We start from the raw sequence: 134,802 nt of genomic DNA, 5'->3' as shown, positions 1-134,802 counted from the left end.
AGTTGAGTGAAATCTATTTAGAAAGAGGAAACATTTTTGCAAAGTGCTTAATCAAGGACATGAACACAGAGCCCAAACACAGTTTGGGCTTTTATTCTTATTCAATATACAATTCCAATCCTTAATTTTTAAAACAAATTTTCAGTTTAACCCAATTATCTTAACCACTTCTGTAAAAGCAAAAGTGGAAAAAAGCGCATGGAGTGTACACAAACAGGCCATTAGTAAAGTACAGTTATAAGTTATACTTTTACTCCAGAGAGCTTCACTTCCTTCATTCCAACGTGATTCATAGCCAGTTAAAAAATTCCTTTTAGTATGTTTAAATTACATGCTCAGGGATTTCAGAGAAAGGATAACACTACACCAGAACTCTGAATCTGTTTTCCTTCTCAGCTACCAAATAAAAGTTGTTCTCTTCCTTCATGCCTTGAGGAAGTTATGCAGCAGACAAAACTGAAAAGAAGAGACAAGCTCAGTTCTGCCCATCAAGCCTGAATGTGTCCTGACAATTACCTAACTCACAAAGAACGCTTTTGATACATCTCACCTTTATCAGAAAATAACAATTCATGAGACACTGTCAGAGAGATCAAAGCTGGCCAAGTCTCAGCAAAGCTTCAAGGATTAACCCTGTATTTTCTCAGAGATCAGGCGTAGCTGCCAAACTCCTTCATCACTGTTTTTGTTTCTGATGTACAAAAGTAAAATATACTTTTCTGACTTGTCTTGCCTCTTTGCAAGAAGGTCAGACTTCAAAGTTAGCACTCCTATGCAATACATAACCCTGCTTTCACCTCATAAAGCTTCCTTCACCTCTTGAGTATGAAAGCTATGCAAGATGAAGCCAGCGTTTGGCACCACAGCACTGACAGATGATGCAGAGCAGGTTGGTCCAGATGTACAGGCAGCCAGAGCTCATCGCATGGATCTGTAGGACACTTCATAAACATGTGAGGCATGCTAAGAAAGGGAAAAAAACTAGTGCTGCATATTCAGTATTAAATATCTCACCCAAAGTTGGTTTTATCACAACTTTTAATATAAAAACAATAAATGAAAAAGGATCCAGACCACTAATTGCGAACAGAAAAGATTTAGTCAAGCAGTTGGAGTTCAACCCATTTTCATGACATGTCTGTTGTTTTTGATTCTATGTGAAAAGACAAGAAGGTATTTTTCCATTGTTCGAGTCGCTTGTTTTATTATACATGGATGTGACAAGTTTTAACTCACAAATGGTTTATTTATGTCTTATCATGACTCTAATGAATATTTTAATCCTGGCCATGCTCCTAACCTTCCCATTTCTGATAATTCCCTGTGTGAGAGCGGGTGTAGCTCAGAAACCTGTTAGAGCTCGGCTGCTCCAAAGACAGGTTTGGTAACGGGGCAACAGGAACTACTGGCAGCAACGTGTATGTTTTAGATGAGAAACCAGTGAGAGAACAACAAAGACGGCTCCTCAAGAGGTTAGCATAGATGCTGCTATGACATCAGTTATATCAGAACTAGTGGGTATATTTCATTGAAAGAAGAACAAAGAATGGCACTTAAGGCATTTCATCTTCAGATGTTTTCACTCTTCTCTCGACTGATTTCGGTAAAAGTTTGATTAACCAAGTCGCTCCGCTGGTGGTAGTGCTCTCTTACTGTTACTTTGATTGATAGAAGTTGGCCTGTGACAGACAGATGGTTTGTCCATTCCATGCCAAGTATTTTTTCAAAGTCCCTACATTCTTCCAAACAGTTTCTATCAGTGCCTTTCCAGATGGTTACACATCAGGTAAGTGAGCATGGTCAGTCGAATGGAGTGACCTTAATGCCTGATAGTTTCCCTCTTCTTTTTATAATCTACAAGGGTCAAGAGTTGCAATACCATGATGGAGTGAAAATTTGGATTCCCACTGGTTTACTGTCCTGAATTTTCATCACATACAGTAGATAAGCGCAACCATCCAAACTCAACATAGACATTTACTCTTGTTAAGAAAAGATGAGCTATGAAATCTACTTTTACAGTTCTTTCTGAAGGTAAAAGTTCAAGGACCTTGTTAATTTTGTCTTTGTTTCGTTTTTATTTTCTATGAAAGGAAAGGCCGAAGTGTGCAATAACAACATTCCTATGAACACATTCTTTCAACAAGTATCGACCGGCGCACCAAAAAACACACGGAACAAGTCAGACCCAGACGCTGGTGTTGCTGGAAGTGTCAAAGATAAGCAGTGTTAATACAAGTCGATCATTTTGATGGGATAATGTCTCAGGATCACATCTGCACAATGTTCCGCCAGCAGTCATGTAATTATGAAAAATTAATCACACGGATGGTAATTTAGACCCTGCACTGGTGCCAGGAAACCGAGCCGGCCCACAGGGATGTATGAAGTAATTACAGCTCTAAGAGTTTCCTTCAAAGCTTGAGTAATTTGTGTAAGTAGTACTGTAACAGTTTGATATCTGCCGTCTTATCTGCGTCTACATTTCCCTCCACATGCAAACTAATTGATGAATAAATGAACTGTGCGTTTGTTTTCTTTGACTCAGTTAATGTATGCGATGCAGGGCTGCCCATGGAAATGTTCGCTCGCTCAAACAGGAGAGGTGTGGATTTTGGCACTGAGCAACGGCTCAGACGGTTGTTGTGGTCAGGGTCAAAGGCCACAAGGTGAGAGCTGGGCCGAGGCTGACACCAAACCTTGCTGTTCACTTATGGAATTTGTGAGAAAGTGAGGAAGGACGAAAGAATGTTTGTCTTTCATCCCTCTGTTTTTACACTCCATTTCTGCTGTCAGAGGATGACTTAATCAAACAGAGGGGTGGATGTAGCTGTGAGTAAGTAAAAAGGGTGTAACGGACGCTTCCGTTCCCTTATTCAGGCCTTAAGCATGATTTCATGGCAAGTACTAAAACAATGTACATACAGTAAACCAACATAATACCCCTCCCTTCACCCTTTTCTTTCCAAGCCTGCAGGAAAACCTGCCAACATATCCTTATATCAAAATGACCAATGATTTGCCAGTAAGTCCCAAAACAACATATATTTCAAACTCCAAAACAACCTCTGTAGCATTCCATGGACACGTTCTGGACTCTTTAGTTCAATTTAGGCAAGAAAACAATTTGGTAAGGGCGAGGGAAACACTGGGGTTTGGGATTAAAATCACTGCGTTACACGTCTGTCACTGCAGTTACAAATATTCCTACGTTACGTAATTACCTACGTTACATTATGTATGTGATGTAACTTAATTACATGATAAAGCTGTAAGAACTCACCGCTGACTTCTGGCTTCACACTGGACACACCTCAGTTCCTCCTTTGCTGCTGTAATAACAACCATGTCCACTGGAGGTCACTATGAAGAAACATAAATATAGTTCATAATGACTTCTGTTCACAGTTTTCCTGATGAGGACAGGCTCTTCGTTCTCAGGGTGAAATTAATGGGGAATTGATGTAGTCCTCACAAGGAGAGTGACATGTGTGTGTTTATTGTGATACAGGAGAGAGAGAGAATTAGAAGAGTTACAGAACAGTGATCTTGGACGGATCTGTAAAACATCACACCCTCCTTACCACCCGGCTCGCTGCATACTGCGCGTAACCCGGGTTAAACAGCTTGGCCTCGGACCAGATGCAGCTACTCATTGATCTGTGGGAGTGTTGATGAGGCATGCAAAGACATTTATACACAGAGCAGTGTGTGTGTGTGTGTGTGTGTGTGTGTGTTTGTGGTGTGTTCCTTTACATGTACATTTGTCTACATGTAGCGTATACCTGAGCTCATTCACACTCAGTTTGTTTGTTTTAATCCAAACCAGAGATGGACTGTCATCCATCTCTGTAATCCCTCTGGTCTGCTTTCACATGTGCTGACTCCTGTTTAGATCTGTGGTGTGTTTGATTCTTTATCATAGTAGCAGTGTTACTACTGCTGTTGCTAGGAGATTAATGTTGCGCCAATTGTTTCAGGCAGAACACATGGGTGCACAAGAAAAGTACTGCCCATGTGCGCATGACATGGAAAAAATAGGCTGTCTCCTGTCTAACGCCTGACTGCATGTTTCAGCTAAAATATTGTTAAAAAATAAAGTACTTTCAAGATTGTTAGTTTTTTGACAGTAATGCAAAGGCTTTGCATGGATTTACTTTGCCCCTCTGATCACTTGAATGCAACGATTATAATAGTTTGGGTAAAATATTCAGTTGTTAGAAATGCTGGTCTGACGATTTTGATATGGTATGATGAGTTCAGTTTGAGGATTCGTGTTGTAGATTTGTGGGATTTGTTTCTGTTGGGGCAAACCACTTCCAGATTTCAAATGAGCTGCCAGAGTAAAAGCTCTTTCGGAGAAACACACATGGTCTTGGCTTGAGTGAGACAGAATTCTGACTTTATCTGATATGTTTTACAAGGTATGCCGGACAAGAGCAAAAAATATGGTCCTTAAGCTAAAGCTAATCACCAAATCTGAGTTTTCAAGTGATGAAAATGAAGAAGGGTACGAACAAGTGTATCTTCTTAATCTGTTTCCATCACCCAAAACTGTAACGGATGTGGTCGGGGAATCCCCCTTCACCTTCACCCCCTGTCCTCACCCTCTCTCTGTACTCCCCTCTGAAAGTGTATCAGAACCAGCCCAGATCATCACAGGGGGAAAAAAAAGACATGAGTGAGTATAAAAAAAGAACCAGTCAATTCTTATGACCATACAAGGCAGCCTCACATTCCTGCCTCGGACATTTACAGGCTCTTAAACTTTGTTCCTGGTGCTTGCCAAAACTCTGGGGAGGAATTCTTATCTAGCTAGGGTACAAGAGACTTTTATTTATTTCTTTTACTGCATGGAAGGAGTAATGGGAGCATGATGAGTGGTGGCAGGACGGGTGTGTGTATGTAAAAGGTTAATGGGAGCATAAAAACTGGAGAGAAAATGAGGTCAAATAGACAAATGGGAGTGTGAGTCTGGAATGGGAAGTCTCCTCTTAAAGGGCTGCTGACTCTGACTGACTGATTGGATTCAGTGGAAAGATGATGCATACTGTACATGATGATGTGTGTCTATGGAAACGGTGCAAGTGCTGTGGGGATTTGGGTTTGGAAGAAACAGGATTTTCTCAGAGGTCTGCAGACATGGACGCAGGAAGTAGAGGTGCTGAGGCAGCCGATTTACCCCCTTGAAACAAGGCATTATTAAAACGATTGGTTTATACGTGAAAAGAGAAATATAATGTAGACTCACAGCAGAGAAAGAGAGAGAGATTGATGGCTCCGCACGATATAAAACCTTTCTTTGAACATCGAGCCGACTCAGTCAATCAGACAAGTTTATGAACAACACCGCCGAGTCTCCGTTTACAGCGACAAACAAGCGGATCAGCAATGAATACGCTTATCTCTTCTATGAGACGTCTGTATCCTCACTGCTCGTAAACAGTGAGACCGTTAATCCCTGGAAATAACGTTTCTCTATCATTCCAATCACAAGCGGAAAGTTTTAAGTCACTAAGTTCACAGCTGACATTATTCGTCTTGGCGAGTGACCAGCTGCTCTCACTCCACAGCTGATATGCAAATGAACCCATTGGCTTCATCGCTGGCACAAACACAAGCAACATTTTTTTTTTTTTATCCAAAGAAAGACAGAACTATTGTATAACATTTGCCGAATTTACAAGAATGCCTGAAATAATCAAGGATTTCTCATAGTCCGTGTGTCACAAAGTTTATTAAGCATCTCCGAAACTCAATAACTCACTCATTTTATGAGGGAGTCTGGGGGATCTCTCTCCAGCCATAAAGGCCACTTGAAGCATTTAATCCATATGTGGGGATGTTGGCATCAAAAGTGATTTAGACTGGATTCAAACAAAATTGTAGTGTTTCACTCTGGTTTTAAGGACATGATTAAGTGTTTATGAGGCATTGCTCAGATCACTCTAATCTTGACATCTTCCAGATACGATTAATCAAAATCCCGCTTACTCCTCCCAAATCAAAGCAAGTTCAAATATAATATTTTCCGATGTTTTTAATTTGCTGGACCACGTTCTTTCAGGGCTCACACACGTTATCTGCTTCTTTTTAATGATGTCAAAAAAGTCAGGATTTCATATGCGGGTCAGTAGGTTAATCCAAGTTAGTTTAGGGAGAGACATTGGTATGTCAGCTTAAACTCCCCTTCACAGACAGACACATGCACCTCTCCAGTATCAGAATGCTGTTCCATTTCATGAGTTAAGAGTCTCTTCTGTGTGCGTGAATGATTTTCCACTCCTCTGTTCTGCTCCGCCAGGCACAGCAGTGGAATCCCCTCATTAAAACCAGATGTATTAAAAAAAAAAAAAGAAGAGTGACAAATCCAAGAGGCTTTTATACTGACACAAACACATGAAAGCATTTATGTGTGAAAGTACACGTAAACACTGACGGGGCGTTTGATGTAACTGACGAAACACAAGCATCCACACGAGAACACACCTTCGAAATCCTCCGTACGACTGACCATAAATGTCAGATTAGACCTCTTCTCATAACTCCGTGGGTGTGTAGAGCCTGAGCCTGACTGATATCTACTTCATTCCCCTAGTGCACCTGTTAAGGCAAAAAGATTTACGCCTTTTCATTCTTTTCACTCCACTGAGTTATGTGACCTTATGTCATTTCCAGCCTCGGCCCTTTGTGGATGTGGAAAGCTGCCTTTAGTTGCAAAGATCTGAGGGTACCATCATTGCTTAGTAGCCTTGATGTAACACAACTGCCTGCTTCTCAGTAAATGTAACTCCTTCCGACTCCCCCTCTGACTTGTGTACTAACGTTTATGTGTAAAATGTAGATATGTGTTTCTCTCCTAATGTGTTCATGTTCATTTTATGAACCAAACACAGAAACTAACCCCATTCCTCTTTAAGCTCATTGGTTGGTTTTATGTCACATTTAAGGTATGGATTGGTCTCAGTGTTCTCATTCACCTGTGCTAAATAGCTTATTTATATTATAATTTATTAGTTGCTGACTAGCTTTGGAAGAAAAAGACAAATCTAGCATCAACTTTTTTACCACAAAGCCGAGGGTAACTGGATATCTGGGTGATAATTGAAAGAGGCAAGTTTTATAAGTTCCCTGTTCCTGTTTTACTAATGGGATGTGTGGAAGTATTTTGGGTACAAGTGTATCCTTAATTTTGTATGACTGAAATGAGCCTAACGAACCAAAATTAATAAATTTCACATGTTTTGATTAATAGCCGTTATAGGAATATTGATCAAAGGCATTTTGACTTTAAAAGATGACACTATGTTTAAGGTTTGTGTTTTTCAGTGTTAAAGAAAAATCAGCATTTTTCATGCCTCTAACCTAACCCTAACCCTAACCCTAGATCCAAGTCCATCAGATCCAAAAAACGGTCACTATAAATAGGTACCAATTGACTCCAAACGTCCCGAAACATGGTCCTAAACACCTCCTGGAGGAACTTTTGGGGAAACTGAATATTTGACACTTTATTTTAACACACTTATTTAGAAGTGAGATTTCTAAACATTGCTGCAGTGAAATCTAACCAAATGTGTACCTGTGATAGAGTGAAACATCAGGAAGAAGATGAAAAGACAATGATGAAGGAATTGATTTGACAAAAGGTCAAATGTCAGAATAATATGAATAGAGTTTGAAAATTGGTCAAGTTTCACCTCTGATCCATCCCATTCACTTTTGCATAGGGACAGGTCTTATTCAATAGCTTCTTCGTCATTTGACCCATTGACTCAAAATCAGTGCCACAATGTCTTTGGTTACTAGTTGAATGAGAAACAACTGTTGATATTGGATTTTGGTGGAATTTCTATTTTTCATGAATATCTAAAGCTCAGTCATTGACTGAGGTCAGTTTACTGCCTCGAAGCCCAAGTCCAACTATGTGAAACTTTTGAAAAAGACTCACTACAAATAGGCACCAGTGGACCCCAAACAGCCCGAAACATGCTCATAAATACCTCATTGAGGAACTTTTTTGGAAACTGAACATCTGACACTTGGATTTTGATGGATGGATTTTCACAAATATCTGTCAAAGCTCAGAATACTGTAAATAGAGTTTATTGATTTTGGAGGTGGTTTTGAGGTGACATTTCTGCACATTGCTGCAGTGAAATGTAACCAAATGTGTAGCTCAGGAACAGCCACATTTGATCAGAAGAGTCAAATGAGCAAACCCACAGAGCCAAACCCATGTTCTTTACTGTTGCAATAAATACCATTAACCTTAACGTGAGAATTGCAACAAAACTATAGTTAAAAAAAAATCACATTGTAAAAAAGACAAAGAAGCACATAAATCTGTTTGGATGTCGGGTGCCAAAAGTGATTACCAAAATGTTCACTCATATCCAGATGTTCTCTGCTGACAAGCTTGTTGACCATCAGTGCAGGAGCCAGAATTTCTGAATGGTCATTTGTCTCATGTTGCTGGCAATGTGGGCCCTTGGTGGAGGATAAGAGAGAGAGAGAGAGAGAGAAAAAAAAAAAAAAACTGAATCAGTTTTGGATAATATGTTTTTTTTATGACAGTCAACAAGAAACACATGATATTCTTGAACCACCAACAAGAACTAAACTGTCCAGCTCTGATGTGTCCAGCAACTCTGTTTAAACAGTTTATTGTGGCTGTCCTTACTCAAGTCAGAGAAACAGAGAAAAAGACAATCTCACAAAAAGCTAATTGTTTCATCCTAGTGAATATAAATACACTGTGTTCATACTTGAAGCTCTGTAGTTTTTGGTCCGTGCTTGTGACATCATTTCTTCTAATTACTCCTTGGTCTTCGCCTAGTTCAACAAAAACCATAAAACTCTTGTAAAGGTGAAATTGTAGATAATTACAACCTTAAGAAATAATAATAATAAAAAAGTATTGCTTTTTAAGTTAACAGCTTTTAATTTGGAGCAAACTGCTCCTTTGAAGTGAATCATATGGAAAAAAGGAACTTGACATGTGTAAATGGTTGAAATGAGTCATGCACATAAAATCATGGTTCATTCAGTACCAGATACTATAATCCTTTATTCTCAGAATGTGGTTGTAGTTGTCTAACAGTAAATCATAAATTCCACTATGATATTTAGTTTCTACAAAACGGGTGCATACATCAAACTCACATGGACACATTGTTACTGTTGTTGTGGAAAAAGACACTTAATGCTCGACAGTTAGAACTTTTAAATCTTAATATTATTGTGTGCCCTCTAATCGAGATACAGCGAAGTATCCCCATCACCATGTCATCATTTGATGCTGTAACCTTGAATGGAGCGCTGATTACGTCTGTGAGAATTCAGCCGCAGCTTTTTCCAGCCTACAGCATTGAAGAGAGGAAGAGTGTGGCTGACAATGGCAGGAAAGGGAAACTTGTAATGAGAAGTTTGGCGGTCACGACAGCGTAGGTAGGTCACTGATCTGTGAGTGCAGACTTAATATAAAACACTTAGATGCTGTGTGAATATATTGTGAAAGGAGATTTTTCGATTTCTACTTTTGTGCAGTTCAGAATGGCTGCAGTTCTCAGATGGTCCGGTTGAAAAAGCAGTGATAACACAACAATCCAGTGCTTCCTGAAGTTAAATCTTCAGAACACTGTATAATGCACTCACATTTTGCACTTAAAGTACAAACACAGCCACCCAGTCTTGTCAACATCCTGTTAAAATCACTCTCACCAGGATTATGAAAAACCTGCTTTACAGCGTTCAAAGTTCACAGAATGCACACGACCTGATGGACGACTGAGCGTAAGTTGAGTCTTGAAAACTATTGGGACTCGTTGGTCATGGTTACATATACACTTCATTACAGCAAGGCACTTGAGGTAGAAATACTGCAAAGAGGTCCTTCTTGCATTTCAGATTACTCTAAACACAGCCTGTGCCTCTGCCAACATGTCCAACTGAAACAAATAGTGCCATCTGTACGACAGTCATTTACTGGTGAACCTATCATGAAACGCAAACAGTAACCAGGAGACCCAGAGTCAATACAAGTAGATTCAGGGTCAATAAAACACTGTTACTACCAGGGAGGATGTGTTGATATCAATGCTGAGCTCTGTGTAAATATCCTAGATGAGAATCAGTCATAAATTCTGACCCAAAGTTCTTTCATGGGTGCCATGAAACCTAGAGAAAAAACAAATAGTCCACTGTCACACAGGCACCAGGCTGCAAAAACTCATTAAAATGCCCAGCACACCAGAGACCACAGAGCTGGACGAATAAAAAATGGAGACAGCTTTGCTATTCTCAAATCATTGAATTTCACCTGATTGTGCCATGTTGTTCCTGAAATCAATTATAGATTTTGATCAGCAAGGTGGTTCCCAATCATTCAAACGAAAGTCACTTTCACTGTACGTGGGCATTACCTGCCCCCACATGGTCGACCTTGTAGACTTGTAGAATGCTTTGGGATTGTTTAGTTGTTTTTAAAGATATTAAACCTCCAAAGTGATACAGATTAATAACAGAGTTGGGAGGGTTTGTATGTGGAAATGCTTTCTCTGCTAAAAGGGATTATTTTTCTTCTTTGTTGCGATACCTTGGTTAACCACCGGGGGAAATCTCCTAACTCCAGGAAGTCGCTGCACTCGCTTGTCCACCAACTAGCGAGGTTTAAGTAGGGGTTGCTAGTTCCTGGCTCCATAGAGTTGTAGGCCTATTGATCTTCCCATGAAAGCAAATACATGTGTTTTCCAAAATGTTTAACTTAATAACATATACTACATTGAGGGTTTTATTCTTCTTTGGCACATTTAGGAAAACTCAGACTGCTTGTCACTTCAGCTCTAAGCAGACATGACTCATGTTTCACCTGTTGAAACTGCAGGTTTATCTTTGATTATGATAACATTTAGCCAATTATGTTTGTCATGTTAACATTCCTTCAGGCATTCATGAGGCTGACAGCAATTACTTTTAGCCGTATTCTGTTGTGTATCCTTTTGTTTCCTTGTACTCTTAGAGAATTTCGGCTGTGCCGGGAACCATTGTTTTGTTAGACATTGGATTATATCCAAAAAACGTGACGTGACTTGATATCAGCTGCTGCAAGGACTGAACTTAAGATCCTTCAGAGTGCTCTCCAACTGCTAATCTGCCCCTCCAGAAGTAAACACAATCAAGATGTCTGGGCCTGTCTGAGCTGCTATGGCAACATTAGCTTCCTGGCAAACAGCATAGCTTGGATTCTTCAATCAAGGGTCAGGCTAATTGATGATTGCCCATAAATACTGACCTGTGTCAACAAAATCTCAAACACAGTGGAGCCCCCTCTCTGTGTAGACTGACATTCTTACAATGTTAAGTGAACTGAGTTCTTAAAACTGAGCTTGTTAATGTCCTTTATTTGTTTTAATTGTCGTCATCTGCATTTTGCATATATTTTCTTTTCTTCTCAGAATGGACACTGGATAAAAGTCGTCAGTGAGTAACGGAAAATACTTGAACTGAACAGGCAGGGTTATCCTGGAGTCTGAGCTTTAAAGATGGAGATCTGGTAGCCATTTGCCCAACAGGTGCTTTCATACTTAAAGGCAGACTTTGGTAAACCCTCAAAGCCTTCCTACAGACTTCAAAAGCCCCTTTAGTCCAACAAACAAGCTCTAATTTAAGAGGCATGTCCAGAGTGAAGATTGACTCCTACTGGATATATCAAAAACTTTCCAAAGTTTCAATGTAATGAACCAGAACCACTGGGGGGAAATTATGCTCGCTTTACTCAAAAGCTATGCAGTATTTGAATGGTGTAGTTACCATGCAGTTGTAGATTGTGTTTGTTCCCAATGGTCTCAATGGGCAGTGAACCCATTTCATACACATAAACATATACGTACACAATAGATTGACAAAGTTCTTTATTTAAATTTGTGGACAACCTGGAACTTTTAAGCAGCATTGTGGCCAAATCTTCCCTTCTATCTGTTAGCCTTGCCTTTATATAGTATCAAGCTTGTGCACGCCTGATAAACACGTACAGACAGACCGTGATGCCAAAACTGGGATCACTATGTTCTGTTGGCCTCTAGTTGGATGATTTCAGCATGAAGAAGAAAGTAAAATTCTGCTTGATGCCATACGATCCACACACCAGCGGGTACCTGGCACCTGAAACAGTTACCTGTCAAGCCTTTTTTGGCACTGACAGAGAGAGAAAGAGAGAGAGAGATCAGAGAGGAAGGGATTTACACATGGGATATGACAAAGAAAATCATTTAGAAGTAGTAATGGATGCTGAAGGGTGAAAAACAACAAAGTGAAAAAGGAAGATGTCACTCAAATCAAAGCTCTCTTGTGAGGATCACAGTGTTTCTGAAAATCCAAAGTCGATGAGGATGGAGTAGAGGGAGGATCATAAAAAGGTGATTGGGGGAGGATGGTAAAGGATTTCAAATAGGAGAATAGGATGAGCGAGGAGAAGATCGAGGCTCAAGAGGAGCCTCTCTGACACGGAGGAGAAGGAGGAAAAGTAGACTTGTGGTTGCAACAATGGGGGCTATACCACAACAAAGAGGCAACGGGAGGTGAGGAGGACTTTCAGAGACGTAAAGAGGGTGGTGAGGGATGGAAAATACAGAAGAAAGAGGACAAGGGGGTGAAAAAGGAGGGAAAAAAATAGTACCATACAAAGAAGAACATGAAAGAAGGGAAAAAGAAAGCAGAATCCAGACAGCTTCAGATGACATCACTGCTGAAACCTTTCACATGAAGTCCTGCAGTTAAAATAAACCAGGCAGTCCTCCTCCGTCACCTGAAACGACTCCTTTCTGAAGCCTCTGGCAAAAAAGAGCAAATGCAGCATGTCAGTGATCATTATGTAGCTGCTCTTGAAAGCAGTTGAACAGTGTTTCAAAATTACAACCTGCAGCCTACATCCTGATATAAATAATGTTCTGTGAATGCACGTATCTTAAAGATAGAAGAAGCAAGGGGGGAATCTGCCGGATTGGCAGTTTTTTCTTTGTCAAGGCTTAGTAAAGTGTTGGGCCACCACAAACACCACTTATCAGCCTCAGTGTTCCCTAGAATAGCTTCTACAAGTCTCTGAACTCGACTGGATGCAGTGAGCATCATTCTTTCAAAAGTTATTCTGTCATTTGGTGTGGAGAGTCAGGTCGCTCAAAAATCTGTCATAGGTGATCAGCTGGGTTGAGATCAAAACTCAAATGATCAGTTGTTCTCACAGAAGTCCCAAAACGACATATTTACAAGTGAAAAAGCCCTCAACCACTCATAGGATTTATGACTCTGAATGGGTCAACAAAATTCTCACTTTAACCATTTCAACGTTTCAGGCTGACAGTCAGTGTCTTTATTTGTGTGTTTCTTTTGAAAACCATGAACCTGATGGTTCCCTTACCCAAACCAAGAGGTTATTATTGTAACCATGAAGGTTCATAACTATAAATAATTAACCCAAACCATAACCTTTCCATAACAAAGTCTTTTTGGTGCCTTAAAAGTGCAATATATAAGATTGTTCAGTTTTTTACTCCCAGGTTGTCAAATACTGGCGCTTTGGGTTGGTGGCCGGCCTGACCAAAGTGTCTGGAATTAATGACGTGCTAATGAGACTCAACAATCAGCAATCAGCCCAAGCGCCAGGATAAAATGTTGGTATTGCACCTTTCTGCAAACCATGGCTACATTACATTTATACATCTCACACTTTTCATATCAATATTGCTACAATAAGTGTCATCTCACACTCACATTACATGTATATGAGCAGACTTTCATTTCAGGATGAGGAGAAGGTGGCTGTAGCGTGACAGCTGCAAAGCCAGAGATCATTGTTTGAGACAGCGCGGGACCGTTTTCAGCTGTGTCTGTGGTAAGCCGAAACATGATCTAGTCCTAACCCAACCAAGTGGTTTGTGTGCCTAAACCTGACCAAAGCATACTGCATTGTCATAACATAAAAATGTAAAAAGTGTAAAGTTTCAACATTTCCATGGTATGCAGAAAGGTACTTTGCCAACATTTATTTTGGTGACTTGATTGTAAAACCATTGTACTGGAAAAGTACAATAGTGAGATGAAGAGCGAGACACTGTGAGCCATCTGACTCTGTCATTGAACATGATCGCTCCTGTTGGCTGGATCATGGCCTCCTCTATAATGACATTCCTTAAAAATGAATCGCTTCTGCTCGCCTCCTCCTCCCTCTCTGCAGGAATGTGGGTGGTGAGTTATCAGAGTTTCAGAGAACTGGCACTTTGTACCAGTTGTGTTTAAAAATAATAAAAAATAATAACAAAATAATTTCCCAGTCTGGGGTCAGTAAAGTAATTCTATCTATCTATCTATCTATCTATCTATCTATCTATCTATCTAAAAGATGTCTGCTGATGTCTCTCCTCTTACATCGTTAGGGAAAGCTTTTAAGATTCCATCATACAGTACGTATGTGTTTAATCTGGGATGATGGAGACTGATGAGCCAGCAGCAGATGTATTTCTTAGCTAAAGTATGAAGCCTCACCTTAACCTGCAATTTTGATTTATTCGTGGTAATAACGTTTTTCTCATGAGATAATAAGCACTTGCAGTTCCTCCCCGAAATTGACTCTACAATGAAAAAGAAACAGTGTCAAAGTGTACTGTTCTGATCATTTGGTGATCACAGCCTTACGGAAAGCTGAGAATTGCAGCTTTACTCTCCTTTCTTCATCCTTTTGCATTTTCCTCATCTTCTCTGATCTGGTCTTATCATAGTGATTTAAAAACAATCCCCACCACTTTTTTCTTTGCATGCCTGAACTGCTCTCTCGCATAATGTTTCTAGTGTTACAGGTATGTTATCAAGGTGCTCTGACTCTTTGTCTCTGTACTGTTTGTTCCTTCAAGCAACTGAAGCATATTCTTAAGTTAGGCATAATCACTGGCTCTGATTATTGCAGCCGGGGCAGGGGCTGAACAATGTGACTTGATATGATCTTCAGGCACCTAGCCCTGTTTGGTCTTATCCACAACATTCTTGCTGCTCTTTACAAAGAAATACAGTTTTAAAAAGGTCACATTATGTGTTTGGGGTTTTTGCCTTTCCTTTATTGTGTTATGCAGCATTTTTGTGCATGTAAGAGATCACAGTAAAAGCCAAAGGTCCACACCAAAGGGAGTTACTCTCTCCTTCGAAAAAAACTGCCTGAAACTCCTGATTTGGAGTCAAGCATTTACTTTCCTAACTTTTGTGTGTGACTGTGTAAGAGGTGTTATGTTAATTCATCCATCCATCCATCATCTGTAACTGCTTATCCTTTTCGGGGTCATATGGGGCTGGAACTGATCCCAATTGACATTGGTCGAGTGGAGGGGTACACCATGGATAGGTCACCTGTTCATCACAGGGCGGACATATAAGGATGTGTCACCCATTCACACCTATGGACAATTTAGAATAACCTATCTTCTTTCATGTCTTGTGGGAGGAAGCTGGAGTACCCGGAGGGAACATGCAAACTCCATAAAGAAAGGTCTCGAATCTAGGACTTTTTTGCTGTCGGGCAAGAGTGCTAACCACTGCGCCATTGTGCTGCACGTCATGTAAATATATATTTGTATATATTTACTACAATATATATATACTCGAGTCAGTCAGTAGACATACAGTTACTACTGCTGTAGCAGTGTTATTTTAGATCACACTACCTTGTTCGGCATGACCCTTCCTACTCCGCCTCTGATTGGCTACATCCTGCCCATTAACCCCCAATTTCCACTGGATACATGTGCGCTGCGTTGCGGCTCCGATCCGGTTTTGCTCCGCTGTCCGGCAATCCCCACCGGTTGCGGTTTGAGTCCGCCACTGCGCAGTACGGTAGACAGCTGGCTCACGAGGCAGAGGAGTTCCCGCGATAATCACATGATCACTCACGACCACAGTTATAGGTCTGTGTTATTAAAAAAAACAACACAAAGTGTTCCCGACCGAAGGATCAGAAGAAGAGCTTGTGTTTGTCTCTTTTGTGAGATTTGTGTGCTGGTGTCAACACGGAGTGTTTTATTTTGAAAGGTAACCGGATGCTGTTTGTTATTTTGGTGTTTGACTTCCTGTCTGCTCTGTGCTAAATTCAGCTGAATTGCTGCGTCGTGCTCCGGCATCCGCCAGATATCGAAGTTCTGCGTATCTGTGCCGGAGAGCTCTGGACTGCCGGAGCTGGGACGGAGCAGATACGCAGCGCAGCGGACCTGGTGGGGATTGACACATTGACTAAAGTGAAACGTATCTGCTCCACTGGCGTGGCGCAGACGCAACGCAGCGGACACGTATCCAGTGGAAATTGGGGGTAAGTAATGCGCATGTGCAACTCATGTGATCAGAGGCAAGACATCTCACTCTGTAGCCAAAACTGAGAGTTCAATACACATGTTACATGCTGCAGCAGTGCACCATCTAAGAAAAATAATGTATATTTGGAGAATTAACGTATTCTACTAGGACCTTTAAATAAAAGTATTAACCTGAAAATTAGCAAAATATGACCTCTTTAAAGTAATTCTGATAAAGAATAAATCACACCTTTGTGCTGCTTGTCAATGTTTACTTTTTAGTTTGGAGTAGTTTCATTGAGGAAAGAACACCCACAAATACAGCAGACCTCATCAGCCATCAGCAGGGGATGTTTTTGGCCCTCTGGACTCAGGGAGCAGTCGTTAGCCTTTTAGCGCTCAGTGCATCACATGTCGGTAGGACGCGAGAAAGTGAACTTACAAAAGCAAAACCAAGATGAGATTTACACTTTATCAGAAGCGTTCCTAAACTATATTTTGTGTTTTACAAGAAAACTTACCATTTGTTTTTTTTCAAAAAGCATGTCTGCTCAACTGCCCCACCTCCTGTAAAGAGCAGCCATTTCCCTTTGCTTTTTGACTGTTTAATAAATCCTCAAATTTAAATTCATTCTTTCTACAATGGGGAGCAGTGTAAAAAGCTCTACACAAAGCATCTGCACATTATCACCTCCTGAAGTTGATATGACTAACATGCTAGTAAAAAAATGCTGAAGTCGCTCTGATGAATTGAAGTCAAATATTTGCTCAGCTTTTAGCTCTGTTTTAGTCTTCACACTCCCAAGGAAAATATCTGTCTCTTTAGCGGCTCAGTGCTCCATAATAACTTTGGCACACTACAGTTTATCACAGCTCATTCGCTGAAACAGCTGCCAGTAAAGATTCAGATGAGTGCAGTGAGAGTGAACCAAAAAGTTAAGAAGAGGACTGTTTAACCAAAAAATGAGCTGAAAGATGCTAAAAGGCTCTATTTTGAAGGGGAAACTGTGGCTTCTCGTCCTTTTTTCATATTACACGGTTGTTTGAGTCGTTGTAATTATTACAGTATTTCATATAGCAGCTTTAAACACAGTATTTTCTGTAATTTTTCGAAGAATGAAGAATATTTTCATAAAACTTTGGAAGCTCTTCTGTGTAAAGAACGTCTGACTATGGCGCCCCCCAGTGCTACTAAAGACGCCATGGAAATGTTTGAATTGTGATCAAAATATTCATTAAGTAATACCTTTTAATCGGAATCCACAACCAACAACAACAATCAGGAACACTCTGGTGAACAGACCACACGAGGTAAATGTTTTGTCTCTAACAGTCGAGGTGCTTTCTGACAAACAACCATCAGTAGTGTCTCCTCTCTGATGCCAGCAGTTGATAACCGAGATAAGCAATTCAGATACGATTCCATGTAATGTTTGCCTTGCTGCCTGAACTGTAAGACGGTTTTACAGTACAGTCAATCAGTGCTATTGCTACAGGAGCAAGTCAATATCCTCTGATACGAAGACTGTTTCAGGGTATTGTCATGTTTGTCTTCTTTCATCTCTGTGTTTTATGTGTTTTTGTGGTTACTTTCGCTCGGCTTCTCTCCTGTTTTCTTGCGCTCATCACCAGTCTGCTTTCCCTCCACACCTGTCTTGCATGCGTCTTATTAGCCCTTCGCTGTTCCTCGTGTTTTTTTCAAACCTTTCTAGTTTTCTTCCTGCCCGATGTTGTTGTGTTTCCCTGCATTTGGGTCCACCTTGGTTTATTCAACAAGTAGAAGTAACGAGGAGTTAAGTCTGTTTGTGTGCCATGATCCGATCAGCAGTACACTGTGTAGTAATCCAAGCATGAAGCCATACAAACAGATTTCCGCTCAGTTGTGAACAGTCTGTGTTTGATGCGTCTCCACACTGCCCCACTGTAGCTTAAGGCTGAAGTAACGAAGAAAAAAAATCAAATTCCAGTAATTTACAAAATATCATGCAGATCTAATCTCTTATTGCTCTCCATGTGGCTCTGACTCACGGCTCATACAGTTTGAGTAGACGATGCCCTACATTCATGCATTTAGGACTGCGATTTATGACATGGATTCTCCGAGCACAAACCCTGAGTGTGATTTATAAAGAAAGAGAGAGCAAAATGACAAATGGAACTAAATCTGGCAGAGGTCGTAATTCTTGGCATTTGTTTTTGCCAAGAACCAGAGCTGTGCCAGGTAGGTGGAGTTACTACATAACAGACCTCAGCGACTCTCCAATGATGACAGTCAACATCTTCAAAAGTTATTTCCAAACACTTTGCGCGCTCTGTGGAGAACCCCCATGTCTAATACGATTGATATAGTGCCTCTTAAGACCGCGAGGATACGTTCGAGAATGTTGCTCTTGTCTGTCATCCAGGCCTTTCAGTTCCCTGCTACACATCAGCATCATCCGGCTTCCTGCAGAGAACCAGAAAACATTCATCATCACATGGTGTTGTCGAGGTAAACCACAAGCCAATCAACGCTGCAGCATCTCTGCTCCGTTTTTTCCATGAGCCTGCCTGGAGCCGAGGAGCAAGACTCACAATGCAAATTCCTGTGTGAAGCTGCAACACAATTCAAATTCAAGTATGAAACAAATCGCATGCAAATTCCAACGAGCACACAATATGGCAGGAAGAAGACTCCACCCCTCTCTGCGCCGCTTTGTGAACTTGATTTGCATATTTGTCTTCAGAACACAGGAGCTTTAATACTTTGATCAACACTGCAAGTCTGATGCCAAGAAATGACCCGGTATCCTGTGACGGACGGATGGACGGACGGACTGGAAAAGCAAAGGAATTTCTAATACAAGACAGTTAGAGAAAGGACAGGAGGATGTTCGAGTCATAACCCCCGACTGGTGGATCCCATGAGCGGTTCGGTCACTTCAGGTCTGGCAGAGTTGTGGTTGAAAGAGGGGAAATAGCAGCGCAGCTTTGGGCCCAATGCCATTTAAGACAATGGGGCTTCTCAGAGATGGAGCTTCCTTGAATTGTGCACCGTTTCCATACAGTGATTGAAAACACGAACCCCTCAGAGGTGGTTTTTCCATCATGGCCGGGCCTGCTACAGAGTTCCCATCAGGGTGTAACAGCTGTTACGTCAGGGAGAGCTCACCCTGAACTTACAGGATTTAAAAGCAAGGAGGTGTCTGCTTGATGCTTAATATGTTTTTGTGTACCAGTAAGGGCAAGGACGCATTAACCAGGGATGGAATGTAGTCAATCAATACACTCAAGTACTGTGCTTGCTTAGTATTTGCTTCTTTTGCTACTTTATGATTCCACTCCACTATATTTTCCAGGCAAGCACTGTACTCTTTTCTCTACTACATTTATTTAATAACTTTATTTACTACCTTCTTGGCAGATATCATGCTGCATCAGAGACTGTTTCTGTGGTTTGGGGCATGTTTGTAGGTATATTCCTGCCAGTACCACCACAACAGCATTTACAGAACATACATGTAGATATATGTATCATTGATTTTACATGTACTTTTGATACTTGAGTAAATTCAATACCAGATACTTTAAGATGTTTACTCAATTACTTTTTATATGGGTGACTTACTGTTTAACCAAAGTGATATCTCAACATGGTTTCTACTTTTACTCAAGTTTGACTTTTGAATACTTTCTACAACAATGTCAACTAACATGTTTCACTTAAAGCATGTGAAAACTTCAATACTGTGCATAACAGATACACTTGTATTTTGAGTTTGATGTTGTCCTATATTTCAACACACAAATAAAGACAGAGAGGAGCTGCTCACAGGTACACAAAAAAAAAAAACTGTGAACGGTAATGTAGAGTACAGCTCCAAAACTCCTTAGGAAAAGAACAACAGTATGTGGAAAAACTTTCTTTCTCTTTGTTAATTGGATTTAGGAGTCTTCTTGACTTCACTTTATGAACAAAAATGTATTACACGTCGGTCATAGTCTGGATACTATGGTACGTAGAAAACAGTACATGGATCTGTAGTGGGGATTCATCTTACAGCTCTTCTCTCAGTTAGCAGGATCAAAGGTCCTGCACATCCACACAGCTGGTGTCAGTTACTGATGAGATCTCTGCTTAGGCCAGATCTATGATGGAAAGTGCATGAGGTCACCACGGACCCTTCGAACAGAAGGCATGTCATAAAGTACAGGTGTAATTAATAACATAAATGATGTCTGCATTCAATTTAAGGAAGACTGTTCCAGTGTGCCGGTACTTTGCATGTTGGCTCACTGTAGGGGTCACTGGGACTTTTTATGGGGACATCATTAATGTTATTAGTTTCACCTGTGCTATTCTGGTTAAGGCAAGTCAGAATGTCTGTTATAGAAAATGTCATGATTTTCTACATGACTGGATGTTGATTTCACTGGCTGCATCAAAGCCTGAGGGCTCTGACAGCATCCACTAGACCTGTAAGGTGGTTCTGCTGCTGCACAGGGTGCACAAAAATAGAAAGAAAGAAGTGTCGATCAAGCTGTTTGAACATACACGGTACAGTTAGGTGAACACCTGTGTAGGCAGACAATTAGTGGCTTTAATTAGCAATGAAACAACTCTGCTGCATTATACTGTATGACTGGAATTTAGCTGATTCACAATTAGTTATAGTCAAATTAATGAAAAGAAAAAGATCAATTAAAGTGCAGTTTATTGCTTGGACAGGAAAGTACATGGCACATAAAACAAAAGAATGAAACAAAGCAGTTTTATGTGAAGCAATTTCCAGTGCTTTTCCTGAATTGAAGCTCTTGGTAACAGTGGCAAGACTGCCATTATTCCTATACAACAACTTTACAGTGTTTATGTCCATCAGGAGCCCAGTGGATGATCTAAGTAGACTTGTATGAAAACTTGCTTCCATGTGTTAATTTCTCTGCCAAGTCTTTAGTCAATACAGAACAAGAAATGTTCTGCACTCCATTATTAGTTTGTTCAGCTTTTCCCCCTTTGATTTATACTGAATGCATTTATTTTTCATATTGCTTTTAATAATCACATCTATGATTCTACAGTGGCTCTTCTTAACATGCGTATGAAGGACAATAATAGAACAAGTTCAATTGTCATATATTTGTCAATATACCACAACCTAATAGCAGGGCTCATCTTTGGATAGCAATAGTTGATACAGGTTTACTTTTTAACTGGGAACTGGTGGTATAAACTGGAAGGTTTGACATTGTTTTGTTCCCCTAAATTCACTGAAATTACTACTAATACACTTCCTTAGACAAAATGCGATAAACAACTACAGTAGGTGGTGGCCTGTAGCCAAATAAAGAGAATACAACTGCTGCATAATGATTTTGATCGCAAATAATATTATTGATTTTAGTTTGATCTGGAATACAGTGTACTGGAAACAGATCAACGTCAAACCTGGTTCATATTGCTCATCATACTGCTGCATAGAGGAGAGTGAATATCAGTAGTATGAAGGAAGCAGTACAAGGTGGCACATTAAATCAACAGTAATAGCTAAAATAACAGCGCTAATACCGTAAGACACAGGTTTAAGGTTAACAAAAAAACATAAGAAAACTGGACTGCAACCTCCAACAAACACAAAATTAATCTCATCAGTAAGAAAAGAACAGTATTGAAAGAAGACGGCTGATTTTAAGGCAGAGGACAAACTAGAAGACAGACGTTCAGGTGTCTAGCTGAGATTTATCAATACTGTGTTTCACCATTGGTAGTGAGATAAGAGCACCCAAACACAAATGGACTGACTATTATTGTACATCTCAATATAAGATATATCAGGCACTCAGAGATCCTGTTAACGCAACCACAGTGCATGATCTCTGCCCTCATCCAGCTGCACCAGTGTTTGTTTTCCCTGCTCTGGTTCTGGTCTAAGCTCAATCTGTCCTGGTTTCACAAGTGGTTGTGGAGAAGACGGAGGGACTTGTTTTGGCCCTCTAAGCCGTGGTTTTCTTTTTGCACTCCACAGAGCAGAAGAGGAAGTTTCGCACTGCCATGAAGCGCTGGCCGATCAGGCACTTGGAGCATCCGGAGCACTTGAAGCACTGTGGCTCGGCGTGCCAGTGGTGTTCGCCGTAGGAAACCCTCTGGGCTTCGGGCTCCACTGCGCCCTGGCAGGATGAGCATTTCTGGGATGGGGAAGGATATAATAATGTCAATACACACAGTCAGTTTTTAACATTTTCCTATATTCATTTTTATATCGTAATTGTTAACTTTGTATTTATTTTTTTGCCATTTGCCTTTTCTCAGCACTGCTGAATATAAAATCAGTCAGACCACACTACGGCACTTAACATTTCTAATGAAACAGTCAGAAGTGAAAGCGAGTATGAAGTCAAATTAAAAACACACCTGCCGAGTGCTTCACATTCTTGACTTTGGGCTGCCAGCGTTTATTTACAATCCGTCTCTTATGTCAGTTTAAAACAGATGTCTGTTGTTCGACCTGTGTGAGACGCTTTTATACCAAATTAATGACCTACAATATTTATTTAATTTCAGAGTTAGAAAACCATCATGGTGATTTTTTGTACCTTTAGTAGGATGAACTACCTTAATGCTTTACATGTCATGTCACTCCAGTTCTCAAATCTTTACACTGGCTTCCTGTTTGTCAAAGAATTGAGTTTAAAATAGTACTTCTGGTTTACAAAGAACTGAATGGAATAATGCCTAAATTCATCTCTGATCTGCTACATTGAGAACAATCCACACCTCTCAGTTGGTATGGGAGACATCTGCATACTGTCCCTTTGTCAAAATGAAATATGAAGAGGCAGAATTCTTGCCAGAAATCAAGAGAACCCTCAGTTTTTTTTAAATCTGGAGTTAATCACTTACTGCTCACCACTGACTTTCATTTTCATCTTTTTTTATCTTTTATCTTGAGGTCATTTCTTGTATTGCAATTGTTGTCCTCCTGTTTTTTATTTGTATTTTATATTCTATTTAACCTTTCTCAAAACATATCTAAATGTAAATCTCTTTATATTGGCTATTTATGTTCCCTTGTGTTTCTTTCGTGATACTGTTTTACAGTATGTCTTACGTAAAGCATGTGGATTTTCCATTTTTTGTTAAAAGAGATATACAGATAAACTTGCTTGTAGGTCAGAACAGGACTTCCATTTCTAGGGTTGGGGGAATTACCCGAATTACAGCCACTTAAACCAAAAATGCCTTCACTCAGAGATTTAAATTGTGCTTTGTACAAAAGCTTCCAGCAAACAAATACTAAAATTTCTACTGTTTAAACAAACAGAAACCCTGAGAAAGAGTCTGTCTTACCACAGCGTAGTTCCTCATGTAGCATGGCTTGCAGACAGGCTTGTCATTCTCCATGACGTACGTCTCTCCAGCAAGGATGCAATCACACTCAAAGCAGCAGAAGTGCTTCAGATGCCAGTTCTGACCCTCAGCCTGAGTGTACTCATTACTGAAGATCAGCTGTAGACAGACAAGTATTAAAATGTAGATTAAATAGTGCTACCAACCTTAAAAAGAAAGGAAAATGAAACACTTGCAAAATACTTGTCAAAGAACTGAGATAATCTCTTTCACCTCATCACAGCCTCCGCAGCGTGGCTTCTCACTGTCTCCATAGTGGCGTCCGCAGTAAAGCTTGCCTTTCTTCCAGAAGTAGATCATGTCCACCAGTAGTTCAGTGCAGGTACAACACACGAAGCATGCTGGGTGCCACATCTTGTCGTAACCAGCTCGCTCAGCATAGACAGCAGGCTCGCCCATTTTCATCGGCTGCTGGCAGTGATGGCACGACTTGAAGAGAAGGAAGAGAGATGGTTGGTGGTGGCTTTGGATTTATTACCAATATGAACAGGTTATGTCCTTTGTTTTTATGGTTATAATCGGTGTGATGACAACTAGTTATTTCCCAATAACTTTTGGCTAATTTTTGGCTTGCTGGGGGATATCTTTTTTTGAATTTAGACTTTACAATTTTAAAAAGTGAAAAATGCCAAGGTGACACTGTGTGCCATTTTAAAGATGTTTGTGTGAAACAAAACTGTGTTATAACTGTCCTGATATGATTTCTTATAGCCGCTTTGGTTCAATCAAACTATTATGCTCTTTAAATACTTCTCATATATATTCTTCTCTTTGAGTCAAAATCAAGTCAGGTCTCCTTTGATCAACCAAAGATAACATTTAAGCTGAAGATCACACATCTCTCTGAAAGACACATTTTACAGTCAGAAAGTTAGGGAATACCCCTTTATAACACAGAGGCATGGGCACTGTGATCTGACCTGGTGTTGTCAGTTAGGATGAGGTGAGGTCAGTTAAAGTGAAGGTAGAGATCAGTAAATAGTCATAGCAAAAAGTCATTAAGACACTCCCTGCCTTTCAGAGAACAGTGTGTTGACATTGTGCAGTCATGGATACTGTGCAGAACTAGGCCGGATAAAGCTAGGAGAGTTATTAGAATATAAGAACAAAATAAGAACATGAGAAAGACAAATAGTTTGTAATAGAAGAGGAAGAGAGCAGTAACATGCAGAAAATACAGGAAGAGCCCTCACTTTACCACTGTTACTCTTCCATGATCACTGCTGCTTCTTGTTTCAATATCAAACTTCTTAATTCATGAGTAACAATAAAACTGACAGCAGGAATAAATCACAAGGCTCCACAGAAAGAATTAACTGACTGCACATGGTGATGATGAGATTTTCATAAAAATCATAGCTGTGACTCATGACCCACTGAAAACTAGATTTAAATAACTATCCATCGGTTTGAATCCAAAGACTTGGTCAGATTTGGTCTTGTGGCTCCACCTAGTGTCCTGTCTAGAAATAACATTGTTTTATGATGGACTAATGCATTGGAAAAAACAGGATCAGTGATACTATATTACTGTACCTTAATAATAAAGTTGTACATGGACAATATATACATGGATTTGACCTAAAACATGGACTCCCTAGTGCTTACATAATTCACTAGTGTAATGACAGGGTCCTCCCCAAACGTGAGATGATAAGGGTCAGATCAATATAACCATTGCCGAGTATTATCAGCCATTATTGGCCCATCACACAGAATATAAAGAACATAAAGCAGAACAAGATGTATGATGTAATTACGAATTATTACATTTGCACTAAAGTTCGTTGTTTCAGTGAACTGATGTCATTTTGGACAACACAGTTTATTGTTTAAAAAATATAGTTCTGCTACATTCATTTACTTTATTTTCAAACCTTTAAAATCAGTAAAAAAATAAAAACAATCTGGGTAAAAAAATCACTCTTTGGTGGATGAAAGATGGAAAGATGGAAATCTGTGATGAGGTGCTGCAAGTGCTTAATTTAAAGGGTTGCCCATTAAAGCAAAATGTTGTGCAATCACATCTTGCTTGGTGCAAGAACAGGAGCAGACTTGACTGAAACAGATGCAGATTGCTGCCAAAGCTGAGCGGCAACAAAGTATCGCTCTTCACTTTGTTAGTGCAATCTTATCATCTTCTTTTTTATTTTTTGAGTAAATTACTGTATAGTACCACCTGGTGGAAGGACTGACTCACTGACACTTCTGCAGGCTGGATGCCTGTTGTTATGGGAACTTGAACTTCTGTCTTAACTGTTAACCTGCTGCCTACTGAACTGTAGCCACAACATACTGCTGTGTCCTTGTGACTCTTTCCTTGCATATATTACCATATTACTATAGAATATAATAAAAAATAATTTCTAATTTTGCGATAACAATAAGAAAATCTTGTCTGTATGCTTGTATGGTGTAGATGAACAGGAAAGTGACAGACCGATTGCAAATTTAAAAAATACTGCTTACAAAGTTCTGCTGTGGGAGTCCAGCTTGCTGAGCTCCAGGGATGCCCATGGCTCCAGCAGTGGCAGTGGTACCCATGGCTCCTCCGGCTCCTCCGGCTGGCCCAAAACCAGCCAGCTGTCCAACCCCTGGACCTGAAAGTGTCCCAGCACCACCAGGTCCAACTCCACTACCCGCTGCTCCAGGTCCAAAACCAGAACCAGATCCAACCCCAGCACCACCAGGTCCAACTCCACTACCCGCTGCTCCAGGTCCAAAACCATAACCAGCACCAGCTCCAACCCCAGCACCACCAGGTCCAACTCCACTACCCGCTACTCCAGGTCCAAAACCAGAACCAGTGCCAGCTCCAACCCCAGCACCACCAGGTCCAGCTCCAGCTCTGCTGCCCCCTGCTCCGGAACCAGCTCCAGGTCCAATCCCAGCTCCAACCCAAGCACCACCAGGTCCAGCTCCAACTGTGCTACCCCCTACTCCAGGTCCAAATCCAGAACCAGCTCCAGCTCCAACCCCAGCACCACCAACTCCTGGTCTAAACCCAGCCCCTCCTGCTCCACCACCAGCTCCAGCACTAGCCCCCGGTGTACCAACCCCAGGTCCAACCCCTGCTCCTGCAGCACCAGGTGCACCGCTAGCACCAACACCAGCTCCACCATGTCCTCCTGCCCAAACCAGAGCCATCTCTTCAGGCAGCATAACATCTCCAACTCCCAGGGCCTCATCCTTGTACTTGCGGACGTACTGCTGCATTTGCTTGACCTCAGCAGGGCTAAGCTCATGGCACTTGGACGGGTCCTGGTCGTGTTCGGGCAGCTGGCGGTCCATCTGCTGCCGACGGTAAGCAGCTCCCTCTGTACCAGCAACCGGACGTTTCTCTGGTGGGAGCAGCTCAATGTAACGCACCGCCTGGAAGTCAGAGGATAAATAAGATGACACGGTTTAGCTCAGATGGGATAAAGAAAGATTGTGTGAAGGACAGACATTAGAAGAATGCACAAAGAGAAGTTAGGGACCAATCACAGTTTATAAGTTTATATATATATATATATATATATATGTATAAGTTTATATATATATATATATATATATATATATATATATATATATATATATATATATATATATATATATATATATATATATATATATAAGTTATATATATATATATATATATATATATATATATTTATTATATTTATATTTATATAACACACTACATTGACTGTCATTTGGACAGTTTGTGGACAAAGGCTTTAATTAGAACCCCCAAAATTTCTTAAACCTCTATCATTGGTGAACATAACATGTAAACTTCAAGAAAAAGCAGTTGTTTCATAGACAGCAATGAAATGTATCTGTCACCTTAATGCCTTTACAAAACAATCTGTCATTAAAGAGTCAGTCTGAACAGCTAAATCAGGTTAAAAGGCACTGGAGAACACATGCTAAATACACACTTGTGCACAACTTTTCTTAAGGTTAACATTGGAAGGATTATATACATTTTTTTTAGCTATTTTGCTACGGTGTGTAGCATGACTTAACAAAAGTAATGCATAATTGATTACAAAGTCTTTAAATGGAACAAACAGCAGAGAGTCAGCTTCTGTTTTTAGGGAAAAATTGAAGACGCTAAAGGCAAAAGTTACCTTTTCGGTGATTAAAACGGCATCCTCCAAAAATCTTGCCATTTGAGTCAACCCATAGGTGATTTATAGTCCGCTACCTAAGTCATCGTTGTCACACAATATAAAAAAAAATGTGTGCAATCCCTTCATACCCTATCACAAGTTGCCCAAACCAGAGGTTACATATTCCAAATTGTCTGACCAACAGTCTAAAACCTGAGGATGTTCAATTTAATAAAACTATAATATAACTATAAAAAAATAGAAAACAAAACAGCAAATCATCACCTACTTAATCAGTGAGTTAAGCAATTACTGCACTAGTTACTGTAGAACACTTACCACATACTTATTGGCCACTGGTGGCGCCCACTCATAGGTAACAGACTTCATTGGCACATCTTTAGGGACTGGAACTACATTGGCAGCTGTGGCACTGACAGCAACTGGCACTTTGTTAGCCTTGGTAGGTGTGATGCTGCCTGGTACGGGCTGAACCTGAACCTGAGCCGGAGCTGGAGCCGGAGCCCTTCCGGGTGCTGTACCTGAAGCAGCTCCTGCAGGCTGTACATAACCAACTGTGGCAGACGGGGGCACCACAGAGGAAGAAGCACTTGGTGGTACAACGTAGGCAGTGGCAGGGCTCGGCAGAGTGATGGTCATCATGTTGCCCTTGTAGCTAGGGATGCCGTCCTTCTTCAGCTTGGCGATGAGGCCGGTGTACTTGGTGTCCTCGAACAGCTTGCCTACCTTCTTGTTCTCCTCCGAGTTCATCTGAACATTGTGCTCTGTGAGACCACATTTACAGTTTCTGCAGATTTTCCTGCAGAGAGGGAAGAGGAAAACTCTTTGTTTTGCTCTGATTTACTAAACAAACATCATGCTGTATTGAAGAGGACTTGAAGCTAGCAACTGAGACCATAAACTCATTAGGAAACTGTTTACTGAGGTAATTAATCAAGTGAGGGTAAAGTAATGTCCTCATAAGCTTACATCATCTGGAAGCGCTATCCATTTATTTTTTTGTCTATGAGTTTTAATGAGGAATTATCAGTGTACTTTTGTAATTTCACATTCTACGTTACATACACACACAGTGTAACTCTATCACTGTGGAAATGTCTTGAGTCTGTCTCTAATCTCTTATACTCTACCTATTTGCATTGTATTTTATTTTTCAAACAAAAATGCTTTCTTTTTGGATTTTTCATACTAGAACAATTATAATTGCTAAACCAAAACAACAGGCACAGTGTTCAAATATCTGTACTTTTCACATGCCTGAACACAACGCGCTTCATTTTTTTAGAGCATCTGGGACATAATTTATGACTGCTAGGCATGCTTCAGCATGACCTGGTCCACAGATTTCTTTCAGCTGTGTCAAGCTGTTTAAACCAAGTTTGATTCTTATGGGCAAGAACAAACAGCAATTATGACAGCATTTTTATTCTGGGAACATCTTGTAAACTGTGGAATAAACTCACTTTGAAATGGTGCATGACTGTGTTTGGTAAAAGCTGAAGAAAAAACACTTGGTTATATAAAGTGCCTGTGAGATAATTCTCTACATTCTCTTTCAGTGATCTCACCTTACATTCTGGTGATGTTAAAGGGGCCCTGTGCAGTTTTCTTGTAAATAAAAACAAGTTATGTAATCTACTGTAAATTACTATTGTATGTTTATCTAAAGAATTTTTGCACATTAATATGAACATTACACAAGTATCTGCACACAGACCCATCTTGTGTATACAGCAATTCTATTCAATTTTAGTGCCTCCATTATTGGAGTATTTTTATTTTATTCTATTCTATATTTCTCCAAGTCAACTTCTACCTCACGCTGATACTTTTTGTTTTGTTTTGTTTGAACACTTCTTGCATCTTGTTGCTGCTGTGAAAAATTGAATTTCTCTTACATTGGATCAATAAAAGGTACATCTTATCTTAAGGATATACATAACTTTTGTTACATACAGAACATAACCTAAAATATTTACTGTTTTTACCATTTTTAGGTGTTTAATTGTTAACATCCATGTTTATATATATTAGTTGATTATTATTATATTGATTATTATTGATTTTTAATCTATGCAATTGTGAAAAATGATCATCGCAATTTCTCAGAGCCCAAAGAGACATCTTTAAATTTGTCCAACCCCATATCCCCATTATTTTCATTTTTCTCATTTCGTTTACATTTTTGAAATGTAAGAAGTCTTAAACTAGGTGGAGAAAACATTACATGTGTTGCAAAATAAGGTCTATATACTGTATGCATTTCCACTGGAGTATATATATAGTCAAAAACTCAAGATCTCTAGTGAATCAACATGGATTTTCTAGTAAGACCACTGTCTGACCATAAAACTAACCAACAGTCCCACATTCCTTGCTGAATGTCAGACACAGTAGGAAGCAACACCCCTGCCCCTTAGTGGGCCTTTGTGCCAGTGCTGTGGTGGGCATCAGGGCACCTGGTGTTTTCTTCAGGAGAACTAGCCAAGTGTGGATGATTGTCCAGACAGAACATTATTTCATGAGCCATTGGGCCAAATAAACAGACAAGGGAAACAAAACACAGAACCCTGGGTAGTCAGGCTGCCCATAAACTGCCTGACCATGTTTTTTTTTTAAAAAGAACTAAACTGACTAAAGAACTCTAAACTGTAACTAATGTGCAACTATTTAGAGGCAGGGCTTAGAGGAAATTCGCAGCCTCTAGTTACAATTAGTTTACTGAATCTAGACTTGAGGTACCCAGTGGGTTCCGCAAGGGCCTGATATTTGCCCTCTCTGCATCGTTTTTGTTAACAATAAGCTGATGGGACGGTCAGAATCAGAATCAGAATTCCTTTAATGTCCCGCAGACGGGGAAATATGTTTGATGCAACAGCAGAATATTACAAGACAGAGAAATAGAAAAATAGACAAAAAAAATTAAAAAGGAAAGAAAAATAGAATAGTGGACTCTTGTTTTCAAAGACGAACATGAAAAGCAGCTGTACTGAGGAACAGCATGTTCCTCTTGTGATACGACTCCTGCTGCTTTCAGTGTATTTTTAATTAAGCAAAGTGATGTTATTGACCACTCAGGTCCCTGAACAGACATTTTAATTGCTGTTCTTATATTATTCTATGAACAATGTGCTAAATAAGCATGTTTCATCTAATGTCCGGCTTCATAATTATATTATTACTTACCTGGCAGCTGCCCAATAAAAACAGTTTTCTATTGTGGGCTACTAAGCAACTCCTTTTGTGTTTTCAGTGCTCATTTACCTTAATTACCAAAATGTCTCTGGTTTATACACAGGACAACAATATACTGAGACTGACATGCCACTGTCTCTCTGATATATATATGTTTATTGACTAAAACTGTACAAACCTCCAGAAATGCAGCTCGAAGCCCTCACACTTGTCTTTGCATTTCAAACAGGCCGCTCCAGCGCCAAACTCGTGCCCGAGGGTCATCTGTAAACACAGCAAAACAGGGAGATTAAACGGTGTTATCTAAGTTTTGTTTTGACTGCTCAACCAGTGAAAGCAATTGCTGAGCTACCCTAGGGCAGAGCGTTACAATTTTCAAGATGCTGTTTTTCGCTCTTGGAGGAATCATGAAATATTTAACAAGATGTTTTGGTGGACCAACAATGAACCAACAGCAGACTGGTAATTCTCAGGGGACTCAGACACTGGACTGAAATCTGGAAGGGACAAGTCACAGGATGGATAGACTAATGTTTAATGACATTATAACCAAAGTAGTGGGGGCAAAAATATTTTGAGACCCCAGTTATATTTCTGCAACATTTCTCATAACATATGCATAACAGCTGCATCTTTTCCCCTGACCTCAGTGACACACAACACTCATGTCCACCTTAAGCTGTTACCACTGTTTATGACCATATATGGTCAGCTTTTCACTGCTGCTGGAAGCTGTGTGGGTCCCCAGCAGGCACCCGTTTTGTCAGAGACATGTTTTTGACCCAAAAGACACTCAGTACTGTGGAATGCAGACAGTGACTCCTGTTTTAACGGCCATGGTGCCAAAATTTCCGCTTCCATTACACCTTCCAGACGAGCAAGACTTTCCCCCAATGGGAGCCATTAAATAGCAGAATTATGGAGTTAAGCAGCATGATTTGTTCTGATCATTAAAGTGGAAAACACATCAGTAAATTTCAATGAAGCCGAGATAGAATTCACAAGAGCCTTAACTTTCGATTTTGCAGGCAGCACAAATAGAAGTGTCGAAGTAAATGTTTAGTTTAGTTTAGTTTAGCTGTACAATGAAAGATTGACTAACTGGCCATGGAAGCAAAAACGTAATAGAAGAAAATATTACTTCCATAATGAAGTAATAAGTAAATCCTGTTAAAATCCTTTGTCTTTGACTGGTTTTAAATCTAAAATGTCTAATATATATGTTTAATGCATTAAGAAATGTTCTAATATTTGGAATGGCTAATATTTAGCTTGCCTTACAGTGTGTTGCTAAAACTGGAGACAAAATGAAAACTGTAGACATTCCTTTTTTTAATGGAATGTGTTTGGGGTTATGATAGATATGAAGCATCTGATCAGTAGAAATAAATCCAGGCTATCCTTTCTTCTTTTTCCACAAATACTTTTCCTAATAAGTCTCTATCATGTACTTCCGCTGTCATTCAAGGAGGAGCTTGGTTCTGTATGAAATATTTTGGTGACTGAGCAAATTTTTTACAGACTCTTTGAAATGCAAACTTGCACTCAATCTTGCTTGTAAAGTCTTCGATCAGTAAATTTAACAGAATCTACTGTGTTCATTTTAAGACAGTCTGTATGAGAGCATCAGTCGAATAAATGTTTGGATTCTAAGTGTCATACTTGTGGAAGTCTAAATATTTGTCCCTGCCATAGTCATAGTGAGGGCGACGGGCCATCTGTGGCTGAGGTCACTCTGTGTTTGACTTTTCTTTGGAACAAAGTTTGATAAACTGCACTACCTCGGTATTATGACTAAGCCCGCAGGATGATTAATTCCAGTGAACACGCTCTGCATAGAGGTGGTTCGGACACAAAGCATGCAGTTCATGTCCAATGAGTCATATTCATGAGTCATTTTGCTGCAGCAGGCCTGAGGAGCAGACCAGTGGCAGATGTAATGACTACTGGTAGTCACTGGCTATGGGGCAATTTTAATTTCAGCAGGCCACCTACTCTCACAACACCATCATGTTTCTGCAACACCAATAAGAAACCAAAACACACATCAAAATTGAGTTTGTGAAAGTTTTGAATACGTTTTGTTACATCTATTAAGGGCCTATATTGTTTTTCTTCTAATGCAGTGGCAGCAAAAAATGCCTACATCTGATGACAGACAGATTCAAGGAGGCAGACTTTAGTTTCAGTTTACAAGCTGCTTTTCTATATTTAAGTAGCACTTATTCCTATTTTACACAGTAGCTGTTCTAAGTTTGGTTTCACTTCACAATACTGTATATCATGTTGCAACATCAAGACACACTCCTCTGGCCCAAACTTCCTTCTTTTGATGAACTGGGTGGGGTGAAGATGATGAAAACATTCAGCTATCCAACAACATCAATCTTCCTCTGACATTTTATTTATGCCTCCTTGCCGTTGCTTTGGAGACGGTTTTCTGTTTTGTTTTTGTCATGTTGCACTTTTGTGACCGCTTGCCAAAAATCACAAATGTATTTGAGCAAAGGATTACATTATTCTTCTCTGTTGCAAGTTTTCCCTCAGAATCTTCGTCTATGGCAACTTCAACAACCATTTAGATGTTTAGAGAAGAACGTGACTCAAGACGAGGTCACAACCTCAGAGCGAGGATCACCAAAAACAACTCAAATCTAACAAAATTGCAGTGACGATGATTTGCCAGCCTGTACACAGTGCACACATAGTCGCAATTTATTACCTCAGCGCTCTCATTGGAAGACTACATGAGCTTAATTGAGCATAATATTACCTAAACACACAGGTTAAAAGGGGCAGTTACATTTTTGACAGTAATTATAGCTGCCTCTTGCTGCTTGAGGAACTCCCAGCGACCGGCAGCCGCTGAAGGCTTATCTCCCCCAGAGATTAAAAGCAGATGTCTGGCTGGGTCCGTCTGGGTCATCCAGCTGTGCAGACCCACTTACCAACAGCAGTTTACTGTATATACTGTATAAACAAGGTTCGATGCACTTTACTTGAGTTAACTTTGTATAGTCTAACTGATCAGCAACTAGCAAATATATCTGCAGACACATGAAGTCATTTTGGCTCTATTACAGGCTGGCTAATGCCAAAAATAGAGTCAAACGACCTTGTAGAAAGACACAATGAATGGTGAATCCTGGAATAGTACACACTGTGGGGAGCAAACTATCTGTTAGTTTCATGCCACACACACAGTATGGGCATCTTTTATGTGCTTCATCTAATTTTAACTGTTTGTCTCTGCACGTACATGAATTATCCTAGAAACAAACTTTGTTTGGTACATACAGACCCCCAAAGCAGACAAAAAGCAAAAGTGATGAACAACTAAAGTTGCAGCTTATTGAGTGATTGTTGCTGCAGCTCTACTGCTACTACTACTACTACTACTACTACTGCTACTACACACATCACGCCTCATCATCTTCACATTAGGTTTTTAACAGCATGGATTACCAACAATGCCTGCTGGGAAAATCACCCCTGAAAAGAGCCCCCAGGTCACCAAAAGTGATGTTTTGAACTACTAATTTCCAGTGTCACATCAACTAAGATACCAACTGAAGGGCACACTGAGCAATTTCAACGAATTTCCAATTAGTTACACTATGACTGGGTCATGTGCAGACTTAGCAGAAGGAATACAATGTATGCCAGAAATGCAATGAATGCAACATGTGCCCAGCAACCATGTGCATCTAAAGTAAACTCTCTGAAATGAATTAACATCCTGTGAATTAACTCTGTAGAACAATTGAATTCCAGTCCATGTCTAAGATTAAAAAACACACTTTGTTTAACCAAATTCAATTTAAAAATCTTATAAGTTTTTACCCTCTTGCCTAAATATTGAAATACATAATGAGGAATATATAACTTTTTTTCTTTTAAGAACTACTGAGAGTAGCTCTATAATTCGGCAGCTGTATAAACTTTAAAAGAAGCACTTATTCTTCCCTTTCGCAACTAGTTTGCCCTTTACACTCACGATGGTTTTGTTTTTGACAGAAATATACTTAGGCTAAATGCACACCAATAGAATACTAAAACATAAACACTGTATAAACTACAGCCGTTTCGTGCACAACATGCATGCCGAACTTCGTTATTTATTCAATTCTTTTGATAAAAGATTGATAGCATGTTACAGAGCTTGTGAGATTGGTTGATATAGAGGGTGACACTAAGTTGTCAAAATTTCCGATGCAATTTGGCGCTGACGTTCTTAACAGGAAGTTCTCCTGCTAACAAAGTCAGGCAGCTCCAGAGTTACTTTTCCGACCAAATCAACAGACAAGTGTTTGTTAATATCTTTCAACTAGCTATTGGTGTCACGTTAGCTCCACATTTATATCGTTTTGCTGATCTGTTTTATCAATGAAAACGCAAAAAATGACTCTGAAACACGCTCGAAACGAAAGGTTCCAACCGAACAACAAAGTCTGGCTGTGATACTCTAACTTCTCGCCACCTGCCCCGTGCTCGGCACACCTTCTCAGGGCGTGCCCCGTCTGGCCGAGTACACTGGAGGACAGCTTACCTTCTTCACTTCCTTCTCTATCTCCATTTTAGCGTCTGTCAGTGAGGAGTTGACTCGGTCCAGACGAAGCGAACAGCAACTAAAAAAAGCTGTTAAAACAAACAGAAACCGGTCTGGAGGAATACCGAAACAATCCGGTCCACTGTCCGCTTTCTCCTCGGAGGTCCTGCTCCGCACTGACGTCAAGTCTTACAGAATGGACGAAAGGGTTTCCGGTCCGGGCTTTCAAAATAAAACCCTCGTTCAGGGGGTACAGCCGGTGGAAATGATTAACCGACAAACTGAGACGATCGAATTATGAATAACAAGTATTAAAAGCGAAACATTATTAAATGTGAGACAAAATTTAAAACATAACAAGACGCAGAAAGATCTGTGTGGGCTTACTTGTAGACTTAAAGAAAAATATGCTTTCTGAAATAAAGCATGATGACAGATAGCCACAGGAAAGCTAAATTTGAATTAGCCATTAAAAAATAAATAAATAGCAGTATGTATGAACGCCCTATGGGAGTCTCAAAATGTGCTCATATTTATTGTTAATCAAATGAATGACTAAATTCAATGTAGACTGTGAAACGATTTTTTTTCCATTTAAGGATACTCACAAATGGAAGTTTTGCTAAAAACTAGAAAAAACATGTTAGTGCAGGACTCCCCCACATGATAAGTTTTACTATTTCTACTTTAATCCACTTAAATGCTTGAATACTTAACCTTACAACCACAGATAACGCACCAAAAGATAAATAAGCTTTGTCACACCCACCAAAAGACATTTCAGATTAGTTTGTTTAGGAGCAGTGCGATGTGCAGCAGATCCATAACAATCTATTCAGGTCTACTGTGCTTTTTATCGAGAAAGGTCTACAATATTGTCATTCAACCATTCACATACACACACACTGGAGCAAACTACCATGGAAGGTGCTGGCCCAACAATGTAGAGTAAACTGGGTTTCAATTATTTTATTTAGAAGATCGAGTTCCCTCACTTCCGGGTACGTCTTTACGTCCTCCCTCGAGCTTGACGTGGCTCTCTCTCCGGAGGTCCCGTTCACTTTTCATTGATTTTCAAGGCGGCACTTGTGCTTTGACAGATCATCATATCGACCAATACGAATAGAGATAGTGGGCCCGATAGTGCAGGAGAACCAATCAGAGAGCAGTAGGGGGCGTGTTCTTGTCATAACAAAGGATGTGGCCGTGTTTTGACAGATTCAACCTGCAGCAGCTCCGATTCTAAACTCGCTGTATTTTCCACCAGTGACTTAACTTTTATTGCCCTGATAATTATGTTTAGTGATTGTTGATGGTGCGAGATAGAAACAAGAGAAATATGTCAATTAACGTTGTTAAAATAAATAATAAAATAGATCCACACATTGGAACGCGCCCTCACACGTACACGCACGCACAAACCGCAGACCACAGCTGGTTTGTTTTGTGATCTGATGTTTCATGGCTGTGTGAAACAGCTGCAGTGTCGCCCCAGTGACAGGAAACAATGTGGTTAGCGACTTCCTCTGTGAACTGCCGCTGGCCTCAGAGGAAACAACACTGTCACTCCCTGACAGATCCGATTGTAGTAGGCCTATATGTCAGCGATCCGGGTTGAATGAGTTTGGATGCTGATGTCCAGCAACACTCTGCTTCACTTTGATGTCTGATCTTTGCTGTCTGGTATGAACATCTGTAATACAACATTTACTTAACATCTGTAAACTCTCAGACAGCTGTGTTCTCCCACTTCCAGAGATGTTGTCATTTCCTCTGCCGCATCCAAAACTTACCACGACCCAACCATGTGTAATGGAGCTGGAGGATTGTAATGACCAAGGTGCTGTGACCCGCAGCTTGAAATGTGTAGAAAGTATCTGAGTCAAAAAAGATGGGATTTTACCTCTGCCCTGAGCAAGAATATGTGCGTTAAGAGAATGGACAGATGACTCAAAATACATCAGAAGTCCAGTGCAACAAGAGTGCAATGATGCCTAAAAATAAACCCACTTCACCAGCTTGAACCAGAAAAAGTGTGTGTGTGTGTGTGTGTGTGTGTGTGTGTGTGTGTGTGTGTGTGTGTGTGTGTGTGTGTGTGAAATCATCCAGTCGTCAAGCCTACATTCTATAGTAGCAGGTCTATGTAAACTGCGGGTTTACAGGACATTTCCTCAGTCCGATGTTTCATCTTCCACTGACACAGCCGTGAATATGTGAGAGAGAAAAGCAAACAACAACAGGAACCCTATCTGCTCATCAGAGATAATACTTTCACAGTATTTTCTGAGACAGAGTATACCAACTGAAGGAAATGGAGCACTACAGTGACATGTCTCGGCAGAGACTCCGCCAAGAAATCGAAAACACCAAAGAGCAGCTGAAAAGCAGAAAGCCCTGAAAGAAATCTACATCAACAGGGGGAAAGAAACCACCAGAGATCTGGAGCGGCTGAGAAAGTACAGCGATGATGTGACTCTCAGCAACGCAAAGATAGCTACTCTAGGAGCTGAAAACACAGCTTACTGTTGAGATCTCTCTCAACCTTGAGCTCTCCACAGAGCTTAAGGCCTTGAAAGACACTGAAGTCCCCAAGGAGAAGCCGTGTGAGCAGGAGTCCATCACTGCTTCCTCACTTGATGACTGTCTCTGAGGAGAATCACCCAGGCAAACCAAAAAAGACTGATTTCAAAAGAGCTCGTCACTTTCTGGGACTGAGGAAACCAAAGAAGTGGAAGAAGTAAGATGGCTTCAACAACTCAAGCTGTCACATTCGCCAGCAAACATCAACACCAAGGCCATCTCTACTGCGGACAGCCAGTAGATACCACATGTCATCTGTGATCGGGCATGGGGTCACCGTCACCTCCCACTTCAGCACACATATATCTTGCAGACAAAGTAAGGGGATCTAATCAGAAATGCTCCCCATACTGTATCTTTACAAAGTAACGTTAAGCTATATGTGTGCTGTCTGTGTGGAGTTAACGTGTCCTCCCCATGCCGAAGTAAGTGTCCCCCGGGTGCTCCGGTTCCCAGACAATTTTCAAAACATTTTTTTTTTTTTTAAATAAAGAAATAAAATTGGAAAATAGTAAATTCCTTGTCAAATTGCTTTTTTAGTGTAGTATGTAGTAGTTGTACAGTAATATATGTAAAATGTATGACATTGTCTTTATGAGGTGGGAAAACATAATATAATATTAAGTTATGTTAATGTTTTATATATTTATGTTTTATAAATGAATGATTTCTGTATATATGTATACATTCTTACCTACATACATATATGTATATATATACCACATGTACGGTTAGCAGATGGAAAATTGTAGGCCAGTTTTTGGCCACCAGAAAGCCACGCCCACCGTCTACAGACACAAGCACAGAACAACCATCCCCCCCAAAAAAACAAATAGTCCAAATGTAGCACTGAAAACCAATAAATATATTCTTAAAAAAGAAATGAAAGCGCTAAAACAGGCAAAATCGCAGAAAAAGTAGAGAGAAATAAAAGAGATGCAAAAATGGAAAGGAATGATAATAAATAAAGAGTAAATCAATAAAGGATGCTAAGAGCAATAAGGAGACAACAACAGACTGTGGTGTGTTTGAATAAGCACATACAAGGAATCACAAAAATGCTGAAATTTAGCTCAGACGACCAAACTCCAAAAATCCATAACAGATATTTGTTTTCAAAAATGTGTGTGTGTGTGTGTGTGTGTGTGTGTACTGGCTGCAGACACTGTTAACATTCCTCTTATTATTAACATTCACCTGTTTAAACAGGACCAATATTTTCCAGTGCTGGAAAGACTACCGAAAATCTCAAGTATTAGTGCAGTTACATTATTGAAATATTATTACAAGTGGGTGTTAAGATAATACTTAAAAGTATAAGGTATTCTTCTCAAACACTGTCCAGAGTACACTTAAGAACTTTTAACTGTTGATGTTTAATGCATTATCAATAGCAGGCATAGCAGGCATTCCATCAAAGGGGTTTCTGTTTCTCTAAAACTTCTGTCTAAATCACTCCCAAACTCCTGCTCTGTTCCGCCCGGTGGTCATGGTCACTTCCACAAACCTGCGCCTGCTGCAGAGTTTGTGGAAGAGTTTGTTGTCCGTATGTCATGGTTTTCATATGCCGTTTGATATCCGAAAAATGCAGATGAAAGATATAAATTCAAACTGTTCTCAGTGCTCAACTATTCTCTTAAAGGTAACTGAGTAGATGACATGATGTAATGTGTTGTTTAGTACAAGTAAAATTACAGACTTGAAAAATCCCTAAAAGTACAAACCAAAAAAATTACTTAGTGACAGAGATTTGAGTAGTTGTAATTAGTTACTTCCAACCCTGATATTTCCCTACTATTGCCTTAAAATGAAAATAAAAAAACTACTGCTTTTTGTTCTTCAGATGGGATCAGAAAAGCACTCCTTTTGGAGCAAACTGACCCTCTTTTGTGACTTATCTTAAAAGGAATTCACTCAGGTACACACCAGTGATCACACTGGATTACTATCAGCACTGTCAGCAATGCTAGCAGCAAACCAAAAACACAATGGAGTGTGGAGCTGTGCTTCACGTGTTGTCACTCAATTTGGCCTTCAAGACACACAGTAATGACAGGCCTCGCATCCTGGATACAATAACATCTGTCGATGTGTAAAGTCACTGTTAGACCGGCATGCTAAACTCATTAAAGTGAAGGCATAAAAAGCAGTAGATCAGAAGCAGAGTTGGACTGCACATTCATTGGCTTGCGAACAGTTATTTTCTTTTTTACTTGTATTCTCTCATTTGTTCTTGGGCACCAGCCTTAATGATATGCCTCTCATCCTGGTTGTTTATTGCACGCCGACATGTAAGTTGGAAATGTGCTCTTTGCCCTTTCCTGCCCCATTTCAGCTTTAACTGCCTCTGGAAGGTCGGGTTACACCAAAGCAGAGCGATTGTTCTGACATGATAACCAGTTGGTCATCACTGGCACTGCCAGGGTTTGCGTATTAGTGGTGCTCTCTGACTTCATCGCTTTAGTAAATAAATACGGTGTGTCCTCGTTCAGATTGCTGCACACATTTTGACTGCATAGCAACGACAACACAATCAAAGACTTTCCCAACTGTTCATTAAATTTGCCTTTAGTTATGATGTAGTTAAAGTTTTGGATTGCAGCTTCAAAGCATAATTGTGGTCACTGCTCAAACTGGACCCACAATTGTTCATCCAGCTGGATTATATTACTTCTCTGCTGATCCATGAAAACAATGTCATGCCTTAATATCTAGAAGAGGTCCATTTCGTAGAATTTGAGACGGATCTATTGGCAGAAATTAAATTTGATAAACAGAATGTTTTTATTAGTGTTTAATCACACAATACTAAGAATTGTTTTTACCTTATGAGCCTTCTTCATCTACAGTGGGAGCGGGTCTTCTTCTATGGCGTCCACCATGATGCACTGTCATACACTGGCTACAGTGTCCCAGAACAGACATACCAAGCACTTGGCTTTAGAGAGGGCCATTTCTAGCATCATTCACTCTAGGAGAGGGACGGTGAGGCTAAGGTTATTTAGTTGGTTTTTATCTACAACCTCACTGCTAAATGCTAAATCCTACACACTGGACCTTTACGTGCTAAATAGTCAATTGAATGCTTTATTTTTCTGTATTTCTCCTTATCACTATATCAATATATACAACTCCTATTTCACAACATGTTTCTTGAATACATTCTTCAACAGAAAAGAGTTCATCAAAAAAGGAAGTTATATGTTCTCAAAATGCTGTTTCACCGTGACGAAAAGAGAATTTATACACGTCTGTCGACGATGGCTTTCAGTGATGCTTAAACCAAGCCGATAGGAGCCCCTGTTCCAGTTTAGCAACACACATGGATGTAGACAAACACGATGCCTGCTTCACTGTAAGTCTCTGTGAATCAGGAACCCGCTAGCAGGTGTTTTCCACACCTGACTCAGTGTCTGCCTCTGTCTCTTTACTTTTCCTCTGCAGTGTCCTTATCAGCTGGGTTGCATAACCCAAACTCAGGACATGCACATCGGAGGGATGTCGAATTAGTGAGTAATGTCGAGGGTCGCTACTTATTGCTTACTTCCTGCTATCTTTGAACGATTACATGCTCTTATGTGTGATAAACATTTTATGACATAAAAAGGTATACAAGGAAAGAGTGATTCAGAAATGTTGAAAATCGTTATCTGATGTCTATAAACATTCTTGGTGACTGTACCCATGGAAATGTGACTGTGTGTAAAAGTAGAATTCAAAAGCTGGATATTAACGTTAGTACTGAGTGTTATTTCTGTGTGGGGTTTCTGGTTGTTAGTGTTGGTGTCACATTTTTGGTGGATATCTCATTTTGAAATGGTGCGTAATCACCAGATGTGAAATTTTAATTTTTTGCACTCTGACATCTCATATTGTTTCATGTCTGTGAGTGTTTCTCTGCAAACATGCAGAGTTCACAGTACATGTATCACAGCAGCTGGTTTGAATTTAGCCCATAATCTGCTTGCCGGGTGCAGATTTGCAGTTAAGTGGAAGCTGAAACTCAGTGGACGACCAAGGCTTCCTGTTTAGCAGTGAGATACCAGCTTGAGATGTAAACTTATGCCTACTTCACCACCTACTGACACATTCACAGAATGTATTATATGACACAAAGACATGTTGTGAAGGTCAGACAGAAAATCAAACAAAGAATCATTGAGACCATAACATTTTGGGTGAAATTAAAGTTAAAGCCCCTAAATTCTAACAGCAAATGTATGAACTATGTCAAATGATGAATAAATTACCCTAAATGATTAAAAGTGAATATTATGGCATGAAAAAGGTGTTTTTATTTAATACATATGATAAGCAGAAACCTTTTTTGTGCTGGAAAGACATTTTACATTAAAATAAATCGAGAGATTAACTGTGAAATACAACCTGACAGTCATAACCTTTTGCTTCTCACAATTCTCACTGCTTTTATCAATTTCATTTAATCATAAAAAATATCACTCTCCAGTTTTTACTCTTTATTATTCTTCGTCATTGTAGCTCCAAAGCATCTGATCTTCTATCTTGACATTCGATTGTATGTGTAAAGAAAGAGTCACTACTTATGAATACTTCAGCATATGGCTTGATGAAAAGTTGGCTCTTGATGTGCATATTGATAATGCATTGAAAAAAATGTTTTTCGTCTGTTTAAAAAAAACCCTTTCTATTTGAGGCTAGAAAGAAATGTGTGCACAGTAGTTTCCTAAAAATATGTTTTCAAATTTGTAACAATGCAGCATCATGCATTCACCATTGTTTGATGTGAATCTTTAGAAAACAAAAATATACATGGTGACAATGTTTGGGTCAACTACCTACATATATTTCCACCCGTTTGTCATTTCAACTATAGCACAGATGTACAAAACAAATTCTCTAAAATGCCCCCGGGGTTAACTGGAGCGTGGGATGAGCTATAAAAAACCATTACTTCAGCAGCACTCCAATCTGTGAACCCCTTTAAAGGTCTTTCACAAACAGATCTGAAGGAAATGTGTTGCTGTTTTACATAATCTTAGACTGGTGTTGGAAAGCCATATGGTTTGTGCTTGTGTAGCCTGAATCCCTACTCTCTTTTAAGTTGCTTTAAAGTGTTGTATGTGTCCTAACATGTAGTGAATGCAACTTCAGATATGTCAAAAACATACACTGTGCAACATGTGGTCTGGTATCTTCAGGCTGACGTGGGAACAGGACCAGCTGCTGACACACCTCCATCACCTTAAGCAAGGTTGTGGTTTGACACGTGAACTGGCACCCTCAGATATAAAAGCCTGCTTTCGACCCCCGCCAGGTTCACACTGTTGGTCAGGATGAGGGGGCTGCTCGCATTCGCCGCGCTGTTTGTGGCCGTTCTCGGCAAGGAGACATTTGAGGGGTAAGTTGGGCCTGCAGGGTGTAAGTGATCTCTTTATATGTATGTGTGCATGAACGTAAAATTACATGTATGAGTAATGTATTGCATGGAATAAGATTTCATTCCGTTTCTTTTTAACCGAAAATGTCCAGTTATAGTAATATTAACTGGTTCATACCGTTTGACACCTGTGATACAAGAACTCCCATACACAATAAATTATAGAATAAATTCACAATAAATGCAATGCTTTTATTTTTCTGTGGACATTTACAAGAGCACGCAACCCTAACCCATGATGCACAGTGTAACTTTTCTTCTCACCTTATCCTCTGCAGTATCTAGTCATAAAGATATGATATGTAACATTTCTGCATCAAAGAGTTTTGTTATATATTTATAGGTGTGCACTAACATTATCCCAAATGTTTCCAACAAAGTTTAAAATTGGATTCAAATTAATGATGCATTTCACTGGGTCGCCTGTCCTGTCAGTGACAGGATGTTACTTCAGGGGAAACATCAGATGATATGTCAGAGTGAGGAGGAAGTCAACGAACGTGACTCAACATAACACGGGTACAAGTGCGGATATTTTACCCGGCTATTGGAGGGGACAATTAAAAAAAAAGAAAACTTTCTTATGAGCAATATTTCAAGCCAAAACGCTTTTTCTAACCTAACAAAGCATTTTTGGTGCTTGAACCTACAACTTTGTGACAAGAAATAAATAGCACCTTTCTTTAAAGATAACTTGGCAAAATATGTACTTACAACGCTGAGAGACCCTCACAGAGACAGGTGTGTGAGGTGCGGGTTGATTGGCAGTGGACCAAACCACTGTGAGGCATATGGAGGGGGGGAACAATCTTCATAAACTTAAAAACATATCGTTTTCACTGCATATTATCCAAACCCCCTGCCCCCACCGTGACTTTTGCGTTTGCACAAATGCAACTTTAAAACAATACTAAGATGATATAGATAGTTATGATCAGAAATGGTGGTTGATTAACAATAAACAAAACAGACAACTGCTCCCATAATCCCACACTACCTAGCTCTTTTGTTTTGTTTGGACTGAGAAAAACCCCTACTAGATGTTTTTTGAGTGTTTGTCGTTAGGATTTCTGCCAACACCATCATACTATGGTGAGGTGAGGGGGTTAAAATTTTATGTATGTACGGCACTGACATGTTTGAAAAATACATTCAAAAACTGTCAAAATTTTATTTGATTTAATAAAAAATCTCGGACACTGTTTTTTTTTTCCTTTTTTGAATTGGTTGAAACAACCCCTCAGCAATCTGAGCCATTCTGCTTCCTCCTCATGAGGCAGTCTTTCACACTCACCTCCACACTCTCTGATTCTATTGCTAATGTGTGCAAAAATGTTCAGACTAGGTGTGTTAAAACCAGATTAATATTAGGTGTCAGATTCTTTCATTCACTCATGGCGGTTTATCTTGCGGCACATTTATGATATAAACGTTCCCACCAGGTATAAGGAGCTTGGTTTATGTTGACGTAATTTATATAGATAATTAATAATTTTGCATGTATAAATACTTCATTTCTATACATTCAGATAATCAGTTCAGTGATATTCCATGTTTCCAATGCCACATTGGTAATCAAGCCCTAAACCCTGGTAAGAGCTCTGCTGTGCCAGTCAAACAGTAGAACCAACCAAACTAACAACACCTGAATTATCACTCTGCTCCACTGAACCAGCCAGCCTTGAGAAATCTTACCGCATCCTGTTAGAGCCAACCTGTTTCTTGGTCTGGCATTTTGAGTAAAAGATTGTCAGGGACCAAGCAGTTAGGAACAGAACACAGGAACAATTTCTCAGAAAAAGTGGGTTTTTATTTTACCCAAAAAACAGCTAAATCAAACTTACAACTTAACTCAACATGTGGGCCCCTAAAAGAGGTCAACTTAATATAACTACAAATAAACTGGCAAACAATATGGTGCAACTGAATCAACAGACTTTTTGGTTCTCTTTTCGCAGGCATCAGGTGCTTCGCATTACTGCGAAAGATGAAGCCCAGCTGGCTCTTATCAAAGATCTGGAGGACATGATCCACTTCGAGGTCATTTAACATCCACTAACAATGATTTAAAGCTTGATTCAAGTGACACCCTTTTCTTTATTATCTTGATCTCCTTTTTACAACAAACCTCTTTGTTCCAAGCACTTTATGAAAATTGAACAATGATAAGGCTTAACTTCTTGTATTATATCCGTGTTTTGTTTCAGCTGGATTTCTGGAGAGGAGTAACCGATGTGGCCTCTCCTGTGGATGTCAGAGTTCCCTTCCACAGCCTGCAGTCTGTCAAAGTTTACCTGGAGACAAAGGCAATTGAGTACGCCACCATGATCGAAGACCTGCAGGTACAGGGCCAGGCCAGAAAAGGAACAAAGCAAAATTTACTGCACAAAAAAAAGTCCATGAAATCACATATGAATGATGTTATTGTCGCGCAGGCATTGTTGGAGAAGGAGCAGGAGGAGATGGATGCTGTCGCTCGTGCTGGTGGCGCCAGATCCACTGACAGCTTCGACTACGCCAATTACCACACCATCAGCGAGGTTAGTACTCACACTCTCTCTAGCGACTGGTATCCACTGTCTTTACTACCAGAAACAACTTCAATTAAATAGTTTTGACTTAATCCTCAAATACAACCAAGACTGACTTGAAGGAGCAGTGGCTTTTTTTCTAAGCTTCCCTCCAATGCCCAAGCTCCATACCCTATCTCTAAGGCTGAGCCCTGCCACCCGGCTGCTTGTTATTCAGATTTCATTATATCGGTCAGTAGTCAAAGCTCTTGACCACAGGTGAAGGACTGGTAAATAAATTCTGTCACAGCTTTTCACCACGATCTGGCCCATCCAAGATCACATTACTGCTGACATCACACAAATCCACCTGTCAAACTCACGTACCATTTTACCCTCATGGAAAAGACCCCGAAAAATTCCTACGCTTGGGGCTGCCAAACAATCCACACATTTACAGCAAAAACGGTTACTTTGCAGAGTTTACCCCCCATCCCAACCACTTTCCATTTGACTAACAGCAGAGTTCATTTTGAAGATCTCCATTTGATGACGACAACAGAACCACATCATCCGCAAAAGAGCAGAAGAGAATTGTTACAACTCTAGTGGAGTTCAACAACCAATTTGACTTCCTGCTGAGAATACGGACACAACTTATCACTCTGCCTGAGCCAAGCTCTGCTTTCCCTATGTGAGTTGTCTGATAGCTTGCAGTGAACTTCCAATGGGTAGTCCCTGTCTGTATCCTCTTTAGTCTATATCCAATACCTTCCACATGCAGGTTTTTGCCTTGGCAGTCACTGAAGCTGTGGTCCTTCTGGCAGCTTGAGGTAACTGTCTGCTGCTTTAAGAGACCCCTGGGCCAACCAAGCCCCAAAGACCTCCCTCTGCATATTCAGCTTCAGAGAGTCGAGAACCTGACCTCTAACTACATGATTATGTTGCAACTCAAAACGATAGCACTTCAACAACAGGTTTAAACTCACCCAAGTACTATATAGGAGGATGTTATACTCAAGTGATGCACATGAAATTAAAGACCAGGATCTTGTCTTTGGTTTAGATCTACAACTTCCAGGACATGCTGGTGAGGGAGAATCCCAACCTGGTCAGCAAGATTGTGATCGGTCAGAGCTACGAGGGACGTCCCCTGAGTGTGCTCAAGGTGAATGAAACAAAGTCTAGCAAATACTCTATGATTATTTTTCAATAAAAGAGCACAAGGCACCAACTAATTTAAAGTATCTTTATTCACTTATTATTTGCATGGACTATTGTTTGACTTCACCTTTTCTTTCACGTGTACTAGTTCAGCACTGGAGCCAACCGTCCCGGCCTCTGGATTGACACTGGAATCCATTCCAGAGAGTGGGTCACTCAGGCCAGTGGCACCTGGTTTGCCAAAAAGGTGCAAATTTGATAAATCTCATGTTTTTGGTTTTTCTTCACTGTCTCCGCAGCTTCTGACCACTAACTCAATACAGTGAATATTGTGTTCTTTACATCTCTGGGAGTAGATTGCGACTGCTTATGGAAGTGACCCCGCCCTTACTGCCATCCTCAACAACATGGATATCTTCCTCCTGATTATGACCAACCCTGATGGCTTTGCCTACACCCAAACAAATGTGAGTATCACAGGCTTGCCATATTCAATTGTTTGATTGATGATAATTCATGGTATTTCTCAAAGGCTTTGAAACCTCTGTTTAGGTTCAAAGTCTGAAACTACTATCATATCAGATAAAACAAGAGCCTTGTAGTTTCAAATGTCACATTTGCTCAGTAAAAATACAAAAGATACATCTAAATAAATCAGAAAATCTGTTACTGTGTATTTGTGCCTATTGCAACCACAATAAAGCACAAATAAATAAATCAGTTTCACATGAATACTATGTAAGGAAGATTTAACCCATAATATAGAAATGACAAGCAGTGATGAGTCACACTGTTGTTTCCAGAACCGTATGTGGCGTAAGACCAGGAAGCCCAACCCTGGCTCAAGCTGTGTCGGAGTCGATCCCAACAGGAACTGGGATGCTGGTTTTGGAGGTAAATTCTTTCCCATTTAGCTGAACTGGACCAAGGCACCACATTCTCATTATCAATGAGGGTTTTGTTTTGTTATTTTGTTTTACAATCATTAATGACCAGGTCACATATTCTTAACTTATATTCCTTTGTGACCTTTATTTAAACGTTGAATATGTAAGACAGTTCAATGTGAAAAGGAATTCGGACCATTAATTTACATTTTCATGCGTTTTACAATCAAAATATAAAGTTTTTCACAAGCCATAACTTAGTTTCCCTGGTAACGCCTGAGGGTTTGACTAATACCTGGAACAATCATTACTCTCCCGTAAGATTCTTATGCAACGGAAACGTTGTTCACTCTTCCAGTAAATAGGACGGATCATAGATACGACTTGGCAACGGGAGATATTCTAGTCCGCTCAGCAATGAGCCAGAAAGCTAACGCTATGCTAGCAAGATTCAAAGTCAATAACATTGCATACGGTTGACAAACAGTAAATATAATTTGACAGTATGCTAGCTAACATTAATAGCTAGCTAACCAGTCATGTCATTGTCCCCAAATCAATAGCAGGATTTCCACGAACAAATGACCGGCCGTGTGTAACGTTACTGTGGCTGCAGCCTGAAGCAGAGAGCTGAACAGCGAACGGGATGTAAGATTATTTGCATATCAGCAAATTTAGAGGGGAAGTGAACTTTCTGCAGCTTGAGTGTTACAGTCGCCACCCTGTGGTGTTCAGAGGATAAGACACTGAAGGACTGACGGACTGAACTCAGTGCTGGAAATAAAATATTCAGATTTGATAAGCCAGCTAGCGCATTGATTTACAGCGGTGAACAGTCAATTTGACTGGAACTACTTAGTAGGTGTCCGTATATCACTTTTTAACTTACACCCTCCAGCCAATCAGAATCGAGTATTCACCCAGACCATGGTATAAGTTTGATTATACCACCAGGTAGTGCCAATGTGCCATGTTTTTTTTTTTTTTTATCCCTACTTACAGGGGCTTTAAACAGGATAGTCTACAGACCATATGGCCTCACAATCAATTAGATTTGACGGGAATTGTTTTTTCAGTATGCAGAGGACAGACTCACAGACACTTTGCATTTTTAGGATAAATTTGCATCTGAAGAACAAAGTGTTCACAGGGTAGTTATAGAGGGTGGCATTTATTTGTATTTTTTTGCAGTTTCTCTGACACTGTTGTCGCCCTTTTTGTAGAACCTGGTGCCAGCAACAACCCCTGCTCAGAGACTTACCGTGGACCCAGGGCTAACTCTGAGTCTGAGGTCAAGTCCATTGTTGACTTTGTGAGGTCCCACGGTAACCTCAAGTCCTTCATCTCCATCCATTCCTACTCCCAGATGCTCCTGTACCCCTACGGCTACACCAGTACTCCAGCCAAGGACCAAGCTGAGCTGGTAAAAACATCACATTCTTTGACTTTTAAGACTTCTTCATCCAGATCTTTTTTTTTATTTTTCATGATCACAAACTGAGTGTGGATCTCTTCTCTGGGCTCTTCAGGGTCTCAGTCCTTGTGAATGTTCACCTATAATGTTAGAAATGTTATAGTGTGCAACAGTAATGTGAGAAACTATGAATAGTAGTTTATATGTGATCATGGTAATCTCTTCCCACAGCACAGTCTGGCTAAGAAGGCCATCACTGACCTGGCCTCCCTGTACGGTACTCGTTACAGATACGGCAGCATCATCAACACCATCTGTAAGTTTTCAACAAGACTGCTTTTGTAAAATAAGTGTCTTCTGTCATACTACCACTGTAGGTACCAAAGTTAGAAATATTTAAGTTCTACACAGTTTATAAATGTTTAATAAACCAGACCTATTGGAAAAACCAGTAGAAGTTCTGTTGAGACAGCCAAGTTGTACATTAAGGAATCAAATGTTAATAATAGGGTATTCTACATGAATATATCACAAGTAATACCTGTTTCACTTGTAGACCCAGCCAGCGGTGGCACCATTGACTGGACCTACAACCAGGGCATCAAGTACTCCTACACCTTCGAGCTGAGGGACACTGGTCGTTACGGCTTCATCCTGCCCGCCAATCAGATCATCCCCACCGCCCAGGAGACTTGGCTGGCTCTGATGGCCATCATGGATCATGCCTACAAGAACGCCTACTAAGTGTGTGTGTGTGAATATGAGTGGTAATCCCAGTAGAGAGGAGATTGTTGGCAAATGTCACCATCTTTACGACTGATATCACCATCATCCAAAACCACAAACAGACGAATAAATGTGCAAGCTGAAAAAAAAAACCCTGCAGTTTCAATTTCTTAATGAGTTAAAACCTTCTAAATATAAACACACATCAGTTTTCTTCTTTTGCATTTTCATCTTAGTATACTGTTGTGACACAAAAGCAACAGCGACGTGGCATGCACAGCGGAGGGATGTCGAATTAGTGAGTAATGTCAAGGATCAGTGCTTATTGAATACTTGTTGCTATCTTTGAATGATTACCTGCTCAAATGTGTGAAAAAAAAAATGTGTTCAAAGTTATAAGAGGAAAGAACTGTATTTTAAGAGTGATTCTGGAACGTAGAAAATATTATCTGATGCTCATTGATCAATATTTAAACATTCTTGATGACTATGCCCATGAAAATGTGACTGTATGTAGAAGTAGAATTTGAAAGCTGGATATTAACGTTAGTACTGAGTGTTATTTCTGTGTGGGGTTTCTGGTTGTTAGTGTTGGTGTCACATTTTTTGGTGGATATCTCATTTTCAAGTGCTGCGTAAGCACCAGATGTGCATTTTTGCACTCTGGGTTCTCATGTTGTCTCATGTCTAAGTGTTTCTCCGCTTACATGCAGAGTTCACAGTACATGTATCACAGCAGCTGGTATGAATTGAACCTTGCACTGACAGTGAAGAGGAAGCTGAAACTCGGTGGACGGCGACGGCTTCCTGTTGAGCAGTGAGATACCATCTTGAGCTATAAACTGAGTCTGGATCAGCACTTCATGTCTACTTCTTTGTGAGAAGAGAGAGAACAAAGGAAAGAGTTTTGACTATCTGGTCAGAGGAGGGGTCTGTCATCCTGACCCACTGTAGCTCAAAGTTGAATTCACACATAGGTGTGAAGACTGGGAAATTCTGGGAAACTGAGTTCAGTTCAGAGTCCATTTAGATATCCACAATGAATGACTTCATCTGTGGGTCCCAACAAAGAGATGGATTGTGAAATACAACCTGATAGTCATAATATTTTGATAAAATATTTGTAATATTCTCTGGTTCCATGCAGCTTCTCACATATAAGGTATGTGCTGCTTGCATCAGCCCTGAGCGAAATATGTTGCTGTTTTACATAAACTTTGACTGGAATTGGAAAGCCATATGGTTTGTGTTTGTATAGCCTGCTTCCCTACTCTCTTTTATGTTTCCTTATTGTGTCGTATGTGTCCAAACATGTGTAAACTGTTTTTTTTTATGTGAAACTACTTAAGATGACAGCTTGACCTTGTGAGAAGAGATCTTATATCTCAATGGGATGTTCCAGGCTTAAAAAAAAAAAAGATGATTGATACAAAAAAATTAATTTAATCGTGTTGTAATCAGCCCTTTATGGTATACAATGAAATTAAACTCAATAAGGAACCTGGTTTCTACAAGGGAAACCAATACCTGAAGCAACCTTCCCTTTTCTTTTGAACTGAATGCAACTTCAGATACTGTATGTCAAAAACATATATGGTGCAACTTGTGGGCTGGTATCTTCAGGCTGATGAGAGAACAGGACCAGCTTCTGACACGTAGATTGACACTTAAACTGGCACCCTCAGATATAAAAGCCACCACCACCGCAAGGTTCACACTGTTGGTCAGGATGAGGGGGCTGCTCGCATTCGCAGCGCTGTTTGTGGCCGTTCTTGGCAAGAAGACATTTGAGGGGTAAGTTGGGCTTGCAGGGTGTAAGTGATCTCTTTATATGTATGTGTGCATGAATGTGAAATTACAATGTATGAGTAATGTATGTATTGCACGGAATAAGATTTCAGTCCGTTTATTGTCCCCTTTTTAACAGAAAATGTCCAGTTATAGTGACATAAACTGGTTCAGATACCTGTGATGAAATAACTCAAAGGATACCATGTGCATGCATGATGCACAGTGTGACTTTTCTTTTGGCGTTACCCTCTGTGGTATCTAGTCATAAAGATATGATATGTTACATTTCTGCATTAAAGAGCGTTGTTATGTATTTTGAGGTGTGTACTGACATTATCCCAAATGTTTCCAACAAGGTTAAAATTGGATTCAAATCAACAGTGCATTTCATTTGGTCGCCTCTCCTGTCACTTTAAGGGAAACATCAGATGATATGTCAGAGTCAGAAGGAAGTCGGCGAACGTGACTTCGAAAGTCTTCAGAAGTCTCCGATAAAACCAGAACAAGTAGCTGGATTTGTCACTAGTCGCTTTTTTGAAAAAGAATTGCTTGAGGGGTCTGAAAACTCGCTAAATATAGCAGCAAAGTTGCTAAGTTGGCAACACTAGTGTGAGGTGCGGGTTGATTGGCAGTGGACCAAACCACTCATAGTGAGGGGGGAACCAATCTTTAGAAACTTAAAAACACATCGTTCCACATCTTTAGTTAGCACAACTGCATTATGAACCCCCCTACCCCCCTGTGATCTTATTCTTTGCAGAAATAAGATATTACAAAAATAATATAGATAGTTTTTCAATAACAGTGGTGGTTGATTAACAATAAAGACAACTACTCCCATAATCCCACCATACTTAGGTATTTTGTTTTGACTGAGAAACCTTTAGCATTAGAAATTACATACTCTGCATTTAATTTGATGTTTTTGAGTGTCTGACTTTGGGATTTCTGCCTACACCATAATACTATGGTGAGATGAGGGGGTTGAAATTTTGTTTACGGCACTGAAATGTTTTAAAAAATACATCCAAAAAAGTCAAAAAACTCAATTTAATAAAAAATCACAGACACTTTTTCATGTTTGTAACAACCCCATAAAAGAAACACTAGTAGCAATCCTCAGAATGAGCTATTCTGTTTCCTCCTGATGTGGCAGTCTTTTGCATTCACTCACCTCCAGACTGCAAAAACTCTTAAACTAGGTGTGTTAAAACCAAATTAATATTACGTGTCAGCTATTTTCACTCACTCATGGCGGTTTAACCTGTGGCACATTTCCGATACAAATGTTCCCACTAGGTATCGGTGGAGAAACAGTTTGGTTCATTTGGACATCATTCATCTACATAATTAGTCATTTTGCATGTATAATACATCGTTTCTATACATTCAGATCTTCAGTTTGGTGATATTCAATGTTTCCAGTGCCACACTAGAAACTAACAACTAACAACACCCAAATTATCACTCTGCTCCACTGAACCAGCCAGTCTTTGAGAAATTTAACCGCATCCTGTGTGAGCCAACTTGTTTCTTGGTCTGGCATATTGAGTAAAAGGATATAAAACATTGTGGTTCTCTTTTCACAGGCATCAGGTGCTTCGCATTACTGCGAAAGATGAAGCCCAGCTGGCTCTTATCAAAGATCTGGAGGACATGATCCACTTCGAGGTCATTTAACATCCACTAACAATGATTTAAAGCTTGATTCAAGTGACACCCTTTTCTTTATTATCTCGATCTCCTTTTTACAACAAACCTCTTCGTTCCAAGCACTTTATGAATAAATTGAACAATGATAAGACTTAACTTCTTGTATTATATCCGTGTTTTGTTTCAGCTGGACTTCTGGAGAGGAGTGTCCGATGTGGCCTCTCCTGTGGATGTCAGAGTTCCCTTCCACAGCCTGCAGTCTGTCAAAGTTTACCTGGAGACAAAGGCAATTGAGTACACCATCATGATCGAAGACCTGCAGGTACAGGGCCAGGCTGGAAAAGGAACAAAGTCAAATTTACTGCACAAAAAAAAGTCAATGAAATCACATATGAATGATGTTATTGTCGTGCAGGCATTGTTGGAGAAGGAGCAGGAGGAGATGGAAGCTGCTGCTCGTGCTGGTGGCGCCAGATCCACTGACAGCTTCGACTACGCCAATTACCACACCGTCGATGAGGTTAGTACTCACACTCTGGTATCCTCAAATCTAATGTATGAGAAGAAAAATAAGATTAGCTCTATCCCTCAAGTGTGGCAATATTCCCACAACTATTATAATTTCACCAAAACTCCATCCTTCCTTCCTTCCTTTTGATGCTTATCCATGGTTGGATTGCAAAGGCAGCAGGCCAAGCAAGGTAGTCCAGCTCTTCCAGGGAGATTGTGATGCATTCCCAAATCAGATAAGGTATACAGTCTAATCTCTCCACTGTTTACCCCAGTGTCTCCTAACAGTTGGTCATGCCTGGAAAATCCTCAAAGGGATGTTTGAAGCCTGAACCACCTAAACTGACCTGGACGAGCAGTGGCTCTTCGCTATAGCTTCCTTCCAAAGCCCAAGCTCCTTACCCTATCTCTAAGGGGGAGCTCTGCCACCCAACTGCTTATTATTCAGATTCAATACTATCAGTCACTAGTCGAAACTCTTCAGTCGTCTAATAGCTTGCAGTGAACTTACAATGGGTAGTCCCTAGCTGTATTGTCTTTTGTCTATATCCAATACCTTCCACATGCAGGTTTTTGCCTTGGCAGCCATCTAAGCTGTGATCCTTCTGGCAGCTTGAGGTAACTGTCTGCTGCTTGAGGAGACCAAGCCCCAAAGACCTCCCTCTACAGATTCAGCTTCAGAACCTGGCCCTTGTGCTCTACATCAGTCAAGAACCTGACTTCTAACTACATTGTTACCCAAAACGATAGCGCTTCAACAACAGGTTTAAACTCAATCAAGACTAGGCAGTGCTATATAGAATGATGTTGTACTCAAGTGATGCACATGAAATTAAAGACCAGGATCTTGTCTTTGGTTTAGATCTACGACTTCCAGGACATGCTGGTGAGGGAGAATCCCAACCTGGTCAGCAAGATTGTGATCGGTCAGAGCTACGAGGGACGTAACCTGAGTGTGCTCAAGGTGAACAAAAGAAATAAAGACTTATTTTTCAATAAAAGAAAATGAGGCACCATCTAATTTGACATATCTTTACTCATTTATCCTTTGCATGGACTATTGTTTGACTTCACCTTTTCTTTCATGTGTACTAGTTCAGCACCGGTGGAACCAACCGTCCCGGCCTCTGGATTGACACTGGAATCCATTCCAGAGAGTGGGTCACTCAGGCCAGTGGCACCTGGTTTGCCAAAAAGGTGCAAGTTTGATAAATCTCAAGTTGATTTTGTTTTTTCTTCACTGTCTCCGCAGCTTCTGACCACTAACTCGTTGCAACTGAATATTGTGTTCTTTACATCTCTGTGAGTAGATTGTAACTACTCATAGAAGTGACCGCACTCTTAAATGCATCCTCAACAAGATGGATATCTTCCTCCTTATTATGGCCAACCCTGACGGCTTCGCCTACACCCAAACGAGCGTGAGTATCTGTGTTACAGTGTTGGATTAATGATAATTTATTGTATTTTTCAAAGACTTTGACACCTCTGTTTAGGTTCAAAGTCTCTGCAAAACTACTGTACACGCAAGAGAATTGTAGTTTCAGATGTCACGTTTGCTCAGTAAAAACTGAAATGAAATCAGAAAATCTGTTACTGTGTATTTGTGTCCGTTGCAACCAAATAAAGCAACCAAAATACCGCATGTGGCGTAAGACCAGGAAGCCCAACCCTGGCTCAAGCTGTGTCGGAGTCGATCCCAACAGGAACTGGGATGCTGGTTTTGGAGGTAAATTCTTTCCCCTCTAGCTGAACTGTACCAAGGCACACCATTCTCATTATCAATAAGATTTTTCTTGTTTGGTTTTGTTTTAAAATCATGAATGACCATATTATTTACTCTTTTTCCTCTGTGACCTGTATTTGAAGGTCTAATATTTAAGATAGGTGAATGTTGAGTATCATTCCTTGGTAAACAAATACTGATTTGTTTGGAATTTGACAACATGGAAATGAGATTCAACAGTTAACTCTATTGTCCAATACTGCTTATTGTATCTTTAAAGTGACAACATGTAGAAATTTAGTGACATGCCTTGCTGTCAGCAAGTGTCATATTTGGTTATACCACCAGGTGGTAACAGCGTGCATCAACATATTTTTTATACTTACGGGGGCTTTAAACAGGATGGTCTACAGACCATATGGCCTCACAATTAAATAGATTTGCCAGGAATTGTTTTCCAGTATGTAGAGGACTGACTCACAGACAATTTGCATTTTTTGGAAATATTTGTGTCTAAAGAATAAAGTGTTCACAGGGTAGTTTATAGAGGGTGGCATATCTATAGATATTTTTGCAGTTTCTCTGAAACTGTTGTCGCCCTTTTTGTAGGACCTGGTGCCAGCAACGACCCCTGCTCCCAGATTTACCATGGACCCAGGGCTAACTCTGAGTCTGAGGTCAAGTCCATTGTTGACTTTGTGAGGTCCCACGGTAACCTCAAGTCCTTCGTCTCCATCCATTCCTACTCCCAGATGCTCCTGTACCCCTACGGCTACATCCGTACTCCAGCCAATGACCAAGCTGAGCTGGTAAAAATCACATTCTTTGACTTTTATGACTTCTTCATCCAGATCTTTTTTTTCATTTTTCATGATCACAAACTGAGTGTGGATCTCTTCTCTGGGCTCATCAGGGTCTCAGTCCTTGTGAATGTTCACCTGTAATGTTAGAAATGTTATATTGTGCAACAGTAATGTGAGAAACTATGAATAGTAGTTTATATGTGACCATGGTAATCTCTTCCCACAGCACAGTCTGGCTAAGAAGGCCATTACTGCCCTGGCCTCCCTGTACGGTACTCGTTACAGATACGGCAGCATCATCAACACCATCTGTAAGTTTTCAACAAGACTGCTCATGATATGAATTCAGTTTATTTTATTACATTTAATACTAAACATTAGTCACAACTCACAATAACTTTATTTTCTTATTCTTATCCTTGATTTCATTATAACTGTTTAACTTTAATGGGATGATTATAGATGAACAATCTCACTATAAAATCTAAAAGCTGAATACAAACAAGCCCCTTCAGAACTCGGCTCATATAGCTCAGTGAACTCAGTAACGTGTCTTCTGTCATACTACCACTGTAGGTACCAAAGTTAGAAATAGTTCAATTCTACTAAGTTTTTAACTGTATAATAAACCAGACCTATTGGAAACCAGCGGAAGTTCTGTTGAGACAGCCAAGTTGTACATTAAGGAATCAGATGTTAATAATAGGAAATTTTATATGAACATATCTTGAGTAATACCTGTTTCACTTGTAGACCAAGCCAGCGGTGGCACCATTGACTGGACCTACAACCAGGGCATCAAGTACTCCTACACCTTTGAGCTGAGGGACACCGGTGATTACGGCTTCCTCCTGCCCGCCAATCAGATCATCCCCACCGCCGAGGAGACTTGGCTGGCTCTGATGGTCATCATGAAACACGCCTACAAGAACGCCTACTAAGTGTGTGTCTGTGTGCGTGATTATGAGTGGTAATCCTGACAGAGAGGAGATTGTTGGCAAATGTCACCATCTTTATGGCTGATATCAACATCATCCAAAACCACAAACAAACAAATAAATGTGCAAGCTGAAACCCCCCCTGCAGTTTCCATTTCTTAATGAGTTAAAACCTTCTAAATATAAACACACATCATTTTTCTACTTTTGCATTACACACCTGTCTTTTTTTAAATAATTTTTCAGGCTCTTGAATCTCACATTACTAAAATCGCAATCAATCAATCTTAACCCGACTTTTGGAGATAGTTGTACCCATTAATAAATAAAATTGGAGTACATAATTAGCTGTGACACAGCGTGGAATCTTAGCTTACTGTTGTGAGACACAAGCAACAGCTACGTGTCTAAAAACGTAATGATGGAAGATCTCTACGTTTTCACTCTTAGTTTGTTCCAAGGACACTCACAGGTCAAGTGTGTAGGATTTAGCAGAATGTAACAGTTACAAGTTCCAAACACTTATATACGGTAGTCGCTAAAAACACAGAGAATGGGAGAGGCCTTCTCTAGAGCCAGTGTTTGGTTTGTCCGTTCTGGGCTACTGTAGAATCATGGCATAATAAATGAGGGCCCACTACATAACATTTCTGCCAAAAGATTCCCCTAAATCCACTCACTAGACCTTACATTTTTTTCCTTTTATAGTTTGAATGTTTCCAATTTTAGCCAGATATTAACATCACAGGGTAAGATAGTGATAGAACAAAACAAAACATGTATTATCTCAGAATATTTCACAACTGCCTTTGAGAAAAAAACACTTCAGATACAGCAATTATCCATTTTATTTGACAACAATTTACAAGCAAAATCACATGATCAGATCATGAATGTGAATTAAAACTGACTATGAAAACAAATGATTCATCACAAACGAAAGGCCTGCAGACCAGTCCGCATTCTCATTAGAAAGCACTTAATCGGAGACCGTGCAAGCGTATCCAAGCAGAGGTGAACAAGAATCATACCAACAAAAGGCCACAAATAAGCAATACTGTTTTTCAAATGCATCTGTGGTTACTGAAGTGCTGTTTGTAATTTTGTTTCATCCAGAACAAAATACCCATTTCCATCCTTTAGTGACACTGTGTGACAAACACACTCTCACACAAAGAAAATCACAGTAAAGTAAAAGCACAAATGGACAAAAAAGTTGCACATAAAGGCTGTCGGTGCTTCGTCAGATTCAAGATCACAATAAAACATCACACATGTGGAGAAAATTACAAAAATACAGCACAGCTTGTCTTAATTTTAAAAAATGGATCCAGTACTGTAACATTATTTATATAAATTACATCTCATGTCATATAGAGATTCCCAGCATATCCTTCATATCACGTCAACATTCAGTAACTCTGTCTCCCGCAAAGTTTAAGTGTTTTTGGAATGCCATTTATTCGGTGGCTGTCATACTGATGGAGAAAAACATGACGGCATTGAACATAACAAGATTAAAAAAGAAAGAATATTGAACAGATTATCCACTATATGGACATGTTCATCAGCCGGAAGAAAAAAAGGATGAGAAGAGTTACACGAGAACAAAATTTGAGTGCAGAAAGATCCATCAGTTGTCAGATTAACAGACGAGGCACTGTGCAAACATTCACATACACACCATTTATTAAATATATATATCATTTTTGAAAAACAAGACACAACAGTGTGACATAAAGTAGTTTTATAAAAGGTTACCAATGAGTCTGAAATGAAATTAAGTCTTAGTTAGAGTTTCTTTCAGTCCTTGTTTTTTTTTAATGCAGCAGTAATTACTTTTCCTAGGTGTGTGTGATTTTCAAAACTGGAACATACAAATTAACATATATAAGCAGCTTTGTCAGTAGATGTTCTGAATCAAAATATGGCCAAGGGCACACAGAAACACTGCCTATACTTTGCTTTAAGAAAGCAGATTCCAACAGTACCATGGAGGATTATTGTTAAGACTGGGGCCAAACATGTGTTTCTTTACAGTTATGGAGTGGGGAAACGTAACCTGAAATAAATTGACCTTGTGTTGGAGGTATGTCTGTTTGCGTATATCTCTGCAGTGAAGGGGGGACCGGGTGGTTTCATTTCCAGGGTCTGCCGCTCTGAACCCTGGCGCTGTCCCTCCCAGTTGTAGAGGAACTCTGTCGACTCCGAGCGCTGGAAGCTTTAGACTGCGAGCTGCTGGTTGACATGCGGCTGGACATGCGGCCTGCAGTGAGCACACGCGCAAACAATACTGAGGAGGAGCAAAGTGATGAGACAGAGCAAAAGTAACATTTGTGAATCTAACTTAATTTTTTGCTCTTAAATGTTGGTTGCTGACTTCAAACTCCTCATAACAGATTCCATGGAGCAAAAATAGAATCTCTCAATCAGGGATGGATGGATGAACCCATTTCGCTATTTAGACATCATTTGCTAGAAAGGACATGATATTCAAATTTCAAACTTCAAATTGATAGGAAAGTGTCTGATCACAGTTGCAACTACTGATTAGTTCCCTTATTACTTAATCCAAACATTATCAATCAATTCATTGTTCAGTCACATTAAACGCCCCCCCAAAAACAACTTCCAAGAGCCTGACATCGGCATATGGCATCATTTGTCCAACCAGCAGTCCAAAACTTTGAAATGTTTACTTGAAAAGTGACTTGATTGATTATCATAATAGTTGGCCACTAAGTTTTTCAATCAATCAGCAAATCGTTGCAGCTTTACTATCAAATAGACAACTTTGTGCACAGCGGGTCAATCCATCACATGTGGGGAGTGAAGCTTCCAACAATACATGAAAATGGATTTTGGTTTAAATGGAGTCAGCTTTTAAATGGAGATTCCTCTTTTAAACAACTGCTTTAATCAGGAAATTACAGACACCTAAACAGTGCTCTAATTTTAACTTTTAAAATGTATTTCTGAGTGTCTGGCAGTGTGGTCTTACTGTTGGGGTTACTGGGGATGAGGATCTCCTCCAGTTGGTCCTGGATTTTGGACAGCTCGTCTGAAGTTAACCTCCACCTCCTCTCTGCTGCCTGTGATGGCTGCTGTGACGCAGCACTCTTCTTCACCTTCAGTGATGGGGGAGAGGACAGGCAGGAGGCTGGGATGGAGCCCGTCGTCAATCCTTCTGGAAATTTCTGAGCGATAACCTTGAGACCTGGGAGAGGGTAGCAGAGTGGGATTATAACCCTCGTTATAGATGAACACTGCAAAAGTGCTGCCTTTTAAATATTTTTGTATCGTTATTTTTTTTGGACTAGTTTAACTAGATTTTTCTGTCACCTATATAGCAGACATGCTTAGCGGTGTTGACATTAATTCTGCCCAAATGTCAGCCGCAGTCCCAATCACGGCCACAACCAAACAACAGTGGTACAAACGATACATGAAATAACCTTTTCACAGTGGATTAGATTACTTTTAAACGAATTGCACCAGATAACATGCCGATAACTTACCTCCAGACAGCAGAAACAGATTCTCAAATCCTCGTTCACACATGGTGGTGGCTGCCTGGCTGGCTATTCTCTCATCCTCATCGTACACGATGATGATCCTTCCTGCTGCATTTTTCTACACAGTTTGTGGGTTAAGTTGAGACAACAGTTATAACTGCATCTAAAAGAAAGCGCTGACATTGCTCCATGAACAGAAAAGTCTGAAAAAACAGAGCAGGGAAATGTAACATGCACTGAAGGATACGTATTCCAGCACTTCTTTGGTGTAGGGGTTCATTGTCCGAGATAACATGGCAATGGGGAAACTGTGCGCTGCAAGGAAGAGAGATGATTAAAGCAACAATAGGATTCTCGGCAGAATGAGCTTGTCGTTTCATGTTCTTGGCACCTACCGCCAATGATGTGACAGCAGTCGTATTGGTCTCGGTCCCGTACGTCCAGCAGCAGGTAGGGGCAGTCGGGGTAAGGCCTGTCAGTCGGCTCAGGGCTGAACACTGGCTCATTCTTCATCCTCTGACTGGTTCTGTCGAGGTTCAGCTCTCCAACACCACTTATAACACTGTAAGTGGTAAAACATATGTATGTCTTCAATAAATTCATCTTTTGAATTTTATTTACCACTTGAGCCGTTTCTTCGTATTTCTTTCCATTCCTTGTTTGAACGTGCTCTGCTATGTACAGCTCTTTGTATCTCAAAAGTACTATACCACACAAATAAGGTTTATTTACATTTTTCACTTCAAAATCCCCTCGTATTATTTTACTAATGTCTGTAACAGTAGAAAGCAATTAAGTTCAACATATCAGTGATTTTGTCCCTGAGCAGGCGGGGGTTGATCTGGCAAGTCACCAACTAGTTAACATGAAACCAGAGACACAGGAAAAATGACTCAATGCAGCAAATACACACACACCACTTTCCCCTTGCGTATGTTTACCCCAGCGCTGCCCTGCTTTCTCGCTCCATCTGCCCTCCCCACAAGGTGAAGGTGACCTAAAAGCTCTGTCATTACAGAGGCCCAGTCTGTGGACCCCCCCGAGGGACCACAGATAGAGTTACACTCCTGGGGTTCCTGTTCAAGCTAAAGGATGCAGGTGAGAGGAGGGGACGCTGAGAACATATTGAGGGAGGTTACTGTGCGGTGTATAGCAGGATGGGCGTGTGGGAAGGACAGATGTCTTAAGGGACAATAAGGGGATGCACAGTATGTTGAGTGCAGATGCAGATATGGTGGTGTAGGGTTACAGGTGTCTGTGGTATTAACAGCAACATGTCTGGGACAAAAACACACTTTTTTGGAAAGATTGACAGAACAAAAGGGTGGGAGTAGCAAGCCAGAATCTAATCGGGCACAACGCAGTTATGAAGGATTCAGTGAGTATGGTACCTTAGGAGTGTTGACCTGGCAGTGTTGCAGAGTTCCCTGCTGTCTCCTGCATCTTCACGTTCTGCAGTAAGTGACGCCTGCGGGGAGCCGTTGGTGTGTTCAGAGAGACACTCGAGGTCTGCATCGGACACCAGTGACAGACCGTCTGCAAATCGGCAGGAGTGGGAAATCAAAAGATCGTCACCTGAAGCACTGTTAGAGTTAAATCCATTTAACATTCTGTACATTATGTTACCTGTGTGTGATTCGCCATCATCACTTTCATTCAGGTCTGATACGGAGGCTACTTGAAGTATCTGATGTGAAAAAAAAGTTTAGAAATAAAATATTCTTGCAAAGAGAAGTCAAACTCCCAAGAAACTGGAGGTAAACGTGCAACGAGAATTGTTTCCTGGAGTCTGTAAATGAAGGTAACAAAGCAAGCTAAATGAATTCAGAGCCGGCTGTCCAGAACCTTTCACACAAGTGGTCTATTAATTATTAAGCCCTGTGAATGGATCAGGTTTTCTCACTACATTCCAGCAGTCCCCTCTACAATATAAGCCACAGAAATAACTGTTGACTGGACTACATAAATCTTGCAAGATGTTGAGGTATTGTAAGGAAATGAACATCAATGCTTACCAGTTGTGCAAATGTTGTCACCTTTAACCGCTTAAAGATTTCATCTTTTCGATACCTATAGTCTGAAAAAGGGGGAAACAAAAAATATTTAAAACAAATAAATATTCTAGGAGGAGGGAGTCTTAAAGCTCTGATGACGGTCTTAAAAAATGCATTTAAGAATGGCTGCTGTAGCTGCTAATTTTGCACCTTTGGTCCAAAGGTGCAATCACTGTGATTGATAATTGCAAAATCAAGTAAAACCTTGATAATTACTTTAGCCACTGAATGCAGCTGGACTACCCACAACTCACCTGGGTCTTGCAGATCCTCGCTCTCCTCACCCCCCTCTAATGCCTCATTAAACCTCAGCTCTACCCTGTCTGTCCCCATGCTGCCTTCCAGCTGAAGCTGCAACTACTACACCCAAATCCGGGTGCTCAGACAGTTTTATCTGTGCTAGGGATAATGGTATTATCAACAGTATGATATCACTAGCTCACACTTTCGCAAAGAACTCTACTGGCACCTGATCATCATGTCTTTGTGCAGACACACAGGAATTATTGTGGACAGGGGTACAATCCTCCATTGGAGAGCGATATAATCTGCTTCACTTATCCTTGAGAAATCAGAACAGGTCAACACAAATGACTACTGTCCACAAAGAACGTACTTAACTGGGAAATACTAGTGGGTTAGAACTTCTCCAGTTTACCTCTTAAAGTAGAAAGTAAGAAACAGACCCTTAGGAAGGTTTACTTGGCTGTAACTGGATCATGTGTGAGTTTTATACAATCCTGCCAAACTGGGTTATCTGATCCCCCTGTTCACATTTGGGGAGAATGGAAAGTGTCTATAAAGAGACAAAGAGACTGAACTACTCTAATGTGTCCAATTGTGAACAGAAGCACTATTCTGTACTTACTGGGTCAAATTGTGGTCAAAGGTTTCTACACTGTATGTGTTCTTTCAGGAGACACTAAAGCCTGTTTTATCAATAAAAACTCCCATTACAGATGTGAATATCAGAGACAGAAGTCCAAATGTAAAGACTTGGAAATAGGTGGTATTGCATTGTACAAAATTCAGCCATCCCTTTGCACCCGTTCAGTCAAATGTCAGCATCAAACACCTACTTCTAATTCAAGTTTGAGTGAGTTTTCAGCATTAACAAATATATTTTTGTTCAGGAGCCAGATTTAAGAACCCCAGACGAAACATACAACATGTGAGGTGAAAGCGCACATTAAAAAAGGACATGACAGAGCAGAAAGAGAAAACAGGACACTTCCTCTGATCTGATTCCTCTTCAGATGAGTTACTCACTTTTTCTAATCTCCTCCAGTTTTTCCATATACTTTGAAAGGCTGCATCCTATTGATAAAAATGACAGCAACATAGTAGAGAGGCAAAAGGAGCATTAATACATTATCATATGCATAACAAAGGCCAATAATCTGTAACACTGTAGTACATCTCATCATTGACAAGATAAAGTTACCTGTGTCCAGCCTTGTTTTGACATGTTGATACTTGGCGTTTTTCGGTATCCTTTTTCTCATGTACTAGAAGGAAATACAGAGTTTTTGCTAGATAGCTGTTAACTTAAAAAACTGTGAGACAGGATAGCAGATGCTAACAGTAGTTAAATTAACCTGCAAGCATGGGAGCCTTTAGAAAGAGCTAGCGGTAAACATAATGAGTCTTTCAGGAGCACTTTCGTTGATATGGTAATTTAACACTGACCACAGCTAACTGGCTAGCTTGCTAGCTTGGAAACCAACATTTGTTTTTGTTGGCTCACGCTGTATTCAAAGTATGATAATATCGATATTGCAATACTACCAGTTAGCGGGTGAATCAGAGTAAATAATGCCGTTATATAACTAACATTACCTCTACATTGCCGATGCCCCGACTGAGCGACATCTTTTCAAACCGAAATGCCAAACATCAATTTCCAAGTTTAACAATCTCGTCGCTGATTTGTCAGTGCTGTTCCTCGGGCCAATCAGAGACGCTGGTACTGCGCCACTTCTGCCTCAGAGCAGTTTCATTTGATATGGCTGGCCAGTTGCTTAGCAGCGGGAGGACGCTCCACCTTAACGATATGCTGCATTCACTTCACCAGGAAAAAAACAAAACGTATTCTGATGACAACAATAAAAAGTTCACAGAACAAAGTTCTTGGCTTGATTGCAATGCGTTGGAGGTGCTCACAAATTATACCGTTGATCACAATCAGCCACCAAACGCTTACTTGAAATTCTTCTTAAATTCTATTGATTCAAATATTGTAGTTATTATATATACACTGTATTTGAATGGTTGCCGCTTCTTTCGAGCCAGTAAGCAGAGCCTTGATTTGACGGACGTACCACCAAATTCTCCAAATTCAACAATCTCATTTCCAACTTGAATGCTGTCGTGCATGGTAATTTGAAGCAAGGAAATTGAATTGTCGAGTAGGATTCTCTTATCTCCTTGTTTTTCATGTTTATTGAACGCAGCACCATTCTCTCCGTTGCCACAAGTTGTTTTTAGCTGCAGAAATAACGGGTGTTTTTCCAGGTGCTCATGTAAAAACAATGCGCAGTTTTTATTCAGAGTGCGTACAATCCAAAGTAAGCTGAGTTTGCAAGAAGACTCGAACGGAACGCCGTGTTATCTGAGCTCGACAGGTTATGTCTGAGACTGTTGCTGAAGGCGCACAGTTTGACAGCTATGGAAGTAACGTTTCGCAGCAGCAGGGCGGCTAAACTTTCCCTCTGACAACTTTAGGTCTTTCAGCAAATGCCCACAATGGCGTCTGTTTTGGTAAGTACATCTGTTAATACTTTACTAAAGTCTAATGAGTAGAAATGGGTTTACTTTCACATCGTGCACTGGCGCTAATGGTAGCCGAGTCGGCTAGCTGCCTACATGCTAAGAGGATTTGCTGAGCAGGGCTGTCAGAACACAGCTTGGGTCCTCTCTATTAAATCATCTCAACATAATAGATTTGCTTATTAGTAATCCACTTTAAATTCGTGTTGCTCAGTGTAATGTCGCTGTTCCTAAACACACGTTTGGTCTGCTCAGGCAGGCAGTGTCCCATTCTGAAGTTCCTGTCCAGCCCTCCATCACAACAAACAGACTAGATTTAAATCTAAAGAGATATTACATAGTAGTTATTTAAAAAGGGGCACTTTGTAGTTTTACAGAAGAAATCAAATTCGGATTTTTAATACTTACAATTTTAATTGGATATTGATAAAAACTCAGAATCTTTTTTTTCTATAACTGAATAAACAAGCTTTTCTGAGAGGAAAATAAGATCCCAGAACACTCTTTTGAAGCCATAAAGGTGGCAGGGTTCGCCAAATGTAAGAACACATAAAACAGTATGAAATCGTGTTGTCCTTTAAGGTCTTTACTCAACAATTCTCAGCCAGTGCTCGTCACGCTTCTGACAAAAAATGTAAAGTGAGTTTAACATGGTGGATGGATTTCCATCAAGTGGACATAAGTCTGATTTCAACAGTCGGAGGAACTGTTTTTGTTTCATGGCCGTGCCATCTACGGGAAGACCTGACTTTTCATTTTGTTGTTGCGACCTTTCCTTGCAGGAGGATCCAACCCTTGAGAGACACTTCAAGGGGCATAAAGATGCGGTCACCTGTACAGACTTCAGCCCAAACCGCAAACAGCTGGGTAATTTCTGCTGATAGTGAAATCTTTACCAATTTCAAGATGCTGTTCAGGTGTTCTATCTGCAGATAGTTGCCTGTAATCATATGCCATGCTTTTGGCTCACAGAAGGGATGAAATAATGGATTAACATCACTGATCACTTGGAACAGTTTAATTGATGTACACTTGTCATAAAGTAATCATGACAGTATTGTATAGTAAAACGGTATGAGATCCTTTGCAAAAACAGTGCAACTTTCCATTGCAAGCTACATGTAAGTGGCCTGTACATCGTGTTGTATTGTCAACCTACTGCAACAGACCTACAGTAGCAAGCAAAAGCACTAACTGACAATAATCAGGTTAGCTTTATAAACTTTAAGATTTCTTGTATTTCACCTCCAACTGATCTATTAGTGTTTTTCCTACAATGGTCACCTTGGTTTCTGCCATAGTGTTGTATTCTCTCTGTACTTTGATAGTGTATAATGTTAATGACAAATGTATTGATCTTTGCTCACGTCTAACCAGAGACTGTTTTAGGAAAGCCTTTCTAATTACAAAGCTGACCTACCTGAATGCTTGTGCTCAGATTACACTTCTCTGTCATATGTGACACAACATAAACATTAACAATCAAAACTGAGCTCACTTAATTTACAGTAATAACCTCTTTTGATTACTAGTAATTAAATCAACTGCAACTTTCAGCAGGATATCTAAGCCAAATTTTCTTCATTACCTTCCTTTTGTCTCTCTCTAGCCTCAGGGTCGGTGGATAAGACCCTGATGATTTGGAATCTCGCTCCAAAGGCGAGAGCTTTCCGCTTTGTTGGCCACCAAGACGCCATCACTGGGGTGCAGTTCTCCCCGTCTAGTAACCTGGTGGCCACTTCCTCCAAAGACAGAACTGTCCGACTGTGGACACCTTCAATGTAAGCTCTAGTCATTTCTGAGGCTGCATGGCATGTGTGACTTGGAGAGACTGCGTTTTAAATCAGTCGTTTTTTTGTTATATATCTGTGTACTGTAGAAAGGGCGAGTCTACAGTGTTCAAAGCCCACACGGCCGCTGTACGCAGTGTTGCCTTCTCCCATGATGGCCAGAGACTGGTGACAGCCTCAGATGACAAGTCTGTCAAAGTGTGGAGTGTTCACCGTCAGTGCTTTGTCAACTCTCTCAGCCAGCACACCAACTGGGTGCGCTGTGCCAGGTATGCAGCAGCACCACATCCTCAGTAACTTCTTCTGTTGTAGTGTTTGTATATGTATCTTACAGGCCACCTGAAAGTAACTTTAACTCTTTGTCACTTTTTGATATTACATTTTTGCACAGCTTGCCAAAAAATTCTCCTAGAAAAAACTGAATTACAGATCTTGATGACTATTTTTTTTTTTAGACATTTGGCCCTTAATTGTTCTCCTGTTAAAAGTTTTGAATGAGGCGACACCATAAATTGATGATGGGCCAGTGAGATCAAATCAAGATCGGTCACTCGGCTGCACTCACTTTGTAAAAGGAGCATTTTCTGTCTTTTCCTTGCGGCAGGTTTTCTCCGGATGGGCGGCTGATAGCTTCCTGCGGAGATGATCGCACTGTCCGGCTCTGGGACACGTCCACCAAACACTGCATCAACTGCTTCACTGATTATGGAGGGTAGGTTTTAAAACGATCTGACTTAATGTACTGATATTCTGCTTAGCTTTGATTCTGTCATTACATGGGGTTTTGTTTTTAAATCATAGCTTCCTGACTACAAATCTCTGACGTTTGTATTTGTCATTGACACAATCTCTTGGCATAATATTTTTGTGTGTTTTGTTTTGAAATGCAAGAAAAACCCAATACATTTCATAACAGAGAGGTCTCTACCTCCTCAAATTTACCTATGTGGACCAAAACCTCACTGAAATAATTATAATTTTTAAAAAAGCTTAAAAAAACTCTAAAGAACAAGCTAAACTAATGTTTAGTTCGGGCACTGCTTTGTCTCTCCTATAGATGGCAGTGTTGTGAATTATTGACACACCAGACTGTTGAACTGTTGCAGGTCACCGACTCCACTGAGTGTTTTTGTTTTTGCAGATCAGAAATGTTTGTTGATTTTAACCCAAGCGGCACCTGTATAGCATCCTCGGGAGCTGACAGTTCACTGAAAATCTGGGATCTACGAACCAACAAGCTGATTCAGCATTATCAAGGTATCTCAAAATGTCAAAACTATAATAATGCTGAATATCTAGTTTGTAAAGTTCTAAAATTACCTGAATTATCCTTGCAAATGTCTCAAAAAAATGTCTCAGTCTGTAATTGTGTTACCAGTTAGATGACCCATTGTCCTGCAGGGGTTCTTTGTGTGCATTTCTATTGATGTGTTTTGGTGTGCGTGCCTTATTTTTGTATATATGGTTTCAGTCCACAGTGCAGGAATCAACAGCTTTTCCTTCCATCCATCCAACAACTACCTGATCAGTGGCTCCAGTGACAGCACTGTTAAGATCCTGGACCTGCTGGAGGGACGCCTCATCTACACCCTCCATGGACACAAGGTGAGGCTACAGAATAGCCAAGATAACCCACAGACAGCAGACCAAGCGGAAACACCATCAAGGATTTGTCCTCAATAGTGCTTGTCATGGCAAGGTTTTCTTTATTCACTTACATTCCTTTCTTTGTTTTTCCAGGGCGCTGTAATCACAGTAGCCTTTTCCAGGGCTGGAGATCTCTTTGCCTCGGGGGGAGCTGATGGTCAGGTCGGTGTTTCATATTTACATAATGTCCCCCTTTCTCTCAAAAGCTTGTAATTGCAAGGTTTTTGTTTTAGTTTTGTAGTTGAAAGCTGGACCTGGGTCTAAAAAGTTGTGCTGGTCCCTCGATTCCCCAGGTGTTGATGTGGAGAACAAACTTTGACACCAAATCCTACCAGGAAGTCCTGCAACAGCACAGCCGGAGGTCCACCCCCGATCCCCCACCGCACGTGACAGACATCCGTCCCAGAGGACCCCACCTTCATCACCCACAGCCCACAGCCATTCAGGTCAGTTCAGTTTTACCTTCAAATATAAACTTTTATTAGCAAGTTAGTCAAGCCTGTGCTGACCTCTGTAACCAGTGTTTTTTTTTAGAAAAACCACATCATCATCAACACCATCTAACATACAGACTTAAATGACAAACTATGTCTGGGCAAGAGCAGGAATAAAATCAAGAAATATTCATGGAACAAAAGGTTTCATCACACCTGGTCAGTGAACCATATAGTTCTGTCTTTGCCTAACCATCCAAATATCTTCTTTTATTATAACTGACCATTATTCGGGCATCAAAACTATTCACATCTGTATCCTGCACAGACATGAAGTATCAAGCAAAAGCAACCAGGTTCATAGTTGCTGTCAACACATAACATCTCTGCGTTCCTAAAATAATACAGGCGAGAAATCAAGAGATGTTTCGACGTTGCTTTCTTTCCACAGATCAGTCCGACAGTGGCAGATACTCAGTCCACTGATCCACCAGTCATAGAGTTGGGCGAAGCTGTTCACAGCACGACGGTAAGCTACTATAGTAAGTCTCCAGTAGAATAGGCACAAGAAGGCAAGACACATCCCAAATCAAACCTATTGAATCATGTTACTCAACTGGAAAAATCAATTTCTTGCAATGTCTTGATTTTAGACTGAATGGCAAAAAGAAAAAAAAGTCCCTCCAGGAGGATACGAGTGCAAAGCAAAAAACTTGGAGACCATATAACATTGAAAGTAATACAACAACAGGAATCTTTACTGGAAATCCACATCAAAAGTGAGATATAAATGATGCATAAGCATCCAGTCCATTCAATTCACAATTACAATTCCAAAATTGTTTTAAAGTAGAAAAAATGTTTTTTTATTTATTGATTCATTGATTTTATTTTCCCACCCACCATTTCTCTATGTGCCTACACTGAAAAAGGAAAGCTTATGGTAAGACTTTGGGCCTTGATTTATCATAATAAATGGTTAACAAGTTCATACCATTAAACACAGTGGAAGATTTGTGTGATTTATACAGCTGTATGTAGAGTTTACTGTTGACAAAGCCCGTGCCAAAAAAACCCAAAACACAAGGAGTGTAAAAAATGCTTGGGGTTTCAAATTCACACGCCCATGTCACAGATCTGTGTGTATTCCTACATTTGATAAAATTGAAGCAGATCTGTCACATGAATAGCGGGAGAGTTGGCTGGCCATGTGTGGATTCCCCTTAAGACATAATCAACACCTTGACAAGTGGACACCACTGAAAGCACTTAATATGAAAAAAAATTAACTTTCACATATCCAGCAGATACTCACCAAATAACAGCACTGCTGCTTTCTAATGGCTGAAGTGAAAAGTTCATGCCTGTGAAAAATACTCGCAGTTGCAATACGAAACAGTTGATAGGACACGTTAACAGATTCATGGTTGTGTATGTTTAGGGGTGGTATTCCCATGACCACCAGGTGGCAGTGCAGACCAGTCTTTAGTCTTTCCATCCTGCTGCAGCACTGACGTCTGCCTCAGAGGAAAACATCCCATTCACTTATCAGAGATTCAGTGATGCCAGCGGAGAGCAACCCTCTTCTGTCTGTCTTTGCTAACAAGAGATCTGTTTAGTATCGTTCAGAAGCACACTACTGCTGTACTCCTAAAATTCTGTACATGCGCACATCAGAGCTACTGAGCACGGCTACTATTCAGTGAATTCATTGATAAAATACTGGATTTAGTCTAATTAGAAACATTTGGATGTAGCATAAATAAAGATTCAAGCTGAATTATAGTCCAGTTCTGTATCACTGTTCAACACCTTTCCTTAAATCAGCCTTATTTATCCTTTTTTTTTTTTTCAGATTCAGCTGTATACAAATATGACTTTCAGATGAAGCAATGGGCTTTTTGTTGACCTGTATAATTTTTGATTTTGTAAGTATTGCCAATACAGCCACATGTGGCCACCGAGCCGCTCCGTTAGAGCAACAGCGGGATATTGTTTTTGCTTCAGGACACTACACATTTATTACTCCCAACTTTTGCTTCAGCATTTTTACATTTTGTCGACCCAAGAACCTTGCGAATGCCACACTGTGTTTTCCAGATCATCTCCTTCTGGAGTTTTTATTGTTGCCAAGGGCCCATCTGGGGCGGCTTGGCAGTGACGTGGCCTTGAACTTGAGTAGCAAGTTCACATCATGTTGCAAGGTAAAATCCTGTATGTGAATTAGCGCTATCCGCTTAGTCCTCAAATGCTGATCCTGGATAAATGGTTAAAAGCATGAGATTGATGTAGGTGGGTCTTAATGTACAAGTTGAATGAATATTAGGAAAACAGCATGCGTGAGGACGACTTGTTTAGATGTCAGGTTATCCACTGCTACGTTAAAAAACATGGAGTGCTAGATCAGTAAATTGCTCATAGATGTGCTTAGCTACGTTAGAGTTTTCTGTATATTTCTACCAGAATAGTTCACTGGCAAGTAATGTAGTTTCTAGGCTGGTGTCGAATAAAATGCCTGAATCCTAGTTCCTAAATATGCATTCATCACAGCATTTGACAGTTAACATGCTACAGGTTGCTAGTGTGATCTCAGAATGATGGCAGGATGATCAGCTGCCTGTCTTCCTTCACACAGCATCCTGGAGAGGTTACAAATAATTACTGCCCCCTACTGTTTAAAAAAAAAAATACAGTCTATATTTTGATACTGATGAATCTGAGGATTTACAGAATAAGCAAAGCTAATAAAGACTCCTCTGTGTTTTTTTCCTACTCAGCTGTCATGATTTAGTAACGTGAACCCCCTGTAAACATTAAGACGTGAACACATTGTAATGCGGCTCTCATTGTAGCCAGCCATCACCCACAAAAAATGCTTGAAACCTCCATCCATATGCACAGTAGACCTGGAAACAAACAGAACAGTAAATCATAAAGCAAAACATGTCTTAATACATACAAAATGATCAGTGTGCTTTTTAATAACTGTATCATTGCAAATTTTATACTGAATGCAGCATTTAATGATTCATATTAACATTCATATTTATGCCCAGATCCTGAAAATTGTGCTCATGTTGATATATTCATAAGCAGATTGATGTGAGTTAGGGCCTGTTTTCTTTGTGGATTTGGAAATCATTTCTGTGGTATGGTGCACATAATTTTCCTGCAGGGCTGTGACTTTTTGGAAACTAAAAGTCAAGTAGTATGAAGGTCTTTTGAGTTGAGGGACTGATATGAAAAGACGTTGTTGTTATTTACGGTTTTCATTTTTATGGACATTGTTATAAGCTAAGAAGAAAATATCTCCTTTTCCCGTTTTAAACCCCAGAAGAAGGGGCATGAGGAACTCAGCCTGCATGAATTATAGCTCCTGTTGCAACAGTAGTTTGCTGTGGTGCCCTACTTGTCTTAGCGTCTCCTTCTCTGCCGTTGGCTGCTGTGTGGGAGGAAAGACATGAATGGACCAAGCCAAGTGGAAGTCATTTAGAGTCAGGATGGCCAAGTCAGATAAGTGGTTTTTGTTCAAAACTGCAGTAAACACACAATCGCAGAGCAGCCATTCATGACTCGAAATGCTCTGATGTTAACATGGAACTTTGCAAATGAATGGGAAGAGGAAGGGACTATCTTTAACTGGCATGGAGCATCAGATGTATGGGTAAATCTAGAGACGATGTAAAGTAAACATCTACAAAATATGTATTTTAATGTATGCCACCGTTTATACTCAATTCATGAAGGTTTTATTTTTTACATTTGCATGCAAATGTGATGCCAGTTTAAATGGCAAACATACATGTGTCTGGTAGATCGTTTTAAGAATAAGTTGTCTGGCATAAAGTAAGTGTCCACTTATTATAAAGGAAATTAAATGAAGCCAAGACAGTTTTTTTTGTCACAAATCACAATTTGCCATGAAGAGCTTTACAATCTGTACAGCATATGGCACCTGTCCTTAAACCCTCAGATTCAGATTCAGATAAGGAACACCCCCCAAAAACCCTTTAACAGGAAGAAACCCTCAATAAGTAGTTACTCTGCACTGAAACCCTGCAGTATTAAGAGGATTATATCTGAGATGAAGACAAATTGGAAGCTGGGAGAAATGTGCAAATGACGACAAAATGTTTGTGTTGTTATTGAAGATTCTGGTGTTTATTGTGCTATAGTGTGCATGTAAAATCAGAAGCAAAAACACACCTTAGTTTGGCACCTTAGGCGTGTTTTCTTCGGGTTGCACTGTTCTTCCCAAGTCTGAGAGGGTTCTTCTCGGATTTAGCTCCTTCCCTCCTTTTTCCTCTGTGCGTCTCCCTCCTCTTTTTCTCCTCCTTCTTCTCAGTGTGACTGAAGGAGCTCGTCTCTGCTTCCCTGTATGATTCGCCCGAACGTGCCTGAATGGAAAAGCCCGTGAGAGATCAGAGGGAGAGAGAGAGACAGGGAGAGAGATGGGGAGGAATAGTGATCTGAGAGATGGGGAGAGAGCACAAATCCACGTGCCGGTGCCCTGGCCCCCAGGGGCCTCAACCAGGGAGCAGCAGCCGCAGCAGCCGTGGCTCTAATAATAGACTATCTGGAGTTCTGCCTGCCTGTTTAACTCAGTGACTAACTCTATGCACCCCAGTGTCACACACATCTAATACATATACATCAGTTTTATTCTTGCCATAAATAGCAAGATGAGTGTTGGACCCTAGCATTCTCTGTCATGCTTAGAGTAAAAGCTGAATGTGCTAAAACGTAAACTGCACACGCATGCACAAACAGACAGACAGACAGACAGACAGACACACACACACACACACACACACACACACACAGCTCATTCATGCACAACCATGCAGCTCGTTGTATGCCTGTGTATACAGGTATATGAAAGCAGTTATGTCAGTGGCCATGCGAGTGAACAAGGCTACATGTGTGTTTACGTAGTGTACACATGTGTGTGTGGATACGTGGATTTGCAGAGCTATGTGTCTGTTGGTGTGTGTGTACATGACTCACAGTGTATTGGACTGTGAATGTGTGTGAGTGAGAGTCATTCCTGTTTAGGACGGTTCAGAGCAGGGAGCCCCCAGTGCTACTCTTCCTGTCAGCTCTGATTCCCATCACTGAGGAACCCTCTCCTCTCCTCTCCTCTCCTCTCCTCTCTTCTTCCTCTCCCTTTCCTCTCCGCTTCCTCTCTCTCTCCCTCGTGTCCGGTGAATTCCTAGTCATTTCCTTCTCCTTAGCCGTCATCCCCTCTGGTCATTTCCTAGTTATACCTCCTTCTTCCACCCTTGTTGATGTCCTCAGAGTGCTTTCCCTTCCGCCCTGCATCCGTGTTTCCCCCCCATCACCCTAATGGGTCCATGCGTAGGCGGAAACAAGAGAAGGAAGGGACGGGAGATGCAAATGGCCCGAAGTGGTTGCGTGGGCGGCTGGATGGGGAGGTTCCTGCACTCAGTTCCTGCCATCATTGGTGACCGCTGTGTCCTTTTATTTAGGGCAATCTCCTCTTATTAGATATGGAATCTCTTTCTTAACTTTTTCTTTTGACTCGAGTGGAGCTAAATTTAAGTCTTTCTTTCGGATACTTGTAGTCTTGGGTGTGTTTCCTGGTGTGAGCAAGGCCTCTCAGTCCAAGTGATGGGAAATCTTAATGCCACAGCACAAAGTGACAGATACATCTACATTGTGAATTCAAAATCAATGGACAGCCTTCTCAGAGGAATGGCAGCGGTATATTAATGCATGTGGATTTAGAATTACATGTTTGATATTTGATTGTCCAATTCTTGTGGCCATGAAGTGTTGTTTGGTTGCCAAGAGACTGAATGGCAATCTTTTTTCCTTAATTTTTTTATCTTCTATTTTTCTTCTTCTTTATTTTTTCTTTTACCAAAGAAAGGAACATTCCAGAACAAATTGACTTACAATATATTATTATACCCAAACAAACAAACTGTAAATCTTAAATTTTTGGAGCACACATGGGACGTCCATGCATGAGGCCTGTAGGGTGTTGTCGTGTTGGTGAATGTTGCCTGTAATCATGTAAAAATTGCATGTAGCATTGGAGCTGCGTTATCAAATGTTTTGCTAATTAGTTGGTTTGAGTAGTTACTGTTTTATAACAAAACATTTTGTCTGACTTCTTAAATTGTTGTCTGGTTTCTTTACTCCTCTGTGACAGTGAACTGAATGTCTTTGGGTTGTTGACAAAAAAGATATTTCAGGCTGACCAAACAACTAACCGGTTCATTGAGAAATGAATCAACAGATCAGTCGACAATCATCATAATCATTAGTAGCAGCCCTACAAAACAACACAATTCTGTATTCAGGAAGTTTGTACGGGCAGGGAGGTGATGTCAGTGATGACATGATGACATTGATGTGGCATCAGCTGTGGCTTTGTTCCCGTCCTCCCTTTCTCTCTCTCACTCTCTGCATTAGCCATTAAGCTCTACAGCAAGCTAGCGGCACAAGCAGGGCTCAGTGCTTCTGAATTGAGTGTTATCAGCAAACACTACGTCATTACAGCGCTGACAGGGGCCTAGGGTGGTGACCTCACTCTCCATTGACATTACGGGCCTTTGAAAGACACACTGGTGGCCATATAGTGACGTATCCCATCCACGCCAATGGCCAAAGCTGCTGCCTGTGTGTCCTTGAGCACTACATTTATGGGTTATGGGATAGAACGCCTAAAAAAGAATAACAACATTTGTGATGTAAAGGATTTTGCTTAATAGTTAATGAAAAAAGTATACGTTGTCATTCTGATTAACGACAGTCTACATGTTGTGGTTCATTGCTATTCTCTGCCTCGGTGCTTTCATTAACTCAAACTTGTGGAAAATGGATCCTTAGCAGTTTGTGACGCACTTTGTTCAAAACTAAAAGAACCAACTGTGAAATAGATCTTCTTGGTGGTAGTGAAGCAAGTATACCTTTGTTAAATTGTGTGACTGGACATCTCTCAAAATGTAGAACAGCCTCTTAGCTGCTCGAGTCCCTCCTCTTGTTGAGTGGCAGCAGAGAGTAAGCGACGACATGGAAAGTGTCAAACCCATTGCACTGAACAGAGATCAAGTCATCTGTGAAACACATGAAGAATGGCAAGCGTGAAATGTGGCCGAGCGAGACCGCAGAGAGTGTGTGTAGATGGTGTGTCTGTCGTTATAAGAACTCAGATGTCCAAATAGGTAGGTTCTCATAAATCCTCCAGATGAGAACATGTTGCCAGGGTTTTTAAGTGACATGTGTCTTGCAACTGTTTGGGTTAGTTCAGTTTCAAACATGAGTTTAAAAGAGTCAAAGTATTGAGTCAGATTGAGGTCTGGTTAATTAATGTTAGATGCATAATGTTGTTGAGAAAGGTTTTTATTAATGCTGCTGATAAATGGTCCTGAAAGCTTTATCAGTGTGTGTGTGTGTGTGTGTGTGTGTGTGTGTGTGCGGACGCACATTAAAGAGGTGATTAGATAGCAGAAGGTTAGATTTTGTTACCTACGCCATCTCTCGTGTCCCTGCAGACGTTAGCTGTGACGCCAGTTTGACCAGACAAGGTGTCCTCTACCAACAGGCCTCCTGTCACAGACCTGTGTGTGTGTGTATGTGTTTGTGCGCACACACCTTGCTGTTGTACAACCTTCCATAGTGTTTGTGTGTGGAGTACATTCACTATGCTATCCTGTCTGCCTTCATTTTAGTGACTGTATTCATGTACATCCATTAACTGCGAATATTCATTATCGGGCCAAGCATGTTTGTGTAATTTCAGTGTGTACTTGTCTACATTTACACTGATGGCCCCACCCCCACTCCTGTCCAGCTTCCTGTGAAGGGGAAGTACAGGATATTGAATGGCCCGGAGGTTGAGATTTAAGTGCTGTAGAGGAGAACACGAGTGACAAGACACGACGGAAACGAGCTAAAGATAGTAACAGCTCAGGGAGGAGGGGGGTTCACTTTCCACCAGGACAAGGGCTCCCAGAGGCTGCATAACACCCTCACACACACACACATGCACGCACACAAACATGCCCTGTTACACTCAGGCAGACACACTCTGTGCACGCTCAGTGAAGGCACAGTCAAACACATTCATTCATGCTGTATTCTCATACGCTGACTACTACTCCCATACTCATCCTGACATGGCAGTGGGATTTAACTTGCTTTGAGTGATTATTTTGATGATAACATGGACTTTAGTGGCTCATGTAATATGAGTGGATCATAGTACACAGTAAATCAACATCCAATTTAGGGTTTGTGAGGTCACACACTGATGTTGGACGGGAAGGCCTGTCACTCAGTCTCCACTGTAATTCATCCCAAAGGTGTTCTATCGGGTTGAGGTCAGGACTCTGTGCAGGCCAGACAAGTTCATCCACACCAAACTCTCTCATCCATCTCTTTATGGACCTTGTTTTGTGCACTGGTGCACTGTCAAGTTGGAACAGGAAGGGGCCATCCCCAAACTGTTCCCACAAAGTTGGGGGCATGGAATTATCCAATATCTCTTGGTATGCTGAAGCATTCAGAGTTCCTTTCACTGGAACTAAGGGGCCAAGCCCAGATCCTGAAAAACAACCCCACACCATAATCCCCCCCTCCACCAAACTTAACACTTGGCACAATGCAATACGCAAGTACCGTTCTCCTGGCAACCACCAAACCCAGACCCAGACGTCAGATTGCCAGATGGAGAAGCACGATTCATCACTCCAGAGAATGTGTCTCCACTGCTCTAGAGTCCAGTGACGGCGTGCTTTACACCAATTCATCTGACGCTTTGCATTGCACTTGCTGATGTATGGCTTGGATGCAGCTGCTCGGCCATGGAAACCAATTCCATGGAGCTCTCTACGCACTGTTATTGAGCTAATCTGAGGGCCACATGAAGTTTGGAGGTCTGTAGCGATTGACTCTGCAGAAAATTGGCGACCTCTGGCACTATGTGCCTCAGCATCTGCTGACCCCGCTGTGTCATTTTACGTGGCCTACCACTTCGTGGCTGAGTTGCTGTCATTCCCAATTGCTTCCACTTTGTTATAATACCACTGACAGTTGACTGTGGAATATTTAGGAGTGAGGAAATTTCACGACGGGACTTGTTGCACAGGTGGCATCCTATCACAGTACCAAGCTGTAATTCACTGAGCTCCCTAGAGCGACCCATTCTTTTAAACATTTTGGAGAAACAGTCTGCATGCCTAGGTGCTTGCTTTTATACACCTGTGGCCGTGGAAGTGATTGGAACACCTGATTTCAATTATTTGGATTGGTAAGTGAATACTTTTGTCAGTATAGTGTACTATTGGATATTCTGCTACCACTGTGCACTTGCATGCATTTTACTGGACATTTCAATGTGTTGCCAGAGGATTTTGCATTAACCTGATGCAACAGATGGTTCACTTCACAAAAACATCTGGAAAGAAGCTGCTAGAAACTGTATAGAAAATTGCAGGCACTTTGCACTTGGCAGGTGACTGGGCCAACCAATTGTCTCTCATAGTCTGTAACTTCAGCCTATCAGATCAGTAGTAGGACAGCGCTACCACCAGTGCAGCCAGTTGGTTAATAAAACTCTTACCAAAGCTGGTGGAGAGAAGAGTGAAAACACCTTTCTCTTCAAGCCTTCAGTGGCCTTCTTTGCTCTTCTTTCAATGAAATGTAGTCTCCAGACCTGATATAAATGATGCTACAATATCTACATTAAGCTGTTTAGGAGGGTTGTTTTCAAATGCTTCTCTCGCTGGTCATCACACCTAAACCACTGCTGTAGCTGCCGTCTCTAGCTGCCCGTAGTTTCTCAATGGACATTAATGCCGTCCTGGAGTAGGCCGCCCTTCCTTCAAGTGGACTGCAGTGCCATCTCGCGACTGCAACCAACCCATAGCAAGCACTCATCTCCCCCTAGAAACTATATACAACTCATGTATATGCAGGAAACCTGAGAGAAAGACGTTTCTAAAAGTCTCTGTTCAGCTCTCAGTACTTTTGTAGCTTCTAACTGAATCTATTTAGCTTCTATGGTCCTGTTTGTACTTTCAAACATCTGGTGTGTTGTACTGTTTTTACTGCATTTTCAGGAGTCATGTTTATTCATTGCTGGTGAAAACACAACATTTCCTTTAATGCTGCTTCATTATAAAATCTTTTAAATGACTAAATAACGAGGGGAATTTTATCGTGAGTAAATTAGATGTGTATGTAACTGAATTAGTGGAGCTACTTTGTTAGCGGTGATTCTTTGATGATACTGCGGGGATCGGTAAAAGCGTGTCACTAATTTAAGACACACCTTCAAGCAGGTAGCTCAGTTGTGAAGGAAATGCAAAATCCCAGCCACGCAGAGTCAACCCGAGTAGAGCCAGGCTGGCAGATGTAATGGAAAAACAATATAATTGGTGTAAAAGCCACAAGCTTGAAGACTGTCAAGACTGTGACAGGACTTATCACCAGACATGTTTTATTGGAGACCTCTGCACTAGGGTTGCACATAGGCCGACTGTTTGCCAACAGCCTGGCACAAAACTGCAAAGTAAGGAAGTAAAATAAAAATAATAATAACTCTCTGGAGTTAAAGTCCAAACTAGAGCTAAAAGTTCATATTGGATACCGTTCCAGTGGGATGCTCGTGTTTAATGTGTGAGTAGATTAGGGCTGCACAAAAAGTCGTTAAAAAATCGCGATGTCGATTCACACATACACGTGATCTCATATCTACACACAGCGATTCTGAAGCATTTTATATCTCGAGCTGAATCACAAACAAATGCTCCTATTTTCCTCCCGGATTTTTTGAAGCGCCCCCAAACGCAGCACTGCCGCTGCCTCCGCCCTCAACCTGTGGTAAAGCGTCTTTACAACACGTGATTCAGTGGCGGAAGCCCACCTGCAGTTGAGTGTTTGGAAGGAGTGGGTGAGAAGCCGTTTTTAGACGGGGCAGCAAGCCGCCAATCTGCCCGTCCTTTGGGCGGCTAGGTCCGCGGTTTTAGACAGAGGGCGGCAAACTGGGGGTCTGTTTTGGTCCGCCGATTTGCCGCCTCGGAGGGTACACTTATATCCACCTCGCCTGCTAGATGAGCAACTGGACAGCCGTTGAGATCGGGAGATGCTAGCGTCTCCTGGATCTCTAGCTGTATGGTTGTGTTAGCTTGTTGTTGTAGCAACAAGCTAGGAACGGTCGCTACTTTCAAATTAAAAGCCCCCCGCTAAGCACCCAGTTCTAAACTCCAATGGGGTGCAATGTAAAGCTCTTATTTTGAAGACAAATTCGTTGTCAGCTGTTCACAGCCCAACTTCGGGTTTCACGTCACGTCACCTGTTTACGCCTACCTCAGAGGCAGCTTTTGGAAAAGGAGGAATATTATGCCTCCGTCTTAGAAAGCCAATCACAGCAGCTATCACATATCACCTAGCCAAGGATACGGCCCCAATAAACACTGCACAACATGAGGTATTAAAGGATGCCCTCTCATCTTGGAGACAATTTTATTTTTTTTACTCTTGCAAAAATCATTTTTCATCCAATGATAGAACTTGAACAAAACAAAAAAAACATTGCTTTGGGAGAGGCATAGTAGTATGCCTCTGCCATACTACTATGTTTTTTGTTTTTGTTTTGTTAAAGTTCATCAGTGCAATAAATATTTTGTGAAAAAAATCGTGCCAGAGAATCGTGATCTCAATTCTAAGCAAAAAAATCGTGATATACATTTTTTCCAAAATCGTGCAGCCCTAGAGTAGATTGTTGTTTATCATACAGGCAGTCCGGTGTGTGAGTTCCTCCTTCTAGTGGGCCGACAGCCCTTAATGCAGCTGTAAGTGTCTGACACCTTGTGTAACTGGAATATTACACAGCGCCTCCTGCCCAGTCGATCGCACCAATGACAGCAGAGTCAAAGCGGAAACCCATCTCGGGACATCGCATATGTCCCGTAATGCCATGTTTTACTGCGAGACTCCCTGCGGCGGCTCCAGTCTCCCTGGCACTAGCATGCAAGTGTTCAAAAACTTGATCTTCCTCATCAAAAATACAACAGGAGGGCAAGCCTTATCACTAATTCAGGAGGATTCTCTCTTTGGATTCCCATACGCCCTTCCCCTCCTCACCTCTCTCACCCTTCCTCTTTCTCCTCTTTCTGTCCTCTTTTAGCTCTTGTCCTTTATCCAAACCTTACGCAACACTCACTTTTAGGAAGAGGGTGATTAGTGTTGTGTGTCTTTCTAGTTCTAGCAAATGGGCAATTTGATAATAAAGTATCTTATCTCATGTTTATTAAATGATTAATTGGTTTACAGAAAAAGGGATAAACCATTTATTCCATAATGAAAATACTAACTTATTTTAGACATATTCTTCAACAAAATCAAAAAACAAAACTAATATTGTATTTTACAGAATTTAAGGACATTTGAGTCCCTGAAGACCTTGTCTTTTTGCAGAGTGCTTTGTTCTGAATACTTAGAACAAAGGTGAGACACATGGAGGCATGTGACTGGATGATGATATGGTTCTCGTGGGATCTGGTGCTTTTAAACGGAAATGCAAACAAGAACAAAATCAGGCCCATGACTCAGAATGTCAGTAACAGGCAATAATTTACTCATATCCAGTCCTATTAAAATACTTTAAGGTTAATTTGGTGTAAAATGCCTGCTTTCAGACATGTTCATGTTCACCACAGTTTTTGTCATTGTAGCAAATTACAATTAGTTCTGAGCTGTTAACCTCCATTCCACTCTAAGGGCTTCCCTCCCTCCATGTCACCTCCACCATCCTTCCACATCCGACCAACACTCAGCCCTCTAAATGTGCATTCTCAAGGGTACAGCTGTATCCTCAGGGGCCTCTACCGGGAACATGCTGACAGTCGGTCCGTGTAGGAGGCTAAAAATAGCCAGGCAGGTCTATTACAGGTAGCAGGAACACCTGAAAGGCAAATGATGATGTGTTGTGTTTTCAAGCAGAGATGCTTGCTGTTATCCCTGCCCGGAGAAATGGGAGGATGCTGGGATGAGAGACGAAAATAGAACTTGGATAAGAGCAGACATGTTGTTGTCATTTTGCCTGTAAGATCCTGGCAAAAACAAAGAGAGAAAAAGACAAATAAAAAACACTAGAACTGCAACTTATGATTATTTTGTTTACTGGTTAATTTGCAGATCATTTTTAGAATTCACCGAATAATAGCTAAGTCTACAAATGCTCATCACAATTGCCCTGGGCCCAAAGTGACACCATCAAATTGGCTATTTTGTACAATCAACATTAAAGACTCTTCATCATATATGACAACGACATACTGCAAAAAACTCATCTTTGAAAAGCTGAACAAATGAATGTTTGACATTTCTGCTTTGGGAAATTACTAAAATGATCATTAGAAATCAAGGCAATCGTTGCAAAAGTTTATTTTCTTAATGTTTCCTAGCTTGTTTGCGTTGGTACATTTCCCTCTGTATTTGCCTTTCTATTCTCTAGTTGTAAGCCCCAGTGAAAATTTAAAACTAATAGGAAATACAAAATGTTTTCATTTGTATTTATTGTCTCTATCTGTCACATTAAAGCAACAAATGTAACAATATGGAAAATGATAGTCAATGTCTGGGTCGCATCTCTGAGTAGTAACAACAACAACAACAACAACAACAACAAAACACCCTTGTGTGTTGACTTGGCTTTGCGAACTGCCACCCCTTCAAGTCTGCCAAAAAAGGCAATTTCTTACATCATGTTGTGGGATTTCCATATTGGCTATTAGCGCAACAGTAAACTATAAGATGCCTGACATTTTAGGCTGTTCTCTTTTGGCAAAACACATGATTTGCATCACTGTTTGTACCGCAGCATCAAAACCCACACTGCCATTTATGGCTGTTTTCCACTGTGTATTTGTTTGAGAAATTTCAGTCGCAGTTCCAGTAGGTGATCTATTTAGGAATGATGTTTGTTTGGATAGTCGCACTGAGACTAATGGCCAGTTATAGATCGATTTTAACCCAAAATTTAGGTTGTTGTTGTTTTAAAGCCGGCCCAGCTCGCGTATTAAGGTAACACGATTGTATTAACTGCATTTAGGTTTGTTTAATGGTGGTTGACGACTGCAGCTGCACCAGTATAAAGGAACCTCTAGTGTGTATGTGTGTGGAAATAACAGGCTACCTTAATATCTGGCAGTGTTGCTCGCTGATGCTATTTTCTCCCTGAGTGGAGGCAGAGAGGATGTGGCCCGGTGAACTGCGTAGGCAGATCAGACGCCTCATGGCTGTGTTGCCGGCCAGGCTTATTTCTGTACAGCTCATCCAGGCTCGCAGAAAAACAAGTTATTGATTTTCCAGAGTGTTTTTTTTTATGTGTTCTCTTTTTTCCTCTCATTGAGAGGCATCTATCTGCAGACCTTGATTGACTGGCAGAAGGTTAGCTAAGACAGAACTTTTTGTGGTCTCAATATGTTTAGGAATCGATTTTTCAACGCCATTTTTAGCTGGCTGGTGGGTTGGCAGCTGTTGTGTCTGTTTTCTGTACAGTATGAGATGTAGCACTGGCTCCTTTTTCTCTCACCGTGCTCTTCTATAGATTATCCCTTAAACCCTCAAATCCATATTTTGTAATCAAGAATATGCTTGAGCATTTTAGTCTGACTCTACACGTATCCATGCATGTGTCTTCTTTGCACACGTGTGTATGTACTTCACTCTGTATGTGTGAAATCCTAGTGCACACGTGTGTCTGTGACAGGAGGATTATTGGGAAAGGGCTAGGAAAACAAATTCATTTCCTGTGAGTTGAGAAAAGCCACGGGGTCACGGTTTCTCTCCGGAGGTGCAGCTGTAACCCAGCACTGCTCGGTCCCAGGTTAAACCCCACCTCCCCTCTCTGCTTCCCCCCTCCTGTTAAGCTCATAGTCCACCTGTTAGGAAGTCATTCATCTCTGTGTTCCCTGGAGAGGGATAACTGGATCCCCCTACTCTGACCACAGCCGCACTGATGGATGGCTTTAATGGGCTTTTATTGTTTGATGTATCCACTCGCTTCCTCTTTCTTTTCCAAATCTAATCTGCTCTCTTCATATCTCTTTACTCTATCTGCTCATGACTTACCTTTTAACTTGATTTTGTCTTTTGTGTATATGTTCCCATTTCCCTTTCACATACACTTAGTTCTGTTGCAGAGATAAATAGGACTTCAGCTTTTAGGTCAAGGATGATCCCTGATCTATAGGGCATTCAACAACCTCTGCTATAGTCTTAAATCTCCTCTAAGCATGTCTTTCCATATTTCTGACTGCTATCCAATCACATAAAGTCAAAGAGCAGGAATTCTTTGAACTACCACAAAATAAATCCCTGCATAAAGAAGTCCTTGAATCAGTGGTGCTCTGAAATAATCCAGACTACAGAATAAACCAGTGTTGGGAAGAAAAAGACAATAACTGACTAGTGATGTGAGTCTTCACTGGCCTCACAATTCATATGTTTTATGATTTACCTCGTTGATTTGAATGCATCTTGATGCATCTCAACAATAACCAGTTAGGACAAACAGTTAGATTAATCTAAACTCACTTTTTTTTTTACAGAGAGTCCAACAACAGTCTTCGGTGTAAAAAGGTTCTGCTGCAGTGGTCTCCAGCTGGAAAAAAAATTACTAAACCTAATTTTTGCATATTCCATCACAATAAAACAATAAAAGCCCATTAAAGCCATCCATCAGTGCGGCTGTGTTCCTGCAGTGACAAGGATCCCATATTGAATTTTGCTGGAGTGTAGTCCTACAAGCACATGTTGCTGGGTTGACTTTATGGTCGGTTGTAAACAGACGCTAACGTTACCCATGAATTTACAACACATCGGTCAGATCATGTATCATTCTTCTCAGAGAAAATTGCTGAGGATTTTGACACGGTAGCCACTGTGCACACAGCTTAACATTATTTGCCTCTTTGTTTCTGTTTTTTTTTTTTTTTGATACCTTTTTGATCTTTTGAGAAACCTTTGTCTTAATCAGACTTATCCTGCGAAGAAATGCGCTTTTTTGCCAAAAGCTTTGATTTTGGTTCCCATATAAAATGTTATATTGATTCTGAAACAGCTTTTGTTGCGTTACTATTGTTTTTTGTTTGATTGTTTGTCAAGGTTCAGATTTAATGTTCTTTGTTTAAAGACGCTTAAGTGGTTTGTGGTGGCCGTGAGCCCGGCATGTGTGGGAACATGAGAAAGGTTAGGTTGCTAGCATAGTCTGAGAGGGGGATCAGGTCTAGCCTTGAGCTCGCATTGTCTTACAGTGGGACAATTAGCAATTAGCAGTGGGGTTATTCTGAATGGCAAATGAGTTTCCCACAGGTGCTTTGCAGTCCTTTTGGTATTAGCGTAAGTGCTAAAGCTGATTAGCAGGCATTTGTGCAGCAATGCCGCTCAATCTAATCTCCCTTATGGACGCTCCCCTGTTTTGGCAATTTCCTATGAGAGCCACTGCCTTTGAAATTGTTGTTTTATTATTTGTGTGAAGATGTTGGTGGTTTTATTGCATTAAGTACTTATTCCTTAGTAACTTTGCATATTCAGGGCCATTTAGATGTTTTGTGCCCTCACTTTGTACTTTCATGCTCTACCTTTCATATGAGTATTTGCAGCAGATTAACATGAAAATACAGACTTTTCTATGAAACTTTAAATTACCTTGTCTGTTGTCTGCCCATCCTCTCTGGCACCCTTTCATTCCCCCTGAGTTGTTAACCTGTCCAGTAATCTCCAAGTTGGCTCTCTCTGAGATAAAATAATATGAGTCATGCTTAAGGTTGAATATGTGTCAAAATTTTATGGAAAGATTAACCTCCCCCTGTCCTACATACACCTAAGCCCTCCATATGGCAACACATTTCTTCCTTGAATATAAATCCTGATTGTCTTTTGGTTCAGTTTCAATGTAAATGATAGAAATAAATGATTGCAGGGTTGTAGAGGACCAGATATTTTTGGAGCAGAAACACATATTCTACAGGTGTACAAACAGTTCTTGTCTCAAGACACAAAGATGAAGATAAAACCTAAAAATGTATTTACCGTAGCTTTTTTATGCTACATTGCATCACTTTGCCATCCTCTATGTCTTGGGTACTCATTCTTCTACCCATGTTTATTGCTCTTCATCTCAACACAGTTGTTTTTAGTATCAACTCTCCGTCGAGCTGCGCAGCATTATGTAACTGCCATTCAGAAGAACAGTACAACTTGTGAATGGCCTGTGTTATGGTTGGCTGCTCATGATTACAGTATTGCTTGACAGTTCATGCATGAGTGTGATCCTGCAGTGAAAAATGTTAAACATTAATAGAAGATTCTGAAATTGTCTGTTCGGAGTTTGTAGTTTCTGCTTGAACGAATGATTCCAAATGAATGTTAATTTAATGAATTAGAAATAGAATAACCTCTTTGCAAGGCTGTTGAGTGCTGGATCTAATCTCATTATTTAAGATTTTATAAGAACCAGGACTTACAAAAAAAAAATGTTTTTCTTTTGGGAGAGTCTAATAATGCTAGCTCGTCCAGCCTATGTGAAAACACCAAACATTTCACATGGGGAATATTTGTGTTCATATAACCAAAAAAGCTCAATATCCCTTTTTTCGTTTGTGACAAATTACAGTGTTTGGCAGCTTGATGCTGCTGTGAGTGAAGAGGGAAAACAATCCAGTACTGTTCATCTTTATGGGTTAGCATTGCATAGCAATGCTACTCAAAGTGAAAATGACATCCCAAGATCAATTCTGTAAGATCCACATCATTGACGTTGAACTGCTATATGAATCAGCTGTACCTGATTCATATAGCAGTACAGCATTATAGCTATAGCAGTATAGCATTCATATATATATTCATGTTTTTAAAAGATCTTATTTTATAGAAACTATATAAATGGAACAAGCTCACGATAAACGTCCTCCCTCTGACCCACCACAGTTCTCTTTGTGAATATGTTCACATGCCACCTTTGAGCTGCAAGTCCCCTTGTGACCAGCTATATTTGAACACTTAAGTGAGCCTAATGAAAGGAAGTCACCCATTTATTTCCCTCTCTACAGTAAGTTATTCTTAGAAAGTCCCTATGCTGCTCTGATGAATCAGTTGCACCACTTCAAAGGCCTCAGTCTGAACTGACAGCCAAGGGCCCTGTCAAGAAACATTCAGTAATCTTGTTTCACACAACAGGGACTGTGTTTGGAATGGCTCATGTGAGAGCTATTGACAAGAGGCCTGGTCAACAAGTGACACAGTGATGCCCCTGAATTTGGCATGGATCAATTAAATCAGGGCTGTGTCCAAAAATTCCTTTCTGCCATTCAATTTGGTATGTTAAAACAGTGTGAGATATTTTTAGTGTGCCTGAAACTTTAGTATGAAACCAGTACTACTTGAAATGCCTACTATTACAGTTTGCAAGAATGTGGCACTATGCTGGCATTAGATATCCACAATACAATGCACTAGTGACGCCAGCAAAAAAACAGACAATGGCAGAATTGACTAATACAGCTCTGGTGTAAAGATCAGGGTTCGTACACTTTTTTCAAGGTCAAATTCAAGCACTTTTCAAGCACTTTTAAGGGTCATTTTTAAGATTTTCCAGCACCTTACTGCTGGGGTAAAATACGTATCTAAAGGAATATATATACTTGTGATTTTTTTCTTCACTTTTTATCACAATTATGTACATTGTATTATGCTGTAAACATCTAAAATTATATTCTATAATAGCAAAAACTTCAGAAATTAATTATCCAGTCTGATCCCAATTTTGTAAAAGACACAGAGTTATAATGTCAAGCACTTTCAAGCACTTAAACTAAAATCCAAGCACTTTTCAGACCTTGAAAACTCAACATTGAAATTCAAGCACTTTCAAGGATTTCAAGCACCCGTACGAACCCTGAAAGATAGTAACACTAACAAATGTTTACGGTTTCTCTTTACTGGTGATTATTTATTGGTTTTCACTGTGTGTGTGTGTGTGTATCCAATCGGCAATTTTAGAAACTTTGGACTTGTTCGACCTGTGTTTCTCCAACTCACTCCACCTGCACTTCATCCTCTTGTTAGTTTAGTTTGTATTTGAATCCAATCTTTGGTTCAGTCTTTGTAGTCAATCCTTATCCATTTTCCCTCCTGCTTGCTGTCTCCTGCATTTTGGTCCACCTCCTCTGCTGCAGCGTGACAGACTTTAGTTGCTTAACTCTGCATCACAAATGTCTCTCCTACCTTCATATTTGTTCTTCTACTCACACAATCACACAGAAAGTCAGTCCTTGGACTCAGAATTAGATAAGCAGGTATGATTCTTTGTTGTGGCACCTGAATGTTGGAGCAAGTGACCTTCCGGTTACATTATGGTCTCCCAAACCAGTAATCTCTCTGCTGCCGCTCCAGTAAACACTTTCCCTATCTTCATCTTTGCTGTTCTCTTGACACCTTCTTCCATCCAAACCCTCTCCCTTACTGTCTGCCTTTGCTGCTGTTCCTACCACTCATTGTAGAGCACAATAGCCTTCGTGTTTTGAAGTGCCCAGGAGGAAACACATGACAGCCTGTTGAACCACCTGTTTCAGGAGAGAGTGGGCTTGAAGGTTTGGCTTGTTAGACGTTAACCCCTGCCCTTGCGGAGGTGGTACACTGAGTCTGACAAGAAGGGCTCCACTGTCTGAAATGTTTGCCTTGTCTCTCAAATATTTCCTCTGGTTCTCAGAAGTTTGCTCAGCAGGACCTCTCCTACCTCCAGAGTCTTTAGCTTCCTCTGCAAAGTCTTCTTTCAAGCGTTAGTATGCATGTCTCTCCCTCCTTGAAATAACATGAATTCAATATATCATAGATTTTTTGTTTGACCCCTCCCAACAACATAAACACACCAACGAGCCTGAGTGCAGCTGCGACTGTGTTTTGTCAGGCTGTTTTCGGGTGCACATTATCTCCTTGTGTCTTCTCATGTTTTTAACGTTTCCAGGCTCACTCCACTCGAACTTGAACGAGGGACTGGATGCAGAACCAGGGTCATACTTAAACATGTGAGTGTGTGCTGAATGTCTTTTAACCATCCCCACTGATTGCGTACATGAGTGTGTGGTTGAGTGTTTTTAAAGTAAACATATTTGAAACAGAGGTTTAATGTCAGTTCACAACTTTCATTTGTGATAATTAAACCAGCAATTCCTACATTGCTCTTACTCTGGGGGGAAGGATGAAATTTGCACATAACCAGGCTAAACTTAAGAACCTGGCCACTCTCCTGCCCAAGGCTTGAAGGCAGAGATGAATGAGGTATTTTAGCAAACACGCTGAGTCTGATGTAACCGTCCCTTGCGCTATTTAGACTGAACGCCTACATAGAAACCTGGCTTTGATGTTAGAGGAGGTGGATGAGCGCAGGGATGTCACTGGGGTTACCAAAAACACCTCCTCTGCCAGCCAGTCTGATCACATCTCCAGAAATGTAAAAAGTAGATTTTTCTTCCTCATAAGCACCAACCCCCACCACCCACTTGCAGCTCTTCTCAGCTCTGAGCTCACCTATACAATCGCTGACACAACCCTGACACTGCCATAACCTTTTACTGATTAAAAAAACAAGTCTCTCTTCAATGACAGTTTTTTTCTGTTGTCAATTCCTGATCCCTTGTCTGGACGGTGACAATGTTCTGCTTCGGGAAATGGGACGAACATGGCTTTTGCCATTTGGATTAATCAGCTTTGGGCACAATACTAAATTGCTAATCTCTTTGTTTTTTGGCAGTCTTGTACAGCACATAGTATGCAGGCTTAACAGTTTGCAGACAGGACTTCCTTTAAAACTACAGACAAATTAATCAGGAACAAATCCTTTAAAAGATGTTAAACATCTCAGCTGAGGAGCTTTGTTTGAACTGAGATCTGCAGCTTTAAGTTTTTCAGGAAATAATTTTATGTCACATTGTGTCTGATTTGTCACAAATGCAGTTCACATAGCATCAGTCACATTAACATAACTCATTAATAAGTATAATATGTAGTATTTCAACAGTAAAATATCTTAAAACTAGACTTGTCATATATATTTTTTATTTTTGCCGTTGCATTGTACTAGATGTTTCAAGCAGTGTTTAATTTCAAAACAAGGTAATGCCGTGTTTCATGTGTTCAAAAATAAATTAACCTGTTGTGCATTTAAAAACCCCATAATGTTCTCGCCGGTCCTGTACTTCTGTTTGTGTTTTTCACCATGAATTTTTGTGAATACTGCCTAACACACACCCAAACACTCTTCATGGTTCTTATTCTCCGGACATCTATCATGGTCCTCATGCGTCCCATTGTTTGACGTGTAAGGTCCTAGCAGTGGATGTCAGCCTAATTTAGTTCGTTCAGCCAAGGTCTAATCTGATCCCTCAGTGCTGCCATGATGCTCAATATGAGGGGAGCAAACAAATATCAAAAGTTTCTTTCAGACATTATCGTATTTGTGCTACCAATTTTGTGTTGTGTTTGAAGAAGGTCGAACCTGCCTAGGATAGACAATGTTTCCGTAATATATTCTGTATGTCTATTACCCAAGTGTCAGAAAGCAGAAAGGCAAGTACAGAATTGCAACACTGTGGGACAACAGATGCAAAACAATCATAATCAATGAGGAAATAACACTGTATGTGCTCCACTTTGACGTTTTAGAGCTTAAGTTTCACCCTAAAGAAACTTTTGTGAGACACACAAGCTTCTGCTTTTATAGAAATAGCTGAGAGGTTGTCAGATTCTAAAATAAGAGAACCGCTCTCTGACAAGACACGGAAAGTGACATGTTGCAGTAAATAAGTTTCTATGTTGCCTTAGCTCATGTGTCAAATGTCAAAAATCATGTGAGCGTTGGGGCTCCACTTGGATCCTTTATGACAGCCAAAAACTATTTAATTACAGACGAATAAGCCCAAAATTACAGATATAACATATAAGACTGAAAGCGTACACAAGATTGGAAGGCCACTCCATATTGACGCATATCTTTTTCATATCATGTTTACCTCAATGCACATTCTGCAAATGCAAGTGCAGGATTGCTCTCATAACCTGCCACTACTCTGATGCATGATTATCATTATGAGCATCCACAACAAATCAAAAGCTATTTATAACATTAATAGGTGCACAGCTGTGATGATGCACACGTGCACATATACTTATGGAAATATGTGGACACACATGGACAGATGAGTCTGCTTGTTGTTTGGCTCTGATAGAAAAGCTGAGAGGCAGCTTGGTTCTACAGGACCCATGATGACAGACCACAAAGCCCACCTGTGGCTGCCAGGGCCTAGGGTAGCTCTCTCTGCTGCCTCCTGCCTGTACTATGAAGGGCAGAGGCCCAGCAGGACCTCTAACCCCCCCATTGCTCTGACTGCCAATCAAGCATCCCAGTAAACCCCCACCCCCCCTTCCAGTACTTCCTCTCTGTGATGCTACTCAGTGGTGGCGGTGCTAGCTGCTTTCTCTTTGAGGGCCTCTATAGTCCAATCAGCTGGCCTCTCTTGTCATTCATTTAGCCACCTGCTATCAGTGTTTCCCACAGGTTGGCATTTTGGAAGGGGACTGTAGAGAGTTATAGCTGTCTGTGGATTGTTGTTGACATTTCAGTTGGCAAGCCCAAGATGTCATTTTCGGCCACAATAGATGTAGATGGTTTCACTTAATTGCTGCATGATTAACTATTAAATTCTCATCTAGTGCTGCTTCTGCTTTAGTGAAGTGCAAGAGACTGCTAATTAAATCGGAATACTTCCTCGACATGGTGTTCATACAAATGCTTGTGTGGGCAGGGTGGCTAATGTAATTTGTGAAAATGATTGCAGATCCCAGTTCACTGCTGCCCAAGGTATTTTAACCTGTAATTGGTCAGTCATTTTATGTGGTTAGCGGCTTACTTGATATTTTTTTCGTTCCCTCATTTGAGGGACTATGGAGAGGTTGTGGCTGTTCCCACTGTGACCTCATTAATCTTGTGTGCACTGGGCCTCTAATTTCCTATAAAAAAATCAATAATAATAATGATAATATGGTGCAGAATTGCACAAATTGAAAAAGACACTTGGTGAACTGATTAATCCATAAGAGGAACGCGGTAGCAGCAGGTGGAATTGATTGGTTGAGTTCTGGTTGGTTAAAGACCAATGCCAAATCACATCAGCTTCTCCCGATCCTTTCAGATTGTTAATGGGTTGGAAAAAAAAGTTCAGACTGGCATCTCTGGAAATGGTTCTCGGAGCACAAATATATAGCAACCAAAAGTTAAATACAGCATAAAAATGTCCTTTTTAATGCACTTTTTGAACAGCAGATCCTAATTGTGGTTAATAAATGCTTGGAACAAACATATATGACAGTGGCAAGATACTTTACTGTTACTGTCAGTGTGCTGAAACGGTAAACTTCACTGGGAAATTATTAATTACAAATCACCATATCTTTTTGTGTCAAGTTGTTCTTCATCCGTTAATTTTGCTAATACTTGAAGGCACCCGCTTTAATGGGAAAATGTTTGTGGGAGTCTGTCGAGTCATTCTATTCCATTCTTCTTCTGCTGAATTATACATAATGTTGGCATTTAAGACCTACACCATACTTGATTTTTATGTGGTCTTTTTATGTGGTCTCACTCATTCAAACTGATACGAAACCTATATGTGCCTACCCCATTTCAATGACTTGTTCTCATTGTACCTGCACAATATTCACTCTTGAGTGAGGTCAATGAACCTTGAAATTTCTCTCCTTGCATTAAGCCTCCTGCTGCCTTATTTCATTGCAACGGATTTTGATTTTAGCCAGCAAGGGTATGTGTGGGTGGGAACGTCCATTAAAATGTGAATAATGTGGGTAAATCTTACTAAGGGCTTTAAAATGGGCTAATCCCATACAAAGCCACAATGACGCTCATTCACTTCCTCACTGTGAAAGGATTCGTCTCCATTTGAGGCTTTGGTGGGAAAGAAAACCGTAGAAAAAACCTCTGGTTGGGATATAAGTAACTGAACTTCTCAGCAAAAGCCTCATTTCCTCTCAAACACAAGATTTTTCTCAGGAACCTCTACTTTGCGATGTCAGTCCATTCAAAGCTCATTTGAAAGAATGCTATAGTAAAGCTATAGGCATAAATCATCAACATTGACACTGCTCAGATAAATATAAAGTGGTTTTCCTGTTTGTCCTTTACTTTTAGCTAATGCCTCATGTAGAATTAGAGTTAAACCACTCAGACTTTTTCTTCCATGGACAGAACCTGAAAGATATGGGTGCCTTCAACACATGAAGATACACCACAAAACTCGGCCCCCCACCCCAATGTAAAAAGAAAAAACAATTTGCATTATCATTAAGATGTCAATAAAATTGAAACTTATGTCGTAGCGCATAGAGAGTTTGCAGCTATCTGAATATGGTTTAACTTTGTGGCGATGAGAATGACCAAAGAGCAGATATTAATCACAAACAATGTCATCACATTTTTGTGTCTGGGCTGTTAAATCAGAGGCGTTGTTGTATGGACATGATTAGCAAACAGTTATTGTAGGGTGTACCCATAGATACAGGGAATGAGATAAAGAGCCACTGCCAGTTGGCACGTAACAGAGATAAAAGTGAAAGTATAAAGAGGAAGTATATTAGAAGAGAGGGGCAAAATGTGGGAGTGATTAAACAAGAGGAACCAAAGTTGCTGACTGACTCATAGGATGAAGAGAAGAAAGAAAAACCAAAGAAAGACAGGAACCGAAAGTTACAGGAAAATGCCCCAAAAAATGAACCCTGTTCTCTGGTGTCTGGGTTGATGACCTAAATTGTTGGTCTTCATATGATTTTGTCATTCTTTGCTCTTTGCGGGATTGTTAGTTCACATTTTGGCGGAAAGGTTAATGTTAAATGTTATCCACATCCGCAAAATTGATCAAATCTACCCTCTAACAAGTGAGCTCAGAGTGTCATGTTTCATGTCCAAGTGTACATGACAGTAAACATCCTGCAGAAGAAAGGATACTTCTTAACTGTGTCTTCAACAGTCATGCCATCTGCAATCTCCCTTTGGCGCCATGCAAAGGTTTGCTGCATACGGTCTCGTACAATCATGGTGTCTGGTTGCATATTCTGGTACTGGCTATGCAAGACCTTCACATGAGCCTCAATGGAGGATGGATCCTTGCCAAGAATTCTTGATGCCTAAAGAAAGAAAGAGGCTTATAAGCACACATCTGACCCAGAACTGTAGTAATTCCATTTTTATCGAATTAATCAACCTTGACAGACCTGATAAATACAAAACTGTGAAAAAGACACATCCCAACTGCTTTACTAGAGTTTCCAGGTTTGTTTAATCCAAGCACTAGTGGAACACTCCTACCCCCCCAAAATATCTCACATAAACATCAGATTGATAAAACATTTTTTTGAAAAATCCTCATCAAGATGTGCATCACTGTCCTTGGACACATTTCTCTGACTGGTTCTTGCAGTTTCTACAGGTTGAGGATGCTGTAATTTCTTGTGGCCGAACTTCTCCTTACTACATCTCACTTTATCGTTGTCAACCAGGAGTTCACGCTCCGATTTGAATTTACGCCTCAGAGACATGTGCCATGTATGCTAGTTGAAACAGACACATACATTACTAAAGACAACTATAATATCTTTGTTTGCACTAACAAGCGTATAATATCTCTATTGTTAAAGATACAGATAACTTTGCAGATTCACTTACATAACCATTTCCTTCGAGATCCTTGAGGAAAGGATATTTAACAATGAGGGTCTTTGCAGCTTGCACATATTCTGCATTTGTGGGATACCTACAACAAGGAAATAAATGTAAAGTAGTGGTCACCCGCCCTGAAGGTGCAAGCACAAGGACAAATGCTAACAATTTTATTTGTGTCATTTAGAGATTTGTGTCATAGGGATAAATATGGTTTTCAAATAGAGTATATATATATATATAGTTTTTTTTCCAGGGAAACGCTGCTATTTTCTGTAGTTTCCTAGAATCAGATGAACTCATAGATGCAATTTGAATAGATGGAAAGGTTAGCTTAGCCTTAGCTCAACTGCTGCATGTCTTGGTGACATCTCCTTCCACAAGTAGATAAGCTGAGGTTGATACGTCAGTAATATTTAAATATTACAAGTCATTCTATTTCCTTACCAAGACCTAACATTACCTTTAGCACACTTACATTGTGTATTTTGCCACAGCCTCATATAGAACTCGGATGATTATGTGTCTATCCTTTGGGTTTCTGTGACATGGTTCATTGTTGTCTAATTAAGTTTGTAGATGTCTTGGGAACGCTGGGATGTGAAAAGTAGCAGGCAGTCTCCCACTAGCTCCATCAGGGATGTGATTGGACAAAGATAAAAAAGCAGGAAATTATACGGACCCGTCGCGGGGGGGGGGGGTGTTAAATGTGACATCTGTCTTGGTTCATTTAATTTAACTTAAAATTTTCGACAACTGACTGCATAATATATGAATCAGAAACAGAAATGCTTTACAGCAGCTCCCATTCAAAGTCAAGAATATGCAGAAAAATAGAAGTCGGAATAAAAATGATAATAATAATAATAAACTAAACTAACTAAACTAAACTAAAATATGCTGCATATTTATAATAGAAGCCTACTGCAACTGTACTTTTTTTTTACCATTAAATGTTATTTTATACATTATCATATTCTATAATGTTCTGTCATGGAGTACATCACTTCACTGCTAACAGAAAAGAAAGCAGCTCACTGCCAGTTGCAGCTTCTTATCGTGATCTGCAGTCTTTGTTAATTTTTTGTCATGATTGCTATTATTAGTACTTAGATTATCAAAAATCACAGATACATGTCAGGATGAGGTTATTATACAGATTCAATATTTAACTGACACGTGTCATCACAGTAACAGCATTACATACATTAGCAGCTGTAAACACATAAACATATTATAAAACACATCATGTCCCCTTTAAGCGCGGGGTGCAGGTGTATATTTTGGTAAATAACTGCAAGTTCCAAATTAATGCAGAGTCTAATTTATAAAAAATAAAAAAACATCAAGGAAGAAGACGTGACCACTGACACTGCACGATTTTGTTTCTTCGCCTTTTTCACGTATCGTGCTTGCTTTCTGTCAGTCATCACACTGATGATCGCCATGCAGAGGAAAACTCGGGAGAAGCAGCCGCTAGATGTTTCTCTGTCGACCCCAAGAGAGTGAGAGATTGGCGAAAAAATAAAACATGCCTGCTCCATTGCTGTAATAGAGCAGATTTTTTTCCTTTTAATCTGAGATGGAAATCAACTTGAAATACACAATTTACACTGCAGTGTTTCCCCTATGGCGCACCGCCGCTTATTATTATGAGCGCCACTGCTAAAATCCTCCCTCTGCTCATTATTCAAAAGGACAGCTACGTAGTGCAGCTCCTTTAAGAACAAGGTAAACAAACGTCTCTTATTCATAACATCACTAAAGCTAGAGTCTGGTATACGAGGGTAGTTGAAGGATCTCTTCTGCTCTGCCGCACAGAGTTAAAAAAGTGCTGATAAGCCTGTTTAATACCAGGTTTTAGTACCTATCCCGAGTTACCTGCATGGCTTGTGTGTTACAGAAAATGATTTTAAGCTCAAACTAGAGCTGATACAGGTTTGGAGCCAGCTCTGCTCTCTTGGCTTTGTCCTGAAAGTGCTCTGAACTAATGTCCTATTTACATTACTTTTGTAGCAGTAAGATTACATACCTATATTCTCAGGCTTAAATCAACTGTAAATCCACATTTTAAAGCTGATTTAAAAAAAAAAAATCTTCCCAGGGGGGCATGCCACCGGACCCCCCTAGGCAGGGCTCGACAGTGCGACTGTTTTGCTCGCATTTGCGAGTTGATTATTTCCAGTGCGAATAGAAAATTACATTCAGTCGCATCAGTGCGACTCCGACAAAACTGTAGTACATGCACCGTTTTGCTGTTTACATGAGCAATGAGCAGTAAACACCCACATTTTTTCCGCCGTTTATCTGCAGTTTTGCACAAACGCGTCACTACAGTCGCTCTGTTTCTCTGGCCGCTCTGTGTCTGCGCTCGCTGCAGCTGCCTCCTCTCCCCCTCCCTCTCCTGTTGCTGCTTCAAACATGACACCGGCTTTGGGACTGACCGGCTGATGATTGGCTGTTCTGCCTTAAGTCCCGCCTCTCTTGCTGTGTTAGATTTTATTGTTCAGCTCCTACTGATGATGCGGGAACTACCGCAAAACACCCAATAATAGCCGGGCGTTTATTTGTTTCAATCACTTAACAGACCAGGCGTTTATTTGGGACAGGCGTTTAATTCCCTCCTCACAAAAATCCGGGATGAAAATGTCACAAACTTCTCCAGCTTCTCTGTGAATTCTCTGGCATCCTTCTGGGCACAACACGTGAAAAAGGCGAAAAAGAAAAACGTGCAGTGTCAGTGGTCACGTCTTCTTCCTTGATGTTTTTTCAAAATAAATTAGACTCGCAAGACAAGCATATATATAGTTTATTATTATTATTATTATTATTATTATTATTATTATTATTATTATTATGCATATTCTTGACTTTGAATGGGAACTGCTGTAAAGCATTTCTGTTTCTGATTCATATATTATGCAGTCAGTTTTCCATATTTTAAGTTAAATTAAATGAATCAAGACAGATGTCACATTTACATGTCAGGGTGTGGTTATTATAGGTGCCTTTAAAAAATGATCCAGGTATACTGATCCCTCCACTTTGGGATAATTAATGGTACTGTTTGTACAGTGCTTTCAGAAAATCAACCACCTGAAAAATGATAACATAATTATAGGAGTGAGAGAAATGATACATCTCAAAATATTAAATATGTTGTAATTTCAATTTAGAAATTTTAATACTTGTTATTACGCAAACCCCTATTACTTTTTGCCACCACCGCCAGATCATACTGATTTTGCAGGGAAGACTCTCCAAACAATTAAATGGGAACAATTTCAGTTTATAAACAAGTCTTTTTTTTCTTCTTTTTTTTCCAGAAAAACAGTTATTTTAATTTTTTTCGTGGCTGGGCCACTATAATTACACATGGGGCCAGTAAAACTCGAATCTACTGGCCAAGCGGGCCAGTAAGAAAAAAATGTTATGTTGGACACTGGGAGGCAGCCGGGGCACTGTAGCTGTGAAGCTTTAAGACCTCCACACGAAGCAGCCTGGCCGTGTCCACAACAGAGGACCTGTTGCGCATCAGCCTCGAGGGGCCTCCACTGGAGAGCTATGACCCAAGTCCAGCCGTAGAGAGGTGGCTTAGTTCCAAGCGGGTCAGGAGACCAGACTATGTTGACTGCTGGAGCAGGGACATTCTTCCAGTTTAAAAGAGCCAGTTATAACATTAAAAATTAGTCTACAGGGTTAGGATTAGGCTAAATAAGTACTTTATTTGTTTGAAAATGACGTTTTTACCAAAATTGCTGAATTTTCATTGTGCTACTAAAAAATGTTGTGTGCTACTAAATTTTTCAGCATGGTAGCACAGTGCTACTTGGAAAAAAGCTTAGCGTCAAGCCCTGCTAGGGGAGCACACAACAGCCGCTGCTGCCAAGAATTTCTAGGGGAAACACTGCATTGTTATGACCCTACCAATAAGCAAAATGCTATTACTTTCTATCATGACATCTTTTTGTTCACATAATGTATTCCTTGTAAAAGGTCAGGTACCAGCAATACCCTATATAGTAACTGCTATATGGTGGCACATGCTCTAAAGTCAGTGTTATTACTGGCTATTTCAGCTTGCACACATACTGATTGAATTTTACCTGTTTCTTGAAAGATCCTTGAAACAAACATGCAACCATAGTCTCTGTGAGGCCACAATGAACTGTTTCACCAACCACATCATTATCTAAATTTAAAAAAAAAAGGTAAGGTTAACAGAGAGAGATGACATAACATTAGCTTGATGACCACCCTCCAAGAATTCTGTGTCAGCAACCCAATTGATTAACATGGGCGCCAAAAGGCAGCGGGCAGCACCTCTTGGCGCTTTGCGGTGCTTCGCACTCCTGTCTTAACCCACCGTGAAGAAGCGAGCTACAGCGAGCGCCATTTTACATCAGCCAAACTTTGCCTGCTGTCGCCTGTATGCAATTTTACATTGGCTAGTAGAGGTATCCTTAGATAAAAACTTTAGCCGACCAGTTAACTTGCATGCGCCCTTCTACATTAGCCGACGTTGGCAAGCTGTATTAATGTCAGCTACATAAACTGAGCTAGTGAGGAAAAACTTTAGCAAGTGGCCACATTTTGTGTAATGTTAGCTAGCTCATGCTAACGTTAGCGCGCTAGCTAGTGAAAATGGGGCCGTTTTGGGGCTGTAATCCACTTCAAATTTAAACTTACCTCTGAATCTCTGGGCTTCGACTTCGGTCAGCGGTATGCCTGCCGCGGATATATTTTGTATGAGCTCCTCAGTGGAAAGGCTTGAGAGCGGCATGGAGGACACCTGCAGCAGCAGCCGAAGACAGGCGCTCGCTGCTCTGCCGCAGCCGACCGTTAGTTTGTGAATTTTAAGTCCAACAGCCAATCACAGCTGGTTCTACATGTTTGACCCTATATCCACAAATCAAAAGTAGGGAGCTGACGATCTTCGTACACTCTCCAATAATAAGAAAATAGAATACGCACCCGTGGGCGGCAGCTTTTCCTGTCTTTTTTAAAAAAATGTGTTTCCCGTATACAAAACAAATGAGGGAGATATGTAAGGGTCTAGCAGGCTTGCAATGCCTCTGCAGCAGGCAGGGCAGACAGAGAGCAGATCTGAGACACAAAACTTCACTTTCTCCTGATTTTTTTTGAAAAATAAAAGTTAATTGCCAGAATATTGCTCATTAAAAACAGGTCCAATATGAGTCTGTCTGTAACGTTACTCGTGTGTGTGTGTGTGTGTGTGTGTGTATTGTTCTTCATTTACTTACAGTCAATATTATATCATAATCACAGTACTGACTGGATAATGTATAAGCAATTTCTCACATCCACAAATTTAGTTACAAAACCTTTACTTTTTTATTTCAAGGCTACTCAACCATAGCCAACAAGTTAAAATCTACCTTAAATAGATGAGGAAAAAGTAAAACGTCAGTAAAATTAATATTTTACCTAACCTTTTTTTATTTGGCCTAACACACACTGGCCCTCATTTATCAATCTTGCGTGAAAACGGGTGCAGATCTGAGCGCAGAATTGGTCTTACGACAGGACACACGTCTGATTTATGAAACATTCGTATCTGACCAATTCCAGCGTACGAATGATCGGGTCTTGATAAATGCGGCGGCTGAATTCGATCGTCATTAACATGTTACGCCCTTAAATATTCCTGGTTTGGAGGCCTCGCCCACTGAGGTCGAACATGGAGAGAAGAAACACTGGCAAGAAGAGAAACTTTTCCAAGATGGAGATCGGCATCCTGGCAGCGCCGGCACATCGAAGGCACTCCGTTCACTAATGCAATGTTGTGCAAAACTGAACAGGCCACAATAATATCGCACACTTTCTCTGGGGTGCACAGCAGCGTTCCCCCTGCTGGTCTGAGACGGAACCACCTGCCCTTCAGCAACCCGAAGCAGCAACCCGGGACAGAAATGGACTCCTACTGTACCCCTATTTCTGACAGAAAATAGGATTGCTCCTTTTGAAATCATTACAATACTGAGAACATTACAACACTAAGTGAGAGCTAAAGAGCAGTAGAAATCCTTTCTTTGCTACTTAATGACTTGTTGGTTATTTAGAGCATAAAGGCCCTGACAAATCAAGGCCATTAATGGATGTTGCCCTGTCATTGAGCATCTGTTGCTGGCCATAAGCTGCAGTATATACTGTATTTTTGCATTGTCTCATTAGATGCCTCGTTTAATTGAGCATGGTAAATCGCTTGAAGAGGAAATCAGTGATTTCACTCAATATTAACCAGTTATTCACACAGGGACAGCAGGCGTTTTTTCTAATCACTGTCGCCAAGTGCTTGCTCATGGGGGAATATTTGGACTCTGTAAATTAGTATTGTCTAGACTTACTGTTGTGAAAAGTGTTATGAGAAGTTGGAAATCTCCGCTAGGAATTTTTCCACCTCCAATGTTTACTAGAATGTATCATTAACACTTTGTTTTTTGGGGCGGCTGTAGCTCAGTGGGTAGAGCTGAGGACTGGTGACTGGTGTCGCTGGTTCGAATCCCTGGCTCCCCGGGACAGGACTGAGCTACATGCCGAAGTATCCTTGAGCAAGATACTGAACCCCAAAATTGCTCCTGATGTGCAGTTGGCACCTTCGTGGCAGCCACTGCCATCAGTAAGGGCCCTGCGATGAGCTGGCGACTCATCCAGGGAGTACCCTGGCCTTCGCCCATAGAGTCACTGGATTTGGCCCCAGCAACCCCCGCTCCACCTTGAAAAAGGTGGTATAAAGCGGTAACATCACCCGCATGGAGAAAGCGGAAGAAAACGAAACTTTGTTTTTTGTCATTCAGGCAGACAACATCTAGTATGTGATCGTTAGCTGGATGCTGGCTGCAGTTTTAGGTGCGTGTCATGTCATGTGCATCTTTCAAATAAACATTGAAACATTTTTGTCAAATCCAATGGTCTGCCTTTGCATGGCTGTCTCTCCGAGTTTAGTTTGGTACATCAAAGATATGGTTTATGAATCATGGGAGGGGAGGCTTCCTGGCATTAAATTTACAGCCAACAAACTGACATTGAATGAGCTTGTTTCACTGAGCATCCAGACCACCGGAGACTGAACAGGGCTCCAGACTCTGACATCAAGACAAGGCGGAGGCATTTCCTCTTGGCCATGGCAACACTTCAATTTAACAGGTGAAGGGAAGTGTGCAAATAATAAAAAAAATCCTTAAACACATTTACCAGTGGCTCTGGACTTCATGGGAAACGCATTTACCAGCATCAGGACAAGGGATAGAATTTTGTGTGGGTGTATTTGTAAGGGTGTGATCGCGGATGTTCCAGGTGTCACTGTGGCCTCTAAAAGCACATGTCCATGTTAAAGTGTATTTGCTCTGTGGGTGTTTGCAGAGTGAAATACAGCCTAGTGAGGAAAACATGTTTCTACCACCTCAACCATACTCTTGTTAAATGTCTTACTTCTCTCTTTCTCTCTGGAGATGAACCTGAAGTTTGTTCCCACAGATTTCATAGGCCTTCCAGAGCCATGACTGACCTATATTTGTCTTGTTTTGACCTTAATGGTACATCTAATCTTACGAAAAATACAACACCTTGCTTGGTGTGGAAATTGTAGTCCCCTTTTGTTGCCATGGTCATAATCCAGGTGAGTGTAGGTTATGTTTGCTTTGTCCTTATCTTGGTGTTAAGAAAGTTGTGACAAGTTTGAGTGGTGTTTGGCCTTAATGATCAACATACTTTGTGTTGGGTAATATGCTGCCGTCTGGCTGGACTGCTGTTAAGCATGTCTGACCTTTGCCGTGGCTACACAATGGCTTAATACATGTTAAGCGGTATAGTGATACTGTAGTTTTCATGATTTTAGGCCAAGCTCTTTCATTGCTCATATCTTTAACATTTCAAATTTGATCAAAATAAGCTGATAATTGATACAAGAGCAAGCGATCTCGGATGTACATCACAGTTTCGGACATAATTTTTCAAAACATATTTTCATCTTCTATGTATGGGGAAGGCAATGGGGGCTTGGTGGCTTAGTATAATAAAATGAATATTTTTTTGGCACATCCAGAGTGAACAACATAACTCACACATCACGTTGTAAGACCCATATTCCAAATGCTTCACCAAGTCAATCAAGAATGCTAAAACACAAAGATGATTTCATTTCCATAAAGAGAGTTGATCAACCTCCCTTAAAACTTGAGGGATAAATCTATGCGCCTAAAAGTGAGGTAAACATGGATCCTTTGAGTGGAAAATATATATGCGGACAAGAGCTGTGGAAAGCCATAATAATCAATTACCCACCATGAGGGAGGGCTGAGACATAACCTTCTCAGAGGCAGCCAAATTTAATTTCCTGCCCCTTGTTGGTCTGGTAATGCCATGTTAATAGCTTCCTGCTCTCATGCATTATAGCCACACTGCCACACATGCTTATTTACTGCCGTGACAACATGCCTGCCTGACCTTACTGTTACACGAATGACCTATTTTTATTTGCATACAAACATGCACAAAACACTCCTTACATATGATGCAGTTGCAATTATTTCAAGTTAACACTAAACTGTTCAATTATCTGCACTTTGGGTGAACTTGTGGAGTTCATCTTCTGCTGAAATGGATTTGGCAAATCTACTCTGTTTTTCAAGTTTGACCTTCTGTACTTATTGGAGTTGTGTGCTTGCAGTTTGAAAGATAATATGTTTGAAATGTGAATGAGTTTCTAATGGAGGTTTTTTTTTAGTGTTTCTCGCCATTAAGCATTCTGTGTACAGTATAATAGAAGATCAACAAATGTTTTGAATTCACTTTTATATTCATAAAACATTTACAAAACCAGTTCTAAAAAAAAAAAAATCAAACCTGTGCGATGTCCAAAGTGAGCCGGCTTTGTAACACTGAAAACCCAGAGTTAACCCTGAAGTTACCACTCGCTTACCACAAATCCTACTTCACAGTACAGGCTGCTGCTCTGTTTAAGTTTGCTTGCCATCTTTTTTCCTTATGCTGGTAGCATTTCTCAGCATCTCACCACCACAATTACAATAGCGTGACTTGCCATAAACACTAGCGGTATTAAGGACAGCTATTTTGTCACACATTTAAACTTTATTAAAACATGAAGTTTGACCTATTCAAAACTTTGCAGTGGCGAGGAGTTAGATAGGAGTTCTGGTAGTATGATACTGAAGCATGTAATATTGCCCTTTCAGTCTTTGAGACAAATGCCAATTTTGTTTACCTTTACACCAGTGAATGTGATGTCACCAGAAGCTTATGGTAACCCTCATATTTACATGACCACCCTCTCCTGTTAGCAGAAGTGTGTCACATCACCTGCATGTTTGGTCACGGTGTATACCTGCACAATTTACAAATGAAATGGGGACCCATTCATCCCAACCATAGTGCCAACAGTGGCTGAAAATTCCACATTGTAAAAAGTAAATAAACAGACCCTGGCTGTAAATATACTAATTTCCTTTCCCACGTAAAGATGAACAACAGTGATTTTTTTCACTGCTGTGTCTCATCTGTGTTGTGCATAAGAATGTATTAATGTGCCTGTTCATGTATGTGCTTCTGTGTTTGTCAGTGCAGGTGTGATTCTGTGTCCTTGTATATGTGTATAGATTTTTTGTTACATCCCCAAGTGGAAAGCTTTCATTTTATGCTTTTCATGGGAGCTACAGGAAGCTTAACCTCTGTGTCCCATGATGATAACTCATCTTTGGCAAGATGTTATTATGTAAGCGGATCGAGTGTGCTCTGAAAACCCGGCACAGGGTTACCAGATCATAGGCAGACACTGTTTTAGAAAGGCAGGCAGGCTGGACAACTTGCATTAACACGTGGCTGACTGTAGCTGTGAGATATGATTGCAGATTCACCAGACCACCTGCACATATGGTTGTCAATTCTGATCTCATTTCAGTTGCTGTTTGTGCTGAGTACAATCACGATTGTATTATTAGCAAGTCAAGTCAGTGTTATTTACATAGCCCAATATCACAAATCACAGTTTGTCTCAAGGGTAGTACTCTGTACATCGAAAGCCTTCGATTTGATATAGGAAAAAAAAAACATTCTGGGTATAGTTTGGAAGCTCATTTCCGCATCATGTCTTGATTTGAACTAACCAAAGGTTTGTAGTCCATTCATCCATCCGTAAACATTAGTCTGTTGTTTTTGAGCCAGACAACTGGTAGTAATGAAAGCGTTTCAACAGGCAGTTGACCAGAAGCAGTACATGAGGAGAGCGCTTGAATAGCTGTTGTTGTTTCGCAGGCTAAACACAATAGACTCTGCGTTTCCACACCAACACTTCAAGTGCTTTGCCATATTTAATGAACATTGAGCAATCGTTTTTTTTTTTTTGAGGATGCTTTCAAACAGCACTGCATCCAATTTTAGCACGAGTGGAAACCTGTAACCCTCTTAATGAAAGGTCTGTGTGTCTGTCCATTAATTGTCAAAGGGCTGAAAACATATTATACTCAGTTCAAATCTACTCATTCATTTTTTGCAATTTTCGAAAACAAAAAACAAAAAACAACACAATAGGCATTCAAATATATTAATAGCCCCTGCTGATCTTTTGAGATTTTAGATTTTATAATCTTCTGGGGGCTTTGACGCTTATCAAATGAATTTCGTAACAACTGGAGTGTAGCGTAACAAGCCATAAACGCAGTATCAAAATAACATTGCTAACATGTTCACTATATCAACGTTACAAGACCTGGTTTTGTACAAACACAGCAAACACAAATCAACATTAGCATCATTTAGAGTCATGTTTATGGCCACCTGATGAGTTTTTGTCCAATATTCTTTCTCCTTTTTGCCTCTGTTTTGGTCACCACCAGCTCTTGAGGGAAATCCAGCCCCAGAGCTGCTAGTTTGGAAACATTTCTCTGTGGGTCAGTGCATCTTTTAGGGGTCTTAATTGCTCTGTTAAGGTTGGCTCTGTTATAAAGAAAAGGGTTTTTGGTTCATACTAGTTCATACAGGTGAATGCGTTTCTTTTTCAATATGAGGGGTGTTCTTTGTTGATTATTGTTTTCAGATTTTTCATGAGTCCCACCCATCCATATGTTAATCATTTCCTCCGACAACATTATTAACATCTTGCTGTGGGGTATGAGCGAATGATTTGAGGGATGATGTTAAACCTCTCTGTCTCCATTTCTTCATTGCCTCTCTCAGCTCGTTCCTCTCTATGAGCTAAGCAGTGCGGGTCGATGAGTCATCTTCATTCTTGGTGGGATCCTGTGACAGATGCTCTCTCATTCATCCTGCAGAAGTGGGTCAGAGTGCTGAGTTCATCTTCACACTATTAAACAACTTTCTCTTTCTTTTCGATTGCTTTATTTCTCTATCCTCTCAGACAGTCTCCTGTTGCACTCAGATGTTTCTCTGTCTGTATTTCTCATTTTGACCTGGTATCTTATATCCTGATGGACTACCGATGAACACTGGAGATGGACTACAATTCAGTCCTTCATCTCCCTTGCATTTGAAGGGGACCACAGGAAGCTAATACGTCACATTTATTTTGGGCTAAGAAACGGTACAAAATTGTTTGACTTTTTTATTCCGCCACACACTATCTGTCACACTGAAATGTCAGGTGTAGCCTACCTAATCTGATGTAATCATCACAAGCTGAAGACTGAAGGTCCTGATTTGAAACTATAAAGTTGATAAACCAAAATTGTTGATAAGGTATGGACGAAAGTTTAATTGAGAGAATTTGCCTGACATCGTCTATCTAAGAAAGTGCATCACACTGTTGGAGTTGTGAGAAATACAAATACACTGCACGGTTGTACAGAAGTTTGACAGAGTGATGCTTCTTTGTCTCATGAATAGTCTTTGACTGAGTACAGACACCTGGTTGCAGAGAGCGCTGTAATCCAACAACAGCACTTGTTTTCACTCACATATGCAGTAAAATGCTTACTGTGTGAGAGCAAGACTGTCAGTAAGGAGATCAGCGATGCATCAGTAACAACAACAGTCGGTACAGTAAAAAGATTTTGTAATTGCCTTTAGTTTTTCCAATACCAATCCAATAATATATACCACAATGTTCCACATGGCATTCCACAGATAATTTTGACATCTTTAGCGTGTATAACAGACTTATTTCTATGGCACTGGGCAGGACGTACACTACATGATTAATTTAATATATATATTGTAGCATAAGAGTTATACATAATTCTTCATCCATCTTATAATAAAACCCTTTCTCCTTTCCCAACTCGCTCATTTGTTCTGTCTCTATCTGGCGATGGCCACACATTTTCAAGAATGTGTCTCGTCTGCGATCAGCACCTTCCATCCAGAATTGGCAATTATACATAACTTATCATATAAATGCTGACACTGTCATACAGAGCCAACAAGGACCCTTGTTATATAAAACCTCAGTGTGGGGAGAATGTTTTATGAATGAATGGCTGCCACACTATATTCATTCAAAAGAATTTGTATTTGAGGAGGAATTATTCTTTGACTGTGTGCTTTGGTCTGGACATGGAGTTTTTTCGATTTGAGAATACGTGCGTGTGTCCTTGCAAACTTTTTTCTTGGGTTGACTTGTGAGTGTGTGTGTTTCACTTGAAAGGTGTGTGTGTGTGTGTGTGTGTGAGTGCGAGTTCAGGCTCCTCTGGATGCATAATTTTGTTGGGGCAGTTCTACTGTATGTATTTATATATTTGCAAATGTGTTTTTGTCTGTATGATGAACCCAGGCAGGACGGCGCTGTCTTTTTTTTTTTTAACTGCTTGTGGTCGAGGTGTTTACTGTCCCCATTCGTGTGTGTGTGATGCGGTCAGAAAACGCACTGTATTTAATGGCAAATCGCTGCCAAGCAGGTTATTTTCGCTTCACTGTGTGGGTGGCTGCTGTGCGGATGTCACAGACAGACAGATAGGGGAGAGGGAAGAAGGGAGGGAGGGTGAGAAATAAAGAGGATGTATCCACTTCCTTAAAGCCACATGAAACTCCTCTTGGCTTCCTGCTTGTTCTTCAGCTCGGGCTTTTTGAAAACCATCAACGTCGCCGCACCTCTGACAAAGATCCTGTTGGGGGAGATCAGTGGTTCCAGCTAAATCATAATTACATGGCTTGTATCTGTGTGTATGTCTTCATGTGACTCTGAACTTCACTGATTTATTTGTCTGCATCTGTTTTGGTGTGTCTGTTTGTCCATGTGGGTGAGAGCATCCTTAAAGCGAAACTCTCGCCAAAATGCAACCTAGGCTTTTTTTGAGAATGTACTCAAGTCAAACCTTTGTGTAAAAGAATAATTACGATGGAAGATTCACTTTTAAGATTTACCGTATCTTTGTTTTCGGGTCAAACTCATTTTCAATGGGAGTGCTACGGGCATGTTTTTCGCCAACAACAAAACAATTAATTATCTGTGCATTTATATGGAACTAAGCTTTGGGAGCGGTCTACCTTAACTCACCTCAATGTTAAGTCACATTCAGGGAACGATACTTCTGGCTGGCAGGACGGGGGCTAGCGGAACAAGCATCTGCTAACGTGAGTAGTTCAAAACTTTCTTTTTAGAAAACTCTGTGTACACAAGCAATGTTCTGAATGCTCGTGTTCATGTGTAGAGACCCTGGTGATACTACAAGCAAAGTTTCATGTTGTGTCGGGCCTTCTTAGTGTTTTAAAAATAGCGATTTTGATGCCACCATAAAAATATGGTACGGTACATACGGTAAAAATGGAAATACGGTAAATCTTAAAAGTGCCTCTTTTGTCGTTATTATGCTTTTACATGAAGGTTTGACTTGGGTACATTCACAATTCTCAACAATGCCTTGGCGTGGGGTGCGGATAGCGCTAGAGGTCAACCGATTAATCGGTTTGGCCGACAAACACATGTGACAGAGACGGGGGAAAATGAATCATCTGATGTGGTGTCTTACCGACAGGAAATGGAGCCTTCAAACGTTTTAGATCTCCTGCCAGTTCCACTTTGCACCTGACTTCCTGTTACAGGTTAAAGGTCAGGCACAGAGGATATTGTGTGTGTTTCTGTACTTTACCACACAGGATGCAGGTTGTTTTCTTTTAAGATAGTTACATTGGATTCTACTTTCAGGGGTCAGCCTGTGTAAAGAGTAGTAATGCTGTTGCCAGTCCTATTAGCTCCAGCTACAAACATGTAGTTAATTAAAACTGTAATTGCAGCTGGTACTGTTTCCAGTATTTGTACTAATACTCACACATTTTGCCTTTTCTTTCACCGGGGACTCTATTTTACCCTAATAACTTGCAAACTTTTGGTTTTAGTCCTGATTGGAAAACAATCTTCATTCATTCCTGGGTCAAAAGACTCACAAGTTTTATTCGCTCTAGCTCCAGTTGGCAATGATGGAAAGGTGACACCATAGAGGACATATTAATTTAAAATTTCCAGTATGATGCTTTGGCGCATGTTGAAGTTCCAGATGGTTGCGCACCAATAGTCTCCAATGAATGTCAGCGCTGAGTTTAAGAGAGATTAAGATAAAAGCACCTCTATGCTTCTGTCTACTGTTGCCTGTTTTCTGGCACGTTTGAGCATGGGTCATGTGACGCACCAGGAAAAACAAAACAAAAGGCAATCTCATCCACTGGCAATGGATAAGGAGTCAATCACCTCTTGTTAGTGGGCCTACCTGCATTTAAAACATCTTTGCTCTAATTTGGGTAAAACAACAACAGCTATTTATTGGTACCCTCGCTGAATCAATGTAATGGCCCCATTCAAATGATTATGGTACTATGGTTTTGACACAGTGCTAATAATGTCGTAGAGCCGTTGCTGCTGCCTCTGTAACTACAACTACAAACACTGCCTGACTGAAGTTCACTGTTTTCTTAGATTTTCTGTTATTTCATGCAGCACTGTTGCCTGAAGGGATCATTTTAGTTTCTGTTCCACATCTGTAATACAGCTTGTATTGTTAAAGAACGTATTGCATAGATTTGTAATGAACACTAGAAGGCATGAACTGGATCGAATTGGGGTTATAAAGAGATGTGACAGTACATTGAAATGTTGATTTCCTGTGTTCTCTCGCAGCAGTGTGGGCCCCACCACTCTCAAGGAGAGGGCCCTGGCAGACTGACTCCTGCTTACAAAAGCTGACTTTTGGGATGTTCAGGAGCCCTCTGGTGTTAAAAACACGGGGTCATATGTCGGCCTAGCTGAGGATAAAATAATCGTCGACATGATCGAGTTGATAAAGCTGTTAAAGTTTGTTGTCTGATACACTCATGAAAGTATCTGTCAAACTGGGCACTCTGGAACATATTCCTTGCAGATACCTGCAGTGCAATTTACAGTCTTCACACCATCTTAGTTCAAGAGGGTCTGCTCTATGTAGCTGCATGTCAAGAAGAGTACTGCTGTTAATCAAGGGAGGGATTCTGGAGAGTGACTCCAGCTGTGTGAGTTGTAATTGGGTATGTGGTGGTGGCTGTTGATTGAGTAATTGCTTGCTTGTGTGTGTGTGTGTGTGTGTGTGTGTGTGTGTGTGTGTGTGTGTGTGTGTGTGTGTGTGTGTGTGCGTGCGTGCGTGCGTGCGTGCGTGCGTGCGTGCGTGCGTGCGTGCGTGCGTGAGAATGCGTGCACCAAAAGTGTGTCCAGAGGGCAACCATTTGCCATTTGAGACACAAAAATAGAAAAGTTAAACCAGGGTGGAGGGTCAGCACAAGCGATTTTTTCCTTTGATTCCTAACAAGGATTTCCTCCCTCCATGGGGCCTGCTATATTAACAACATTATATGGCATCCTGTGACCAGGAAACGCTCCCTCACCATCACAGGACCAATTTCAGTAGCAACCGTCTAATACAGGAAAGGAGTGACGAGGTTACGTGGTGGGTTCACATAGAGTTGGACAAATAACAGTCTAGGACATGCCAATGTTCCATGTGACCAAGTTTATTATCTCTGCAAGGTGGAAAGGCTTTGAGTCAACAACAGCTTTTGTTAATGTTTTTTTAATTTTTTTTTTTTATGTAAGATCGTTCCATTATGATTAGTTAAAGTAATTACCAAATTGAGTTAATGTGCAGTCATATCCAGCACATCAAGCTTGGATGATGAATAGCAGCAAGTGCCAAATTTTGCTTTTAACAAACACCACTTTCTCACCAACACCAGCATCGTTTAGATTGTTATTGAGATTCACTCACATTTTATTCCAGCTCATTCTCAGTCCTTTGACAACATTTATAGCCTTCCAGTTAAAGCCATGCTGCAGTGTCACTGTGGCGCAGTTGATAAAAGGATCGAGAGAGAGGACATAAAGCAGGGGTTTATTTACCATTCTTAACGGATGGAGCCTGACAGTTTCTAGTCCGTTAATAGTCCGTTTCCTGTGTGCACCACAGTGAGTGACCACCACCCGCAGACCTGTTTGATTGGCTGATTGTTTGAAGCAATCACTCTTCTCCTGAAAGAGCTCGCACTTACAATAATTGGGTACAACTAAAAGAGATTTCTGTATGTGGATTTCTGCCTGTGTTCACGTTTAGGATTAGTAAATGTAAGTCTGGGCGATATGGCAAAAGGTATGATCACTATTTGTGTCCATATTGAACAATAATGATACTTTGTCATGATACATAAGTTCTTAATGCTGCCAGTAAGCATAATATTACCAGTATTCTGGTTCAAAGACACCAAAGGGTGTTAGTTAAGTTATAATATAGTTTAACAGAAAAAATATATGATGTATACATTTAACTGTGCAAGCATGGCTTGGTTTATGAAATATTTTGTGACAAAAGAATATATAAAACAACATGTAGGCAAAATGTAAAGTTTCGCCATTCACTACATGCTATTGTGTATAGAACTGATTACCAAAATAACTTAAAGTCATTTGATCATTTGAAAAGTGAAGTCTGAATATTCACAGAAGCCACTGTATATTATGACAAAGTAAATTGCACTTGTTACTTCTTTTGATAAAGACTAGTCAAAACACTTAAACTTTATCCTCATTGCACGTCACTGCGGGTTTCTGGGTGGGTTTACTATGTTCATATTTGGCGGATCCTGCCACCTTACTAATTATCTTGGGATCTTTTTTTCCTGTCTTTATTTGTCATGGAAAAATAAATATTTCTGAGTTTGTATTGTATTAATATTGAGTTTGAATTTCTTCCCCAAAACGACATAGTGCCCTTTTGATGTTCAGATGTTGCAAAACCGAGTGTTGATGATAATAAGATATCAAACACATTTTAGTATGTTTTGAAAGGCATGAACGTTTTGAAAGTTTCTGTTATCGCTTGTCTGCTCATGTGTTTCTGGCAAGACTTTTACCATCATGTCGTCTTTACACTATTTTACCCTTCAACAGCCATTGTTGCAAGCAGTTCTTTTATTAATTATTTCAATTTGAATGAATCTGTTAACCTCGCATCTCATAGATTGCCACTGTATAGAATTTGTGCAGTCACGCTTCCAGCTGAAGTAGCACTTCTAACATTTAGCGCATAATGGTCCGCATGTAAACAAGAGCCAGTGTTTGGCATCAGGAGGGCGGACAGCTCAGTGTGAATACTAATCACGATCACGATGCTTCAAGAGCCCATCTGTGCACCCTCCAGTAGACAGGAGGCACCGACCAACGTGACAGACCACCTTACGAGGTGTGCTCACCCTGCTGATATATATTTACAATTTAGATTTTAGCCATTTAGTGTCACTCAAAAAGTAAGCCTGACCTGCAGCAACAAGTTTGAAGTCGCATCCTTAAGATAAAAGCGTACCTGTGCTTTTAAATGCATGCATAAAGCTGGAGAGCTTGGTATATTTTGATATTTTTATTGACTAGCTTAATTTCCGAAAAAAAAATACATACACGTCATTCCTAAATGGCATTGGCATCTGGCGGAATGATGGTGAAAAATTAAAATGTAGCGCTAGAAGATCGTTCATGGGGAGGATTTTCACATAGACATCAGGCAGGTTTTTGAAGAGGAGTATGTGGCTTCAGGTGGGGGGGAGGGGGAGGGTAGTGAGAGGAGGCACAACATCAGAGAGGCCCTTCAATTAAGATCAAACAGCTTTTTTATGTAAGGGTCACAGTATCCGAGGTTTCCTGCCAAAAGAGAGAGCAGAGCTAATTCTGGTGCTCATGGTAATCAGGTTTTTGATCAGACATCTGTGATTTGATTTAGAAATGGAGGGGATGTTATTTCTGATCTGTTTTCTCTTGAGAGTCCTTTTGATCGTAAACATCACAGATGCTGTTAACATTTTAACATAGGCTGCTCTTCTGCTGACATTGCCATGGCGGTTAATTCTGATGCAGCTGTGTGAAGCTATCAACAATGTGAGCAAAGAATATTCATGATCTACATCTGATCATCTGTCAATGAGCAACACTTAAAAATAGGGATGCAGCTAACAATTTCCTTAATTAATTGATCGTTTATTCTCGAAAAATGTCTTCAGATTGCTTCTTTTGTCCAACCAACAGACTAAAACCCGAAGACTCCTCATTTATCATCATAAGATCATTAATCAAAGCTCCTCTGATGCAAAATAAAGACAAAAATTGCAGCAAAATGTGGAAGCATTCCATGTACCGCAGTAATAATGTAATCAGTGTACATTGTGAAACATTAACTTGACTTACTACACAAAGCATACCCATTATTTTGAATCCTCGTGACCTTGTAACATTTCAGCCTCTGTGTCCCACACAATATACAACAGCCCTGCCATATCGTTGACAACGTGGACATTGTTGCCCCACCATCATCATCAGGGAACTGTCACGACACTCCCACTGTGCCCCTTTATTATCACGGCGGCTAGTTTCTGCTCTGCTGTGCTCGGCCACCCCAGCCTTACCACCCACTCATCTCCCATCACACAAAAAAAACCCCTGGCCTGGCAGCACACCATCACCACATTCCCGCCATTACTGACAGCGAGCCATGACCCCTTACATTCCACAGAGCTTAGCAGAGATGATTTTATCTCAGAAATGACCCTCATAATTATAAGGTTCTCGTTTTAAGCTCCGTATATGCATTGAAAGTACTTTGATTAATCTCATGTTACACCTGCATTACTGGTGCTGCGTCCTTACAGAGCTTCTGTCTAATGTGCTGGCCGTCACGGGGCTTTATTCAGTTCATTGGATCAAGTGAAATAGTGTCACTTTATAGCTGCATGTTCTCATGATTTGCACGTTCTTCTCACTTCTCAATATTTCAGTCTTGTTGTGCTTCCTTAAAATACTCTGTATTTGCTGCTGCTTCTGCACGAATCAATAGTTTCACATAATCCATAGTGGGTGTTCTTTCATGTGTTTGAATACGCCTGTGTGTGCGCATTGATTTGACACTCAGACCTGCTGGGGTATGCCGCCTGTTAAAGGTTTGATTGCACCCAAACTTCCTGGCAGAGGCCGGGAGGGGGGGGAACAGAGGGATGGAGATCCACATCTGCTGAGCGTAAATGAGCTGAGCAGATGTCGGCCAGAGGAGGGATGAAGAGATGAGAAAATATAGAGACAAATGAGCATAGATGGCAGGGGAGACTCGCCATCCACACACTGACGGCTTTGTTCGGGTCCACTCAGGAGTTAAGAGTAACCCTCCCTCCTTCCTTCTTTAAAGACACACTCATACACTCCTCCTCTCCTCCCTCCGTCCCTCCTTCATCTCCTGCCTCCCTTCACGCTCTCTTTGAAGTGAAGACAGTGTGCAGGAAGCAAGCCGGAATCGATTGCTCCATGCATTAGGCCAGGAATGTGTGACACCCTCCTCTTCCTTCCTCCTCCATCCTCCTGACACATCCCTCATTTATTTATCCCCCTTCTGCTCCTCTTCTTGCACTCCATGCACCACCTGCCCCCTTCCACCTTTCACATAAGGCCCTACTATTATTTCGGGCAACGTCCAACTTTTCTTCACTTGGTGCTGTTTATGAGCAGAGTCTAGAGACTGATCTGAGTGCAGCTGTCATGGTTGCGTCGTGGTTTTGGCTGTATTTTTTAGAGTGAATGGTGATCTGAAGCAAATGCAGAAAGATTAAGTAGTTTAGACGTGATTACTTGATTGATTGTTAATTTGAGATCAAATTAGAAGCTGGTAACTGATAATTTAAGCATTTTACCAACCACAAAATGCCATACGTTCACTGAGTCCAGCTTCACAAATGCTGGAATGTGTTGCCTCTCTCTCTTTTAGTTTGTTTTATTCTTTGGGTAGAGAAGGGGACCCATAAACAGAGGCTCTGTCCTTGCCACAGCGGCCCAGCTTTCCAGTCCGACCTGTGGCCATTCAGGTCAACTTCAGGTCCTGACACACCAGGCGGACGGTCGGCCCTCGTTCAATGTCGGGTCATCCTTAAGCACCTGTGGCCCAACCGCCGTCTTATCGTCCGATTGAACGTGTTGCATCTGCGGCACAGAGGCTGTTGGTGAGAGAAATCCCTTTGATTTGCGCTTCAGCCAAGTGAATCAGTTCACGAGTAGGAAAACTGAAATTTGAAAAAAATGGAAAGCTCCATGATCGCGGTACTTTCCAATATCTCTTTTAGCATTGAGTAGAAGTAGCCATCCTAGCGAGAGTGGTGTCAAACATCGTAACAATGACTTGTATATCTGCAGTCCTGAGACTTCCAGTTACCCTCTTTTGAATGACTTATGCAGACTACCGCCACCTGGAGGTACGGAGACATATGTCCTCTCACACAAGTGCAGAATTTAGGGGGTAGTTGACCATCATCTGTAGGCTTTGATTTAGACAGACAATGGGAGATGACTTGTAGTTCTTTGATGTCAGTCTGGTTTGTCTGGACTCTCAGAATACATAGAATACTGTGTCTCTACTGCGAAGCTACTGTTGTGCATGTGTGAGACTATTTAAGTGTAAATCCATCGTCAGTCGTCTCTGCCCGGATACAAGATAGACGAGGAAAATGTGTGCCTGGTTAAACTGAACATCATGTTCTCTCATCATCATGACAAATATAAACGAAGTAGATTTTTCTCTTTTTTGCTCTGTGGCTATACGTCTCCTTGACTCAGAGTGCATATTATCTTGTGAACTTGTCTGTAGTTAGTCCATCAGTCACATAGTCTGCTGTTCAGTCAGTAATCCAGCAGTGTGAGTCATCCACCTCCTTCAGTCTGCCAAGTTTAAAGAGGCTCAAGGCCTGCTCCTCTGACAGAACAATGAAACAGGAAGGATGTTGGCTAACACTGCATAGGACTATGTATCACTATCGCACATTAGCTAGACTAATTAATAACCCTGCGCTTTATACTCCATCCCACTTTTCATTTCTCTACATTTCAGACAGGGCAGTAAAATAGACTTTGTATCTTGGCCTCAATGGGGTGTTATTAGTGTTATTATTAACAGCTGAAGCTTTAACTCCATCTGGCACAATCAACATTTACTTCATAACTAAAAGTTGGAGAAAAAAAATTGCCATTTGAAATTACATTCAGCACTTTGACTGTAGGGATCACATCAATCCCTCCAACTTCACTTGTTAAACTTCTTTCTAAAGCTCCAAAGAATCAACATTTTATATCTAAAAAATGTCTGAACTGCAGTTTTTTAGTGTGAGCGAGCACACTGAAATTTACCTTTTCTAGTCTTATCTCATAAGTTGCCATGTGTTAATTTCCAGCAGGTTTTTGGAGCAGGCTAGACACTTACCGGCTTCTTTAATGGGGTTATTATTTTTGATAGCCCCATGCTTTCGGTGCCGAGTCCTCAGTTAAATATCAGGATGTCACAGTGGTGATTTGAGTCTGATTCTGCTGGAACACAATGCATTTGATGAGTGCAGACCCGAGCACAGCACTCATCAAAGAAAACACCTGCATGTCTAAAGCGCAAAGCACTGAAAATCAATCAGCTAAAGAGTAGCCTTTCTCTCCCTCTCTCTTGCTTTCATCTCCAGCTCTCAAGCGGTCGGACACACTTAATGCCCACGCAGGCTGCCGCCAACAGTCACCACTCCAACGGTTTGCCCACGCATCACATAAGCGGGTCACGAGTGGACGGATGGATGGGAGATGAAAGTGCCGGTAGGGCAGGTGTGACTGCTGGGAGCCAGACTGGGGCAGGCAGCAGAGGAAGAGGAAGGAGAGAGGAAGAGGAAGGGGGGAGAGGGCAGACGCACCCACTGGAAGTTCTCTCGGGTCATCCATCGAGCCTGGACTCGACCCTGCGGCACATTGTTCAACAGTTGGACATTCTCACGCAGGTCAGTTATTATTAAAGGTCCAAACTGTCCTCACGAGCTACCGTCAGTGTGTGAAAACTTGAAAGCATAGGCAAGTGTTGAGAATTAATAATCCTGTGTCTGAAAGCTTTAATCCCAGTGTCAGGTCACATTTACCCATCAAAAAGTCCAAGATGTAAGAGCCACATTTTAATCTGGTGTTTTATTCCCCATGAGAAAGTCAGTTGAAGCGAACCTCCCGCGAATTTGCAGCATCTGAAGCCAGGTCAAATAAAGACGCATAGAACAAACACAGAAGCCGGTGAAGGTAGGTTTTATGGTTTACCTGTGCCCTTCTGCACCTGTTTGAACAGGTGTCACCAGTAGCTGAGGCAGTAACAGAGACAGATGAGGCTCATGATATGTCTTGCTGAAGCAATGTTGCATCAGGTAGATTGCTGGAATATATGAATTCACTGCATTGTGTCGTCAATAATTGAGTCATGGCTTAGTGCCTCGTCTATCAACGGCAAGCATAACATGTCCGCGTGCAAATGAAAAGGAAAAATCAGGAAAGTGTGCATACATTTTTAGCATGCTGCACATCTTTCTTGGAAAATCGGACTGAAAAATATGTATTTATTTTTGTGTATGTTGTGTATGAATAAGAAATGTTTGTTGAGAAATGTTCTGTTTTCCATCGTAAAACAAAACAAATTATTAGAAATAACACATGATGAACTGTAAAACAGAACCAGATTTTATAAATATTTTATTTTCAGACTCTTTTTACCCTCATCGTAGAATTATATAATCAGAGGCATGCTGATGAGCTACCCTCAGCTTTAAGGCCAACATCTGGCTGCCCTGAAAGGACACCCAGATGTGTCACACAAACCAAAAAGCCTCTTCTCTCTCTCTTTAGCTCTTATGTTGCCGACGGGATTGATTTCAAGGCTCTCAGACTGATCTCTGCTCGTTTGAGTTTCTTCTTCTGTAATTATTTTCTGCCCGCTTTATAATTATACCCCCCCCCCCCCCCCCCCCCCCCCCCACCCCCCCCACCCCAAAACATGCAGACTGTTTCAGTGCTGGAGGAGCGTCTCACCCTGACTGAGGACAAGCTGAAGGAGTGTCTGGTCTACCAGTCCCAGATTCTGAGGGATGTGCGATCATCAGGAGGGAGTCAGAGGACGGAGAGCGAGGAGACGGACGGATCACCGGTTCAATTCACTTGAGGATGACCTCGCCCTCCGTCAGACTGCAGCACAAGCACACACACTGGGTGCTATTGTTTAAATGCTGGACATGAGTTTGTGTTTGTGTCTATGTACATATGTGTGATTATGAATGGCCACCTTGGTGGTCTCTCTCAGGGGTCAGTGGGTTAATCAGGATTTCGGCTGGTGTGTGTGTGTTTGTGTAATAGCAAGATATTTTTTTCTCCATGTCTGTCTTCACCTCTTAAGGATATCCAGCTGTACAGCCAAGCACAGTCTGGCTGGGACATTCCACTGTGTGTGTGTGTGTGTGTGTGTGTGCGTGTGTGTGTGCGTGTGTGTGTGTGTGTGTGTGTGTGTGTGTGTGTGTGTGTGTGTATGTTGATATGGATGTTACATCCACTCCGGACAGCTGCAGCTATGAAAACAGACAGTGCTTGTCTGCTGTATGACCTCTGTTTGTGTGTGTGTGTGAGTGTGTGTGTGTGTGTGTGTGTGTTTTACATGTGTACATTTGTGTATTAGCGCAACGCTTCTGCAATAACATCTTTCATTGTATTGCCATGTCGTTTGAAAACCAAGTGGTGCTACACATGTTGCCTCAGATACACATCGTAAGATTATGATTTAATTTATATGAATAAATGATACACTGTATTGCACTAATGTTATTATTGTCTGTATTTCTTTCCCTCTTGCTCAGAAAAAAGGTGTCTGCATGACAAAATAATCTATAATATCAATTTAAGGCCATAGCACAGTGAAATCATTATTCGTGTAGTTTAATCCCTCATCTCATTCTGGAGTCTTTTATAGGTCATTCATAAAAAATATTCCAAATAGTGGCAGGAAATGTTAAGGGGTCAACTTGACCGTTCGCCAGCCTGGCCGATTATGAGACCTGATATTCAGCATTTTCTGTTTTTTCTTTTTACATTTTTTAATTAAAATTTTGATTCCCTATCAAATAAATCGATGTATCGATCAGCCTCTAATGCAGCATGCAATCTACAAAGTAACTAGCAACTAAAGTTATCCAATAAATGTAGTGAGTGAAAAGTATAATATTTTCCTCTTAAATGTGGAGGAGTTGAAGTTTGACGTAGCAGAAAATGGAAATATGTGCCTCAAAACTGTACTTAGTAATGTACTTGGTTACATCCCATCACTGCGACTATTTTTAATTATGACAGTAGAACAAAATCTGATACTACAGTAATAAGTGTATACCTTAAACAACTACATGAGACAGTATGTCATTGTTACGACTGCTTTTTTACATACAGTAGTATCTGTTAACTGGTAATTGACCCTAAGTGTTGTTATCATCATCCCTCACTTGTCACGTCTTTCATCGTCCTGTCTGTAGTGGGTCTCCGTGCAGTCGTGTAACTCTTGCCTGTTATGTGGTGAAGCGTGTTCATGTGATACGTGTCGTAGTGCCTCTCGTCCTCCACCAAAGACTGTGAAATGTTTTGGCTTGCCCTCGCCCAGAGTGGAGACTTTAGCTGTTTATGTTTTTCCAGCGGCGGAGATGTGGTCAGCGACGCGGCCGGGTCGGGAGGAAGCTGTAAAAAAAAAAAAAAGCCACACAAAGGGGGAGCTCTCCGCTGGCTGCTGTTTGCTCTCCCCACCACATCCTTCGCTTCCTCTCCGGCTTTACTGGTTTTTCTCCTCCTGCATCTTTTTCTCCCTCCCAGTTTCATAAAGTGGTGCCGCCTGCTGAGATTCTGTTGGACTGCGGGGAAGACCCGGGGTTTCATGTAACATCAAAATGATGAGATAAGTACACAAATGGAATCATTTTGGAACATCCGCCTCTTTGTAAATCTATGTTGTTGTCTCCACAGAGTCATTTTAGAGAGCACGCTCACATTTTTGTTCTTGGGAGTTCCTCAAATTGATAATCCTACCAGTACAGGGACTACCAATAGACAAGAGATTCTACTACACAAGTTTCTACTACGCAAAGGAACAGTTCACCCAAAAATTAAAATTCAGGCATTATCTACTGACCCCCAAGAAGTTTCGTAGACAACAAAACATGTCTGGAGTGTCACAGCAAATCAGCGTTGCGCCATTCTCCTCTTGTCCGGCGGAATCTAACCCCACATTCCTAAATTGATTCAAAGAAGACATTATTTACGCCAACTTCAGACGTTAGCGTGCTAATGCTATCTTAACAGCTTCAGTGAAGATTTTGGCTTTAAAAGGGTGTAAATAATGTCTTTTAAAATCAGTTTGGTGTGTCAAGGTTTTCTGATTACTCCAGACAAGCTGTATGGAGCTGTTTTATGCTTAATTTTTTTTCGGGGGGTGGGACTTTAAAACAAGACCCTGGCTACTTCGGTTGTTTAGGAGAATGATGCAACACTGCTTTGCCGTGAAGCTCCAGAATTATTATTTTTTTTGGACCATGAAACCCGACAGTTCATCTGCGTGGAGGTGAGTGGATGATGAATTTTCATTTTTGGGTGAATTTCTGTAAGACGATCGGCTAAATTAGGGTTTAGCTATAGATTTTTATTTTCTACAGTGTATCACAATACAACATGAATATTTGATATCAATGTAAATCACTATTTATCGCAATCTATGTTGAAATCACATAAAAATAATCAAGTTGATTTTCCATTTCAGTTACCTGTGTAATCTACTACATGACTCTAAAAGAAAGTGAAGCAATTTATCTGCTTGGGGTCAAAGTGTACTTTGTGTTGGGATTGTTTCGTCATGTTGTTTCCATGAACTATTCAGTCAACAGGGACGAGGAGTTAAAGCGTTTGAGATTTTGAGCGCTGAGCAACACACGGTGATTACATCAAAGACTGCACGTGGGTTGTTGTGTAAAACTGAACTGAACCCAAAAGTGCCTCGTTGAAGAAAATGAGAATCAGCCGAAATGACCTCAGTGTGCAGAAATGTCCCCTGAAGGCCTCAGACTTTTTCTATGCCAGTGGAAACACAACAACAACAGCAAAAACACACAAGCGAACTCTGTTGCAGAACATCTTGTTTACAAAGGCAGGAGGGAGACTCACAAGCAAACATTTAACGACCAATTTCCAGCCTCACTTCCACTTCTGTCCCATTAAGTGCACACAGGCCTTGTTTTACAGTGCACAAACACTGGTGTGGTGTAAACCCTTGAATGTGTGTGTGTGTGTTTAGTGCATTGTGAACATGATCCCATAACCTGTTAATAGCTTCCGGGAGGAGGAGCTTCCTGTTGATATTGAGGAAGGAGCGCTCACAGGCGGGGCTGTTGACTTGCCACCGGGCGAACGCTCCCTCAGTTTACTGCTGAACTGTGTGTGTGTTTGTGTTTAGACGTTTGTCTCGGAGTTACAGTCTGCTGACTTTGTAGAGAGAGAAATGTTCCGATGCCTGTTAGTGTTAAACACAAATATATTGATTTATCAACCTCTCATCAGACATCAGTTATCAGCCGGCATACTTCTGCTGTGGATGTGGTAGATGGTCACAGGAGAATCGAGAAATTAACTAATGATGATCGTAGAAATTTTAATGTAGTTCAGATTTGTTTGCTTATTTTTAAGGGTCAGTTCACCCAAATTACAAAAGGCATTTTCCCTGTTCACTTTAAGGTGTCTTGCCATGAAGATTGTTTTAGTTTTTATGTCTTGGATTTTAGATATTCGTCTCCACCCAAATTTGTTCGTGATGCCCATAGCATTGAAATATGACATTTAAAAAAGCGGGCGCTAGACGGAAGGTAAATTATTCTACATTATTTTCTGGTCTCAACTGAATCAGCAGACCGTCTTCTTCTCCCCATCTTCCTCCTCGTCTATTTTCCGCCACTTCCTGCCTTTCCCTGAAAAACAGGAGGATTATCTTTTCGGAAATTCCCCCTTAACCCCCTCCAGGGGATGAGGCGATAAACGGAGGCCAGGGAGAAAAGGGGGAGGGAGTGGAGAGAGAAAGAAGAAGAGGAGGAGGAGAGGCAGGAGGAGAGGAAGACCCTGCACCCACGCCTATTGAGTTACAGCGAGCGTCACTCTGAACTCAGGATATGGTCTTAACGACAATCGACTGTAGTTTATCTGATGTGCACACCTATTCACACACACACACACATGGCGACACCTGTTCAAATAGGTGCAGAAGGGGACAGGTAAACAGTGAAGCCCGGGCGCTGCTCAACTACTGGCGTTTCTGTTTGTTTTTGATGTCTCTGTTTGACTTTTGCTCAGCATAAAAAAAAAGCCGCCTATGTGCCGGAAAGGTTTAACAACCTGTTTCCGCCGGCGCGCTCATAAAACACAAAAGTAAACAGGTATTTCACTTTTACACGATTGGCAGTTAGGGTTCCTACTGCTGATCTGGTCAAATAAAATCCAACAGAAGAGACAGGAGAGGTCTTGTGGTACAAACCGTAACAACTGAATCACAGTGTTTCACGATATGCTACCTCGAACTGACCCACGGTGCAAAGATAAACAGTGACCTACATGCTGCACCATTTTCGCATTGGCTGGAAAAGTGCAGCTTAAACCCTTAAACTGCCACCAGTGATCTGCATGACAATATGTTTAAGCCCGATTCCAGTGCACCCGAACTTCATTCAAGAGCTCAAGGACTTAAAGTCTTCTGTAAGATGTATGCACTATGTTTGAGGAAGTGACTCAAATTTGAAATCAATCGGTCGTACCAAACTAGCACACTGCACAACCAGCAGTGTAACATCTCAGGGTCATTACAGCTTTTAGATAAGCTTTGGAGGCAGTTACCTAACACCTGTGTGCGTTTCATTCTCAGGTTTTTTTTCACATTGTCACACTAGCACACATTGGCACCAGAGGGCCGCTGAGTCATTGACGGTCTTTTGGCATGAATGTGTTTACATATTCGAGGATATTGAATACTCCGCATCATCAGCTGTTGGAGGTGTCGGCACGGGAAACTGGCGGGTAGATGGGAGTATGAGTATGTTTCCTTACATTCGCTTGTTATATGAAATTGTCTAAAAACAAAGAATTGTTCATAACAACAGAGCAGGTGATTCCATAGAGATCACTTACATAAACAAAAACTTTTGTCAACCCAGTTTTGCTCAAATAGAATTTTTTCCTAGCCGTAGCGTCCCTGCTATACCATGTAATGTTTTTTTATGTGGGGAAAAGTTATGAATGTTACATAGTTTCCCAGCGAGGAGGGCCTGTTGGTGAAATTTTGGCAACTTAAAAGGGAATTTGGTAATATGGCAATGGAAGGTGTTAAATGAACACCCAGTTTTCATAAATATTGTTTGGAATAAAATGCCATATAGAATTCGGCGCCATAGACTGTAAAACACATGGACACGAACACATCATTAAATCATAACCGTATTTCTGATGTAAAGTTGGACGTTTGACATAGGGGTCTTATGGGGACTGAACCAGTTTTGGAGCCGGCCTCAAGTGGCTTCTCGAGGAACTGCAGCTGCATGTCGACACACATTACAAATCAAATGAATGAAACAATCTCCTCAAGACCTGATTATTGTTGCCTTGTTCGAACATCTACAGAGCTTCTCGTGGCCTGCTGTAGGTCATCTACCTCTAGCAGTAACACCTGAGTGTAACCAGGTTCCTATCATCAATTGGCTCTTCATTAGTCAACTTTTTATGCTGCATGTCCCCCCGCAGTAATGCACACAATGAAGACAAATTGAGGATACAACTAGAGGAAGCACACCTTTTAAGGGACACGCGGCCCTGAGCAGCAGCAGCAGCAGCAGCAGCAGCCTGATGCAGCGTAGCATGCTGGGACATCTTTGCAGGCTGGTCTCAGCTTAAACACTCGTGGCCTGTTTTTACAGGGCTTAGCGTGCTGAAAGCTTATCTCCGGTGAAAAGGGGGAGCGGTGGATGAAAAAAAAAAGTGAGGGGAAAGAGAGAGCGAGCACAGGGGGGGAAAGAAAAAAGCTGACTTCCGCACGGGGAAGGTTCAAAGGGACCTCCGCTCCTGCGTGATCTGTTTGTTGTCATTTGATCCCTGAGTTGATTTTCTGTCTCTCTTTTGGCCTTCCTGTTCCTCTCTTTCACTCACAGGAAACAGGAGGACACATGTACACAAGGCCTCTGGCAGCAGGTTCACCCTTTTCCCTTCCTTTGTGGGCCAATAAAATGCTATTTGTTTCTCCACCAACTTCCTGTATCGTGGACACACAGTGTGCTGTGCCCTAAATAGTTTCACTTCCTTGACACATAACCTGCTAATGTTCATAAACCGTCTTACAGTCCAGTAAGCCCCAAAAGGCGAAAATAGAGCACCTTTTACTCTCATTATAATTTTCTAGGAAAAAGTCATTAACTGTGTTAAGCGCTGGATGCCTTTTCCTACTTGCATACCTTTGCTTAAGATATTTACATAACATGTCCGGTATTGTTTCCACCAGACGTGTCAAAAAAGTTTGTGTTTTTTTTCTTTTTTCCTTGATTAAACCTAGATGTGTTTGACCTTTAAATCACCATATTGTTGCTTACCACTACTGACTGTATAATATGTGGATGGAAGCCAATAATAAAATGCCTTAAACTTGCATTCTTTCTAATGGCGAGCAGGGGTCACCTCCACTAGCTGCAAAAAAAAGGTATGAAATTAAGCCTATGAGAAAATAACCCTAGTTTTCATTTGTTTTATCACCTCAGTAAACAGTTTTGTAAAGCGTTGATGGTCTCAAGTGCCAGTATCAGGTCTTCTTGTGATTGGCAAGTAGCTACCACGCCGTGTCCTCAGGTTCTCAGTTAGATCCAAAAATAGTCACTTCTAACTCAAAAAATACAATAACAACAAAAAACAAGATGGCGACGACCATAATTCCAAACATTCCGTCACATGGGGTTCACACTTGGCGGCCACTGGGGAACAAACCGTGCTCTCGGAAGAATTTAGGTTTACTATTTGGCAGTATATGGGAACATTTTCATAAAAGAACATGCACCCATACACTATGTTTTGTGAATTGCTGGGGAGATTTGAATAAAGCGGCATCCAAAACCACTCATTCTGTTGACAGCTTTCACTCTTTATACTTTTAGAATGTCAAAATAAACTTCCAAAACGAGTTTGAAAATTAACCACTGCTGCGTTAGGTTGAAGCTGCAATGCAGACATGAGCTAGGTTGCGGATTCAGCATTTTTGGTAGCAGCGCGGTGGGACTGCTGTATGTAAAGACAGTGTGAACACAGCTTTGGAGGGAAAATGTTTCAATGCCATAGCAAACTTTTGACCTGCAGTTTGCCTGCAAAGACTTGCAGTGTGAAGACTGATCCGGCCATGTCAGTTAACTTTTTGACTTATTCCCAGAAAATGAGGAGGAAAAAAAAAAAAAGAGACACTTCCCGCCAACCCCCCTCCCATAAAGCCGCCAAGGCTTCTGACATGGCTCAGTTTTTAGTTGTTTTATCTGGTTCCTTTTTCTGTGGAATAAGGGACCAAACGTGGGAACGGCCTCCCTTCCTCAGATAAGGAAGTGGTGTACTTCCTGGCATCTTGGTGGGTTATTGGTTTGCAGCCATATAGGTCGAAGGTCGCTCTAATGGATCACACATCCTTCCTTCCTGGCTGACCGCGACCTGTTTGGCGAGCAGGACTCCTGTCTCGGCCTGTCTCAGTATGTATTCGTGTCGTATCAAGAGAGAGGACTTCGATGTTGTTAAAGGCCTAAAAATTCAAGGAGTTGACTTAAAGATGGAAATAAAAATAATAATCACTTTGTATATTTATTTTCTTTTCATTAAGTTTTCCCCGAGGCAGCATCCAATGGCCATTATTGGAACTACAACTCAAGAAACTGAAGCAGTGACTTTGGATCAACTTACAACATCGACCTGCTGTGTGTGTGTGTGTGTGTGTGTGTGTGTGTTTGTGTGTGTATTTTGGCCCCAGTGGATTTGGAGAAACACAGATTTATGGGAAGTACCATCTGGGTAGTGGTGGCAGCTCTGACCGGCCAATATCCTATTTACCCTTCACACACTGGCACGCGCGCACGCGCGCACACACACAGTCCCTAACTCACACATGGTCAACGTGATACTCGTCACTGCTGCTTTCAGTACAAATCTCTTTTCCGACCATGTAATACTTTGTCAGGATTTGTCTCTTTTAGTTTATTCTGTGCGACTTAGATTTATTTTGCCTTATTATTTCACTGACGCAGGCCCAGACAGTTGACACATTCATATGCACAGTAATGCTGCACATACATTACGCCAATATCTGATGCTTTCTCACAGCCGGAGGAAAGAAGCTGCTCTGTAGTCTGGTGGTACGGTGGCAGGTTGAACAGACTGTAGCTGGGGTGGGTGTTGTCCTTTAGAATCCTTTGGGCTCAGTGCTGACACCTCAATTCACAAATATGATGTGCTGGGCAGTTCTCTTCACCTGCTGTAGAGCCGGCTTGTCCTCGGCTTGCACGAACCATGCCGGTTTGAGGAGTTTGCAGTCAGGAAGCTTTCTATTGCTCCTCTGTAAAAATTGACAAATTCTAGGCGCCGTAATTCTGCCTCCTTACGTTTCGTTTCCTCTCCCTTTTCATGTCTTCCCAACAATATCTCATTCTAGGTCCTCATATATGACATACTGTATTTGTAAATTGAATATCCTTACTGTTGGTCAGACAACGGATCTGAGTAATCTTGTTACACTTTATACAGTAGTTGATTTGTCAGTTAATCGGAAAATGAAACAGCTGCAGTGATAATGAAGATAATCACTTGATGCAGCTCTGTATAAGTAAATCACAGAATTCCAAGAATGCCTTCTATCAGTTGGCAGATGTGATAAGGACTCAGTCAGGTAAACATGCTAACCAGCTTGCCATTGATAATCTCAAACACAGTGCATGCTGGGACATGTAGGCCCTGAGTCAGAAACCACAGATTTATTTTGTTGTCTAAAAGAGGTGTAGTTTTAATGAACATTTTCTAGCCTGGCTGATGACATGATGATCTGAAACTATTTATTAAGTTTGTATCTGTGCATCGACAGCCGTCCTCTCTTCTGCTGTGTGATTGACAGCTGGACAGGTCCTGAACGCGTGATACTCTCTCTCCTCATGTGAGTAAGTGTGTCACTTGGATCATCTCCGTCCCTCTGTTTCCCCTTTGCTTCCTCCCATCCCATCCGCCCTCTCTCATCGTGCCTCCATGTGTCGGTCCAGTCATGTGTTTGGCTGCAGACTCGAGGATCCTCTCCTAGTTAATGGTTTTTTCTCTAAGCCTGCTGTCACAGCCTGTCCCTGAGTGGTCCTTGTCTGAGGTGAGGTCAGAATGGGAATCAGTCATCACACTTGTTTTTTTTACTACACACTTGTACACAACACACTTCACTGGCATGTTGACGAATCAAAGGTGCTTAATGATGTTAACGGTTTAAGGGCTGTAAGATGAAGACAATTTCCTCCAAGTGGTTCTAGTTGATACCACTAGTTGAAAACAAAGCTCTACATGTACATACAGTATATTAGAGATGAATGTCTTATGTAAGATGTAAGACAATGTAAAATTTGTTTTGTTGGCACCCTCAATTAAAGATAAAATTTATAAATTTGTGATGTTTTAAAAGTGAAATTTCATGAATTTCCTGCAATATTCTAACCCAGGTATCTGTAAAATATTTTTATTGGTAACTGGTAATTGTGCTACAAACAGTTTAACTGCTTAAGAAATAGTATTTCTAATTCTCTCATCTGCTCATCAGAGTAAAAGACTGTAACTTTGTGAAGCAGGTGCATGCACGTTGAGTTAGTTGAATAAAACTAGATGAAAACCTGTTTAAACTCCACAGCAAAGAACTAGACACTTTTGCCCAAATGTCAGCCATCCCTTAATTTAAAATCCTGCATAACATTTGATAATACAACATGCTTTGCCACTTGGATTAAGTGTTTTGGAGGCCAGAAATCATCTTATTTAGTTACCAACAAATGAACATGAATTCTAAAGAAATCAAGTATGAATATATTAAGACATGCTATATTTACACCCAACATGAATATGTAAATAGATGGTGTCTAATGGCCACTAGCATTTCACATTAACAGTCTGTAGTTGCTGTTGATTCTGAATGGGTGCTGCAGTTCACTTCCTTTCTATGACTTTCAGCACCGCACTAAGCCAAAGTCCTCTATTCTGCATTTTTGGGCTTCTGGGTCATCTCCCACAATGCACCTCTGGTGCAGCCTGCTTCCCAGTACGTGACAGCGAAGTCGCCTGTCATCAGACTGCCCTGATCCCTTGTTTCTTTCACCTTCTCTTATCCCTCCATCCTTCTTACCTGCGCTGATTGGATTTACAAGACACCTGCCTGTTTTCATTCTGCTCTTATTGAAATGCTTTCACTACTGTCCTTCCCTGCTGTTCTGTCTTGTGCTGTTTCTGCTCATCTCTCCAGTCACTTATCTTACTGTCTTCTTTTCTTCTTCTTTGCATTTTCTTGTCCTTCTTTGGGTTTCTTATCACGCTCCTTTTTCTTCTTTTAGCTACAGTAATATGGTACTGAAGATACAAGGCAGAGGCGACCTGTCAATTAAGAACATAAGAAAGTATGTTCTCTTGAGAAGACATCTGTTTTTGTCAGTTTGCTAAAACGTACGTAAACAGGTTAACCTAAAACGGAAGGGGAAGTCATTTTTTGTGGGTTTTACATACACCAACAAGCCTGCTGTGCATCACTGCCTTAACCAAGAACGCAGCTGTCATTTCCGCTGTTCAGTCAGATGTGTTTTGGAGATGTCAATGTGTGTGTGAATCCTCCAATTCAAATGATAAGAAGCAAAACAAAACATGGGTGCACCACATGTTATGCTCTGTTTACTTGCTATGAGCTTGCTGGTTGCGGACAGTATGAAATGCAGTAAATCATGACTCCAAAACAGCAATGTTCCACTGAACTTTTCATGATACTGCTCCTGTAGGCCTTTCTTTCCCATTGCGGCACACAGCAAGGCCCCAAAATATCAAGAAACACAGGGAATACTCCCCACTGTGCTGCAGGAAAATACCCCTTTTTGTGACCTATGTTGTTTGTCTCAAACTGACCTGCACAGCTCAGCAAAAAGTTTCTCTACGTTCCTTATTAGCTTGTGCTAAAATGAGAGATTTTTATATGCAAGAGTTTGTTGTCTCAGCAACAGTTTGCATGTTCCTGTCTGACGAGTAGTTTGTTGACCTCCTAATCACTCCCAATCTGCTCTCCTGTCAGAGTCACTGGTTTTATTGAAATAAGACGAAGAAACCATCAGTTGTCAACAACCAATACAACTACCACTAAATAAAAATGCTAAATAAATACACAGTTTAATAAATATCTTGATTCATTTTTTAAACAGCACCCTGGAGTTTTGTTTTAAATGAATAAAAGCTGTTGATATTCAGTGTAAATGCAGAAACCCAATGAAAGACCTAAAAAAATGATCCCATTACCAAGTATTCCAAAGACTGGTATATCTTATTCCTCTGAGCCATAGAGCTTATTGTGCCAAACCTTTGTTCTCGATGACATGTTGCTTAATGCCCATGAAAATTCATGCTGTGGTTTATTTTGATTCAATCCCACATACACTGTCCAGCTGCCAGAAATACTCATGACATCACCGAATGTGTATTAAACCAGCCCTGAAAAGGGTCCTCTGCAAATGCGCCATTTACTTCTGTTTGTGTAATTACTGCGAAAAGCTACAGTGCCCAGCTGTTTTAGGATTTTACCCAGCCTTTTTAAAAATGGAACAGTGTATTTGTGAGCCACTTTTAAAGAATTACGTCTTCAGCCCAAATGAGTTTGTTGGTGAGAGCCACATACAGGATAGGGAAGTATAGAGAGACAGGCTAACTACCTTTTTTTCCTGTAATTTCATGGGATTTGTTGGTAAGAAAAAAAATGTCATAAAGACAGCGCCCTTTAAGGACCATTTACAAAAACAATAACCTTTCACTGCACTAGATCCCCTTTAATAATCCTGATGTTTTTGTTTGTGTGTGCAAGTGTTTTGGAAAAGCCCTATTTCCTCAACATCCACTCCAGGCCTCTAATCTAGCGACTTGCCAAAAGAGAAAAAACATCACTCCAGAACACAACAGTGCCCCCCAACTCCCACCCATTCTGCTCCCTATAATCCCCGCCAGGTGTTGGCGAACTCTAGCCTGCACCCCTTCACCCTCTCAGCCTTCTCCTCCTACCACTACTTCATCATCCCCCATTCCCGGAATCCAACATCCAAACGCTTTGTATCTGGCAAACACTGTTGTTATTCCCTCTCTTCTGGCTACCCTCTTTCCAAGTCCGCCCTTCTCACCCTCCTCTCCCTCCTTCCCCTGTTCTCTACACTCCTTCCACCCTCCCCGTTCCTGAGTCCGGATGTCCTGTGTCCATATGTCAGCACGTCTATCCTCAGACTGGAGAAAGGGAGGGAGGGGAAGAGAGGAAGGAGATGACAGACAAGAGAAAGCGAGAGGAGCAGCCAAAGGGCTCAGATGAGATGGCCCTCACTGTCAAAAATGGCTCCTATCCTCTCTCTGAAATGATAAACAGGAATTTTTATTCGCTCAGGAAGTGAACGCCTCATGTCAGGTGACTTGCAGGAAAGGACCCAGCCACTTTGGTCCTTGCTTTGCCAAAAACAGAAAACCCAGAACCTTGAGTCCTTTGAAGTTCAGTTTTATGTGATGGTTCGCCAGTGTTTGTAGACAAACGGTTTTCCAAAGAGCTTTTACAGAAAGTTTTTGGAGAAAAGGTGATCTTCCCATGGGAAGATGAGAGTGTCTTCCGCTGTTTTCCCCTCTGAGGCCTTGATTTCACGCATCATCAATCCTGACCTGTGTAACCCAATAGGAACCCTTTGTTCTTCACATCAAAGAGGTCCCACTGGAGCAGAGATCAATCAGCGATTGATAGCACAAAGCGGATTCCACCCGTTTGGAAAGCCATCAATACCGTGACTAAAGGAAGGGAATCCTCTTCAGCGAAGTGATTGATTTGATTAGGTCTCTTCCCCTCCAGTTCCCAAGATAACCATATTCTTCCCCTACCGTTACCATTCATACATGTGGAGATTTTATTATCAAGGTATGTCATTTTCATCTGGCTGTTTTATCCCACATCTGTTGTTTCCAGATTGTTCTTGTTTCCAATTCCTAGAAATGTATTTTGTCTTCGATGACTTGTTGCATAAAACCAACATCTGTCTCAGACAACGGTACAGCACATGTTTTTCATTAAAGTGATGAGATCGTCTTCTTAGCAGAAGCACAAACATTTGACTAAATGAAAGTAAAATGGGGATTACTTTAGTAAACTTTTCAAACAGACCCAGTTTCCTTCCTGTATCCGATGAAAGACTTTTGCGCTATTTGTTATTTTCTATCAGTGGCCTCTGTTCCTGTCATACCCAGAGTGCCTGGCCATGTCTCACCATACAATGTCTCTCTTTGCTAAACAGGCAGTAACCTCATGACCTTGCAGCCGGTCTTCCTGAACATAGAGGGGAAATGGGAAAGAGGCCTGTGTTGTGGCTAAGTCATGATCAGGCGCCAGGAAGGCAGGAAGTCAATTTTTCACATAAACACTAAAAGATTCAGCACTTTCAAGCAAGATACAGAACTGTTTGTTCAAATGGAGCACATAAACACACAAAATGATAATGATAAGCATGTAACCATGCCCACACAAAAGAATTGATGAGAAGTAAGCACTGTGAGTACCTACCCCATGACTTTATCTTGAAAGTTACATCACTCAGTGGTGTAGTTGAGTGAATGTTGGTGAGTGAGAGAATAAAGAAACCAAATGCAGCAAACAGAGAAAACGTCTTTAAGGGAACTTGGGCAACTTTAATTTATGGTGAGGAACAAGGGTCTAAGTGCTTATAGTTCAGTGAAGATTCCTGAATGCCAACCTGTTACTGGCAAACCAGCGTACTAATAGGCACTTACTGAGCAAGCCAGAAGGTCTTCACAATCAAATTCTATTAAAAGGTCCCATTTCAAAGAAAGTTGATTTTTGAGTCTCATTCTCAACTCGTCCAATACTGTCTCACTTGGAATGGCAGCTGACCCGACTTACAATCCCAAATCACAATCCTTTAGGATTAAAGGATGGGTTGGCTGCCATCCCAAAGCATCCGTTTTCGATGAGCTAGGAAAACCAAAGCGTCAGTACGAACTCAAAAATCGACTTTTCTTAAGAATAGCACCTTTAACTTCAGTTGGCTAACTAAGGCATTTCAGGGACAATAGCCTTAGTACCTATTTACAGAACTCACAAATAAGTCATTAAAAACAAACCTAAGTCAGCATATATAACAAAAGATGTCTGAGTTTGCATCTGCTTGGAGGTTATACACTAAAGGGACCAGCTTTCAGTTGGTAGTGTATCTGGCTTGGCCCTGTTTGCCGAGCTTTTAACTCCAAAAGGTAAAATAAACTGCTCTACTGTTTGTATGTGCTTGGTATAAAAGTTAAGATACAGTAAAGTTGTGAATCCAAACCCTTCACAGGCATCACTGTTTCCCTCAAGTTTCAACATCAACCCAATAACAATTAATTCATTTTGACCTTAAATTAGAAGTTTCCTATTGGGCAGAAAAGTATATCAGAAAACACTGGGGCAGCAGGATGGCTGATCTCCTCTTAGTCACACCCATCAGCCCTCTGTCTTGATTGGCTCTCCACCCTCCTGGGGGCTTTCTTTAGCCCATACAATCATCTCTGGCTCTGGTACAGTAACCCCTGCCCCCTCCTGTCCTGGCAACTTGTTGTAGTGTGCTGTGTGTTTGATCTTCAGGGAGGCACCATCAGCACTGAGCCTTCCTCGGCTGATGCGCTTTGTGCTTAAGTGGCATTAGCTGCAGGGATATCCGTTAAGACACCGCAGCCATGCACGAGACCTGTGGGCAGCTGGCCCTGTGCAGGGCTGATGGGATTGAAGGAGCCAGGGTGTGCTGGCTATGCCAGGAGTTAGGTCGGACGGGGATATGGGAAGGAGAGAGTGAAGCTAAGGGGGGGCAGCATTGCCTACTCAGGCCCAGTCAAATCCCAGATATAACCGGTACAAGGGTATGGGCGCCAACGGCGAGGATAAGGCCTTTCAGCCACAGGGGGAACGGAAATATGTGTGTTGGAATATGTGTGGAGGGAACAGAATGCATGTGTGTCCTTTGATGAATATGAGTATGAGCACCGCTAAGGGGAGTTGTTTATGGAATGAGTGCTTGAATGCTTTATGAGCTCAACGTAGATGACGACAATGACGGCAGGTTTAATTTAATTTGACTTTACCCACATTTGTGTGTGTGCTCACGTGCGTGTGCATATGAGTGTGATGTGGCTCAGCATGGTGACAGTTGGTGGTCCAGGTTGCCGAGCAGTGACAGTGGTAATCACTTCATCCCGGGCATTTAACTAACGGATGTCAACTCTTAGCGTAAAGCGGCCGTCTGCTCCATGTCGTTGTGTGTCACTGTCACAGCTGCTGGAGCGCTGAAAGGAAATCTGCTGTCATTGGATTTAAACACACCCCGTCTTCAAGGGGTAGCGTGTACTGTAGGCCTCAATTGAGGTGACTTAAAAATTAGATTAAAGGTTGCTTAGTGTGCTCCACTGTGTGCAGTGTGGATAGTGGGGACAGTACAGCTAGGCGAGCACGATTGTAAGCCAGTGAGCGTGTGAAACCACTGG

The 134,802-nt window shown here is 40.9% G+C and overlaps 5 protein-coding genes across 8 annotated transcripts; 3 read left to right on the top strand and 2 right to left on the bottom strand.

The window, feature by feature from the left end:
• Window positions 1-21,001: 21,001 nt before the first annotated feature.
• Window positions 21,002-35,758, bottom strand: tes (testis derived transcript (3 LIM domains)). Its single transcript, XM_030426804.1, has 7 exons — window positions 35,572-35,758; window positions 31,201-31,286; window positions 28,146-28,626; window positions 26,179-27,081; window positions 23,923-24,138; window positions 23,650-23,808; window positions 21,002-22,487 (listed from the first exon to the last, which is right to left on the bottom strand). The coding sequence occupies exons 1-7, from the start codon at window positions 35,596-35,598 to the stop codon at window positions 22,296-22,298; spliced, it is 2,064 nt and encodes a 687-aa protein (XP_030282664.1). The 5' UTR covers window positions 35,599-35,758; the 3' UTR covers window positions 21,002-22,295.
• Window positions 35,759-43,439: 7,681 nt separating this feature from the next.
• On the top strand, window positions 43,440-50,423 carry LOC115587228 (carboxypeptidase A1-like). The gene is made up of 11 exons (XM_030426933.1): window positions 43,440-43,531; window positions 45,529-45,610; window positions 45,778-45,912; window positions 46,006-46,110; window positions 47,147-47,248; window positions 47,393-47,491; window positions 47,601-47,711; window positions 48,048-48,138; window positions 49,355-49,554; window positions 49,777-49,861; window positions 50,102-50,423. Exons 1-11 carry the CDS (start codon window positions 43,467-43,469, stop codon window positions 50,287-50,289), a joined length of 1,263 nt encoding a protein of 420 aa, XP_030282793.1. The 5' UTR covers window positions 43,440-43,466; the 3' UTR covers window positions 50,290-50,423.
• Window positions 50,424-51,964: 1,541 nt separating this feature from the next.
• LOC115587227 (carboxypeptidase A1-like) lies at window positions 51,965-57,833 on the top strand. The gene is made up of 11 exons (XM_030426931.1): window positions 51,965-52,065; window positions 53,652-53,733; window positions 53,903-54,037; window positions 54,131-54,235; window positions 55,088-55,189; window positions 55,321-55,422; window positions 55,536-55,646; window positions 55,855-55,954; window positions 56,561-56,760; window positions 56,981-57,065; window positions 57,508-57,833. The coding sequence occupies exons 1-11, from the start codon at window positions 52,001-52,003 to the stop codon at window positions 57,693-57,695; spliced, it is 1,275 nt and encodes a 424-aa protein (XP_030282791.1). The 5' UTR covers window positions 51,965-52,000; the 3' UTR covers window positions 57,696-57,833.
• Window positions 57,834-59,359: 1,526 nt separating this feature from the next.
• On the bottom strand, window positions 59,360-65,239 carry cep41 (centrosomal protein 41). Its single transcript, XM_030424599.1, has 11 exons — window positions 65,101-65,239; window positions 64,706-64,769; window positions 64,531-64,578; window positions 63,223-63,284; window positions 62,834-62,894; window positions 62,599-62,743; window positions 61,603-61,769; window positions 61,455-61,522; window positions 61,211-61,325; window positions 60,694-60,909; window positions 59,360-59,958 (listed from the first exon to the last, which is right to left on the bottom strand). The coding sequence occupies exons 1-11, from the start codon at window positions 65,131-65,133 to the stop codon at window positions 59,831-59,833; spliced, it is 1,107 nt and encodes a 368-aa protein (XP_030280459.1). The 5' UTR covers window positions 65,134-65,239; the 3' UTR covers window positions 59,360-59,830.
• Window positions 65,240-65,708: 469 nt separating this feature from the next.
• Window positions 65,709-119,782, top strand: poc1b (POC1 centriolar protein B). 4 transcript variants are annotated; one of them, XM_030424648.1, is made up of 12 exons: window positions 65,709-66,021; window positions 66,813-66,897; window positions 67,640-67,811; window positions 67,910-68,089; window positions 68,425-68,532; window positions 68,962-69,077; window positions 69,292-69,425; window positions 69,561-69,629; window positions 69,761-69,913; window positions 70,353-70,430; window positions 117,633-117,938; window positions 118,822-118,918. In XM_030424648.1, the coding sequence occupies exons 1-12, from the start codon at window positions 65,998-66,000 to the stop codon at window positions 118,843-118,845; spliced, it is 1,449 nt and encodes a 482-aa protein (XP_030280508.1). In that variant the 5' UTR covers window positions 65,709-65,997; the 3' UTR covers window positions 118,846-118,918. The 4 variants fall into 4 exon arrangements, with proteins under 4 accessions (XP_030280508.1, XP_030280506.1, XP_030280507.1 ...); XM_030424646.1 differs by lacking the exon at window positions 118,822-118,918 and adding an exon at window positions 118,271-118,794; XM_030424647.1 differs by lacking the exon at window positions 118,822-118,918 and adding an exon at window positions 118,138-118,235.
• Window positions 119,783-134,802: the final 15,020 nt, after the last annotated feature.

This window comes from Sparus aurata, chromosome 8, assembly GCF_900880675.1.
Source record: "Sparus aurata chromosome 8, fSpaAur1.1, whole genome shotgun sequence".
Classification (NCBI taxonomy): Eukaryota; Metazoa; Chordata; class Actinopteri; order Spariformes; family Sparidae; genus Sparus; species Sparus aurata.
Note: the sequence above shows the minus strand (reverse complement) of the source record. Positions and strands in the feature narration are given on the sequence as shown.

Bases quoted from the DNA above. Each gene is read 5' to 3' on its own strand.
- cep41 (XM_030424599.1), bottom strand. From the start codon at position 65,133: ATGTCGCTCAGTCGGGGCATCGGCAATGTAGAG. The intron at 64,579-64,705 runs GTAACTTTATCT...TTTTATCAATAG, and splicing joins CAAAACAAGGCTGGACACAG to GATGCAGCCTTTCAAAGTAT. The intron at 60,910-61,210 runs GTAAGTTATCGG...ACCCTCTCCCAG, and splicing joins TCTGTTTCTGCTGTCTGGAG to GTCTCAAGGTTATCGCTCAG.
- poc1b (XM_030424645.1), top strand. From the start codon at position 65,998: ATGCCCACAATGGCGTCTGTTTTG. The intron at 66,898-67,639 runs GTAATTTCTGCT...GTCTCTCTCTAG, and splicing joins CCCAAACCGCAAACAGCTGG to CCTCAGGGTCGGTGGATAAG. The intron at 69,426-69,560 runs GTGAGGCTACAG...TTGTTTTTCCAG, and splicing joins ACACCCTCCATGGACACAAG to GGCGCTGTAATCACAGTAGC.
- tes (XM_030426804.1), bottom strand. From the start codon at position 35,598: ATGGAGATAGAGAAGGAAGTGAAGAAG. The intron at 31,287-35,571 runs GTAAGCTGTCCT...CTGTGTTTACAG, and splicing joins TAGAGAAGGAAGTGAAGAAG to ATGACCCTCGGGCACGAGTT. The intron at 28,627-31,200 runs GTTTGTACAGTT...CCCTCTCTGCAG, and splicing joins TTCGAGCTGCATTTCTGGAG to GAAAATCTGCAGAAACTGTA.
- LOC115587227 (XM_030426931.1), top strand. From the start codon at position 52,001: ATGAGGGGGCTGCTCGCATTCGCAGCGCTGTTTGTGGCCGTTCTTGGC. The intron at 55,423-55,535 runs GTGCAAGTTTGA...CTCTGTGAGTAG, and splicing joins GCACCTGGTTTGCCAAAAAG to ATTGTAACTACTCATAGAAG. The intron at 55,955-56,560 runs GTAAATTCTTTC...CCCTTTTTGTAG, and splicing joins CTGGGATGCTGGTTTTGGAG to GACCTGGTGCCAGCAACGAC.
- LOC115587228 (XM_030426933.1), top strand. From the start codon at position 43,467: ATGAGGGGGCTGCTCGCATTCGCCGCGCTGTTTGTGGCCGTTCTCGGC. The intron at 47,712-48,047 runs GTGAGTATCACA...TGTTGTTTCCAG, and splicing joins TTGCCTACACCCAAACAAAT to AACCGTATGTGGCGTAAGAC. The intron at 49,862-50,101 runs GTAAGTTTTCAA...TTTCACTTGTAG, and splicing joins CAGCATCATCAACACCATCT to ACCCAGCCAGCGGTGGCACC.